Source organism: Haemorhous mexicanus, chromosome 7, assembly GCF_027477595.1.
Source record: "Haemorhous mexicanus isolate bHaeMex1 chromosome 7, bHaeMex1.pri, whole genome shotgun sequence".
NCBI lineage: Eukaryota > Metazoa > Chordata > Aves > Passeriformes > Fringillidae > Haemorhous > Haemorhous mexicanus.
Window position 1 is genome coordinate 39,744,743 of NC_082347.1, and position 121,896 is coordinate 39,866,638.

The 121,896-nt window shown below is 42.4% G+C and overlaps 5 protein-coding genes across 7 annotated transcripts; 2 read left to right on the forward strand and 3 right to left on the reverse strand.

Moving 5' to 3' along the window:
• Positions 1 to 50,437: 50,437 nt before the first annotated feature.
• On the reverse strand, positions 50,438 to 55,863 carry TEX36 (testis expressed 36). Its single transcript, XM_059852199.1, has 4 exons — positions 55,652 to 55,863; positions 54,691 to 54,822; positions 52,948 to 53,028; positions 50,438 to 51,600 (listed from the first exon to the last, which is right to left on the reverse strand). Exons 1-4 carry the CDS (start codon positions 55,697 to 55,699, stop codon positions 51,328 to 51,330), a joined length of 534 nt encoding a protein of 177 aa, XP_059708182.1. The 5' UTR covers positions 55,700 to 55,863; the 3' UTR covers positions 50,438 to 51,327.
• A 1,353-nt stretch (positions 55,864 to 57,216) lies between these two features.
• On the forward strand, positions 57,217 to 78,105 carry EDRF1 (erythroid differentiation regulatory factor 1). Its single transcript, XM_059852205.1, has 25 exons — positions 57,217 to 57,404; positions 58,769 to 58,977; positions 60,368 to 60,434; positions 61,610 to 61,735; positions 62,226 to 62,350; positions 62,690 to 62,849; positions 64,085 to 64,186; positions 64,455 to 64,576; positions 65,281 to 65,392; positions 66,055 to 66,202; positions 66,290 to 66,398; positions 66,704 to 66,815; positions 67,755 to 68,015; positions 68,316 to 68,387; positions 68,500 to 68,650; positions 70,462 to 70,650; positions 71,687 to 71,887; positions 72,235 to 72,453; positions 72,771 to 72,994; positions 73,353 to 73,511; positions 73,925 to 74,074; positions 74,299 to 74,452; positions 74,714 to 74,829; positions 75,411 to 75,574; positions 77,303 to 78,105. The coding sequence occupies exons 1-25, from the start codon at positions 57,339 to 57,341 to the stop codon at positions 77,469 to 77,471; spliced, it is 3,687 nt and encodes a 1,228-aa protein (XP_059708188.1). The 5' UTR covers positions 57,217 to 57,338; the 3' UTR covers positions 77,472 to 78,105.
• Positions 78,106 to 78,329: 224 nt separating this feature from the next.
• UROS (uroporphyrinogen III synthase) lies at positions 78,330 to 88,544 on the reverse strand. Of its 3 annotated transcripts, none has more exons than XM_059852202.1 (10): positions 88,305 to 88,544; positions 86,897 to 86,986; positions 86,095 to 86,178; positions 85,649 to 85,745; positions 84,420 to 84,494; positions 83,890 to 83,964; positions 81,360 to 81,443; positions 80,983 to 81,068; positions 80,301 to 80,399; positions 78,330 to 79,663 (listed from the first exon to the last, which is right to left on the reverse strand). In XM_059852202.1, the coding sequence occupies exons 2-10, from the start codon at positions 86,957 to 86,959 to the stop codon at positions 79,517 to 79,519; spliced, it is 810 nt and encodes a 269-aa protein (XP_059708185.1). In that variant the 5' UTR covers positions 86,960 to 86,986; positions 88,305 to 88,544; the 3' UTR covers positions 78,330 to 79,516. The 3 variants fall into 3 exon arrangements, with proteins under 3 accessions (XP_059708185.1, XP_059708186.1, XP_059708187.1); XM_059852203.1 differs by lacking the exon at positions 88,305 to 88,544 and adding an exon at positions 87,891 to 88,284; XM_059852204.1 differs by lacking the exon at positions 84,420 to 84,494.
• Positions 88,545 to 88,568: 24 nt separating this feature from the next.
• On the forward strand, positions 88,569 to 96,741 carry BCCIP (BRCA2 and CDKN1A interacting protein). Its single transcript, XM_059852201.1, has 7 exons — positions 88,569 to 88,846; positions 90,729 to 90,803; positions 91,334 to 91,414; positions 92,129 to 92,221; positions 92,734 to 92,921; positions 94,054 to 94,231; positions 96,376 to 96,741. Exons 1-7 carry the CDS (start codon positions 88,709 to 88,711, stop codon positions 96,544 to 96,546), a joined length of 924 nt encoding a protein of 307 aa, XP_059708184.1. The 5' UTR covers positions 88,569 to 88,708; the 3' UTR covers positions 96,547 to 96,741.
• Positions 96,742 to 96,929: 188 nt separating this feature from the next.
• DHX32 (DEAH-box helicase 32 (putative)) lies at positions 96,930 to 121,000 on the reverse strand. Its single transcript, XM_059852200.1, has 11 exons — positions 120,581 to 121,000; positions 117,231 to 117,421; positions 114,685 to 115,057; positions 111,976 to 112,221; positions 109,707 to 109,806; positions 109,432 to 109,590; positions 101,707 to 101,898; positions 100,061 to 100,210; positions 98,891 to 99,081; positions 97,896 to 98,077; positions 96,930 to 97,162 (listed from the first exon to the last, which is right to left on the reverse strand). The coding sequence occupies exons 1-11, from the start codon at positions 120,848 to 120,850 to the stop codon at positions 96,970 to 96,972; spliced, it is 2,247 nt and encodes a 748-aa protein (XP_059708183.1). The 5' UTR covers positions 120,851 to 121,000; the 3' UTR covers positions 96,930 to 96,969.
• Between the last annotated feature and the right edge of the window lie 896 nt (positions 121,001 to 121,896).

Consider the following 121,896-nt stretch of genomic DNA (forward strand, 5'->3'; position numbering starts at 1 on the left):
AAAATTGCACAAGAGAACACTCTTGTTACCTGAAAACAAATCTTGGGGTTTCTTCTGAGTGATTTAAAACTTTCTGTTATAGGACTTAATTTAGCTCATGATTTATAAATACTAGGCAGAAGTGTTCTGCACTGGTCTGGCTTGCCCATTAACTGGCCTTGGTGATATTTCTTGCATTTTCCCTGCACTGGCCATTGCCAGAGAGAGGCTGTTGCAATAAACTGGCCATACTCTGGTCCATCAAGGAAAGCCAAGAAAATGCTCTCCCTCAAAGGTGAAGGACAAAGAGGAACAAGGATTGGTAGGAGAAAAGATTTTAAATTTGTAACTAGCAGGAGAACCCAATCCCATTCCCAAATGCACAAGTGGCCATGGAAGTTCTTATTAAGGAAATCCTACATTAAAGCCCCTCATCCCTCTCAGGTGAGTTTTATACCAACCTGTGAACCTCGAAGGGCCAAAGCAGCACAGCCAGTTCCTGTTCCAAAGAACCTTTCTGCCAACAGGAATAAGGCAAGACCAAAGAGGAGTTTCACACCAGTAATTAAACCTGAAAGGAAGTCCACACTCTGATTCTCCCAGGTGCACGTGCTGCCCTGTTTCCTTGCAATTCCCCTGTTTTAGTGAGGCAGAGGTGGGAGGAAGGCTACAGATGCTGTCAGACAAAGAGCTGGTCCCCGTCACTGTTGCAGATGGTGGAAGCAGAATCCTTTTTCTTTTCACACTATCAATTAAGCAATGTTGCCAAACCCACATCAGCTTCTCAGTCAAACATTTCATTTCTCAGCAGTCTGTGTGAAGTTTGAGAGCTACAGTATGTTCTGCCAGCGGCCTCCAGAAAGCTGCTTTGCATTGTTTTGCTTAAATGGCTACAAAAGTGCTGTCAAAGAGACACTGTCAACTGCAGCTTTTGTGTTTATGTCTTTTTTTACTTAAAAAAAAAAAAAAGAGAGAGAAAGAAAAAAGAAACAAAACCTTGTGGAGTTGAAAGAACTGATTTCTGCTTGTTTTATCAGTCCTTTTTACATTCCTTTGGCAGACATTGGATTTTCCTCTCTGCTATTCACAGTGCAAGCATATTCAATATTGAATAGACCTTTTTGACAGTTTTTGAACTTGTTCCATAAGATTCCAAATGCACTGATTCATGGGGATTTGTAAAGTTCCTAAAATATTAACAAAAAGTCTATCCTGACTCAAGAATTGTTTTACATGAGGATAATTTAAAACTTCTGCTCCTTCATCTGCATGATTTCTCAGAGCCAGAAACACTTTCACACCGGATTTGTCTGCCTTGTGCACTGAGAGGGATACAACAGCAAACACTCACTGCCTAAAAGTCAAGAAATCTAATTATCAAATATTATAAAGGCTCTGCTTTTGTCTTTCAACACCTAAATTGGGGTAAAATGCTGGTCTTGGAAAGAATGGGCCACTGATTCTTATATTTTAATGAGTATCAGTGAGAAACAACCACTGGACACATTCAAAGACAAACTAAATTTCACTGCTATGGTTGTAGAATTTTTTATTCACTGCACTCTCCAATATTTTGAGTTTCCCAACAGCCTGGGTATATTTCTTTCCTCAAGTATCCCCTCCATTCCCCTAATGCTGCTTCTCTAACAACGAACACCATGGCAGCAATACTGATTGTAGTTTAAAACTGCTCCTGTTTTCTTACTTCAGGGGTATTTCCAGCCTGATCATCACTTTGAAAAAGCAGATGTGAATTGGTGTAAATTAATAAATGACAACAGTGATGATTACAGTAATGTGTTATGAGCTATTCTCAGCTGCTCCCAGACACATGGAGTGGTGGTTACATTTTCTATTCCATGGCCAGCATAAAGGAAATAAATAAAACAGTGGTTCTCAATTTGTTGTCCACAGATTCACTGGAGTAATTCCCACATAAAGCAGTGAAGCCTACGGTCACTGAGTGCAAATTCAATACACAAGAGCCCACATGTTCTAGTGGAAATTTTTTTGGTAGCCCACGAACAAAAAAGGGATGAAAACCACTGAGGACTGAAGCACATACAAATAGAGCATTAGATCTCTCACATATGTCCTCCTGGGGAAAAACTCCCACAGAAAGCACCAGGAATTAAATCTATAGAAATGTAATACAGCTCTATGGAATTTCCTCTGAAGGCCTATAGAATTTAGTACAGCAGGGAGTCCTTTTCAGAGCCCTTTTTTTTTTTCAGACAACTCACAGAAGGATATAATTCTAATGAATGGGATTTAAAAAAAAAGTAATAGATCGACAATAATCTTCTATTAAATTATTTCCCATAGAAGTATTGACAGCAATAGCTATTAACATTATTTTATAAAACTGGAGAGATATATTGATTAGTGGAGCCATTGTCCTGACACAGAGAACTCAAGCAATTTATGTTGCTATTCATTGTTAGGCAAAGGGGTTTGTTCTTTTTCCTTTTTTTTAAGCATCTGGAGTCCCATGAATAATTACTTTAATTAAAATAAGAGACTATTTTATCTGCTCTCCTTGACAAGAACTTTGCCTCATACTACCTGGCAAATCCACTACTGCCACCATGTAAATACTTTTCATGGATTTTTTGTGATTTAAGATGCAGTTTCCCCTGGGGATTCCCAGCTCCTGGACTTTGCCTGAGCATCCCCAGGTCACCCAGGGAGCAGCAGGGCTGGGCTGGCTCAGTGATGGACAAGGGACTGGTTCTATGGCAGTGACAAACCTGGGGACAGCAGAGCTCCTTGCACAGTGAGTGAGGCAGGGGCATCCAAACTGTAAAAGGAGAGGGAATCATGGAATTACAGAGTCATTTAGATTGAAAAAGCCCTGTAAGACCACTGAGTCCAACTCTGCCAGCAGTGCCAAGGCCACCACTGCCTCATGTCCCCTGGTGCCACATCCACACAGACTTTAAATCCCTCCAGGGAGGGGGGACTCCACCACTGCCCTGGACAGCTGTGCCAGGGCTGGACAAACTTTTGTGTGAAGCAATTTTCCCCAAAATCCAACCTAAACCTCCCCTGGCACAGCTGGAGGCCATTTTCTCTTGTCCTGTCCCTTGTTCCTAGGTAGAAGAGCCCAACCCTACCTGGGTGCCCCCTCCTGTCAGGTTTGCTTGTCCTAAGGATAAGGACAAAGGAAAGAGGGAGAAGAGATGAGACTTTAGAAATTCCTCCTGTCCGAGTTTCCTCCCCTTCCAGTTACAAAGGGGAGGAAAAAACCCCAATGAAACCAACCTTACATGCCTTGTAGTGCAGAAGTGTGTGAACTGATTAAAATAACCTGCAGAAAATATTAAGTCTATTTGGGGTTGATGATTTTCTCTAGATCCTCATTAGTTTTATCATAGATTCATCTCTAATCTTTCCCACAGTGAGGTGGCAAAGTCAGATTTGCAAGGATCTATCAGCCAAAAGCAAAAAGTCAGGGAAGGAAAAGCTGTTTCTTCCTTTGATGATGCAATTATCTCAAAAGAATTCTTTTCACATGTTATTTCTTGTTGTCTCCTCAAGTGTCCTTCATTTTGTCTTCTTTTCCCTCATTCACCTGAACACTGGCTAAATACAGGGAAGCAAAGCACTGAATTCTACAAATCTGGGGACTCAACCTCACAGGAACCTGAGCCTGATTTTTTTTTTTTTTCCCCAAATAAAAATGTGCTCTCCATGCTAAATCCTAGCCCCACTGAAGTCAGTGGCAAAATTCCTAATGCCTTCCTCCCCTGGGAGCAGGATTTGGCCCGGCAGGGATGGACAGTAGCTAAGCCCACCACCTCCCATCCCTGGAGATCTTCCCAAGGCAGCAGTAATCAAAATAATTCATTTGCAGTTCTAAGCCTTTGATGCATGACTGCTGAGAAAGAAGATTTGTGAAAGCTGTGACAAACTTACACCTCAGCTTTCAGAAAAGGAGAAAAAAATCTGTTACTGGAAAATTTGCCAATTTTTCCCCTCTAGCCCTTAATGCAGAGCAATCCATTTGACCATATAATTATTACTTAAAGGAAAGGAGTTGGTAAAAGAAGTGTAATTTATGAGGGTGAACAAGGAAACAGATGAGATCTATGGAAGAAATATTAGCAGAAAAAATACAAAAATAAGAGAAACAATGCTGTATAATGCTGTCAGACCTAAATCAAAGTCAGAAAGGAAAAATGAGACGCTTGTGTACACAGATTATGCCACCATCAGATTTTGCTGGAGAAGGAAGAACCTTGGCAATCAAGATTATCTGATAATTACCTTTCTTAATGCATTAAATTCACTCAGCTTCACCTTCAGGCACTAGCTGAAGAAAATAATGACACACATCCTCATGGTTAATGGTTAAACCCTATTTCCAAGAAATCTATTACATGTGGTGTCACCTAGAAAGCCACACAATAAAGCATCTTTAAAGGAAGCACTGATAGAAAAGGATGGGGTTTGGAAACATAAATAGCAGTTGTTTGCAGCAAAACATTTTAACGTGCAGGCTTTAGCAGTACTAATGAAAGTTTGATTGTCTTTGTTAATTAGCTCCCCACCCTCCTTTGTCAGCTGCAGAACAAACCTTCTCCTGCCAGCATCTCAGGATGCATTAGATACCATTAAACATCATTTTTAAATGAACATTTCATTTAAAAGAGATTAATTTTCAAAGTATGGCAGTGCTTGAAAACTAATCTGTACAATGATACAGCTGCTGAAGAATACCTCCACCTCCTAATTCCCTAGAATTTATGGACAGACCAGTCCACGTGCTGCTGCTAATGAGGTTTGGAGAGGCTATCTGATAATCTAATGGCTCACAAAGGGACTTTGCCAAGTGGCCAACCCCTTTCCCATAGGATGTGCAACTAGCCCTGGGCCAGCAGAGGGCCAAACACATCATCTACCCAGTCACACAAGCTCTGGAAAGAATAAACTGAACCTGAACCTGCTTTTCACCCCTTCCTGCACATGAGGACAGGTCCCTCACAGGCAGTATCTCCAAGATGAAGTCCTGGTGGGATGACCCCGGTCTCAGGGGACCAGATGCTCTATCCAGCACATTCCCCATGGTGCAGACCCCCCACACAGCACACTCCTTTTCAGACCCTATCCTCTGCTATTCCCAAAGGAGTGAGGGAATTTCACCTTACAATACTTGGCAGGGAGTTGTTGGGTTGTTCTAAGTGTCTGAATTAGTCACACCAGACACAAGCAGGAATCAGAATTGTTTATGATTCATTGCCATCATCATGGGGTCAGCATGGCAGAAGAAAAAATGCACCACAGCTGTTTCGTAAATACAGAATGAAACGTAATTTTTATGTGAAATTTCGTTGGTCTTACAAAACCGACCAGTTTTCTTTTTATGACTAATTTGTTGCTGAAGAAATGGTCATTTCTACTTCAGAACAAGTGAGGTGTCTGTCTGCAGTATGCACAAATTCATCTGCTTCCAGAAAAACCTGGGAGATGGTTCTTCCCAACTGGATTCCCTTTATCTCAAGTGGATTTCCTTTAAAGTGTAAACTAAAACTTTCTGAGACAAAAAGACCAAGAAGTTTTAGGTAATTCTTCTAAAATGGTCTGTGGACTCTCTCATGTCTCCAGCTGCTTCTCTGGAACATGGAGAAGGAAACCTATCAGTCCCATCAGGGAACTGCTTTAATGGTGCATAATGAAATGGAATTTGTTACAGGATTTGGGAAAAGAAATTAGAGCTTACCAGGACAGCTGATTTTCTCCCGTGCTAATATAACTCTGCTGACTCCCACGGGACTCCTGCCTGTCATGGACCTTAATTTAAGCCAACTCTTCAGCAATGTCCGTGAGTAAAGACAGAAATTTAATAACTTTGCTGGAGTCTCAGGAGTTGATGAGATTTCAGAATTATCTTTGGGCACAATAAATACTAAAATGGAAGCTGAATTGGTTTTCACTTGCTATCATTTGAAAGTGTTCTTGTTATTTTTTTCTATGTGGATTGCTTAATTAGAAACACAGGTGCATTCACTGAGCTGTATTTCACTGCTCAACTTAAAAAGCCATTTTTAAACTACTGGTACAAAGCAAAACTAATATTTGCTGTTTAATTGGTTTTACTAAAAGTCATTTAAAATGAGTCATTTTTAAAATTAATTAATTTTAATTATACAGTGCAAATATTTATCTGTTAAGTGAGGACCCATAAAATGAATATGAGAAAGGAATAAAGGTGTCACTACAAGGGATGAAATGGGCAGCTTCTGTGTCAGTTACTAATGATTGGCCATTATAAATAAGATTTTCCCTTCCGTTGTATGACATTACTTTTGATATTTTTTGTACAGACTAACCATTAAAGCACTTCATGTATGACTCAGAGTGCAATTGTATTCTATTGAAACTCAGGACTACAATGTACTTTTCCAGGATCAACACCCACACAGCCTCCAGTGCCCTGTGCAGTGGAGGTGAGCAGCACTGACAGAGCCGAGTCCCAGACATCTGCACTTGGCAGAGCACAACTGGGCCCAAGAGAGGCTGTTCATCAGCGCTGCTGTGCAACACTGGGCAGGGAGTGCCCCAGCAGCTTTCCTCGAGCTCTTATGGGTCATGCTGGAGACCAAAAACCATTTTTATCACCCACTGCCTGCACCTGACAATCACATATTGTCCGCAGATGTCATGGCATTACTCCTCTCCTGTGCAGGACTCATGGAAAATGCTGTTAAGTCAATCCTTCAGCTCTCCCAGGTAAAAGAGCCACATCTAAACCCTGATTCTGTGCACGTTGGTTACTTAAGCAGATTCCCTGGAGTTTACTGAAGGAGAAAAGCAACCCAGATTTGGTCATTAAATTTAGATTCTTTTCGCTCATCTTATTCACACAGTCAAAAAAGGTATTTGTATCATTTTGCTTTTCAATGGATGGAATAAAATTAGCTGCATAACAAGTGTCCTTGATCATGAATTATATAAAGCAATGCACTTATTTGGAATTCCAAATACACAAAAGAATTAAAGATGGTGAATGAGAAAATACACCTGCCAAAAGAAGAAAGGATTCAATTTTCCATGCATAGTACAGATCATATTCCTAAAATGGCTGGAGCAGTCTGAAAATATTATTCTAAGGGACATATCCTGACAGTCCCTCTGACAAGTGCACCTTAATTGTTGACTGACTGAGATTTTAGGTACCTGCACCAGGGCCAGGTGGGTTCATCCAATGGAACTGCTTAATCTTTAATGCAATTAATGGAGATCCTGCAGAACCACAGAGAGAACCCACTCTGTCCCATGTCTGCACTCCCATCTTCCCAACAGCTTTATCCAAAATGTAACTGTGCTTCCAGCCAGAAATCCAATCCATGGAAGTTCAACATAAGGATGGTCACACTTGAGGTGAGACCAGAGGCTCATCTCAGGTAGATACCTCTGTTCTAGAGTGACCAGACCACTGGAAATATTTATTTCTAGTAAATATTTGGAAACAAAGGATTTCTTTGAGCATCAGGCTGGTTTTATGGATTTATTAATTCCTCACTGGATTTCCTTTCCATGAAAAAATGCATCTCTATCTCTTTGAGGTTATAGGAAGCAATATGAACCTTCAGCACCTTAGATCCAGATCTCAGAATGAGACTCATTCAGGTTGGAAAAGACCTTTAGGATCATCAAGTCCAACAGTCAACCCAGCACCACCACCACAGTCACTACTAAACCATGTCCTTAAGAGCCATATCTACATGGTTTTTAAACACTTCCAGGGATGGTGACTCTACCACTTCCTCTTCCAGGTTTTCTAGGTCTCTTCATCTCCAGCAGTGCTCATCCATCAGATTAGCAACAGCAATTCTCTGCTTTTGCAAACCAGTCCAGGGACAAAAGAGAGGAAGGCATTGAGGGCAGTCAAACTGACTCCACGAGAAGAAGTCCTCTCCAGGAGATGCTCAGTTTGAGAGGTCTCTGTCTTCAGTCCTAGCACTGTGGGTGGGCAACCACAGTCCTCCACCTGAGAGAAAATCTCCTCCCTATGGAACACCACACACCAGCCAGACAGGTGGAAACCCTCACATTTTGGTGCCCGTGCTCTATGATCCATGACCATTTTAAATGTCACCATCAATGGCTACCAAAAATACCCAAATTCAAAACAAAGAACCCAGTCCTGCCTCTATGGTTAAGGATCCAGAGCAATTCCAAATCATGTAAGGAATTATCAAATTAATTCAAGTTCCAGGTCAGACAGTCCTGGGCAGCCAACTGGACTGGGTTCAGTCTGAGACCCTGGGCAGAATGGATTTCAGCCAATATTAATAATTGCTTTACTAATTGAGGTTCTTTGTTTAGAATCTACAAATTATAATTCAGGGTCTGAGGCATCTGCCATTCCCTATCACAAAAAATTAAAGCACCTGGATAACAGCATTACTGTTTTACAGCTTTTGTTGAGCATAACAGTTTTGAGATCTTGAAGTTGGCAACATGCTTATTTCATATAGTTTGGTGTTTTCCTTGCTTTCTTTGATCTTTTGAAAATGACTGGAACCACAAATATCCTCTGGGTGACCACCCTTGACCAAAAGGAATTATTGCTCAGTGATACAACCAATTTTATCTGCATTAAAAAGAAGAAAGAGAACTCCACGCTACCATTTTTCCACTTTATTTCTGCAATAATGTGAAAGCCCAGACCAACTCAGAATTATGCAAAATACCAGGACATGAAGTGTCTAATTACATTCTGACTTTACTGCTTCCTAACACCCTAAGTCAAAGTAGGTGAACTATGAAGAATATGGAATAATTGCAATCATTATCACATAAAATGCGCTGTATATGATTTTAGAGTGGTTTTGGGCTAAATCTATCTTTAGCTTAGCCTCATGGTATAAAGTCCCTTTTGTGCTAATAATTCCAAACACCAGTTCAGGGAAGTGCAACAGAGCTTGATGAAAGACAAATTTGGGGGGTTACTGGAGTATTTAATTCCTCTGGAGCATAAGAAATTCCTCTGACGAAGAAATCTTGGATATTATTCCATTGATGTTACCTCTGGCAGAGTCTCATGGAAGTGGTGAAAATGGAATCAACCTCTCAAGATCTGGGCCTTGCACAGCTGAATTTCCATGATTATATGGCAAGACAGAGAACCTTAATTGCTTGTATCTATGCAACATTGTATGAGATCTGCTACAAGCCTGTAGCTATGAGATCTGTGAGCCTGCAGTTCAATCCATTTGCTCTTAAAATCTTCTTAAATAAATTTTTAAGAAAACCCTCAGCTCAGCTCTTTTATCCTTTATTTATGCTTTGTTTAAAATCACCAGAGTCGATAAGACTGAGCGAGGTTGCTTTGCACCTCTCAGAAGATGTGTGCACATTAAACATATTGGCAATATTTATTTATTCTGCCATCTGTCCCACCAGCCCCGCGTTCTCAACAGTTTGGCCTAGAGAGGGCCAAAAATCACCTGAGCATCATAAACTGAGTCCCCGGCTGTCAGCCTAACACATTGAGCCCACAGCTGCTGTCCTGCTGCCTGATTTAATGAGGTTCCTAAAGTATGTGGACAAGTATTCGGGCTCTTGGTTGCCATGGCGATGGAGCGGGCGCTCGGAGCGGGTGTCAGCAGCATCCCGATCAATGGCAATCAGCTCACGGCCCATCAGCCGTGCAGATGCGCCCGGCCGGCTCTGCCCGCACGGACACGGCGGAGTTCAGCCCGATAGCCCGGCCGGCTCTGCCCCGACAGCCCGGCCGGTTCTGCCCTCACGGACACGGCGGAGCTCGGCCCTGCCCGGCCGGTTCTGCCCTCATGGACACGGCAGAGCTCGGCCCGACAGCCCGGCTCTGCCCTCATGGACACGGCGGAGCTCGGCCCTGCCCGGCCGGCCCTGCCCTCACGGACACGGCGGAGCTCGGCCCGACAGCCCGGCTCTGCCCTCATGGACACGGCGGAGCTCGGCCCGACAGCCCGGCTCTGCCCTCACGGACACGGCGGAGCTGAGCCCTGCCCGGCCGGCTCTGCCCTCACGGACACGGCAGAGCTCGGCCCGACAGCCCGGCTCTGCCCTCATGGACACGGCGGAGCTCGGCCCTGCCCGGCCGGCCCTGCCCTCATGGACACGGCGGAGCTCGGCCCTGCCCGGCCGGTTCTGCCTTCACGGACATGGCAGAGCTGAGCCCAGCCCGGCCGGCTCTGCCCTCACGGACACGGCGGAGCTGAGCCCTGCCCGGCCGGCTCTGCCCTCACGGACACGGCGGAGCTCGGCCCGGCCCGGCCCGGCTCAGGGCACGGACCTGTCCGAGGGGCAGCGCCCTGCACGGAGATAAACACGTTGTTGTCGCTCTGTTCTCTCACTGTTTTGCAAACACGGTGTTTGGCATCCTCTGAACTCGATCGCTTCCCTCAGGTTCCAGGAGAAACCCAGAATCATGGAATCACAGAGAGTTGAAAGGGACCCATCAAGACCAGCAAATCCAGCTCCTGGCCCTGTGCAGGACACCCCAGCAATCCCCCCTGTGCCTCAGAGCATTGTCCAAACTTGGTCAATACTACATTCCCCAGAGGAAAAGGATTTGTCCATAGTTGACTCAAACATCTCTGAATTTCACATCACTTTTCACAGCATTTGCTGCAATAGAGCAGCACCTGCATTTTTGAGGCCAAGTACTTTTTACTGAGTCAATTCACCTGTTTTCAGAAGACAAACATTGATGAGCAATCTGTGATTCATGTAGAAGTTTCCTCACCAAGAAGGAACTGAAAACCAGAGTAGTAATCCAGGAACAGGGAGAAAACACATCATGCCAGATAACTCAGGTTACTCAGGTTAGATTTCCATGCATTTCCACCACAGCAGAAAAGGACAGAATTTTTTCCCACATACTTCCAAAGCTAAAATGTTTTAAGTGTACTTTTTTTCTGTCCAAAAGCATGAAAGGGGTAATTTAGCTATTTAAGCATATCCAGAGCACTCAAACCTGAATGAGTGGCTGTCTCAGACATTGATCACACCCCAAAACCCCAAGAATCAAACATATTTTAATGATCCAAATCTCAATTTACCACCTTACAGCCTTATGAGATTATTCTTCAGATCCAAAGGAAGCTGTTTCTTGCCCCTTTCCCAGCCCTTCTGACAGGAGCATTCAGACATTTTTTTTCAGCCCACAATATTAAAGCCCAAACAGCACCACATCAGAGGGATTAGTCACACGTGTTTACATTGCCTTGGCCATTCAACCTCGCTTGTCCTCAGATGGATCTAAACACTAAAGCAAACAGCTACACTGTGTAACAACCAAAGTGGGTAATCAAGGCCTCTGAACAAAGACACGGAATTAGAGAGTTTGGAGTTTCTGTGAAAGCAGCAAAAGATGTCATCAAAGTTGGTACAAACTGACATTTAAGAAAGTATAATATCTAGTTTCAAAAAATGCTGTATTTTGTAAGGGTAGGTGGAAAAGCACAAGGCCATAATGACAAAAATTCAATCCCTCTGGGATCATCTTAGAAAACAGGCTACACATTTCAAGCAAAGAAATTCCCCAACAAACCCACTCCTCTCCGTATTAAAAAGCATCAACAATCAGAGCTATTCTTGACATGGCATTCTGTCATTCATCAAATCCTCTGTGTCCAGAGGGGGGAACAAATCCCAAAGGAATTCACCTGGGGAGCAGGAATTTCCTTCTGTAAGAACCAATACCATCATTTTTGCTACAGTTGTGAGCAGATGTTTCACAGCTTACACTGCTCACCGAAACTGAGCTGAGCCCTCAGGAACTGAGCTGCACCAGTGCTGCAGTGGGGACAGCATGGTCCATGTCACTCCATGGTTTGTCACTCATCGAGGTCAGCTCCAGTGCCAACACAGCAAACACAGCCCACACCATTTTATTTAGAGCCTGAGATTTACTTTATATCATTTACCACAGCCTCAGGTTTCATCAGGGATGTCTTACAGACTGGATTTCCTCATCAGAATGGTGCCAACTTCAAAGAGATGTTCCTTTCTAAATTTCCATGTCCAATTTTCCTGTGGCAGCTGCAGTGGCCAAGGGACATCTACAACTTGTAGTACTGCATCAGCTCAAGGAATCTGTGACTTGGTCACAATCTAAAACATGCTGATCTTAAGGACAAAATCCACTGCTCTGAAGGTACTGGCTGCCAGTGCTCATCAGTCCTACCAGTCATAGGAAGAGGGGATTAAAGGCAAAGGCACATCCAAAGCCTCTCCAGTGAGGAGTGAAGCATTTCAGCACTGTGCCACAATGGCACATTTCATCTTGGCAAACCTGTCCTTGGCAAGAAGCTGCTTCTTGCCATGGACATTCCATCTCGATCTTTTCAGTCAAATTGGGTCTCCTGGCCTCTTTGTGATATTTTTGGCTTCCTTTGAGTAATTGGAATGGATAAAGTTAGAGAGAGAATCTACAGGTCACCTGGAAATGGGCTGGCAACACTGCATCCTGTGACCATGCAGGCTTCAGTGGTCAATCATGAAATCTACAGCTCATGCAGAACATCCTCCCACTGCTTGCAAAGGACCTGGCCCCACCATGCAAAGCCAAGACTAGCAGATCAATACCAACCTCTCCACCTAACCAGATATTCAGACTATTCTGATTGGCAAACCTATTAAAATTGGATTTGCTTTACCTGACCCGTTGTGTGGTATTTTCATGATGGTCAATCCTCATTTAAACAAGCAATAAAACTAATGGCACTGACCATTTCCTGTCACTGCATCTGTTTTACTGAACTCAGAGGAACTTGGCTCGTGGCTCAGAACACACCTGAAGGAGAAGGTAGCACATTCCTGACAAAAACTGACTCAGCTGCCCAAGGATAGAAAAATGAACAACTGCTATGTTATCTGAGACATTCACTTTACTACAGGAGCAGATGGACAGGTGGAAAAACACTACGGACTGATCTGCTCATTGATTTCCATACTGCACTATGAGTCTTTCCTTTCACAAGGAACTATCACCAGGCTTCAACTTCCCAGACTGACCAGCCCAGAGCATCCACTGCCATGGCAGCAGGAACTTCCTCTAACAGAGCCCTGGGAGGAATGAGTTAATCAAAGCCACCCCTGAAAACCTAAGGCTGGTGTCTCCACTAAGGCAGATAACTGCCTTAAAACTTGATCATGTAATCCTACTCATTTCTGTAGTGGTGATTTCCACACAAAGCATTTCTCCAAAGCTGAGTGGTCCAGAAAACTGTGGTTTGAGATTTTTTTATTGGGTCTTTCTATTTTATGGGATATACAGAAACTTTAAAAAAAAGTTTTTAAATGTTTGAGATGCAGTTTGCTCTTACAATATACAGACTCCAGATTTGTAGTAGTAAATGAGAGCTCTGTTCCATCTTCTGCACAAAGACACAATTCTGACTTCTCTCCCAACTTGGATATTAAAAGTTAACTTCAAATCCCTTCATGAAATTGATGTTTATTCTGGGGGTTTTTATTTGCAGTTTTTGGCATAGTGTGATTTGGTTTATATTTACTTTTCCCCACCATAGCTATAATTTCCCCTTTCAGGATAGTGAAGTGTTCTCTAATTGGCTTTTATTTTGCTTCATATACTCTTTGCACCTCGTAACAGAGCTTTGAAGAGCTCCCACTCTGGTGAGAGAGTTCCTACAGAGGCTGTACTTGCTGTAAAATATGATGACATTAGTTAAGTGATACGATCCTCCAAACACATATCCCTGCCATCAGCCTCCAGGAGCCTGCATTACAGGGAAGCAGCAGTCCATAATAAGTCCATATACAACAGGGAGTGATGTGATCAGAGAATGTCCTACTGAAATGCTTGTTCTTATGAAGTCCATGAATATTGCTTTTAAGTGTAAAAAAAAAGTAATCTGTTCTGGAAAGACACTTATGAACAGAAAGGGGGAAAGAATACTCTCTGATCTCTTGAGCCGAGCTCTCAAGACATCAATGACTATGCACTCATTTATAATCTCCACTAATTTACTGGCTGCCCTAGAGACACACTTTGATCTTTGGGAAGATCTACTGTATCTCTCTGCTTTGCAACAGGCAATAAAAACTGTAACCCTTATAATAAAGTGATCTAAATAATGTAGTCATAGCATCTAACCCCCAATTCATCAAGGAAGATGCCACCTTGCACTCCACATTCTTGGCATAAATATTCATCACCAGCATGGGAAGGTTTGACTATGCACAAGTTTTGTAGTAGATGTCCTTTCTCTGCAAGTACATGTGCTGTGTGGAAGTCTGTATAATTAATGTCAAGGATCACTGCTACACTTAGAGCTGAGGATGGGAAGCAAATGCAGTTTGCTTCCCAAAGCTGGCTGGTTGGTTGGTCAGGCTGCTGTCATTAGAGGCTGTGCTTATTCAGGTTTGTTAATCTACAGCTTTGGGTACACATGGCAGCACCTCACATCCTGGCAGCACAGGGAGATGTTCTGCAGGAGGTTCTTCAGGGGAAGGAAAGCACATGGAAACCTCAGCCCAGGGGCTGCAGGTGCAGAGCTGTGCTGGCAAGAAGAACCAGGTACCACAGGAGAGGTGAGGAGCAGCACTGCTGCATGTCCAGCACTGAACACTCCTGCTCCTCCACGTGCAGCTCTAGAGTTCCAGCAGCAGCACCTTCTTGCCACAGCACTCTGAGACAGGCAAGAGGGCTCTTACTGCTCTCTGTGATTCACTTCAAATGTCCTCCTGCAGACCCAGGCTCAGCTCTCTCTTTCCCTCACTTGTCTTCTGCTCTCTCCCCTTTCTTTGGTGTTCAGCCCCACTCTTGCTCAGAGCACCTCACAGCCATGGAGTGACACAGTTTGGTGCCACAGTGCCACTCACCCTGCCTGTGTGTCACCCTCTTCCCTCCACATCCCAACAGCTTAATTTTTTCATTGAAGTCCAGCAATCACCAGAAATCACTCCTCCTACAGAAAAGCCCCATCATGCACTTGCTACTCAGTGCAGCACAGAGATATTCCTCTGAAAGAAGCAGAAATAATCCTCTGAAACTTCTGCTCTCACCAGTGGAAGGGGGGTGCTCTGCACTGCTGCAAAAACAAGTTCAGAAAACCCAACTGAAACTCAGAAAAAAGCAAGGCCCCAGAGTCAACAGACATTTTTGAATATTTTGGCCTAAATAATGAATAAGGCTCCCAAGCAAACACTTTTAGGATTAGCCAAGATTATGAATGTTTCAAGACTGTAAAATAATAAAAATCACAGCCAAATTTAACAGCATTATTTAGCATATGGTACAGATAGAAGAGGAATAATTAAATAATTCAAAGAGCTGAAAGTTACCCATTATAACTTCTGAATCTGTAGATCCTTTGTACATTTTCTTCATAATGGCAGAAAACAAATCCAGCTATTAGGGCTACAGGAAATCCCACAGGAGGCATTTTTCTTAATTGTGTATCTAAATTTCATTTTGCTGGAATAAAATGGATTAAATGTTTTCTGCAGTTATAGGAGCAAGGCATAAAGCAGCACCAAGAATCCCAGATCTCCTGTGCATTCACTTTCTGTCACCCAGGGCAACTCTGGAAGAGAGATCCAACACAGAGCAGGATTAATGACAGCTTGGGTTCGTCATGTCAGGATCACCTTCCCATCCTGGAGTACCTGTCTGGGAATTGTGCTCTTAAATAGCACAGTGCATCCAAACAACCTCTTTGGTGGGATGCTTCCAACTATATCTGAGGCTGAAATGGATAATAAATTGCCCACTTGCAAGCCAGTCAAAATTGAAGGGAAAAGCAGATTTGCTGCTGACTTTGCCAAGGTCCCTTTGTAACAACACAGGTGTCACACAGGAATGGGTTTGTTTCTTGTGAGGAAGCACCTCCTCAATGCCAGCAATGAAATAACAGCACCAGAAATAGAGAGAGCAGAAATAACAGCACCAGATGCCTCCAGACCTGTCCACACTTGTTGATCCATGGATGCGAGAGACAGCACACGCACGGCATGGGAAATGACAGAATACACATCTGGATGCCAAAAAGCATTTACTGCAGCAGTTGCTCTGGGAACTGTCTTCCCCACTGACTAGCCAGATACAAAAGGCTGAAAATATTACCATGGGATAGGCAGATCCAACAGCAGGTTAAAAGTTAACAAAAAGGGAAGAAACACAGTGGTATTTGGATAAAGAGAATTAAATACACCACCAGTCCCCAAACAGACCCAAGTCCCTGAGGGAGTAAACCAGAGAGAGCTGAATTTTCACATGCAGCCAAAGCCAAGAGGAGACAACACAGAGGGAGCTCACTGCTCACCTGGAGATTGGCTCCAGGAAATGGGGAGACTCTGGCACAAGTGAGGTGCACAGGACAGCCCCCATGGTCACACAGGAGAGGAGACAGGAATGCTTTTTCTGGTGGAAAGGGCAGATGAGACAAAGGCCTGATGCAACTTCTCCATGGGCTTTCTTCCTACTTTAAAGTGCCTGTAGCCAAAATTAATGACCAAACAGGCAAAGCTAATCACTCATGGTGGTTTCAATACGTGAGCTATTCAAACCCAGTACAATTTTACCCCACGTTTGTCCTGAACCTTTCATCCTAAGAATGTAAATTTTCTTTATAAAACTTTACCATAAAAATGGGGCCCAAACCATGAAGTTTATTAGAATTAATGATTAATACTACCCAGAAGCCAGTCCTAAACCAAACACCAACACAGAGAGTAATTTTCTCAGACAGAAACAGAGATGCCCTGTAGTCTCTTCACAGCAGCAGACTGAGGGGAAGGAGGAACCCAGTGGGATCAGTTAACAAGGAGGGAATATGCAGGTGGGCAATATTTAGTATTCACTACAAAAGGAATGTGTACAAGCTCCAGGAGAGGCACTGGAGGTATTTATTTTTCTTGCACATCAGTTTAGTGAGATACTGCTCTCTCAAAGTGACACCCATGGCCATTGAGCAGACATCCTGGCCATCACAGGTGTATGTCAGTTTTCCCAGCAGCACAGCAATATGGAATGTTTGTATCCTGGAAATAGGAGCACAGTGTTTGGCCAGAGCTCAGCTGGGCCATGGCTGAGAGGAGCACAACAGCAGGAAAACGGCAGAGGGTGTATTTGAAACAGAGAACTGGGGTAAGAAGGGGAGCAAGAACCCTGCAGAGTGTGTGTGGCTCTCTGCTGTCCATGGGATGGAAAAGGAAGAGATTTCCTGTTGCTGTTGGGCAGACTCCCTCTCCCTGTTCCTGGTGCCTGCCACGTTTTTCCTCCAGGATGATGGTCTGCCCAGCAGCAGGAGCTGCTCTGGCCATGCAGGGGTTTTGCTGTAGCACAGGGAAAAGGGCCACGGCTGTTTCACTTCATCTGCTCCAGGCAACTGTCTCATTTGCCTGAGCCTGGAGGGGAACAGAACTCAGTGCTATTGTCAAGATGCCATAAAAAAAAATATATATATTCAATAGCAAAAGTCTCCTCAGTCTGATCAGTCTGACAGACATTAGATGCTCCATGGCTTTTGTTGCCCCCGTCCAAAGCCAGAGAAATGATGGTCAAATAAGTGAAGTACTCTGGATTGCACTAATGAAACATAGGAGAACTTTGTCCTGTAATTTGCCATGGATAAATAAGCTATTTTTTTCCCATTCATACCACGCCTTTTTTAATAGGTCTTTTTGGAAAGGCTAAATCTCTGTGACTGAGGGTGAAAGCTGAAATTAACTCATGGTATATAAGATTTATAGAAGTATGTATAGAACAAGGTGGCTTTCCAGTAAGATGCTCAAACTCAAACATGTACTAATACTTTTATTTTTCTAAATAGCCTTATTTTTTAGGGGGAAAACATAGAGGTGTAGAGCAAAGCCAATCCTGTTCATGTTCTGGAGTGAGCACACACATGGGAGAGCAGAGCTCACTTCTCTTTCTGCAGCTCCAGGGCCACCCTGGCCTCACTTTTCTGCCCAAGGCCATTCCTGCCCCCAAAGTATTTCAATGCTGTTGGGATCTCTTTCTCAGCTTTGCAGAAACTACTCGAACACTGTTCAGAGGGGTATTTTAAGGGTTTCAGTTTTTTGGTTTTCACTGTATTAAATTTGTATTTTCCCTGTTAAAAGTTTTCTATTTCTGCCTTGCTGCACTATGTCCCTATTCTGGAATTTCAGACACCTCTGATGTGAAAATGAAAACTCCACTTTAACTGGGAGAGAAGAATCAAATGCCATTTGCTGGAACAGGTTTCACACCAAAAAGAGAGCATGGAACATGCTTCTTCTTCATAATTACCACGGAATTTGTGCAGAAGGAATTTGACACAATCAACAAAAATATGAACAAGAAGAAATGTGTGTTAATGAAATATCATGTATTTGGAATTCATACAGAGATCATGAGAGCTCACAGGAAGAACACACAGCAAACTCCAGCTGCAATCATGCCACAATTTTAGCAGAAATGGCCCCATCGCTGAGCAAAATGTCATGGTATAAAGTGATAATGTATTGAATTAAAAAAACTTTTTGGAAAATTGTACTAGAGGGTCTTTTCCTAAATGGATGGTCATGTTTAATTAGGTTTAAGAGCAAATATGGCAAGGGATCCTCACACAACAGAGCAGACTGCTGTTAACTTTGGCTTCTTCCTGAATTTTCAATGAGATCTCTACTATAAAAATCATTTTGCCATTGCAAACATTAAGGAAAAAACTGCCTTCCTGATCAAAGAATGCCCCCTTTTGGAACATCCCACTCCCACAGAACACAGGTACTGCATCAGGGTGGTTCTGAACACCACATTCATGGATCAAGTTGTCTTTTCCTGATGGAGGAGCATGTAGTGCAGGTTAAAACCAGAGTTCACTCTATGCCCCTCACTCCTGAAGTCTTATAAAGGCAGACCAATGTTAACACTCCTATGTAGCCTCTGCCAGCCCAAGGTTGCACCAAAGCACTCCTTTATGCCATTTGCTTTTCCCGACCAATTTTACAATTCCTATCTAGCTATATTGACTTTTCAGCATGGCACTGAGCTTCATTTCCAGAGCAGCAGCCAGGAAAAGTTAATGATCCAAAAATGACACTATTTTAAGCTCATGGTGGGCCAACCAATCCCTTCCACCCATGGAGTGAAGGGTTTTGCCTCTCAGCCCTGCAGGGACATGAAGCTTGAAGGCTGCAGGACTCATAGGAGCTCTGCCCCATTTAGGATCCTTGAATATAGGTGGCAGCCCAAATTTCTCCTTCTCTCTCTCCACTTTCTATTACAGAAGAGATGGCAGTTTCCTTCTAGTCCAGGACAAGATATTTCCCTGTGGATCAAGTGCTCAAGAAGAGGGAGCACAGCAAGGGAAGTGCTGGCAATCGCCTCTGGCCTTTACAAGAGGGAAAGTGACTGACAGATAAGCCAGGACTAAATCTCTGAAGACAAATCTTGGGGCTCTGACCTTTAAACAATACCAAATCTCTCAGAAAAAAAAAAAAAAATTCAAGGTTAAACTTCTGAGGAGCTCTTTAAACCATTTCAGATCCAGGGGTCCAGCTTTAGAGCAATTCTTTTCAGCACTATTTTGTTTCTGTTGAAAAAAAACCAAAAACCCAGGCACTTCTTTTAGACAGACAGGAATAGGAAAGCAATATGGTCACATTCTAGCAGCTGTAAAAATTATGCCTAGAATTAACCAATAGAAGTGGACAGCATAAAGCAGGGCTGTTCTTTCTGATTTGTTTTTTTGGGAGTTTTTTTGAAATGCCACAAATAGAGCTTTTATTACAGCCCCACATTCCACCTCAAGCAATGGACGTCCAACTGCATCCTTTAAAAAGCACTGCATTTTAAGAAACACAAGAACACATTAACAATGGAATTAAGTAACTGGCACTATTTGTTACCCCTGATTTTTGAATTCCCATTGGCTTTTCTTATTTTCTCTCCCTCCCCTCCACAGAACAAGATAATTAGACAGAAGCAAATAAGATGTACAGAGCTAGAAAACAGAAGAGCCTGACATGTGTAGTGCATGCTGTCAGCCATATGGCATTCTATATATATTGTTACAGATGAAAATTGTACCACACACTGCGCTGTACATTAACACTGGAACGGTATACAGTAATTCATGGGCAGAAACTGATACTATCTGCTGTGTTGGCTAATAGATTTTTGAAGTTTTCTCCATAGCATTTTATTTTAAATGACAGTGTTTTCTATTAATGGGTGGGCACTGTCAGTTTGTTGACCCCGGTCGGGAAGGACGTCTTTTTGTTCCGATGGCAGCCATCATTTCTGTGAAGTGATGCATGTAAAAAAGCCAGGAAATGCAATTCACCTCACACGCGGCTGTCACTCAATCTGACATCTACATGTTGGAGTATTTTCTCAAAGTTTTCTCCATGTGACCTGCAAGTTAAAGATCAGGGAGGTTACCTTCATCCAGCCCATCCATGTGTCAATCATTCCCACCTAAAAATGAAAGTTACAAATAAACTGCAGCTCTATTTATACTCTGCTGCCTGTCCCATCTTTTCCACGTCAATCTCGCCGTCTCTCATTACAGCTACATCATGCTGCCCCCCTTCCTGCTTTGTGTATCCCAGATTAAGTGCCTTTGTTTTTCTGCTGCTGTCCTTCTGAGCATGTAAAGCCCTTAATGCCTTGGCTCTCTTTTTTACCCTATAAAACTTTGAAAGGAAACTTAGAAACATATTAGAGGTCTTTTTAAATCAGTGCATGGCTAGAAATCAAACAAAAACTCCCTTTTCCATGCAGAAACACAAGGGAAGTAAATATAACCCTGGAGCTAAGTGTCTCAAAGAGAGTAGGGTTAGATGGGATGTTGGGAAGGAATTGTTCCCTGTGAGGGGCTGAGGCCCTGGCACAGGGTGCCCAGAAAATCTGTGGCTGCCCCACCCCTGGAAGTGTCCAAGGTTGGACGGGGCTTGGAGCACCCTGGGACAGTGGAAGGTGTACCTGAAATGGCAGGGGGTGGAATGAGAGGAGTTTTAAGGGTCCTTCCCACCCAAACTATTCTGTGTTTCTATGATTTCATTCTTTCTGTGCCGGCTGTTGGAGCACGCTGAGGGAACTGCCAAAGGCAGAGCCAGGGACCTGGCAGTATTTTCCAAAGTCCTTGGTGTATCACTGTCACTGCCCAGTAGAGATGAGGGGTTTTATACATGCTGAAAGTTGACTTGAACAGAATTACACCAAGGAAAAGAAAATATTACCAAAACAAAAAAATATTACTTAAAATCACCTCTCCCAGTATCCAAGCTCCTTCCTGTATTTACAAAAATGCTTCATGAAATCCTGGCCTCTTCCTAATTACCAGAGGCAACTCTGCTCCCCAGCCCCTGAACACTGAACTGAAGAATAAGCTGGAAACTGCCCAAGAAATCTTGGATTACTTCAGCTAGACTAAAATTTCATGGGAAGACAAGAGGACTGTCCTTCAAATCCAATGCCTTGGGATCAAGGTCCCTGTACTACCCAAGGAGATAAACTTATCTAAAATATCCACAAAAACACAGAGGGAAGATTTGAGAACAGCTTCCTCTCAATTACCAAGCAGGACCATACAATTCCTTTTTTTACTTATGTTTTGTTGCCAAAGATCTAGTCTGGGTTTCAAGCATTTTATTTGTTTCTCTCCTAAATCCCAGTTCCCATTGGGAGATAAGGTGAATCAGGGCAAGGTAGACAAATTCAGAGCCTCATCTCCATGCAGGCAGCAAATTTCCTCACAACAGGCTTCGAACATGGTACATGGGGGTTTCAAACCTTGGATATATCCAGGGAATCCAGAGGTGAAAGAATATTTTCTGCCTGTCTTCAAAGGAGCACATTTCCAAGCACCATCCTTTGGGAAGTGCCTTATCTGGCAGGCAAAAATAGCTATTGCAGTGCAAAGAGCAGAAAATGAAGCAAATTATCTCCATATTTTTGGCTGGAAATGTTACACCAGGTAGTCCCTCTCACAGTCCTTTTCTCTGCTCCAGCAATTTTGAGTACTGCCTACAAAGAGGAACTGGCTTCAGAAAAAACATGCATGGCAAAACCACAGAAATGTCTCCATATATCCAAATACATCTCTCCATATCTCTGCAGCTGGGTTATTTTTCTCAGTGGTGGGGAATGCAAATTCCAGACTTCCCAGGCAGAAGAAGAGGCTGAACCTAGGTCTGCTTCATGCTTTCATGCTAGACAAGCATCTGACTCTTGGACATAGGAAGGTTGGGATCACCACTTCCCTGGTTTCCTCTTTGCTTTCAAAGATTCCGTTTGAAAAGTGAAAGTAAAGCCAAAAAAAAAAAAAAAAAAAAAAAAAAAAAAAAAAAAAAAAAAAGGGAAAAAACCCCCACAACTGGTTTGATCAAATGTTGTCTTTTTCTCCACAGTTTTAGTCTGGCTGCCAAATTTGGGCTGGGGGAGGAGGTCACCAAGCCAGAAGCACAATATGTTCAGTCTGCTGTGGCTTCCAGTGGATCTGCTCCCTTGGGCCTGCCAGATGGAGCTGCACACCCTCCACTGAAGCCCCTCAGCCATATGCCAGGACTCACCCGTGGCTGTGCACGGCTCCAGTTCTGCTCTGAACAACCACCAATGGAAATATTTGGATCCTTTGTCTCAGAGCATCCATAGGGAGGTACTTCTAACCTGCCATAAACTCCAGGGCAAGAAGTAGTGCCCAGATTTCTCCCCCTCCATCCAGCTGGGTTTTGGATGAAGCTGAGATCTCTGTGTTCCTGTAGGAGTTCACCAGGAATTCAGCCCATCAGTGATGTGGCACAGTTACCTCACTGGTTCCCACTTCCTCAGCCATGCCAGAAGACAGAGTCCCTCCTGCATCCCAGGGACATGGCCACACTGTGCAGCAATAAACCACCCAGAGCAGACCCTGGCCATTCTCTGCTCATCCCCACCTCATCCAGGGGCTGATGGCTTGTGTAACATCCCAAGAACCAGCTGTCCTGAGGAGCTTCCAGGATCATGAGAAACTTTCTGGACTGAGGAGGCAAAATGTCCTCTGTGCTTCAGCTTGTCTCTCTGGAGAGCAAATCTCCTTCTCCGGGCTACAAAATGTGAGGAATTCCTTCTGTTTTCTGACACAGCTAAGCAGTGAGGATGGTGTTTTCGTAAGATGGTTTGTAGGAATTGGGGCTGTATTAAATGACATTTTACAGCTATTTTGACTGCATGGCTGTTTACATTTCAGGCTTTCAAACCTACAAGAAACAGACTTTATTTATTACAGACTATATTTACCATTTAATCAAAGAATGGCCTCTGGATACTTTGATTTAGGAGATCCAGCATGCCCCAGCATCATGTTTACTGCCCACACTCACTGACCACAGCTTGTGCTCCACTCTGTTCACAGGAGGGCTTGGGCACAAATCCCCCTAAGACAGTGAATACCTTCATCATTTTCTTGTGTCTCAGCTGGAACACAGAGGAATGGACTGAGAAACAGGAGGAGTGAAATATTGCAGTGAACTTTTAAACTAAAATAGCAATAGAGAGTTAGATAATTAAATGGGAAACCAGATCCAAATGTCAAATAAGGAGGGGGACATCAAAGAGAAACAGCAATCTCTGATAAAGATCAAGAGAGAAAACTAAAATTTTTATGGCATATGCTGACAAATGGCTGAAGTAAAATATAACAAAGTAACTTGGTTTAGCAATATTTCTACAGATTGTCTGAACTACACTGCTGCAGAGATCAAAGGATAGAGCTGGAAACAAAATACCAAAAGAAATGACACACTACCCTTCTACCTCTTCCCCCTCCCACCGACCCCCCTCCCTTTTAAATTCATATTTCAACTCTAGGACTCAGAGGCTGGAAATTTGTAAGAGTTTCTGGAAAGGTCACTCCATCAACTGGGCGAGTGGGAACTTTTTATTTGAAATTTCTTTGCAGTATGCTGTTATTTTCTGTTCCCATCAGAAAGGTGATCCAAAGGCAGGTCCAGGCAGCTCCAGCTCAGATCTCCTCTCAGCTGATCACCAGATTTTCCTGGGATGCTCAGCTCTGCTCTGCCTTTCTGTGTGGGACTCTGTCACATGGCTCCAGCAGATGGGTTTGCTGCAGTTTTTTTCCCAACAATGCTCCCATTGTTGCTATTGAAACTTCTCCTCCTGCTTGAGCCCAGTCCTCATTATGTGCAGATTAATCCCCTGGTTCTGATGACTGTGCTTCTCTATCAACACTCGCCATTTGTGGGCATCCTCGAAAAAGAGAATAATTTCTTATTTTTGGTTTGCTTTGTTGACTTGCTTATCACTTCATCATACACTCCAGCTAAATATATTTGTCAATTGAGGCATTTTGAGCATTTTGTAAATAAAAGAGCCATCTGTAATTTATTTAAAGTTTATTTGCAGTAATCTCAAATGCAGGGACCGTGCCAATTATTTTTTTGTTCCTGTTTTTCAATTACTTAAAATTAAAAATGAAATTTCACAAGGAAAAAAACCCTGGTTTTTCCATTCTACTTGAAAGCCAGCTCTCAAGATAGCTGCTTTTCTGTATTATCAGGAGACTGGGCGATAAAGATTATCTCTGACTACATTCTCCTCCTACAAGAGAACAAAGACTCTTTTAATAAATGAAACTCAAATTCTTCCTGCTCAATGAAAAAGGATTGCACTCAAAAATAAGATAGCCAGGTGAAATCTTGGAGTAGATGTTACCTGCAGGACTGAACTAGACCAAATGACCCTTTCTGGCTTGAATCTAGGAAAAGATGTGGCAGATGTAGCAGATGGAGCCTCTACCTGCTGCAAAGGTGTGATAGCTAGCAGGAAATTGCAAGTCCATTGGAGGGCAAGGTTGGACAGGAGGCACAAATGTTCAGATAAAGTGGTTTAGCTGGTTTAAAATATCTACTTAGTTTAAACAAAAAATTACTTTTCAGGCACTTCTTGAAAGCTGGAGAAGAAAAAAACCACCCTCCTGCAAAAGTGTGTAAAATGCTGCAGAGCCTCTGTGGAGCTCTCATTTTCTGTTGGGTCCTGGGGCTTCCCTGGGAGTTGGCAAATACCAATTCCCATCTTCAGCCTCACGAGAGCACGGCAGCTACAGGGCAAAGACAGATCACAGGGTCCTGATAGCAGGAAAAGGATGTTTATTGCTCTCCAAAGCACCTCCCCTTGCACAAAAGATGGATTCTATGTAACCTTGGTTACTATTTAAAAATTCAGGAGAAAGGGATTGCTCAGGATCACAAGAGTGAATTGCTACACTTTAGGAAATGGATATGTGGGAAAGAACATGCAGTGAGCTGGACTGATGGAGACTCAACCTAATGTTCACCAATTCAATCATTATTAGCAGAGACCACCAGAAATGAAATGCATCCTGACTCCTTTGATCCTTCAGCTTGCATGTTTGCCATGAGGAAAGTTCAGCAAAATAAACTGTTGATTTTAGGAAGCTATTTGTCCCCTCTGTGTCATATATGCTGACATTCCCTGCCTGTGAACCATCTTTTGCCACTCATTACATTCATCCACTGAGTCCTTCCTCTGATGTCTTTCTATTTATAGTTCTGTGTCTTCTATTTTTTTTTTTCATTGCCTCTTAGGATTGTGAATTCAAAAAACAAATGTGGGGCCAGAAGGGACAACTGCCATTGGATTCTTCCAAGGCTTCCTAATCTGCTTCTGAAACTTCCTGGAATAAATCTCATCGGAGTGGAATGAGCCTGGGTTTATAAAAGATAAATGTGAGAGCAAACTTTAGGAAGTTCCTGCTTAATCACAAAATAATAGAATTTTGAGGGACTTTTTGAGGTCTCGTGGTTCAACCCAAACCACAAACAGGATCATGACACCCAATGACTTCTGAGGCCAGTCCACTTCCTCAGATGGAGACACCACAACCTGTCTGTAAGAGCGATATCAAAACCTTGCCTACCTCTTGTCCTGTAAAACCCCTCTAGATTTAAGATGACGTAAAACAAAGCTTCAAGTCTTGCATTTAAAAACAGACAAAACTCCTATCAATTAAAAAAAAGGAAAAAAGAACTGGTCTGTGTAAAAACTCTTCATTCATGGCTGTGCACTGGCAGAGATTTCCAAACTCCGAGTGCAAGGAAGAAATTCATTGCTGCTGATGACAAGCAATAAGAATTCTTTGCTAGACAATAAAGCTTTTCATTTTAATTCCCTGTGACTTCAAGATGCAAAGGATCAAGTGGTTTTGGTTTCACACTTCACTAGCACAGTTTATTTGGAAACAGAAGAGGTGACAGATCACGCTACACAGCATTCCAGGACACTTCTAATGACCAGACAAATCCCAAATAACTGCCTGAGACTCCATGGAAAATGTCTACCTAGTTTCTACATTGAGCACAGAGTTTAGTACATGCATTGGTGGGAAAATGTTGTGCAGTGGTAGTAATTAATGGCAGTAATTAAGTTTCCAGATTATAAAGTGATAATGAAGTGTTGATTGTTGCAGGTGAAGGAATGAGTATGGCACTGTATCCAATGGGGAGTGTGGTGCCTGAAGCTCTAACAGGCACAAAACTTCATAAATAAATGATTTTCTACTCTTCACTTCCACCTAAAACAACTGGAAGAAAAACAACAAACTTGAAACAGATATTGATCTTGGTTCCACCAGCATTACATAAATTTAATACAAAATTACATCATTTCAATACAGTTTAAAGCAGGATGAGTACATTGCAGACTGGTCATAAATCTTGCTTTCTGATTGAATTAATGACCAGTACATGTCCAGCTACAAAATTCCTCATTCAATTCGTAATTGATAGCATTGCAATCTCCCCTCAGTTTAAAACATATTTTATCTTAGGCAGAAAAAAAAGATCATAACACAGCTTTGTTTCCTGTGCTGGCTCTTCTTTGGCTAGAAAGAGATTTGGGATTCCTTTAACTGTCCTTCAATCCCCAGGATCATATTTGCAAGAATTACATGAAATTTCAGAGTGGAAAAATACCTGAAGATGAGCAATTCTAAGTAGTTTATGAGTCAAATGGAGGAAGGCAGGAGAAGAAATAAATAAATTGATTTTTGGTGATTTTAGAAGGGCTGAAGCATTGCCTAGAGCATGATCCATGATCCATCAGTTCTTGCTCAAAGCTCACCTGGGAACTTCCAGGGCCATGGGGTAACCTGAGTGGCACTCGTGTCCTTGCCACAGAACAAGGTACAGCAAATGGAACAGTGACAACAGCCAAAGCCTCCAGAGGCAGGAACGTGAGCCCTGCACAAAGGGTCCTCTCCAGGGATCTCCCTCCCAGTGGAAGGGGCTGGAAAAGGCTCATCAGAGTGCTTTGGAGCAGAACCTCCAGGGGCTGCTCCCGGGCAGGGGAGAAGGGATCTGATGGCTGAGTGGGATCGGATGCACCGAGGCTCCAAAGGCACCTCCTGCCTTGGCTGCTGCCTGACCCTGCTGCTGCTGATGTGCTGCCACTTGGGGATTGGGTTTCTCCTGGTACCTGAATCAGTCAGGGATGCACAGACAGAGAAAGCAAGAAGAAAAAAATTGCGTGGAAAATGTTCAGTTTAGCCAATGCTTTTCCTGGGTAATTCTCCCCCTTAGCACCCCCATCTCAGCCACGGCAGGTGTCCCCTGCCAGCAGAGTGCAATGAGACCCACCCGGGCTGGCTGCTCTGCAGGGTTTCCTGGGATCCTGTTTCCCACAGAGGCAGCCTGCCTTTGAGGAGAGCCCTCCTGCCACAGGCCAGGCACACAGGCAGGGAGGGTGGGGGACTCCCCCACCTCTGACAGAGCTGGGGCCCATTCAAACCCAGATAAAAGGGACTATTCACTCCCATGCTCCAGGTTGTAAGATGATCACCCACAGGTCTCAGAGCAGAATTTTCCCACAGAGCCAGGCACAGAGCTGGGGAATACCCTGGGAGTTTCCGGCAGTTTGGGAGAATAGCTGTTAGCAAACTGGATGGATCCACAGGCCATGCCAGTACAGACACCAAAGCTGTAGATGAAAGTTGGGGGCAACAACTGATCTAAGTTATTCCAACAAAATAACTCTGGGCAAGAAGCCACAGAACAGCTGTCAGTTGTTAATTACAATAAACCCACTACATCAGGAAATTGGCATATACAGGTACTAGAGTTACACTAAATCTCCAGCAACTGTTATCACAAGCACTTTAGAGCACAGTGAACTTGTTCAACAGAGGCAAAGAAGCCTTTGCAAACACCTACGTGTGCATGTGCACCATGTCCCTCTTACCACAATCCAGTGGAAAACAAACAAGAAGACATTCAGCTGGAATTATTCAAAACTTCTGAGTCCAGTCTCCAAAACCAGAGGACTGAATTTGAAGGTCTTTTGTTTTTCTCTTTCTGTTACAGGCCTTTATGGTAGACCTTTCTCTACAGCCACAAAGACTTTATTTCCTCTTTTTTATTACATAAAATCTGAGAGTCTCATAAATAAAGGAGAAATCTAAAAATCTGGAATGTGAGCAATGCAGCAGTGCTGTGACTGCCTTTGGGGACATCAAGGCAGGCTGCAGTGCAGTGAAGAGGGCACTGAGGCAAAATCAATGAACACTTTCCCCATGAAAAGAAAAACCTCAAAAGAAGTAATACAAAATTTGTCAAGAATCTAACCCAAAAATACAGAAAACAGTTTTCAAGGAACAAAAAGCAAGAGATATTAAGAGGAAAACTGCAGAGGAATGTGGCCTAGAGTAGGATTATAGGCTTTTGGCTCTGATTCCTACCATGAGTAAGGATTAGCCTTGATTACACAACGGCTCTGCTACTATTAGTGACTTGCTCACTTGCCAGTTGCAATAAAAGCAATGCAAAATATATTTAGTTAATTTTGACACCAGAAAAGCAGCCACAGGGCAGTTATTTAACCACGATTATGGGAGAAAAGTCCAATTTTTGTTATCTTCCAGAAGTAGAAGCAGAGTCAGTTTTTACTCAAATCAATGTCATTCTGCACATAGTGTCATTCCCTCCAAAATCTCCTCTGTCTTTACCCCACATAAATAAACCCCACCACCCTCCAACCTCAGTCTCTGAGGCCATGCTTCCAAAGCACATTTGGTCTCAAAAAAGGCACAGTTCAATCTGAACCAAATAATCTTTCAGCAGAATCAACCAAAACTATTTGCACTCTCTTCTCACACGGCTTGCCTGAAATTTGAGATTTCCAGAGGTCCCCTGCCCTGGTAGGTGGGGAACTCATCTGCAACATAAACACTCCCACACAGCAGCAGAGATTTCACCTACAGCAGTCCTTTTGTCCAGGGGCTCACCACATTCTTAGTCAGACAATACCACCACTGAGGGTCATAAAAAGACTGAGCTCCATATTGCATACAGTCTGACAAGCAGATAAAAGCACAAGTTGCTCCCTCAGTAAATTACATTAAGGCCTGATTTTAGGATTAATAGGACTTGATAACTTCCCAGAGATACTGCAAGTCAATACATAATAGGTTTCAGACTTGCTTTAGAGCATCCCTTCCCTGTATGCCAAAGGAAACAGTCACTGGACCCAAGACAGATCCCACTCAGCCCTTTCCCTTTCAAACTGAGTATTCCATGTACTGGTTGTTTATTCCTGCTCTACTGCTGTTCACTGGACCAAAGGGAAAAATCAGTAAGGCTTCCTGCCCTATCCATCTAGAGCTCAATTCACCTGAGAGATGAGATTTGAATTGCATTATTCAAAGGAGGAGATGGAACATACACCTGTTTATGCAACAGATTACATTTCCTTGTGTAAGTGCAATAGCTGTCTGATCACAGCTATTCAAAAGGCATTTGAGTGTTCAACTCACTTCCCTCCTCCTGCTGTCCTCCCATCCCTCCCCAGCTACAGCTCTGATTGTTTTGGGGAACAGCTCTGAGTTCTGCCTGGAGCTCTTCACTTGGTCTTGTCAAAGCTGATACTCAGCCTGAGGAGGATTCTCGAGCAGTTGGCAAACACAGGTAAGGAACAGGAGCACCTAGGACTTGGACATCTTCAGGTCCACACAGCCAGGAAGTTGAAATTTTTGGTAACTCCATTTTTGGGTTAAGCAGCAAATTTTACCTAATATTCATGGTACAGTGTGGCAGCCAGCTGAAGTGTGCTTAAGATTATGTGAACTCTTGGAGGGGTGATACTGATGTCTCCATCCTGAGTGCTCCTCCAGTTCTTCAGATTCAGCTTTAGTGGTCCATGCAAGAATCTAAACTAAACTTTCTCTTCCCCAATTAGTGTGCTTTCAGCACCATCACCTTGCTGAGTGACTTCAAAATTCCTCAAGCACCACTGCCAGTGCTGGGACACCCCAGGACCATGAGTCTTGAGAACCAGGAGAAAGCCAGGACCCTCCCTTTGGCAGCATCTCAGACTTAAACTTAATTCAGTTTCAAAATACATTCTGAACTACTTTATGATATTGTCTTGATCCCATCAAAGGCAGGTAGGAAGACACACACACACACACACACACAAAAGTCTCTCTGGAGCATCCACTCTGCCCATCTCTGTGTGTTATTCCAGGCAGGCAGGTCGTGGTGTCATTCCATACAAAATCTCTCATTCCCAAGGGAACCAATGCAGAACTTTAAATCAGGAAGACCAAGGTGAAAATAATGTTGTGGCTTTTGCTTTTCACTGAATTGCCCTCATTGCAATGGGCATGGCAGGAGAGAGGGAAAGTCCAGCTCTGCTGCTGACAGGAGGTTTGTTCAAAGAGAGGGATGGTGGGACTTTGGCTGTATCCATTCAAAAGTTAGCAAATTGTGCTAACTTTATCTGCAGCAACTGCAAAAGTCTGATACAGGAGACACTTTATCTGCTACTAATCTTTGAACTGGTAAATACTTCCGTGTTTCAAATCCAAGTTCTCTGAGGCCTCTTGAAGGAACAGGATCCTACTGATTAAAGACAGTGTTAACACCTCCAGTCCCTGGCCTAGATTTTCAGAGAAAAGTTCAGATACTGAATGGAAAGTTCAGCTCTTTTAAAAGCTCTTTCCTCCCTCATTACTCATCTGGCCAAGATGGAAATTTGCTATTTGAATTTTTAGAGAAAAAGCATTTGGAAGAGGGTTTGAACTACTGTTGTTAACCTCACTTTTTTGTCTTAGCCTAGAATCCAGAATTTTAAGTAATTACCTTTACCAAAAAGGATTGAAAGTACAGATCCTTCAAGTCCTCTACTTTTTTTTTTTTTTTTGTACACCACAAAATACCGATTTTCCAACACTAGAATCAAGCCAAAGGGAGCAGGCAGACTCCTATCTTTTTTCTGATACACTGTTGCAGATTTATTAATAGTTTATATTGACTTTGTTTTTTGTTTTTTTAGTCGGTAAAAAAAATTCTTTCTTTGAAGGTACCAAGACTGATGTCTCCCTGGTCTTAAATAATGGAGCTAGTACATGGCTGAATAACTTCTTGCATTGTTTTATTTATGAATTGGCATATGTAGCTATAATTAGGGTGTTTAAAACACATTATGCTACGATAAGTAAAGTGAGATTTTTTTTTTTTTCTGGAGCCTTTTCAGCCGGAAAAACCTCTTTGGGACATTTGCGATGAACATCCGTGCCCAAAGACCGCGTGTACAGGCACAAGCTGCCCTCCCTGCGTGCCCCGAGGGGAGAGGGCTGAGGTGTGTGCGGCTCCTCTCAGGTTTACAGCAGCACCACCTGCCGGAGAGCCTTCGCTCCGTGCGCACCGAGGAGAGCCCTCGCTCCGTGCACACCGAGGAGAGCCCCTCGCTCCGTGCACACCGAGGGGAGCCCCTGGCTCCGTGCACACCGAGAGCCCTCGCTCCGTGCACACCGAGGGGAGCCCCTGGCTCCGTGCACACCGAGAGCCCTCGCTCCGTGCACACCGAGGGGAGCCCCTGGCTCCGTGCACACCGAGGAGAGCTCGCTCCGTGCACACCGAGGAGAGCCCCTCGCTCCGTGCACACCGAGGGGAGCCCTCGCTCCGTGCACATCGAGAGCCCCTGGCTCCGTGCGCACCGAGAGCCCTCGCTCCGTGCACACCGAGGGGAGCCCCTCGTTCCGTGCGCACCGAGGGGAGCCCTCGCTCCGTGCGCACCGAGAGCCCTCGCTCCGTGCACACCGAGGGGAGCCCCTCGCTCCGTGCACACCGCGGGGAGCCCCTCGTTCCGTGCGCACCGAGGGGAGTTCCTGGCTCCCTGCACACCGAGAGCCCTCGCTCTGTGCGCACCGAGGAGAGCTCGCTCCGTGCGCACCGAGGGGAGCCCCTGGCTCCGTGCACACCGAGAGCCCTCGCTCCGTGCACACCGAGGGGAGCCCTCGCTCCGTGCGCACCGAGGGGAGCCCTCGCTCCGTGCACACCGAGAGCCCTCGCTCCGTGCGCACCGAGGGGAGCCCCTGGCTCCGTGCACACCGAGAGCCCTCGCTCCGTGCACACCGAGGGGAGCCCTCGCTCCGTGCGCACCGAGGAGAGCCCCTGGCTCCGTGCGCACCGAGGGGAGCCCTCGCTCCGTGCGCACCGAGGAGAGCCCCTGGCTCCGTGCGCACCGAGGAGAGCCCTTGGCTCCGTGCACACCGAGAGCCCTGGCTCCGTGCGCACCGAGGGGAGCCCTTGGCTCCGTGCACACCGAGGGGAGCCCCTCGCTCTGTGCGCACCGAGAGCCCTCGCGCCGTGCACACCGAGGAGAGCCCTCGCTCCGTGCGCACCGAGGACCCTTCCCGGGACTCGGTCGGGAAGGAGGAGCTCTCACAAGGTCCCCAGAGGCGACACCGCCCGCGATGCCCGGAGGGACAAAGATCCTCGCACTGGGGAGGCTGCTCCTCCAGTCCCGGAGTCCCCACAATACAATAAAGACATCAAACTATCAGAGTGTGTCCAGAGGAGGGCAATGAGGATGGATGTTGGGGAAGATGAAACAGGAAAGCCTTATAAATATGATTGCCTGGCAAAAGATTTTGAGAATATGGAAACTATAAGCGAGATTGGAATGAAAGCAAGCTCTGAGATCCCATAGTTACTGAACAACTGGAAAACGGTGGTGTGGCTGGCTGAAGGTAATCCCCTTTTGATGGAACAACACCCTCTGCTTGCAGACAGGGTCAGAGCAGACCCTACTAGCTTGGCAGAAGGGGTCCAAAGAGGAGTTTTTGGGGTTTAAAATGTAACACAGTATGGGAATGTAATGATTCTTAGAAGCTGTAGGTAAATGCTATAGGATCTTGTACTAGTTAGTTAGTGAGAATTAGAATATTCAGCACAGAAGAAGATTTCTTGTATTGTAACAAGAACCTCGCTCTCTCTCTCATCCCCTTTACCATGCTCTTGCCTTCTCTCTCTTTCCCACTCTCTTTACGTCTCTGGGGCCTGCTCTGAGCTGTGGCTGGCAGCTCCCAGCAGGGCCCTGCACCCAGGCCCTCTGCAATAAACCACAAGTTCCACGACCTGGCTTCAGAGATCTCCCATCTCCACCCATCCTGACTGTCCTACCCCCATCGCTCCCACAGATGGAGAAGGGCCTTGGGAGGCCCTGAGAGGAGCAGATTAGGGCTTGGGGTGTGCTCAGCTGGATCCCTGTGTCCCAGGAGGAAAGGAAAAGCCTGGCTGGTTGTTTCTGTGCTGAGCAGCCCCTGAATCGCCTTCCTTGAGTGTGATCAAGCTGTGTTAGAAAGGGTTCCGTGGGAATGGCAGAGCTAACACAGATGATTACAGCACAGATGATTGTGCAAACCCAGGGCACCACAGGGAATATTTCTCTGTCTGCTCTGGGGTGCCCTGACCCCCAGGGCAGCTCTGACTTTGACCCTCATCCATGGGGAAATTTCCCAGACTTCAAGATAGACTGGAACCCACCAAAGTGTGCAATAGATTACAGAGAGCAGTGTGGGTGTGTCACTGGGTGAGAAATTGAGGGTTTGGGGTTTTTAGTGTGCTGTGGATGGAAGCAAGATGGAGGGCACAGGGTGTGGTCCTGGGTTTCTTCTTCATGCTGCTTCTTCCTCCTTCTCCATGGGTTTGGGTGGCATTTTGTAATTGGGCAGGAAAGTCTGCACTGGGGGCTCTGTGGGATCAGTTACTGGGTTAGAAGGGAAAATAATGCAGGTTTCAGCTCTTAATTGGACAGTTTAGTCTTAATAGACTTTGGAAAAAGAGATTGTTGGCCATTTTGTGCCTTCTAATGAAAAGCTGCCGAGCTCACAGCAGTGAGACTGTGTTACTGATAAGAAATAATAAACACTGAATGTGAACATGAACTGCCCTCTCCAGTGCCTTCAGTCCAGACCCAGAGAAACCCACAGTGATTACTGAAAGGAGTGGATGGTGTGGAACACCCAGCCCAGCTCAGCATTGGCACCTTGCACATTTGGTTCTTCAGATTCTCGTGCTCTTGTTTTCTTCTGGTAAACACAGGATCCACTTCTCTCCAAAGTAATACTTGTAAAGCACTACGAGATCACAGATTTAAAACAAAACTCCAGAGAGACCTTGGAAATGTGTGACAGGCTTGGGCTCTGCTCTGCCCCTAAAGACCCTTAAAAAAAAAAATAAATCTCAGAACAAACACTGAAATTCTGTGCCTGAAATAATGTCTTATTGTGAAGGAGCAGAGGCAATAGGATGTAGATTCCCAAACACTGATCCTTAGTACTTCTCTAAATAAAACAATTACTAACAGCCTCTTATTTCAGAAGATCAGTCAAGTAATTCAGATGAACTAAGGAATATAGGAGATGTATTAGAAATTCTTATGCTGTATATGTATAAACATGTGCCCATCTCCTAATTTAAGGGCTTTAGTTCTGTTGAAAATGAACTTGCAGTCTCTAGGACAAACTGTCCTTCACTTCATCTAAAGCCCTGCCATTAAATTCAAAGGCAGGGAGGCTGATCTTTAATGGCATTCATCTATTTATATCTCACTTCTTAAATAACTGTAGAAATCTCTTTTCAGTGTGAACAGACTACAGAATATTTGTAAATGCATGCTGGCAATACAATGCCCAGTTTTGTTCTGTGCTTTCTAGAAGTGCCATCCTCTCAGGTGGAATTACCAGGATTAATTTAAGGACCATTAAAGGACAAAGCCCTTCTTAAAAATGGAACCAGACCAATTTATCTCCTGGTTGCCAAGAAATGCATTTAGGAAAAAATCAGCTACTTTGCATTTTGAACATGAGATAATTTAGTAATGTCAACATGCAGCAAAATGGACTCGAGTGTTAAAGTGACTCTGCCAGGGTGTAATTAAGGCTCATGTCTTGAAGGTTATGAAGCAGACATACCTGTGCTCCACTGGGGTTGACTCCACTATGCTGGCTAATTATTTTTTTAGGAATAATGGCAAACCATGTCAGACATCTTGCTGCTGATTTAATAACATTAAGCTTCTAGGAGACAACGTCTACCTTTCAGTTAAATCTGAAATAGCAAACAGGGCATTTAAAGCAGGGACAGAAAAATTCTGGCTGTTCCCCTTTCCTCACACAAATACCTCAAAGCACATCACAATCCACAAAACATCACAGAATCAATTTGAAGAAGTTTAAATGCACATCCAGACAGGAAAACATAATGAAAATGGCACAGATCTTTTACTAAATTTACCAGGTTTTATTTGAACTGTCCTGGAGGCTTTTTGCTTGGGTTTATTATTCATTGTTTAAATTCTTTGGGGAAGTTTTTCCCAATTGCTGTAATCATCTGTGTTAGCTCTTCCATTCCCACTAAACCCTTTCTAATACAGCTTGATCAGACTCAAGGAAAGCAATTCAACTGCTGCTCTGCACAGAAGCAACACAAGAGAGTAAAATAGTTCCCTTTTCTGCATTTCTGAAAATAGCCTTCTATTTAACTGCTGAAAGTTATCCATCTGAAAGGTTATCCATTATCTTCTTACAGGAACTTCTGGATTTTTTTTCATGAGGGTCTGGAAAGAATTTAAAAACTATATCAGTGTTGTATCCATGTGGGGAGTTACAAAGATTCTCTCAAATATGCTTTGATGCAGCTTTAACACCTAATTTCATTTCTTTCATGATGTCAAAACACCAACATAAACTGGTTTCCTCATTTCATCCACCCCTCTTCAGCATTCGTTTCCTCTGTACATTTTAATATCTTTTTGTTCATGCTGTATCTTCACTGTTAAAAGATTGAATGAGATGCAATAATAAATCTTAGGACACATTTCTGGAATTGTTTGTCACATAAGCAGTTGACTGTTCTAATGTTTCAAGGGGTTTTTTTCAGGTTAAAAAGTAATTACAAAACTGAAGAAAAATTAGCTCTCTCCTGACAATTCGCTTGCTCTATCAGCTTACAATAGACATTGGAAAATCCAAATTTATTATCTGAACTAGTGAACCATAACAAAAAAAATCTACTAGGACAGAAAGGCATGGTTTTCATACTAGCTATAATTTTCCAATAAAAATCTTACAGCCCAGTAAAGATTAGATCTGGTTGGAAACGGGAATTTTCCCCATCATCATCATCTTTTTTTTTTTTTTTTTTTTAATTAAGATATGAACTTTTCACCCAAACCCCAACCATTCAATTTTCAACAGAGAGGACCTTGATGATGCTGCTGGGAAGGCTGACAAGAGCTGAAATTTTCCATTGGATACAGACAAGATTTTGTCAAAAAGGAAGTGTTATTTAATAGTTCAAAGAATTCCATCTAGTTTAGCTTATCTGTTGTTTTTCAATTTTTTTGGTTTATTTCAGCTCTGTCATTTTTTGACACACCAACACCCAGCCCTGCCTTTGTTCCTTATTCCCTGCCACTCTTGATTTGGGTATATTTGAAATAATTTCTTGTTTATCTTTCCATCTTCAGTTGTTTGCTCTTCAAATTCCCTTCTTAGTCTTGCTTGACTTTTTCCAGTAATGGTTTGTTCTTTCTGTAGGATCCATTCGGGCAGGATTTCCATTTTCTCTGTTTGGCTTGGATAACCCCTTAAACTGTACCAGCAGACCAAAAATCTGTGCTGCTGATTGAGCAATTAAGATTCTTTAGGCACGTTAATGAAAGGACACTGACAAGTGACTGAGCTATATATAATCATGGCCTTTTAGAACACCAGAAAATAAATTCACTAATACCAGGTCTTTTAGACCCCATTAAGAGCACAGTCTGTGAGGCAGCCTGAGCATTTCATCAGGTCGGCCAGGTCTGTGCTGGCTTTTGATGAGCTCCTCATTGCCATACATGAACTTTCCAGATGAGATTCGCTGCCTGATTATTTCCCTGGGGGATGGGAAGAGCACAGCCCTAATTAGCAATCTACTTTGATATGAAATAAATATTAATTGCCTTTTCTAATCTGAAGGTGTCCACAACCCTTGCCTTTTACTATTAACAAGAACCCCCTATTTTTTTTCTTTTCTATTTTTTTTTTTAAATTCTGAGATGTTTGTTTTCCTTTTTACATTTAAATAGGCCTTAAACTTGCTCAGGCAACATCTTGTAATACAGGTTTGGTTTGTGCTATTCTTGCCAAAACACTGGGAGTTTTGATTCAATTTTCTGATTTCTAGAAAAATCTGTGGGATTATATTGCTGAAATATCAGCCACATATAAACAATCATTTAAATTCCTTGCTCAAACAAGTATAGATAATAAATACAATATCCATTTTCATTGTATTTTTAAATACTTATTAAAATATTAAGGAATATGGACTTACCCTTGTAAAAGTATCTGCCTGGAATTAATCTAACAAGTGACTCCTGCTAAATGTTTAAGGGATAAAGCACCATATATAAGGAAGTCAAAGAGGTGGCTCTCCACAAAAGCAATTAGAAGTTATCAATGCAGAGGAATGATTAATAATAAGGTTGGAAAACAAGGCATGGGAATCCTGAGTGTGAGGAACGGGGGTGGAAGCAGAGAAACAGAGAGGAAATGAGAATTCTCCTTTCCAGTCAGTGCTGGATTTTCCTCAAGCAAACCTTCTTTATTCTGCACCACATTTTCCTTTGAAAAAACAGCAAAGCAGTTTTCTTACAAACATCCACAGGAATCATCTTCCTGTAAGAAACCTCAGGAATACAATGTAATTTTTACAGCTTTTCCTCTTCAGTAAGAGAGCAATGGCAACCTGGCAGAAATAAGAGGCAGGCATGAAAGCCTAGCCAGGATTTTTTTCTTATTATCACACCATCGCATCTGAAATAATTCCAGGATTCCAGCCAAGCTCTTTGACACAAGTATTTGTAATGTTGAGCTGAAATACCAACCCAAAATGCAGCCAAGCACTGTTTGCTAAGACAGAAATCCTCCTGCAGGGTTTCTAGATTTATGTGTCTTCAGGAGATGGGGGGAAAAAAAAAGAAATCACAAAGTTTTTCTGAACTGATACAGCTTCAGGATTAAGGGTGATCTGTAGACAAAACATTTTGCAAGGCTTTTTTATCCCTGCCATGGGAAACATTTCACTTGAATGTTCTATTTCTGGAGCAACGGGGGATTTTTAAGTTTGCTAAAACAACTGAACACATTCTTCAAAACAATACAGTGGGTCTTTCTTGTGAGAGCAAAGCTAATCAAACACACATCCTGTGCTATTGATGTCAGCCAGCTGCTCATGGCACTACTGGAGTCTCTGCTTTTAGGCCAACAGGAGTATTATGGACTGTTTCCTCCATCTGTTCTCAAAGCAAATGCCAAGATGGTCAAGGTGTCAGAACATCCCACTGAAAACTACATCAAAGGAGTGACCTGAGCTGCTGTGCCAGGACTGGAGTCTTTGCAGAAGCAAAATCTATAGAGATAAATATGACAGCAAATCTAGAGAATATTTATAAGATAATTCAACAGGAACAGCCCTGGATGGGCTTTGAGGGCTCCAAAAGCCCAAAATACCAAAAGGTGTAGTTAAGGAAATATACAGTGTGGTCCTACATGGCTGCAGCCACCTCTTTGTAACCTGAGAATAAAGAGTTCCTTAACACAGAAAGAGAGGAGAAAGCTGGAAGGAAAGGTATTTACAGGATGGGTAAGTGAGGTGACCCAGGCTCTGAGAGGCTGGAAAAAGGAAACAGGAGAGAAATGGGAAAGGAGGGGGTGATTGACATGGACACAGTGCAAGGAAGTAAGGAAGGTGTTGGCAAAGAACACGCTTTGGTGGAAGCAAAACCACTTCCCACAAAACGGAGTGTGGGGTTTGGGTAAATCTCCCTTGGGAGCTGCATCATTTTTCTACAGACTGGAAGGAATGGTACTTAAATAAGAGCAAGTACCTGGCAGACAGAAGCCAGATAAGGAGCTCAGATATCCTTGGTCTCTGAGCTCCTCTCAGCTGTGGGATCTCAGCTGCCTGGAGACATCAGAGCAGGAGTGCAGAGGGCTCTGCAGGCAGAGCTCAGCTCAGCTTGAGGTCACCTCTAGGAAATGGGAGCTGAGCACGTCCTGGCTGAGGTTTGCTCCTGGGGAGCCCAGCCAGCACAGGCAAAGCCCTCAGAGCCCATCACACCCTCCTTAAAATCCAGATGTTTACTTCAGCTGCCTGCTAGACATGTCTGAGGCTAAGCCAGCACTCCCAAGCAGGATTTCACTGCCATGGGAAGGGGCACCTGAAGGACAGGGGGCAGCTAAGGAGGAGAAGAGCAGCTGCCTTTGGCAAAAGCAGACACCACCACGTCACTCCCACTCCACCAGAGATGGCAAAACCAGCAAATCCAAATGTGTAGGACTGTCCATCTCTCCCACCTACCTTCCTTTCCCTCCCTGTGCTGTAGCAGGAGGATCCAGTCCCTGACACCTCATCAGGGGTAGCAAAATTCAATTTTATCAGTGCTGCCAGAAGACCTGGATGAATTCTGGCCTGCTGTGCCCAAAAAAGAGTTTAAACTTGTTACAAATTCTAGGCAAGCCTCGAAGTTATCAGTGAGATTTTTTTCTACAGCAACAGTCAGAAAAGCCTGTGGATTCCAAGCTTCCATTTCCATGTAAAGCACCACATCTCCCTGCCTGACCAACCAGGCTATTATGATTTGTGTATTAAAGCCTTGTGTTTTCCACCTATCGAGTGCATAAACAACAGTTTAACCTTTATCCCAAGGCATGTACACCCCTTTACTCCCAGAAAAATGAATTCATGTTTAGCAGTCAAATCAGTATCAACCTGACCTTTAAACACATCAGTGTTTCTTGGAAAAATATTATGGCTGGGATGCCTGCTGTGGTAAACAATATTAGCTGCTCCAACCCATGGCTGAGCCATGCTGTGAGGAGCCTTATCAAAATAAGGGGGTGAAAACCAGCAGGGACTGCAGATCTTCTGACAAACTCCACAGGATATGAAGAACAATGTAAATGTAACAGTACTGGCAGATATATTTCTATATTACTGTTCCAGAGATAACAGCTAAGGTGAATCATTTCCCACCACCTACAGCACTGAATTATTTCAAATTCTGAAGGGACCATATTTATTTCATTGGTAGGTAGCAATTTACTTAGCTGAAGATCATTATATTTATGTGTCTGTGAAATCCTCACAATAATTATATATTTGAGCTGTCTCAGAAGTGCTATATATATTCTCATTAGTCATGTACTTCCAAGGATATTATCATTTTTTTTTCCTTCAACAACCTTTGCAATCCGAGTGTGAAGTACTGCACTGCACATGAACCTCAATTCTTACAGTTTTCCTAAACTCCAGTTTAATCAAACAGCAGGGTGGCCCATATTCAAATGCAAATGCTAAGCGTGCTATGAAATATCTTCATTCCCTTAAATGACTGCACTGTGGAGCTTATTTAAAACAGACCACACTGTGCAACAAAACAGAGGAGGACATGGGAAAAAAGTCCCCTGTTTGATATTACTTTTGCCAGACTTCTCCAAAAAAGGTCATGAAAATGTTTAGAGCAGGGTAAGGAGATCAAGGCGAGGGGGTTTCTGTCGTTCCAGTCCTGTCGGTGCCAAGCAGTCAATTACACCCCGTGGGTGGAGAGAGGTCCATTTGTTTTCTTCAATGCACTTCACAAGTCTCATGTGAAAAATATTTTGAAAACACAAAACGTTGCAAGGCTCTAAATGCAAATGGCAGCCCATGGAGCCAGAGATTAATAACCCAAGGAGGATCAGTTCACACTGACATTAACTTACAGCCCTCAGACCTGCAGGAGAAGATCATGCTGTCCTTCACAGCAGCTTGTGACCCTCCTCAGTGTTCCTGCAGGATCACCAGCTCAGTTTTTCCCTCTCCTTTTGAATGCAAAACAGAGATGAGGTGCCAGGCTGGCACCCCTGGAGATGGATGCTGGTGGTTAATGTAAACACTCCACCCTTCTGCAGAAAGGTTGAGCCAAGGAAATCCAAGAGCTTTAAAAATATTAATCCCTCACATCACTCCTGGCATTCTGTCCAGGTTCTTATTTATTTGAACACCTTCCACAAGCAATAAGGAAATGGCCTCAGTTGTATTTTCTATTACCATTCTTGCCAAAATCAGAGATATTTCAGTTTCTTTCTCCTTTTTGAAAATAACTGAGTACAAAAAGATTTAATGTTGAACTTGTTTTGATACACCAGGTCACATCAATTACTCACTAGCCTTAGACCTGCCAAAATGACAAATTACAGCTAAAATCAACAAGCAGCATAGGTAGAAGACTTGCCATTGCATCTCATGGGTGTAGTGCAGTAACAAATCAGCCACAGCCACTGTAACACTGTGACAGTCCAGCAGCAATGCACTGCAACTACCAAAATCTGCAAAGAAAAGGGCAGAGGCTAAATTCTGTTTCAGGCTGTGCAGCCACGGGTTGAAACAAAGAGAAATAGTTCTCACTCTTTTCGGTTTGGAAAATTGAGCAGTGAGGGAGATGCTGAAGAATATCAGTTCCTCCTATCATCAACCTATTTCTGCAGTAACCTTCACTCTTCCCTTTGGCAAGTACCTTTGTGCAAGTGTTTGCCATGAAAATTAAACCCCCATCCTCTTTTTAAAAGAAATGTTTCAGTTCAGATCACTGAAGAATCGATTAAAAATCAGAAGTACAAAGTTTCCTGGAAAGCACCTGCACAGTAAATGAAAATCAAGCAGTAACTGACTTTGAGGAGCTCCCTGCACCTCTCACCCTACACATTTATCTATAGCTATGCTACAAACCCATGACACTCTTGACTTTGCTGAGGCTGCTTCCAAGTAGTGCAGTTACACATAGGATCTACCATTTCTCTTCAGGTGAGCACCTGAAGGTAGAAATCTACCTATAGAAATAGAAATTTATTTATTTATTTATTTAGACACTCCATGGTTATGGAAGCAAGCATTGAGCAAATGTAAATAAGCTTGGCTTGGGAAACAGACAGACTCACTGTGAAACCCCCCACAGCAAATTAATCAGCCTAAAAGACTCTCACAGTTTGAAACTGGGCTTCCTAATCTATATGGCTGCCACATTTAGCTTATGATGATATAAAATAAACATCACACCTTTAAACTTTTCCTAGGGCTGATAAATCAGCAAGGAGGGGATGACTCTCACGAGAGGATCGTGCCTGTGGTTAGCAGAGTCCCACAGATACACAAGAGATGCAATTATGCTGGAGTAGCCAATTCTAGAGCTCTGACATGGCTTATTATTTGACTAGCAAACAAGGAATTTCTTCAACTTAATTGCAGCCTAGCTATTCTAATGCTGATCTTTTTCATCCTTCTTTTCCTTTAACTACGGCCTTCATAGAATTTTGTTTTATTTTAATTCTTTGGTTGTTGATGTGCCCATTTTTGGATCTGTTTTGTACCTGCTACGAATATGCACAGCTTCTGAATAAGTGTAGTTGCTGGTAAGATTCACCCCCATCACAGCTCACTTGTTAGAAATTTGTGATTCAGAGTAAAGGAATTTGCAGCATTAATTTCAGCCATGCACTGTTAGAGGTTCTTAACTGTGGCAGTGAAATGCTTCTGAAATGTATGGAATCACTGACACTCCTGGTGCAATGTTTACCTTTGGATGCATCAGATGATATTGTGCCTTGTACCACAGTGTATGTAAGTGTGATAAGGAATTTATAACTACAGGAGGCAGCACTAAATCTGCATCAGGAATTATCCTCATGATCTGTGTGTGAGGGGAGCTGGGCTCTGACAGGGGTGACAATCCGAGGAGCTGCAGGTGCTGACCACCACCTCAGCCACACACCAAGGACACAAACTTGTCCTGCCTGAAACCATTTCCATCCCCCTGCCAGGTAACCCCTCCATCACCCTACACACAAGGAACAAATGATTTTCACTAATTAACAAACAGCCTTGGCACAGGGCCCGGGCCCCGACTGCTCCGGTACCGGCTGGAAGGAGCACGGCAGAGCAACTGCTTTGGCAGGTTTGGGACTTGAAAGGTCAAGTAATTACCAGCCCTTCGGAAGCATAAACTGCCTTTAAAGCCAGCAGAGCAAGCAAAAACTATTAGGAGATTCATCCAACATTTATCTTTTAACTTGTTATCTCTGATACACAAACTCATTCTTATACTGTTTGCATTGCAGTGCATAAAATATTAAAAGTAAAAGGCTTAGGGACTTCTGAGGGGAAAAAAGAGAGCAAAACTATTTTAGATTCAGAAACATTTCATCAATATGTAGTGTATTTGCATACTGGAATCAGAGAGTCCTGATTATGCATGTTTATTGATTTTGGCTTTGTTTTGATTAATGATAAAACTATGATCCTTCTTGTAAGGTAGCAGGGCTTGAGGGAGCTCAGTGCAATACAAATGTTTTGTATTTTAAGAAATCCTATTTATGCAAATAAGAGCACATTCACATGCATTTTGCTCAAGCATGGTTGTAACAAAGCTCTCCAAACATTCTCTTTTATACTCTGGATAATTTGGGGAGGCATGTTTAATACAAAAATGCTGCATAACAATTACTTTTTTCTTCATTATGAATGGCTCCCATTATATCACCTTGGACAAAAGAACAAGCTTCAATTCCCACTGAGCCTAATTTATTATCACAGCCAAAGATATTGTTTTGTGTCAGAGTGAATGCAATATTTCTAGAAATGGACTGCAAAAATCCTGCTGGGGGAAGTTCAAGGGGACTAGGGAGAAGTGAGAAACAAAAAACAATCTGGAGCTGGCTGGAAAAGTTTTTGCATTTCTGGAAAAGCAATGTTGGCATGTTTGCCTCCAGTCCAGAAAGGGGGAGAGAGGTTTCCACCAGACAAAGCAGCTGTAGATCCTCATTATCAGAGTGCAAGGAAAATGTGAGGACAGACTCCCAATGTGTCATGTCCTAAGGACATCAAGAGTGGTGACAGATTCTATTCCTGACTTAGTTACCAGCATTTAGACCATCCACTGGGCAGTGGACTGAAATGATTCTGAATTTATCCAACCAGACATCTGCACATCAAGATAAATAAAATTATCAGTTGGCCTGTGTTCTGACACACGAATTATCTCACAAATCTCAGCAGGATCTTTGCCTCTATGACAGCTGCCATATTGGCCTCCGATATCTGCTTTGGCAGCAAGGTCAGAATCTGGAGTCTGAACAGAAGAGCAACCTGAGAGTAAGTGACAGAGTGGAGGTGAGGAAAATCCTCCTCTTTAAGTTATAATTCCCAAACACTCTTTTTTGACAACTTAGTAGTCCAAAGCTGTGTTGTAGAAGAAGGATATAGAACAAAAGTGTCCACATCTGCAAGCAAGGCTGACCCACCTGCTGAGAGACCCTCCGACAGCTTCTTTTTGAAGGACAGTGGGGTTTGTTTGCCTTCTGTGGACTGTGGGGGCTGGGGACAACAGAACACCAAGAGAACACCAATGGAACACCAATGGAACACCAAGAGAACACCAAGAGAACACCAATGGAACACCAATGGAAGACCAAGAGAACACCAAGAGAACACCAATGGAACACCAAGAGAATACCAAGAGAACACCAAGAGAACACCACCCTTCCCATCATCCTCTGCTGACTCTGAGCATTTGCTTCCACAGCAGTTCAGAGCTGCTCCATGCTGCAGGAAATCTGGTTTAATCCCTTCTCCAGGTGCCCCTCTGTATTTGGAGAGAGACCACGTCAAGCTCAGAGGGAAGAGGAAGGATCAGCTGCACAGCAAGGAAAGGTCAGGCTGCCTCACCGCCATTCCTGCACCTGGACTGCATTTCTCTTGGAAATTTGGGCTCTTAATGTCTTCACTGGTTAATAACCCCTCTTCTACTTCAAGGACTTTGTTACACGAAAGAGATGAAATGTTCACCCTGCTCTTCCAGCTCCAGCTGCTGGGAACTTTTCTCCAGTTTCAGAAGAAATGGCATAGCCCACGGAAAGCCTTTGCTGACGAGTGCTGACGGAATGCAGCATTCCCAGGCTGCAGGGCTCCACAGGGATCCCCTCTGGAATTGCTCAGGTCAGGAATAAGAGTCAGGACAGACTGGGGAGATCCCTGCTATTTCCTGAACACAGCCCTCCCTCGGCAGGGAGCTCAGGGCACAGGAACTGCTGCTTCCCGCCCAGGTGCTCTGCAAGAAGGGATCAGCCAAGCCATGAGGGCACACACACATTTCTGCCTCCAAAAAAACAAGTTTCATTTGTTTTCCAACTCACTTGAAAAGGCAAATATGGTTTGAAATTTCAAATTTTGTAAGGAATTATTTAACCCAAAGGCTAAAGCTGTTTGATATTTAAGACTGAATTTAGCTTGAAGCATAAAGAAAACTCTAGCATAAATTAGCACATATTGAAAACTTGATGCTAGAGAAATAAAAAAGCTGGTTTAAATCCAAGTAGTAAACCAAAAAACCAATTTTGTGAATTTGCTGGATACTGTCAGTGATTAAATAAGTAATTGTAATCAGATTATAGGCTCTCTGAGACAAAATAAAATAAATAAGTATTGAAAAACCTTTGAACTTTGTAAGCATCAAACCCCATGAGATATCTCTATTTATGCTGGAATCAAGTTGTTGCATTTCTCTGACACAATCTGAGAGCTCACTGGTATCAGTATAAATCTGATAATTCAACTCCCAACTGTAGCTCTTACACTGATGTAACACATATTAAAACCAAGCCGTTCAACACATCTGCCCTCCTATGGAACCAAGCTGCATTGCAGGTCACAAAAGAGTTGGAAGATCAAATGTTAATTCTCATCTCAATGATAGCACATTTAATTCAGAATGAAAATTAACATGCCACATGCACTGCAAATCTTCATAGCAATGATGTAAAGCTGGAAGTGTGGAGATTAACACCAGGAACAAAGACAGGATTAGGCATATTTGATGGAAAATATTGTGCTTCTGCATCAACAGTCTTCCCCTCCAGTCTTCTTTCTTTTTTAAGTCTTTAAACCTGGTGCTTAACCATGAAATATTCCACAATATGTTGGTCAGGCTGGGTTTTAATTTCAACTCAACTGAAGAAGCATTGTTTAAAAGAATCACTATATCCCAGGGGAATCAGGAAATTACACTTCATTTATTGGGTTTGCCTTTCCCATAAGTAGACAGAGCCATACAGCATCTGATTTCCCTGTGAGGGGAGACACAGCCTGAAAAAGAGCCCTGCCAATGAGCCACTGGGCCATTGATTAATTAAGCAATGAGATGAGGAGGGTCACTTAGGGTCATTAATGCATGCCTACAAAGCCATTGGAGTGTCTGGTTAATACCATAGGGCCTGAGCCCACAACAGTTTACATCTGGGCACAGGACTTGACACTTGTGCTGCTCTGTTTGCATATTCACATTGCCACTTGTAGGTGCTGGAATGCACTGGGCAGTCTAAACACAACCTTCCTTTTGGGGGGTGAGAGAGGGACAGGAGACCTTCATTTTAAATCTGTTTTCATAGAATTGTTTCAGTAACAAAATCTGTCATTCCATAGACTATTGAAAAGGATCACAGGCATACATACTCGTTGCTATTAGAGTAGTGCTCTGTGAGAACTATTTCTTCAAATCCCACAGCAAGGAATTAAAAGAAAAGGAATTCAAATTCCTAAGATTCTCCTGATTTTCTGAACTGGTTCAGGCAACCTGGAAAACCACCACCCTCTACCTGGTCTGCCAGAGCTGCTGCATTTTGTTTGCAGCAGTTAACCACTGGCCTTGTGAGAAAGCCCAGGGTTTTCCCTGGTTCAGGGGGCTCGGCACTCACCTGTGAGGAGGCATTCCTGAATTCCTGAGTTCCAGTCCTCACAATCCCAAAGGTCTCCTCTGAGCACTTCTTTCGTTCTGTTTGAATTAAATTTACCTGTTTCAAACTACCTTTTTTTTCTGTACATCACATTTCAAAAATGACAATTTGAAATACTTCACTTTCAGGTGAATATACTGAAGAATAACAAGCTTGACCAGACAAGAGGTAGCATGATCTTCATAAAAGCAGTTGAACAAATCATAAATTGGGTTTTACTGGTTCACTCACATCTACTATGGCTAAACACCCAATTTAAGGTCAGTTATGATTGCTTCCCTGTTGAATGGACTTCCCTTTAATTAGATAATCTACAGACAATGTTTTATCAGCTAGTTATTTTTACTACTTTGTTGGGGAAGCAGGAATAAACCAAGAAATTTGGGATGAAGCAGCTCTGTACAGTTCTTTCCCAGTCCAGAGTGGAATGGATCTCTGTCCTTGCCATCTACTGCTCTTTAGATAAGGTTGTAAGGTTGCAGCAGCAGGAGAGTCTTAAGGAAAATTATTATTATTATTATTATTATTATTATTAATAATAATAATAATAATAATAGTAATAAAGTTTGTGTACTGTGGCTTGAAGATAGAGATGGCTAAGAAGTTTCTACTTAATGTCAGAAATTTCTTTTTTTGCCAACCAGCGTGGCCAGTGTATCAACATAAACACTTCCATTAGATAGAGGCCTGTCTGTACTCTTGGTTCAACATCAGCACCACACAGTTATACCAGTATTTCCCTCAGTTAGGGAACTATTACACCTGTAAAAGAGTATTTAAAGAAGCTTAATATCATCCACACATGAACTATATCACTGTAAATAAATGGGCTTCAGCTTTGGGTTTAGTCAGAGCTGGGACAGAATTGTCACTGTGTAACTGGGCAGCACAGGGAAGGAAATGGACTCACCTCCAGTGCCATATCCACACCAAGTTTCTTCACTCTGACCTTGAGAGTACAAGCTAAGGAACAACATTTCAGCTACATGGAGTGATTAGATTATGAATACAGTGATTAGATTAACAGCAGATGACTTGGAAGTCAAACTGCTGCATCCCCACTGAATTACCAGCTCCAGCAGCAGCAGAAGTCCCCTTTCCAGGGCTCCCCACAGCCCCAGCTTTAAGGACTTCTCTAAGTCTTTAGACACCAAGTAAACAAAAGACAACATTTCCATTTTGCCTCCTATTGTACCAAAGCCAGTGTGCTCTCCTAGAACACCAGGGTCTCGACTGTAACAGCATTTCATTGGTCACAACGCCTCACAAATGACACAGCTATAAAAGGTGACATCCAGCTTACCAGGGGCATCAGGGGCTGAGCAGCAGCAGCTTTGAGGGAGTCCATGTCCTCACATCTCCTTATTAGCAAGCAGGGCAGAAAGAAGCCAAAGAAAACCAAGTTTAAAGCAGTGAACGTAACACTGCAGACACAGGCACAAGACTGTCACCCAGCACAGCTCCAGCAGCCACCTGAGAACCAAGGGGCTTCAGCTGGGCATGGAAACTTCAGTGGCAAAGTTGAAACTCTTCAGGTCAGCTCTGTTAAACACGGACTCACAGAATATCCTGAGTGGGAAGGTCCCACAGGGATCATCAGTCCAGCCCCTGGCCCTGCACAGACACCCCAACAATCCCACCCCATGCTGAAAGCGTTATCCAAACCCTCCTGGAGCCCCCCTGGGGCTGTGCCCATTCCCTGGGGAGCCTGTTCAGCCCTCTGGTTTAACTTTTTATAATTGATTTCATTTCAGTTCTGTGAATTTAAGTAACACACTAAAAACATTTTTACATTAACACAAAACATATTTCCTAAAAATGCTGCATAGGCAGTCCCAACATTGATGCAGGCCCAGGAAAAGAAACAGAGGGTACAAATACTCCTTGGAAAGGATTAGAGGATGAAGGCTGTTGTTTCTGTAAAGAGGGTGTTTGGGTTTGATTTTTTAAAATATAACAATGTACAAAGTAAGTCCATCCTTATCAGCAGCACTTAGAACAGTATTTGGCTGATTTAACCCACAGTATGATCATTCTGCTGAGCCTACCTACAACCATCTGATCCCGAAGAACTCCCAGCCAAGAGCACTGTCCTGCACTGACCTGAAAATTTCAGGGGAGTTATCAGCCTTATTTCAATTTCTTCCATTCCCAAAGAAACAAACAAAAGGAAATATATGTTCAAAAATGTTTTAACTCAACAGGACCTTCCTCACAGAGACATTATCTTCACAAGAGTAAACAAACTGATGGTTTCTATCCAAAGTACACAAATTTATCTGAGGAATTCATTATTCATTTCCAAATTCACTGTATTGTGTCTCCTGTTATTTACCCAAGAAACACTGGCAGAGCATGAGATGTGTGGGAATCACCTGTTTTATTCAACCCACCACAGTTTATTTCAGTTTATAAGTGTTTCATGATCTCTTCAGTCTCTCCTCTGCAATCTTTATTACAATATAGCTGAAAATATGTATTAATCCACAGGTACTTTTCTTTCTTTTTTTAAAGTCACATTTTAACCAAAAATGGGAAGAAAAAAAAAGAAAAAGAGGGGGGGAAAAATAAATCTGGAGTGTTTCTATTGGTGTCTTAAGGCATAACAAACTCCAGCAATTTATTTCACCACATCCAGTTGTAATGCTAAACCACAGATAAACATTACTAATGGAACAAGAATGTGTTCCTTCCTTCTGATGGAGGTCCAGAATTGCCCTTTGGAGTTTGCCAAACAGCATGGGGCACTTCATTCACCATGTGATTGGCACACACTTCAGTTCTGAATCAGTCTGGGGATGAAACTGTTGGCTAAAGCTCTGGAAATTCTGACTCTGGAGCTGTCAGGCAGGCTGTCTTTACTTTGAGAAAATGCAATTCTTTTTAATAGCACTATGTTACTTGGCTTTTTATTTGGTTTTACATTGTTCATTGATGTTTTGGATTTTGATGTATTGTGTAGCACCCCAAGAAATCTAACAGGGGGGACTTCATTTAAAAAATGAGTTTATTATTTCAACATGTGCTAATAAACATGCTACATGTTTGGGGAATCTAATCCCATCTATTTTGATGGCACACAAAAAGGCCTTCAGCCACTGCATGCTGATAGCAAAAAATGCATCTGTTCACTGAAAGGCAGAAATGTCATTTCTTAACTGAGCTCATGTTCAAGGCAGCTCTTACAATGCAGGGAATTCTAAGGGTCAAGGGTTTATTTTTCCATTTATCTTGTAAAAAAGGGAAATTATCTCATAAACTTATGATTGATTTTTTTTTTTTAGTCAACATTATTTTGCATAGCAACAAGCTTATTTGTAGGATATTTTAAGACACATAGCTTAGCTTATTATTTTATTGATATTACTGGAAATGATCTAGAAGAGGAAAACACATCATCTGGAGGTCTGACTCTAGGTGTGACTCAACTGCCTGCCACATCCTAACATCAGTGAATATTCAGGGAACAGAGTGCTTGGAGGATTGGGTTTGAATTCTCTTCCTTGGGGACATGTAACTATAAAATCACGAGTTCTTTAAGATCCAGTCCACCCCAAACTCGAACCTCCACACAGCCTTTCACTTCAGCTCGTTTTTTTCCCCCCTTACAGCCATGAACCAAATTTTTGACTGCACAAATGTTGTTCACAACACTCTTTCTATTTTCACTTCTACAACTTCTGTGCTATAACCAAACAGGACACTTGTTTTGCACAGCAATCTAATGCACAGCTTCTTTTTTATCTACTTTCTCTAATGGCTGGTCACCTGCCTTCTCAGCCATGAAATCTTTCCGAAATGTTTCACTCTTGCCTGAACACACAGGGGTTTGGCTCCCTGCTGTGGTAATCCCTCAAGGATCCAGGTCCATTATGCTCCTGTGTCAGTACAGGTGCTGTCAGCTGCCTGAGGTACAGCCCTGCCACTGATTCAGAAGCTGAAGGAGCTTTTGTATCAAGATGAGGGTCAACCAGTATCAGGTAACACAAGCACAATCCCTATCTGTGTTCTCCTAGCAGACGTATGTCTAAAAATATGCACAATCTTGTTTTTCCTTATAATGCTCCTCTTTAAAGCTTTTCTAGAAATGTGTTTTCAGAGTAATGTAAGGTAATGAATTCTCAACCGTGCTGCCGCGTGCACTTTACTCAAATGTTTATTCCTCCACCGTTGTTTTAGGTAGTGAACAGCTCACATTTGCTCGGTGGGTGTTCCAGAGGTGTTCTGCTGATTAAGATGTCTTGGATGGCTTCAGGGCTTTCTCATCCTCAGTAGCTGGTTCGCTGGGGCTTTCTTTGTGGTCGCTGCAGCTCTGGGTGTGGTGTTTGGGGTAGCGCCTGTGAGACTGCTCCTCGTTTCCAGGGCCCTGACCCGACACAAACGTGCTCTGGTAGACGGTGACGAAGCCTTCGGTGCTGCTCCGGCCTGGCGCACGAGCCCACTCGAAGAAGTTATGGGAGTTCTGTCTCTGCTTCTCTGGATCCAGCTTCCTCACACCCATGCCCTACGGGAAAAAGAAGGAAGCTAAAATTCATGCAACCATATGACTTCCAGTCACAGCTTCACAGATGAATCTTGTAACAGTCACTACCCCACTGGGAAGTGAACGAAGCTGTTACCACAGTGATTGCAAGAACTCACGGTCGACCTTTAGCAAGTTAAAAATAATATTGTCAGACTTGCCTGTATGAACATTTTTGGTTGCATATATAATGGGAAATCTGCTGACCCTTCACCCCTCAGAGCTAATAAACCACTTTTACTTTGCATTTCTGTAGCACACCAGCTACTCAAGGCTATTTAGCTACACTCGGCTAAATTAATCTTCAGAGGCACCCAAAGAAATAGGTTAATAATTCTAGGTGTGGTCTGCAATAAAGAAACTGAGACAGACCATGAAATCTGAATCTTCAGTGCTATCCCTTGTGTGTCCAAACACAGAGAGACAGAGCCTGATTTTCACACTCCACAGCTCGCAGGAAATTTAGCTGGAATTATGGTTGATCAGTATCTCTAAAACAATGAGACACTGCCCAAAGTGCACAGAAATTGAGGTTACTCAGTGAATAATGAATTTCAAAAAGTCTAGGCCTGGCAGAGCCCAAAATCAGACAAACTCCCTATATCACAATTCACTGCTTTCTCCTTTACTCATTCTCCTGAGAAATGCACTATTTCTTTTGCTGCCTGGAATAATATCAACAATCTAAGGGGAATGGAAGAACATGAAACTGTTGCCCACAGAGAAAAGCCGAAAAAAATTTTAATTCTAGTCAAAGTTGTGGCTTCTGCAGCATACATTTAAACAGGTGTACTGTAAAGAATTCAAAGAATGCATTCTTGAGATATATTGTGGGTATCCTATGGATTTTGCTTAAATTTATGATAAAGATGAGTCTGAACAAAATATCTGGGACTGCAAATTAGAAGTTGCTGAGATATCTACAAAAATTCATTGCAAGGCAAATCACTTAGAGCAGACTAACAGGACATTTAACTGGGTACAAAACCAAAACAGGAATATTAGAAAATATCAGAAAATGTCAGAGACCCAAATCACGGCTTTTTGCTTCCCTTTGAATCACACCATTCTCAATGACTGTATGTGCTGCTGCACATCTGTTACAGTCCCAGAGATGTTCCAGCCCTCTACTAATAAAAAGTGTATTTTTCTTTGCTATTTATATTTTTCTCTTCTCACAGTTTTAGCACCTATTTTCTCTCTCTCTTTTTTTTTTTTTTTAATGTTTTTTGCAGGGGACAGAAAAGATGCTCTCTTTAATCTCTTCAGATCTATTGGCAGACCAATAGATCTGAAGTTGCTTGATTTGTCTCAGTGCTGGATACTTACCAGGTCAAAATACTCTACTGCATTGCATATGTCATGTCTGTTGTCATGAGAAGAGAATGGAAAATTGTTGTTTCCTGCTTTCTGCAAAAAAAGAAATTACAGCAAAAAAAAAAAAAAAAAAGAATTTTAAGTTCTGTTGAGTCTATTAGTCTTTGTTCTTATATTGTGAGATTACAGCTGCCTTTGTTCTAGCACAGAAGTCATATTCCTATGTTAAATATTCACCTGCACATGATTTTATAGGGGTAATGTGGACTTTAATTTTTTTTTTCAATAAAACAACCAGGAGGATTTGCTGAATATATACATGATTAATATAAAAGTGTGAATTTTCAAATAAGAAATTATACATTCTGTCTGCAAAGCAGCAAAATTCTAGATATATGTCAGGATTGCCTTGCTTGATTTAGTAGTAGGCCTAGAGCTAATTAAAATAAACTACAAAAGGGACCTCAAAACTGAATTAGTCTGTGATTTATGAACTGAATGTCATGGACACAGCTTGTTGCAGGGGAAGCTGAAGAGGTATTAATTGCTTAGCTAATTTATAATCTCATTCTTTAACATGATGTTCATCCAGTCTCTAAATGAAACCAGAGTTTCAGAAGAAAAAAAAGACAACTGCAAAAAGAGCTATTTTAGAAATACTGAACGTATCTGACTTTTTAAGTGTTATCAGTGCAATATCCCAACTGTGATATTGCACTCCAAACAGAAAAGGAAGTTTTACTGTAACACAGTCTAAAAGAAGTGTTTCAAGAATAGGGGAACCTGAATGAGCTCTAAAGATCAATGTGACTGGAGGCCCGATCACCAGACACAAAATGTGCCTGCACAGGGTCAGCTCCATGGTCCGATCTCAGAATAATTGGTTTACAAGTCAGATTCTCTTCCTTTTTTTTAGGTATATTTACCAGCTGATGAAACCTACCCTTTTCAGGCAGTGGCTAGGGCCAGATGTTCCACAGAAAGGTAGATGCAACATTAACACAGTGTATACTCATGTTACAGTATAATCTTCTTTTCATAGTCCCAAGCTTCTCTTTTAAATATTCCTTCCAAGCCCTTCATTTCTGCCCTTCACTATAGCAAAACCAGTGAAATGAAGCCACTGTAACTGCTGTGCTTATAGAAAATGAAAATAGAAAATGTTCTGTGCCCAAAGCGGGTGGGTAAAGCAAAGCTCGGTGGGATGATAAAATAAGGACATGAAAAGGTGCTTACAACACTGCAACACATTAAATACTTGTGATTTTAAAAAGTACTGTATTTCCTTCCATCACAAAATTTTTCACAAATCCCATATTTAATCAAGCCTTAAAAATATTTGAAATGAGGAGCTTCTAACTTTTTAATGATCAAAAAGAACACTCCTTTGTGTGAATATACTGAATTTCCAACATTCATTGCCAAACAGCAAATTTCCATTAAACCTTCTTACAGGGCTTTACACACAGGCTGTGGGCTGAGATTGATCATAATGTATTCGGTGTCTCAATAATAAAAGAGAAAATCAGCAGTAATACAGCAGGACTCGGAGCAACTAAAATTATGAGTGAGTAACAGGGAAATATGTTTCTTCCGCAGCGCAGGCAGCAATCACTCCATCCCCTGAGGCACAAAGTCTGCCAGCCCGCTGTGACTGCTCCGCTAACGACCCCGAGTGCTGCTCTTACTCACAACTTAGCGAGTGACAACTTGCAAAAGAGCTCCGAAAATCGGCTGTGCTGCACAGGAACTCACCTGCACCCGAGCTTTGTATTGCAGCGGCATTCTGTGTTCCTGGCCTACAGCGGCTACAGAGTTCAGGACATGCTTTAGTGAAGCGCTTGTTACTGATTCCAGCTCGCCCAGCTCCAGTCCATCGTGAGTGAACTAGAAAATAATGAAGATTATGAGCCTTTAAAATAAAAGCCAACTGAAAAATACAAAACAAAACAAAACCAACAAAACCCAAATAACAAATAAATCTGATCAGAAACGTGGGCCAAATGGTATTTTCCCGTTTATTTTTTATTACTTGGATTGCAGCAGCACCTAGTGGCGCCTCCCACACACACAACACAGACCATAAAGACGTTCAAACGTAGATAAAACCAGACAAGAATTTTAGGAATCTTCAAGACAAGAATGTCCAGGAACTTTCTGAAAACTATTTGAACAGCAATAACCACCAAGGAAAACAACGACCTTCTAACCCCCCTCTCCCCAGTGTACTCCTACTGTACTACAAGTTTGAAAGCACAAAACTTTAAACTTTTGGGAACAGCTCAACCCAACATCAGGCCAAAGGTTCAGAGAGTGAGGAGCAGCCTGTGCCAGCAATGTCACAGTGCCCTGGGATGCCAAGATGTCCCAGCCCAGCGTTTCTGATGGGATCACGGTGTCCTCCTGGAGGCGAGAACTGAGGCAAACCTTAGCTGGAGCTCTCCAGAGAGAAGGAAAATCAACCAGGGCTAACTATCAAATAAGAGACCTTCAGCATCGCTGGAAAACTGGAGCGGGGGGGGAATCCAGCCAAGGTTAGTTAACAAGCCAGAAATTTTGCACACTGAATACGTAGGACACTTTCCTCGTAAACCTCAGAAATGGGAAAACTCATTCTTGACTAAAGGACAAAGTCATGCCTAGCATGGTGCTTTTTTGAGATTTTAAGGATCAGGAAGCCCTGTGGGGGACACGGGGGCTCCTGCTCGGCCCTTACCCAGTCGCTACTGTGCCCCCCGCTGTGCTCTGACCCGTCCTTAGCCATGGCTCGATGTCACTGCCACTCCGGTCACTCTGCCGGCGCCACCGCGGTTCCCTGGAGACCCGCTCGGGGAGCGGCCGGGCTGTGGAACCTCCTCCCCTGTGACCTCAGAGCCCCCCTGGCGTTTCAGCGAGATCCACACAACCCGGAGCAGCGCTGCTCCTGCTCGTGTGCTGCAGGGGAGAGGGAAAAAACAGCTCCTCAGAGGATTGAATGTTGAAAACAAATCGGTTCTGCACAATCGCTTCAGTGACACTTTACAGCCTGAATAGGAATGGGTGGGGAAAGGAGAGATGGTTTTGAGGAAAACCCAAAGGAAGTTAGAGAAAGAATTTTTAAGATGTAACTTCCTTCTCTTTTGAAAATGGCTTTCCACATACACGTATCTTAATTGAACACACGCCCAATATTTACAGAAAACCTGGCTGCGTCCTAAGGATTTTTTTGCTTTTGAGTTTAAGTGCTGGCTTGGAAACATCCCAACTATTTAACTGCAGAACACTTGGCCACTGTAGCACAAACCAAGACTTTGCCTCCTTGGCCTTGACAGACTGTAAAGAAGATGACACTTGTGTCCTTTTTGTCTTCAAACTAACAGAGACTAGGATTAGATTGGATATTAGGAAGGAATTGTTCCCTGGGAGGATAAGGAGGTCCTGGCACAGGGTGCCCAGAGAAGCTGCAGCCCATGGCTGGGGTAGAACTGGATGATCTTTAAGTTCCCTTCCAGCCCAAAACATTCTGTGATTCCTTGATCTATGTCTATATGTGTTTGTGTATATATATATATATATATATATATATATATATATATATATATATATATATAAAGATGTATGTGGCTATTGATACAGATATAGATGTAATTTAGGAGGCAGCCAGCATTTGTACTCCCTGACCAGTCATGTACTGCATCTTGCAGTTTAGAGAATGAGGAATACCATCTACACGGAAAATAATAAATATTAAAAATCCCATGGGCACTATTTAGGAATTACTTGCTTACTGAAGCCATCAGACCTTAGCTTTTGTTGAACTCAGTGTACAGACGGCAGGACACTGCAATTTTCAATCCTCTCCCATGCTGAGGTACCCCATCACCAAGTTTACGGTTGTTTCATTAAGGTCCCACTTATCCAGGAAAGTCAAACAAGCCTGGACAGAAGGAAGCTCGGGGGAACCTTCTGGCTCAGCTGTGAATGGCCTCAAACTGTGCCAGGGGAGATCTAGATTGGAGATTCGGGAAAAATTATTCATGGAAAGGGTGGCCAAGAATTGGAAAGGGCTGCCAAGGGAGGTGCTTAAGGAACGACTGGACGTGACACTCCGTGCTTCGGTGTAACTGACAAGGTAGGGATCGCTCGCAGATTAGCCATGTATTTTTCCGACCTCAAAGCCACTCTGACCCCCCTGGGAGCGCAACACCCGCCCCTCACGGAGCCGCCGCCGCCGCCTCCCGCCCCTCACGGCGCCGCCCTCAGAGCCCGCCCTTCCCGCGCCTTCTCGAAAAGTCTCGCGAGAGGCGGCGGTTCCCGGTCGGACGCCCCCGGGAAGCGGCTCCGCTCCCGCCGCCCCTTCCCGGCTCCATTCCCGCTCCATTCCCGGCTCCATTCCCGGACCATTCCCGCTCCATTCCCGGACCATGGAGGAGCCCTGCGGCGCGGGCGCCGCTGCCCCGCTGAGGGGAGACGCCGAGGAGCCCAAGCAGGTGAGCGGCGCTGAGGGGGGGCCGTGCTGGGTGAGGTAGAGGGGCTGAGGGGGGTCGAGCGGTGCCTACAGACACATCCCCTAGTGGTGTTTTAATTGAGCGGTGTTTTTGATCTTCTTTCCAGTTTGTCAGGGCCGGAGTGCTGTAGGGAACACGCTAATTATGATTAAGCGTTAATTGCGAGCAGTGTTGCTGTTGTTATGCCTAAGTGCATTGTATTTACGTAAGTGGTGTCCTGTGGAGCTGTTTTTCCCGCGACGTGTGCTAGTTCAAAGCTTCTCTTCCACGGGTGACAGCTGCGTGTTTGAAAAGAAATAGGCGAGCACGAATCTTATTTAATTTATTATTATTTAGTAATAATAAGCCTGTTTAGCTTTAATGTTGGTGTTAGGGAACACTTGGTGTTAATAACCACCTACTTTTACAAACTTCAGTGGGAGGAGTTGTGTTCGTTTTGGCCTTTCCGACTGACTGTGTGTTGTGTGGGCAGCTGACCTTAGTGGCACTTCATTCTCATGCTTCAGTGTGCCCAGGGGGGCAAGAAGGCCACTGCTACTTACTTGTATCGGCCACAGTGTGGCCGCAGGACCAGGACAGGGGTTGTCCCCCTGTGCTGGGCGCTGCTGAGGTCCAGCCTCGCATTCTGGGCTTGGTTCTTTGGCTCTTGTTTCAGGAAAGACATTGAGGGGCTGGAGTGTGTGCAGGGAAGGAAATGGAGCTGGGGAAGGGTCTGGACCCCCAGGAGCAGCTGAGGGATCTGGGAAGGGTCTGGAGCCCCAGGAGCAGCTGAGGGAGCTGGGAAGGGGCTCAGCCTGGAGAAAAGGAGGCTCGAGTGAGGGGACCTTGTGGCTCTGCACAGCTCCTGCCAGGAGAGGACAGCTAGGGGGGTCGGGCTCTGCTCCAGGGAATAGAGACAAGAGAGGGAATGGCCTCAGGCTGGGCCAGGGGAGCCTCAGGGTGGACACCAGGAAGAATTCCTTCATGGAGGGGGTTGTCAAGCATTGGAACAGGCTGTTTGGGGCAGTGGTGGAGTCCTCATCCCTGGAGGTGTCCAAGGAAAGACTGGATGTGTTGCTCAGTGCTCTGGTCTGGGTGGCAGTGTGGTGGTCCATCACAGATTGGATTTGATAATCTTGGCAGTCTTTTCTAACCTAAATGATTCTGTGATGATTCCTAAAGTGAAGCTTATGCTTGACATGAATTGGAATTGGGATAACTGGAAAACTGTATGTGCTGGGGGAAGGTAATTGACTATAGGACTGGATTTTGCTCACTTAGCCTTAAAAATAACTTATCACAGAGCAAGCCTGATAGTTTTAATTGCCAGCACTTAAGCAGAAGGCTAATTTCTCTCTGGAAACCAGGGCTCGGTGCTGTTCCTCGGAGGCAATGAGGTGAAGAGCTGTGCTGTGGTGAAATACTCCTCAGCCCCTCCTCAGGCAGCCTTTGCCCGTCTGCAGGAGAAAACAGACCTGAAGCTGCCTCCTGCCAACTGGTTACGGGAAAGTGCCAAGCTGGGACCAGCAGGGACGACCATTCTGGGCAACAGCAAAAAAAGTAAACCCTTCTCAAGGTAAATACAGCAGCCCCTATTTTTTTCCAGGCCTTTAAGAACAATTCTGGTTGTGAACTTGGATCCTGTGTCATTTAAAGTAGAAAGAACAAGTTCTACCATAGCAACTCCATATTGCTTTGTCTTAACCATTCTCCCTCTACTTTTTCATCTTGAGTTGTTGCCTTTATGGTCTGATCTTGTCTCAGTAAATGATTGATGATGTTGATTATTTACATAACATACAGAGATGGTTTTGTTGATTTGCTCATGTGCATGTTGACACCTTGCCTCAGACAGTCAGACTGACTTTTTGTTCTTCCCTGGCTGGCCCAGATCAAACTGGACTGCTTCAGCCTTTGATAACAGGTGAAATAGAACATGTGGTTGGTTCCCCTTGGAAACCAATTTATAGCTCTTCTGGATCTTTAGAAACTGCACCTGACTAATGGCAAATGAAATTTCCTATTTATATCAGGATTTCATATTTCTGTCATACTATAGGTGAAATGAGGGGCACACCCAAGAAGCAGTGTTGCTTTTCAGTGTGGATGTTTGCTGAATTTTTGAATGAGTTCAGAGTGTTCATAAACAGGAGGCTCAAATCCTGTGCTGAACAAGCAAATTCACACCAAGTCAGCCAGTCAGTGAAATTTAACAGTTTGTTCAAGGTCTGTGTTTATATCCTCATAATCTCTTTTAGGAGCTGTACTTTTCAGAGCAGAGTAACATATTTTTCAGGGCTTTATGAATGTTTCATGTTTATTTTAGATACTCTGATTGTCAGAGGCTGGCAGTTCAGTCTCTTTCTCTAGTGTCAGTATTAAAAAGCTGATAACGAAAGTATAACTTGCACATCATGTATGTTTTGGATTTTAGTAGTATCTGGATTTGTTTTAAAGAATGATCTGTACATTGAAATATTCCAACTTAAGTAGCTTGTAATTTCCTTAACGAGGGTGGAGGAAGAGACAATGTGTCTGTTACAACATGTAGGGCAGTTCTGGAAAATGTGAATAAGAGGTAAAATTCAATTACAGCTACTAAAGTTAAAGTCTTTAATATGCTTAATGCTTTAAAGAGAAGCTCATTGAAGAACTCTTCTTATTTTCAGTGTTAGAAAGAATCTTTCATTTTGTCTGATTTTTCTTGATTTCCACAAAACTTTAAGTGTTGTAGAATGTCCTGGAATTAGATCTAAGCACTTTCAAAGATATTTATGCAAAACTTGCAGAATATGAAGATGAAATTACTTTGTGAATTTTAGGCCTCATTACACTAGGGGATGTTTAGCTGGGCAATTTTTTTTTTTTTTATTTTATGAAGCCATTCAAAGATTTAATAGATATAAAAGCCAGGTCTGTAATGTCACACTGGAACAGTTTTAACTTGTGTTTTTTTTTTTTAATAGCTTTGGGATGGCCTATGACTTCATTGACTCAGTTGGAAATGATGTGGATGTTGTATCTGATTCAGAGGTAAGGACACATCTTAAATTCTCTCATTCAAATTCTTACATTGCATAAACTTTTATTTTAAGATACTGTGATGGCTTCTGGCATCTTTGTGTCCTTTGGGGAAAAGGGAAGATCCCTTAATGAATCACAGATCGCCAAGTAAGGGAATTGTGATCACTGAATAAGAAATTTAGAGAGAAAAATCATATTTCCTCTGGAGTTCTACAGATAATCTGCAGCTAAGGTGAGCAGTTTAGTGAATGCAGCGCATCAGTCTTGCAAGGTAATTGTCTTGTGTATTTGAAATCAGGTATTTTGATGCAAACTGTTATTCTTAAGATGATTTTTTTTATTATTCTTATCTAGAAGAGAGAACTCCCCTCCAACCTCTCCTTTCCTTAATTTTTTGTCAGTTTGTCAGCTCTTTTGGTGCTGGTAATATCTGTAGAATTCAGATGAGGCTGCTCAGAAGAGGAAACATGCTCATGTTAATATTTGTCAGATTTGTATTCAGATTTAGGTCTCTGTCTGGATTGCTTTGGACACCTGGCAAAGAATTGGTATTCATGCTATGAAAATAAAAGTTTACAATCCAAATCATCCACTTGGATATTTTTGTCTTTTTTGTTGGTACCTGGTCCTGATGATCCAATCAGAGAATGTTTAAGCCATGTGTGTTGTTCCTACTGATGATTTGGTCCCTTTATCACTGTCATTTCTGTTCTCTGCCCTCAGCAAATGCATTTTCTTGTGGGATGGTTTTCAAATCCCTGGCACTGTCAGGTTTTATTTGACCACGTGGGCTGGGGTAGCATTAATTTTCCTCCCAGTGGCTGGTAAGAGACTGCTTTGGGATTGTCTGGAGCACTGGTTGATAATACAGAGATGTGTTTGCTGTTGCTGAGCAGGGCTTACACAGAGCCAAGACTTCTCCTGCTTCTCATCCAGCCCTGCTGGCAGGGGGTGGGAGTGCATAGAAAACTGGGAAGGGACACAGCTGGGACAGGGGACCCTGACTGACCAGAGGGTGCTGGGGGGAAGAGGAAGGAAGGGGGGATGTTTGGACTGGTGGACTTTAGGCTTGGAGTCTCCCCAAGTCACTGTTACACATGATGGAGCCTTAATTGCCTGACAGTTGCCTTCTCATGCAGCATAATTATATTAAATACTCTCTCTTTTCACTTTCTTTTTGCAAGAACATTAAAAAACTCCTGAAGATCCCTTACAGCAAGTCCCACGTGAGCATGGCCGTGCACAGAATTGGGAGGACACTCCTGCTGGATGAGTTGGACATCCAGGAACTCTTCATGAGATCATCTCAGGTGAACCACTTGGTTCTTGATAACTGTGGCATGTTGGCAAAATGCATTATTTCAGGAATAGAGCAGCAAGGAAATGTTTGGAAATCCCTAAAAATCATATGTGGGTGCCAAGGGTGTTCTGTTCTGCAGCAGTTTACCCACAAACTACACTGATGTCCTATGTTTATGGCATTGTAGGGTTAATATTCTATGTCTCACTTCTGTGTAATTACTTCAGTGTTGCTGTAGTATTTGATTGATTTTATAAGCAATATGTTTTTCTTACTATGTAGCCTCTTAGATATCTGATTTTCTAATTAACTCAGATTATCAGTAAGAGCATAACTTTCCTAGAAGCTGTCTTTTCAATAGATGACCAATTTGGGACTTCAGCTATGATGTTATTTTCTTGTTTTTTTTCTTGTGGAAGAGTATTTGTAAGTTTATAAGGCACTCGGTTTACTTTGCAGATGCTTCTTGACATTATTTTCATATTTCTTCTGCTGCCTAGACAGGGGACTGGACATGGCTGAAGGAGTTTTATCAAAGGCTGATTGATCAGAAATGGCAAAGAAAAAAGAAGAGTAAAGAACATTGGTACCAGAAGGCAATACTTTCTAAGTTTTTGTATTACAGGTAACCTTTTGTCTGCATGAAACTTGAATTCTGCACCACTTCTGCTTGGTTTTTGGTCTTGGAGTAAATGTTAAAATTGCATTATGGTCTGATTTTTTTACTGCTTTTTTCTTAAACAGAGGGAACTGAGGGGTGAGGTCAGGAAATAGCATGAAATGTTTTCACGGAAATGAAGTATTTTACTTTAAAGTTGAAATACTAAAGAATAAAATAAAGAGCATGACTTAATTAACTGCATACCAGCCAAGTCATTTGTTGGCAAGGGTGCATCAAACAACAACTCTAAAAAGGGGTCTGTTTGCATCTTGTCAGCTGAACTTGTAAATGTTTCCTTGTCAGCATTAATGGAGATGGAGCTGCTCAGCCTGTTCCTTCCACTTCCAAGCAGCACCAGGAGGGTCCTGTTGCAGGTGAGAGTGATGAAGCAGGAAGGGCTTCCTGGCCAGCTCCTTTTGAAATGCCTTCCTCACTCTCTGAAGATCCAGGTGCCTCTAACCAGGTTGGTGTGAAGAATGTTTTACCTGGCACCACAGTGTTTGTAGAGTCACAGATGGGGAAAGGTTCTCAGAAGTGCTGCTGCAGCCCCCTTTGCTGAAAGAGCTGAGCTAAGGCATGAGGAGAACTTGGCAGGAGGTGCAGTTCCAGGTTTGCCAGTGATTCAGAGCTCCAAAATTCAGATACTTGTTCTGTCACTGTAGTGTTAAATTGCTATTTATCCCAGCATCTTTGAGAAACAAAGCCTTTGGCTAAGAGGATTCATCAGTGCCTTTACTTAAAAGTAGGAAAATGCTGATAATCAGAAGATGTGTTTGGAAGCTTAAAGTTTTGGCCTTTCTTTTTAATTCTGCCATTAAAATCCATCTTCTGGTGGCCATGAATTCGTTAGGGGAAGAGGAAAATGAAAATTTCTGAAAAAGGAAAACAGTTAAGCAGTACTTAAAAATACTTGCCATGAGATTACACAAGTGAAAGGGGAGATGTTTACAGCAATTATGCAACAAGCTATGATTAGTATCAGGCCCTAATTCAGGGTTTCTATTCTGACTAAACTTATTTATGAAAACTGTTCATTCCTGTGGTTTTTGTGAGTAATTTAAAACAGAATTGATTAAATTTTGAGAGGTTGAAAGGTCTGCTGTCTTCAGTCTGCATTAATATAATAATGATGCTACAGTTGTGCTTGCATAATGTTACCAACTGATCTGCCAAATTTAGGGAGTTTCTAACCTACATTGGCCATAAAATTGTAACTGCATGTGTTGTGTGGAGAAATGCTTCAGTGCTTGAAAACTTTTAGAAAAAGGACTCCTTCTCTCTTCTACCCTCTTGAGGAACCATTGCCCCATTCAGCAGACTGATTATCATAAAGAAGCTGTTGTGCATTTGCACAGTGCCATTTCTTTAGTTCACAAATAAACCAGCAGGATAGAGGTTTTGCTTCTGGACACTGATGATGTGGTGTTGACCCTGGGTTAATAAGGAGCTCTTGTTAACTGCTTCCTGGTTTCTTCCCAGAGCCTCTGAGAATATTACAAAACACAACATTTTGGCACTAACTGTAGAAAAGAAGCATTCTAGTCACTGCCTAGAGGCCTTTTCCAGTTTTATGCAGGTTTATTTAAAGATGTTGGAGGTAAAGGTTTTTCCCTTACATGCTTTTGTTGTTCATATCTTTTGAAATGGCTGACTTGACCTCAGCAGCAGAATCACTCCTTATCCTTGTGCTCTCCACAGGGAAATGTGCCTCTTGAACCCTCATATCTAGTGGGGCACGTGGCCTCAGCCCCCAGAGAACAAAACCTGTCTCCTTTGTTCAATGACGGGGAGAACAGTCAGGTATGCTTTATGTGAGAGCTGAACCCCCAGGTTAAACCAGCACCTCCAAGCCAGGCCTAAACTGGAGCCAAGGCCAAACCTCAGTCCCTGTAGCTGTAGCTTTTGTGGCATCTGCAATTTTAAGTTCCCGCGAACGCGCCGGGTTTGTCACGTGCTGGCTTTTATTTGCTGCTTTGGCTTCCTGCATTCTCATAATTCCACAGAATGTCATGGAGAACAAGTGGTATGCCACTGATTTACTGGACAATTCTGTTTTCTCTTCATGAAGGGACTAAAAAATGACTTTGTTCGTAATATCCTGTGGACCTTTGAAGATATCCACATGTTGGTGGGATCAAATATGCCAATATTTGGAGGTGGGAGATACCCTGCTGTCAGCCTGCGTCTCAGGTGAGCTTAGAAGTTGATAGATACTATTTATACCAGCCTTGACTGATTTGTTACTCTGCTTCCTAGTTAGCTACCTGCATTTTTTTTTTTTTTTTTGCCCTTTTTAAAAAGAGAACAGTAAAATTTCTCTTCCTGGGAGTCTGAATTTTAGTAGCTGCTTGCTGGGCATAAGCACTTAAAATGTTACTGAGCAGTGAGACAGAACTATTCCAGTCCCAATTTAATGTCAGTCCCTTCATTACCACTCGTCCTGTTCCTGCCTTTACATAGGCAAAGAATGAGCAAAAACTTGAAGCTGATTTGGTGTATTTGTCATCTTTTAAAGACACATTTAGGAATTACCAGTACCTTGCTCTGCAAGGAATTTTGGAAGGTCTGAGAGTAGGTTTGTGCTATAATTGCAGCTAAAAATGCTATTCCTTTAGAACTTCTGAAGTATTTATTATCTTGGTAATAGCGTGACATCTGAAGCCTGTTAAACGTGGGCAAAAACTCCAAACTGCTGATGGAATGTGAGCATATTCCATTGGAGAGATCAGCACGTCTGTTTTGTTATAACTCATTAATACAACAATTCCCAAATCATTGTTTTAGTGTTCATCCACTCTCAGGTGACTTAAACCTAAATCCCATTAGTAAACATCCCTAATATTTCCTGAAGGGTAAACAAAGATTTAAGTAACACTAGAAATGTTTTATTTTAGGGATAACAACAAGCCAATAAATGTGCTAACGGGGATTGACTATTGGTTGGACAACTTAATATGCAACGTACCAGAGCTTGTGATGTGCTTTCATGTCAATGGAATTGTTCAGGTAGGTCTGGCTCTTTGCATTAGCACTTAAAATAATAATTCATTCTTCATCTTCTAAAATTGCCTCAGTTATCACAGATCCTTCACACTGTTCTGAGCAAAGATGACAAAAATCCTGTGGTGCAGAATGAGAAGCATCTTAGACAGCTTGCAACAGTCATCTAAAAATAGTGTATTCTTTCTTCCCCTCCCTTTCATGCATGCAAGATTTCTTCTTCCCCTCGTGTTTGAGTGAAGGCAAAAATAAAAAATGCAACTGCAGAAATCAGTTTCCTACATCTTGAAATCTGCAGTGTTCGCTTGCCAAGACAAATGCAAGCTTCTGAATGTTTCTGCTATTTTATTGTGGACTGTGTTTCTGTTTACCTGGTAGCCTGGAGTTGTTTCCTAGGCTGACTAGGTTTGCTTGAAGTAGCAGATGTTGTACTTTCTCCCCCTTATTTTTCCTCATCTTTTGTTCTCCATTTCCCATGTTTGTGACTGAAATGGATCCTCCTTAAAGCTTTGTTTGAGTAGTGTAGTCAAGATGTGCTTGCTTAAAGTAAATAATAGAAATTAACTCAATTTATCATAATAGCAGCCTTTGATTTAGGTGTTGATGAAGACACTGGTATCACAAAACCCTCCAACCTAAGCTTGAGTCTTAATTTATGTTCTTTGCAGAAATATGAAATGATCAAGACTGAAGATATTCCCAATTTGGAAAACTCCAATTTTTCTACCAAAGTGATAAAAGATATTGCTCAAAATATCTTATCTTTTCTGAAATCAAATTGCACCAAAGAAGGACACACCTATTGGCTGTTTAAAGGTAAGAGGGTTTAGATCAGTTTGAAAAGATTGATGTTAATGTGATGTTAACAAAAGATGTGATTTAACAAAAGATTTTCCTTTTCAGCAAGTGGGAGTGACATAGTAAAGCTCTATGACCTCACCACGCTTTGTGAAGAGACTGAAGACAAATATCAAAACCCTTTTACAATGCCTGTGGCAATTCTGCTGTACAAGTGAGTTTTTATCATTTTTATTGCAGTACTTTGTTCTTGGTGCAGTTTTATTCAGAACCCAGACCAAAAATCATGATCAAATGACAGTCATACACAAACTCACTAAATTTTAGTCCCACTAGATCAAAACTGACTTTTCCCTTTTCACCATTTCTCCATGTAAACTTCTTTGCTGATAAAGTCTTGTAGACTCATCATACAGTTTGGAAGATCTGCAGTTCTAGAATATTGTTTAAAGCTTCTTTTTTTTCTAGCACAAAGAACTCATCCAGGAATTTCACTGTTTTGTTCAACTTTCTCTTTAGAGTTGCTTGCAATATGATGTTGAAGAAAAACCAGAACAAGAAACACTATGGCACAATCAGAACATTGCTCCTGAATTGTCTGAAGTTGTTGGACAATGGCAGACATCCTCAAGTGAGAATTCAAAGTTTTCTTGCATATTTCAGTGTAAATATGCTGTAATCATAATAAACCTGGTAATAAATAGTGTTACATCTTCCTCTCAAAGTAGAGAATTTAAATTTATAAACTTTAAAAATTATTTTATTTTTAAAAAATCCCCATGCTATTTTTTAAAACTAGTATTTTTTGATGCCCCTCATTACAGCACAAGTCTTCTATCCTGCTCTTAAAAGGAACTTCTCATTATATTCAGTCTGTTGTTCTTGCTGCCAGAGAGCCCTTTGGGAGCAGATCCTGGATAAAAAGTGTAAAGTGGGAATATATGAACATTTTTACTCTGAAAGTGGCTGAAAACTGGGTCAGGCAAGAGAAGTTGCAGTCTCCATCTTTTCAGATACTCAAAGCCCAGCTGGACACAGTTCTGAGCAGCCTGCCTTGATAAGTGGGTTGGGCTGGAGAATCTCTAAATGATTTAAGCTGTTCTCAACTGAAAATGAATCCCAGAAATGGGATGTGAAAAATCTGAGTCATATTTAGAATGGAGAGGAGACATGGGACAAGAGGTGACATGGGACACATGAAACTAATAGGAATGTGGATTCCTTCTAGAGTTGTGAAAGGTTTTCAAAATCCCAGTGAAATCTTTTCAGTTTTTTTTTTTTTGTTTTTTTTTTTTTTGCTTGCATAAGATCCTTGTGTTGTCTCCTGTGATCTGCAAGCTGTCAGAACAGACAGTACTTGTTCTCTACCAATTGGTTTTTATTCTCTTCTCAACTTGATCAGCTTGGATCCTTTTCCCTTCCAGGGAATTTGCTCAGGCTCTATTTACAGGTTATCAAACACCTCTTTGCACGTCCTCTGTCCTCCTTATTGTAAGATAATTTATATTCTTGCCTCTCAAAAGAAAAATTTAACTTGAGAATGAATGATTTTTTTCTCTTCTTTGCAAAGATTATTGCTTCAGCAAACTACATGTTATCAGAGCTTTTTCAGCTGGATGAACCAAAAAAAGAAGACAGTGCAGACTTCCCTATAAATGGAAATTCTGATGAAAGTTACAGTGAGGAAGAGGAAGAGATGCCAGACAGTGATGAAAATGGTTCCTACAGCAACAGTTCTGATCCCCCAGATGACAATAAAGCAGTGGCAATAATCAAATCTGTTGGGGAGTTGTCAGTACCAGAAAAGTACAAGTCTGTGCATCGAATACGTGTAAGTGGCACTGGGGGGTATTTAAGGGTTTTCCTGGATGATTCAGTTCATGGGTAGTGAAATTCAGTTTCCTGGTAGTTTTAGGTAAACTGAAGTGGGCAAAGAAACACTTCATGAACTCTTCATACAATCTGAGGTGTTTGAATTTTATGGTAAAAGCTTCATGTAGTTTTGTTTTTTTTTTCCTTACCATATTGCACTTTGTTTTCATGTTACCTCTCATTTGAATCTTCTGGCCAGTCATTTTATATTTCCTGTGTTGACCATTTCTTCTGTTCCCTCTCTGGTGCCCCACTGAAGCCCAGCTGTGCTTTCCCTGTCTGCCACGGCACCGAGGAGCGCTGCAGGCTGGTGCTCAACCACGTCCTGGAGGTTAGTTCACTGCCAGCTTCCTGAGGATGCTTCACCTCCCACCCAATCTTTCACCTGCTCTATTTGCTAAATATTGCTCTCCAGGTCAATGAATGATTTCTCTCTTTTGCAGGGCTTGAAGTCTGTTGACAGCAGTGTTAAAAAAGAAGGTGACCTTCCTGCAGCTGACCCCAGCACTCCAATCCCGTTGAAATATGAGGATGAATCCACCAGTGGTGGTCCTGAGTCTCTGGAAAAACAGATGGCCTTATTCCTAGACAAAAGTAAGTTCTATTGTTGTGCAAATAAGACCTTCCCAGTGCCAACACAAACTGCTGCTACTTTATTTTGATTGTCAAAACAGTGTGCTTAAATCACTAATTACAGTGTTGCCTAAGGAAAAGTGCACTGAAAATTGGAGAACAGTCTGTTCCTTTTTAAATATGAAAAGAGGAGCTCATTTGAGTTCTTTTGCATAGCAAAGAATCTTTTATTAGTCAACACATGATTTTACTGGACCCTATTTAGATGTGGCTTTCAGATGACTTCCATAAAGGCTTGGTATTTTGAGGTTTGGTATGTGCAGCACCGTAAGTTTTGTGGGTTGATTTAAAAATAGCCTTAATTTCTTTATGTGTGTGTGGCCTGGATGTGTTCTGGAAGAATTTCTCCCTTCTGGCAGGTTCTGTTCCTACACTAGGTGCTTGAATTGCATATAAAATGTTAACTAGGATTTTGTTTTCTTTCCTGTACCTCTACAGTTGTGAAAAGAAGCAGCAAATAAAAGATGTTTTGTTTGCTTAAATGCTCAAACTCCTGAAGTGTCAGACTACAGTCTATTTTATTTTGTTCTGGAGTGACATAAAAAATTCCAGGAAAGACTTTTTGTTTGAAAGAAGTAGAGTTCTCTGCAGGGCAAGGAGCCCTGTAAGCACAGCCCAGAAAAAAATTTATCTTGCCTACTTTGGCAGTTCTTTATTCTTTCCTTTCTCCTCCCTTCTGCCTTTGAAAAATCTCTGAATAAGAAGCCAGTTCAATTTTGGGTTATTCACGCTCACGCAGATTCCTGGATCTGTGCTTAAGTCTATCCCTGAAGCAGCAGCAGAGCTACTTGCTCACTTCTGCTTCCCAGTCCATGGGTTTGTTTTCTGTGATGTGAATTTTGTATTTTCTCTGCCACATGTACATATTTACATACTTATGGAAAGGATAAGTGCTCTAAATCCTGGAATTCCTAATTTCAAGAGAGCTACCTGTGAACAGTGGATGGATACAGGGCATGTGCAGTGTGTGTCTTTAGCTGGGTGGGGTGTTACTGTTTTGCATTGATCTTTGTCCTAGTAGAACATGTACTGCTTAAGGATTTATTATATTTACTTACTATATATTTATATAATGTGGTTAGATAGTTGGGTTTACAAGTCAGGCCTTGTAAATCCACCTTAAGCAAGAGACTCACTTCTGTATGCAAATACGGTCAGGGCAAAATTCTGTCCTTGGTGGGGACAGTCCTTAAATCAGAAACAGTGACCTGTTCTTTCTGGCTCCATAACCACTGCAGCATCAAAGCAAAGCATCATAACTTTATGCAGAGGATATCCTGAAATAAGTGTGAGAAAGTACTTGGTTTTCCTCATGGGAAAGACCAGGTTATCCAGGTTCTTGTGTGCTGGAGGCTAAACCCACACATGGAAGCTTTCTCACTGAGATTGTTCATACAGAAACTGAGCATTTATCTTAAGGATATGGTAGAGAACATGACAAATTCTGCCTGTGACTTTCTTGTGGTTTTTCTATTGCTTCCTGAGGGAGTAGTGTTGGCCTCTGCTCCTGTCTTTCACAGGCTGTTTGAGGTCAGAGAGGTCACCTGCACTGTCACTGTCCCACTGCATTCCAGCATGCTGCTGCAGGTGCAGTGCATGGAGAAGTGCCCTGTGTTGGGTGTGTTTTGCAGATGATACTGGAGTGGCAGAGCTCTGCCTGTGCAGGGCTGTAATCAGGCAATTCCCATCCTGCCTGTGCTGGTGGAGTTGTGTCCAGCCTCTGGCATGTGTTAGAGGGGAGAGTCACTGACGGGGTTCTGTTCCTCTCACAGTGGGCTCCTTCCAGAAGGGGAAGCATTCCAGTCAGTCAGGAATGATTCCTGGATCGTGGCAATACAAAATGAAACTCCAGCTCATCCTGAAATCATCAAGAGCTTATTATGTCCTGTCTGATGCTGCTATGATCCTGCAGAAGTACGGGCGAGCGCTGCGCTACATCAAGCTGGCCTTGCAGTGCCATGGTAAGTTCCTTGAATGATTTGTCACCTGTGCCACTGCCTGGAGAGACCTGTCACCACATCAGACACTGCTGTGCGTGATTTTCCCTGTGGTGTGCAGTGACACGTCTGACAAGCTTGTGTTTTACTGAACTCAGTGTCCAGCTCAGTGTTCAGGGCAGAAGGCTGTGGTGAGGATAACTTCTGTCACTGATCGATAGGAAGATGATCCCATTTTGACAGGTTGGGAACTTGAGGGCACACTTGGAGCTCCAGAGCAGTTGAATTTGGGAGAGTCTGTCTGGTGCCAAGGCTAAGACAGTGTTCTTTGCTCCAGGTGATGCTGCTGCAAGCTGGTGGTTCCCATGTTATTTAAATATATCTTTGAGAAATACTAAACCTCTTCAGCAGCTGAATTGGATGCTAAAATAGAATATATCCTGAAGTATTACTGAGGAAAAGGAAAAAAGTAAAACCAGGTTGTTTAAGCTAATGCTGCCATAATGAGAGTAACTAACTGGGAAGTGCCAGTAGCTTAGTGCTAAAGTGCTGCTGTTTCCCTGCCATAAGGGAAGGCTCCTGTCTTAGGGCAGGAGGAGGTTTATAAAGCAAACCCATTTGATCTTAGCACAAAACATCAATAGACCTCTCAGGTCTATAATAACTCATAGGACTCTGCAGCTTTTCAGTTGTTTATAGACTCAAGAAGCAACTTTAAACTGTACCTTTTGGAAATTAACTTTTCAGGCTGTATTTCCCTTGAGTTAATCTGCAGAAAGTCAGCTTTCCCTTGGTCAAAGCTGAGGTTAGCATTTGTAATTACCAGAGTGACTGTTCATCTTGGACAGCACAGGGGCTGTTTTTAAACCATCAGCTGTGTAGAGCAACTGTGACTTTAAAATAGGTTATTTCTTCTGAGGATAACACATTGTCACACTTACTCTCTGTCTGCAGACAGGTAACATAAAACCCAATTATCTTGTCAGTCTGTGTCAAGCCTTTTGATGTGTAATTCTTCTCTTTCCCCCTCGCTCATCCGTGCTGGTTTTTTTCCCACCAGATACCTACTGCTGTCTGTGTGGCAGCATGCTGCCCGAGGTGCTGGTGTTCCTGTGTCAGTGCTTAACCCTTTGTGGAGATATCCAGTTAATGCTGGCTCAGAATGCAAACAACAGAGCAGCTTACCTTGAAGAATATAATTACCAGACTAAAGAAGATCAGGAGATATTACACAGCCTTCACAGAGAATCCAGGTGCCAAGGTATGATCCTGAGACAGGAAAAGTGCCAGACTTTGGATACATGATAGGCATAAATAATTCCATTGGGTTTCCTCAAAACCATGCACCAGGAGAGCTTGTGGCAGAGGGGTTACTGCACTTCACTTCTGCTTTCTTCAGAGAAGGCTCATCCTGCCTGTCATACAGAAGGGGTTGTCAAGGTATTGTATGACATGGCCTGAAGCTGTGAAACAACTAAAGGCAGTAACTGTTTCAGTAATAAATAAAATCTACCTGACATGAGTCTTGTACTTTCTCTGGGCATTTTCCCCTAGTCTTTAATTTGAGAAATACTGTTTGACACAAAGGCTTTGTATTTTGTTTTCCAGTGTTTGCCTGGGCTACAGATTTATCCACAGACTTGGAATACCAGCTTTCTGTCAGCTGTAAATGCTATGAAGCAGCTTATGAAATCCTGCTCTTCAGTAACTTAAAAAGTCAAAACCCAGAGCAGCACATCCAGGTGCTCAAGAGGATGGGCAATATCAGGAATGAGATTGGAGTGTTCTACATGAACCAGGCAGCTGCAGTGCAGACTGAGAGAGTGGGCAAGTATCCCTTTTCCATTCCTGACCATTTCATGGAGCTACAGCAGTGATCAAGTTCACTAATTGTATGAAAAATCTATTTTTGATTATAAAGAGGGCATTTAAGTGACTTAGTAGTTTCTTAATGTCCACTGTGATTATTTATTTACAGTAGATCACTGTGGCTTGTAAACTGCAGTTAATTGAGCCTAAACTGAATAATGGAATATGCAGTTTGGAGAAATTCCTTTAAATGGGTAGCATGATCTCAAAAAGCCATCAGGGAAAACTTCAAACTCTGAGGAATTTGAGTCTCTAAGCCTTGTGCTTCACCCTAGTGAGTAAAAACGTCTCAACGACAGAGCAGCAGCTCTGGAAGAAAAGTTTCTCCTGCTTTGAGGAAGGAATTCAGAATTTTGAGTCCATTGATGATGCCACCAATGCTGCCCTTCTGCTGTGCAACACGGGGAGGCTGATGAGGATCTGTGCCCAGGCCCACTGTGCAGCTGAAGGGGACTTCAAAAGGGAGTTTTCCCCAGAAGAGGCCCTTTATTACAATAAGGTAACTCCAGACCCCAAAATGCCTTTTACTGTGAGGTATTTGTGAATACTTTGGTAAATATGTTTAAAGTTGGGTGGAATAATCTGGGATGGCTGTCCTGCCTCCATACTACCCTAATCCTTGCTGTGGGGGCTTTGGTGGTGGTGTTGAGGTTTGATTGCTGTGACATTCAGATGCTGACATTGAACACAACGCAGTGCCACACACAAGGGAGAAGAATTGCATGGTCAGAATTACAGTGATTATCAAATGGGAAGTACTGAAGAGGGCTCAGGGAGATATTTTGAATAAAGGGAAGTTGATTTGTAGTTGTTAGAAATGCAGGCAGTAACTGTGTGCATGATTTTGTCATTTGTAGGCTATTGACTACTACCTGAAGGCACTGAGGTCTCTGGGGAAGAGGGATGTGCATCCAGCTGTTTGGGATTCTGTGAACTGGGAGCTGTCTACAACCTATTTCACCATGGCAACTCTGCAGCAGGATTATGCTCCCTTGTCCAGAAAGGCTCAGGAGCAGGTAACAGAGGACATTCATTGTGTCTGAAAAAATGCATTGTTGGCATCCTGGAAAACTGAACAGGGAGCAAAGTTGGTACTGGAATTGTAGAATCATACAATGGTTTGGGTTGGAAAAGACCCTAAAACCCATCTTGTTCCACCCCTGCCATGGGCAGGGACACCTTCCACTATCCCAGGGTGCTCCCAGCCCTCTCCAGCCTGGCCTTGGGCACTGCCAGGGATCCAGGGGCAGCCCCAGCTGCTCTGAGCACCCTGTGCCAGGGCCTCCCACCCTCACAGGGAACAATTCCTTCCCAATATCCCATCTAAGTCTTCCTTCCTTCAGCTTAAAGCTGATTCTCCTTCGTCCTACATGTGCCTCTTCAGGGATTTTTTTTTTCTTAAATTTGTGTTTATTTATTTATGTTGTAGATAGAGAAGGAAGTCAGTGAGGCCATGATGAAGTCCTTGAAGTACTGTGATGTTGATACAGTGTCTGAACGACAGCCCCTGTGCCAGTACCGAGCTGCCACCATCCACCACAGGCTGGCTTCCATGTACCACAGCTGCCTCAGGAACCAGGTATTGCTCCAGGCTCTTTGATTTTCTAAACTCCATCCTTAACATGCTCAGTATGTGTGGAGCTGATATTTATCCTTCTACCTGTAGCTGGAATATATTTATTTCAATTACTTAACTAAAGAAACGAGTGCTGTTCCCCAGCCCTCTCCAAGTAAACCCTTGCAGTGGCTCCTCATGAACATCCAGAGCAGGGGGATTTACTGTGTGCCCTCCTGTGAGTGCAGGTTGGTGATGAGCACCTGAGGAAGCAGCACCGTGTCCTGGCTGATCTCCACTACAGCAAAGCCGTGCGGCTCTTCCAGCTCCTGAAGGATGCTCCCTGCGAGTTGCTGCGTGTGCAGCTGGAGAGAGTGGCCTTTGCAGAGTTCCAGATGGCCAGTAAGTGCAGCTCTGGCTTTAAACAGCTTTCCAAACCACCACTGCCTACTTGGTTTCATTTTTAGATAACTAAATTTATATGAGAGCAGGAGCAATCTGCTGCTCAGAATAGAATTTTCCTCAAGAGAGGAGACAAGGCACTTTTATCTTGCTGCTTTTCAGCTGACTAGGGCAGTAAGGGCTTTCTTCCTAACTCTGAAGTCTTTGGATGGAAGAAAAATACAGTCTGTAACATCAGCCCTTTGTACTTTATTTTTTTAGGTCAGAACAGCAGTGCTGGGAAATTAAAGACTCTGTCTGGGGCCCTTGATATAATGACCAAAACCAAGGGTGCATTTCAGCTCATCAGGAAGGAGCTTATGGCAGAAACTGAGCAGGTAAAGGAGCTTCAAGTGGTGTGACACCTGCTCCCTTCTGGCTTGTGCCTTCACAAATGAAAGGGCATTTGGCAGTTAAAATATTCCTTGGTTACTTTTCCATAGAGCCAGTGGCTTAAAGAGTGTGGACAGAGTTAGATGTATTGCAGTTCTCCCTTAACCTGGAACTGGATTCAAAACTTCTTCTAGAAATGATCCAGAGATGGATTAAAACATATTTCTGTACAGATGTGGACTGCCTGATTCTGCAGATTATTTTTGTGCAACTCTGTTATTCTTTAAAAGTCTTCTCTAAGAACTTCAGAATCTGTATATAATTAAAAAAATTCTCTCTGTCTGGTATATTTAATATTTAAATATTAAAACAGGGCTGCAGGGCTGTCTGTAGCCAGTGTGAATTATGTTCCAGATGCCTCAGACAAGAATTACTTGCAGGATGTGCTGATGTGTGTGTCCCTTGCTGGCAGTTTGGGTAACACATGTAAAAGTCAGCTCACCTGCAAGAGGGGTTTTTTAAATCACTCCATGTATGTAGAAGGTGGAATTCAGTCAAATTGTTTTGGGTTGTTTGTCTCCTGTAGATCAGCAAGGATAAAAGTCCTGCTGAGAGCGTATCCGTGAACGATTCCTCTGCAGGCCTTAACAAAGAGGAGGTCTTGAAACTGCTCGGGATTTTTGAGTCCAGGATGTCTTTCCTTCTCCTCCAATCCATTAAATTGTTAACTTCAAGCAAAAAGAAGATTGGGTAAGTTGAAACTTGTTGTCCTTTATTCTGAGTGTAGTGAGATTGGTGTGTGACTGAGCAGAGTTCCTGGGGGAGAAGCTGCTGGGTGCTGCTGCTCTCCTGATGAATCTTGCTGATAAAATGTCAGTGGAGTTGGGCAAGCAGAAGACTTGAGAAGAAATTCAGGCACATCAGTAATGCAGCAAAGAGAGGGATGGATACAGGGGAGATGTGCACTGGTGTCAGAGAATTTACTAATTCCTAATGGAGTCTTCTGTCCTGCTGCTGGGATTCAGGACAAACCTGAGTTCTTTTTCTGCTGACTTTGAAGAGTTCTTGAGATTTGGGGTGGCAGCAAATTCCTTCCCCCACTCCTTCTGTTGCTTTGATCTGAATGTGTGTGGTGTTCCTTTTGGGACCCAGAAAATACCTTTTACTCCCCCTGCAGCAAGTGTGTGACTGCAGGAGCTGCTCCTAATGTTACATAAAGTGAAGTTCTGAAAATGTGGCATTAGTTTTAGAGGATTCTTTTAGGCTTGGAAGTTGGGTTAATAGTTTTGGGGATTGAAGCCCTGCTGATGGAAGGGCTGTTTTGCTAAAAGTAAACTGTGAAATGAGTTCATTGTGCCCAGGAAGTTGTCTGCTGATAGTGGGAGACTGGTAAATAAAAAACATGAGAACACAGCCTGGGTATGTTTTTAGCTGTTTTTCAGGCAATGTTAGGAGCTTTCAGCTCCTAAAAAAGCTTCCACAAGGTGGCAATCTGAATATGTGAAACACAGAGGATTTTTACAGAATAATTTTTATGTTACCAAGCAGATGTCACAGCTAACTGAGTAAATGGGTGTAGTTGTGTTGTCTCATAACATGAGCAACTCCTCATTTTTTGTTTTGGAGGGGTTTTGCCCCCACACTTACCTTGGCAGCATCGTGAGTTTTGCACTGAAGATTCCACACAGGGAACTTGTTACAGTTTTTATGAGTCCCCTTGCACAGCATTCAATCTCCTCAGCTCCTTGAAACTTTGAGGCCAAGCTTGATTTAACCTTTGATTTAACCTTTCTTGTGCCTTCTGTACATCCTGTGTGCATTTCCTCCCTTCTGCTCTGCAGAGGGGAAGTCCTGCCTTCTGCTTTAATAATGGGGTGAAAAGGGGGGAAATTGGAGCTCAAATGCTGCTTCAGGGTCTCAGGTGCCCTTTGGCAAAGACCAGGAGAACATGCAGTAAAATTAGTGTTTGCTAGCCAGACTTGCAGCCTGGCAGTCAAAATGGATGAAATCAGTTGTACCTTCCCAAAGTGGAATCATGAGCAGAACAGAACTTGGCTGTTCAAATTGGAGGGGAAAAGTAATTGAAAGTAAGACTTTGTTCTGGGAATACTTGTAACTTATCCCAGAAATACTTTGCATTTCAGTGGCTTTTTATTGACTACCTGTTCTGTTTAATAAATGAACCCGATTCCTGCCAAGTGTGTGATGAATTTAATTTGCTTCAACATTTCTCAGTCATTCCTGAAGCACTTGCAATTAACCTGACTGCTGCTTGTACATTTTACATTCTATTATATTTATATTTTATGTTCCTGCCTGCAGTATAAACAGAATGCCCTGACTGCAGTGCAGGGAGTGGTGGGGGGCTGAGGATATCCCCGGGGATACTCACCAACATTATTTAATAATGCTCTTGATAATGTGCAGAATGCAGAGCTGTGGTGAGGTTACAAGTTGGGCTCTGTGCTCTCTTTGCAGGGGCAGCAGTGAGGAAGAAGCAGCTCTGAGGACAAACAAGCAGGTTTATTCCCTGCTGCTCCGTGCCACTGCCAACAAGGGGCTGTCGCTGCTGGAGCGCACCGAGCTCCTGCTGAGCCTGCTGGAGCAGCTGGCCCCGAGGGGCCAGGGCAGCCCTGGCCTGCAGTGAGGGCAGCCCTGCAGAGCTGCAGCACCTGTGCCTTGCTGGGAGCACTGGGGTGTTCCCATGGGATGTTTGTGTTCACTGAGGGTGAGTTCTCACCACTGTTGTTCCCTTGGAACCTGGGAAAGCACAGGGATTCCTTTTAGCCCCACACAGCTCTCCTTGTTCGGCTCGCAGCGTTTCTTTGTTGGAAATGCCAGCGTGGAGTTCTGGAGATAAAAATGTAACTTTTGCACCCTGGGGAAATTCCTGGCTTTTCTCTTGCAGTGAAATCTGTGTTTTGCATAGAGATGTAACCTCACAGCTGCTCTGGTTTGGTATTTATTGCAATGTGTTTTGTAAGCAGGGCTGCACTGGAACACTTCCACTGCTAAAGGCAGCCCAAGCTGTACCAGGAGATTTCTGTGGAATATGTGGATGCACTTCTTAATCCCAGGGAGGATCCTGCACAAAAACCTGTGCCTTTCTAGCTTTGATGTGACTCTTGCAATTTATCAGCCATCTCTGGGATTTTGTTATGGAAAGTGAATGGTTTCAGCTTTGTTGGAATTAATCAAGAATAGTATTATTTTTTTCAGACTTGAAACTGTGAATAAATGAGAGGTTATTTTTAAATAAAAATTTATTTATTAAATATAAACACATCAGTCCGCCTTGTTTTTCTTGGTTATGACCTTCCTCAGAGCAGCAAACTTTAATTCAACAGAATTAAAACTAATTGAAAGACAAATTTTTAATATTTTTGAAAGAAATCTAAACTGCAGTCAAACACTGAGTGGGTCTTACCTCAGCAAGTGAGGACTATGGGTTTTTTTGCTAATATGTATTATTTGAAGATAAAATTATCCAGGATATAACATCTGATGTTCTTCAAATAAATGTGGTTCTTTATTGCATAATAACAGTATAAACCACTTTTCAGAAAGGTAGAAATGGGTTTTACATGCATTCATAGGGAATTAGATAAGCTTTTTAAGGTCCCTTCAACCCAAACTAGCCTGGGATTCTGTGATCTTCCAGAATCTTCTCCTGAGATTCCATTTCATCCTGAGACAGGGAAGTGTTTGATAAGCCAAACCCTTGTCCTGCTGTGCCCAGTGTGACTGATGACCCCACACTCTGGAATTACTCAGTTTACAGGGACAGAACTTGGCTTCCCTCTTGTTCCAGGTGTGGAGCCTCTCACAGGATGGAAATTCAGGTCCCATCCTCAGACTTCACTTGAACTGTGCAGCCAACGAGGCTCTCTCTGTTATTCCAAGAACCTCAGCACTGTGCTGACAACACAAATGACTTTCAGGAGGATTATAAATGAATAGATTATGATTCAAATCTCCTGTGAAGCCCCTGGCATTAGCTGGAGGGAGCATTAGTGCTAAATAGGATTATTTTTCCCCTTCCAGAGATAAACAATTAAAGCATAAACCACATCCAGAACAGACAACTCTAACACCATTATTAACTCTGATAAGCCAGTTTATTTCCCTGTTAATAAATCCTTCATTACAGGAACAGAAACCAAAAACTAATTTTGAAGACCCTGTTAGGGTAACAAGGAGCAACAGCTGACCTGAATTAGCCCCACACAGAGCAACTTCACTGCAAGAATTCTCCTGTTCCACTAAGAATCCACAATTAACATTTTTATACAAATATTTGAAAAGCAGAACAACAAGCAAACAAGTTTTCAAAAGAAAATACTTCACTGGTTTTTCCTACAGAAGATGTGCAAGCAAAACTGATTATACAGAGAAACCCAACCTGAGCTGTGCTGGGGAATACCTGAGGTGAGGTGTGGGGCTGATTGCAGTGTCCCAGTGTTCACAGCTGCTTTTCAAGGATAAAATATTCACAGTAGACACAGGAGGAAGGGGAAGTGCTGGATGCTTTAAGGATGCTGGACAGATCCCAGGTTTCATAAGATATTTAAGTGCAACCTTCTCACACCCATCCCTGACCAGGACAGTGCTTCACAATCCCAAAACCCACATTCCTGCAGGACAACAGGTGTGCAAATTGGAAAAGCCCTCCTGGAGCACCTGGCTGGGCTCTCAGGGGGGCCCGGAGCAGTTGTGGGGGTGCAGGGCTGTGTGGATGGCAGCAGCCAGCTCCTGGGGCGTGGGGCTCCCTGCAGTGCAGCTCACGGCGACACCGGCCCCTCGCAGGGCCTCGGCTGTGCTGGGGCCGATGGCAGCCAGCTGCAGGGACAACATTGCACTGTCATGCGGGGCACAGCACCAGCACTCAGCTCTCCCAGCTCACGATGAAGATTTGCAGCACTAAAAGCCACCCATCAATGGAGCTACTTAGCAGTGACTCAGGGAAGATGAGCATTTATCTCGCCATTACAAACACTGAAAGCTCCGAGTCCCACAACAGGGGAAAGTGAGAGGAATTTTAATCAGCTGCAGCCTGGTGCAAGCAACAGCTCCTCACAGCTTGGCATCACTCAGGGAACATGAAGTCTATCCCAGTGGAGATGGGGGAATTGGTTGGGGAGAACATTCCAAGTGAAAACAATTTCTTTTTTAAAATCCACCCAAGGCCAGGTTGGATAGGGTTGGAGAAACCTGGTGTAGTGGAAGGTGTCTCTGCCCATGGCAAGGGGGTGGAACAAGATGGGTTTTAAGGTCCCTTCCAACCCAACCCATTCTGGGATTCTGTAATTCTATTTAGTAACTCTTGTATTTGCTATAAACTGGGATTTTCTTCAGAGAAATAAACACAAACCAAAGATGAAATCAAGGTTTGCAGTGGCTGTAACAGCTTTTCTATCTCATTTGCCCACCCCAAATTTACTGCCTCTCATATTCCACCATTTGTAAGAGAAGATACCTTGACTTGGTCCATCAAATCCCCTGAAAGCTTCTGGATGTGCTGGAGGCAGAATTTGACACCGGATGGGCTGAAGAACACGACGCTGGCAGGGATCCCCTGGGTGAAAGAAGCAGAGGTTGGCACAGCTCACTCCCTCCTCCAGCAGTGTGCCAGTGCCTTGGCACATGGGGAATGGCTTCCCAGTGCCAGAGGGCAGGGACAGATGGGATTTTGGGAAGGAATTGTTCCCTGGGAGGGTGGGAAGCCCTGGCACAGGTGCCCAGAGCAGCTGTGGCTGCTCCTGGATCCCTGGCAGTGCCCAAGGCCAGGCTGGAGAGGGCTTGGAGCAGCCTGGGACAGGGGAAGGTGTCCCTGCCCATGGCAGGGGTGGCACTGGATGAGCTTTAAGTTCCCTTCCCACCAAACCATTCCATGATTCTGTAATTCTATGATGGAGGCTCCTAACACGAAAAAACCAGAAGGGCAATCTTGAAAAATGAAAAGCAATGATTACTTTTACACAAACTACGTAAGGCAGACTACTCCTGGATTCTGTGATACACAGCAAAGATACCCAATGACATTTCAGTTAAATTACTTCAAAAAAAGGAATATTCTGGGAGGCATTGTCACCTGCCTCAATCCAAAATCCCTGAAATCCTCAATCCTGAAAATCCCAAACTACATCAGAGTCCAGTACCTGCTGGGAGAAGTAACTGCTCAAAGATTCCTGCAGATCAGGGTGTTGGGCTGTTTGATAAACAGTGAGGCTTTCCAGGGGTATGCCTGCAATCAGGACATCATAATTGATTCATTAATTTCTATTATTTCAGTTCAGCACTCACAACATCCTAACTGCACTGAAGTGTAACTATTTTAGGCTAAAAACACCCAAGAAAGTTCTGTGAAGGATTTGCAGGTCCCAGAGCTGTGGGCAGCCATCCAAGCTCCCAGTGTTTACTCCTGTCCTCTCCTCAGCAAGTTCCACTTTTATTTCTTCCAATTTGGTTCACAAGCTTTAGATACAACTTTTCTCATCACTGACTAATTAAAATGGGTCTCCAGGGGAAGTTCAACCTTTTTCTCTAAGCACTGTAGGAAGTACTTCTCTTTTCAGGGCTCCACAAGGAAACAGGAGAGCTGAGGAGTTGGGCTTCTCTCCTGCAAACACACAAACAAGAACTTTAATTAACTTAGGCCTTTAACAAAGAGTAAATGTGATTTAATACATTTTAAAGGTATCAAATGCTGATTTATCAAATGCCTCACCACAGCCACAGCTCTAAGGTAACTGAAAACACCTGCAGCCCCAATTCACAGGACAGGATACTTAGCAGGAACATTAAAAATGTTCCATAACTAGAATATGAATATTGGCTATAAAGATAACTTCCTTTGTAGAAGGGCAAGGGGAATATGAATGCACTTTATCTCCTCCTCAGCACAACCTGCCTTTTAAATTTGATATTTAAAATCTGTCCCACTCAATAAATGACAGAGCTCTCTATAAAGGAATATTCAGCAGACAAAGAAAAGGACAATACTGTGCTGGGAAGTTTTGGTCTATCTGCAATTCCATTTTCTTAATTCCCCAAGGAAAAAGGATTCTGGTTGCACTGCTGGGGTGGGAGAGGATATCCTCACTTGCTTTTGTCGAATTAGGAATTTAACACCAGACTTGCTTTGCACAGCCTTTGCCTTTTCTATAAATAAGGCACACAGAGAAAATTTCAATATTAAATCCTACACAGATTGATAGAGTTTTGGATTCAGCTTTCTAAAGAAATGGAATTATTTTATTACTAATTCAGATTTGTTATTACATTTTTAAGAGCCAATTACTAGAGAAGAAATGTTTTTAAGTGCTGGAAGGAGATTGCTGGTTTATGCACACACATCCTTCAGGGATAAAAAAAAAGGGTGAAAATCAAATGGAAAGACCCCTGTAGGAGTCAACCCAGACACACCTGAGTGCTCTGACTGCACACTGAGCTTTTATTAGAAACCAGATATTCTTAAATTAAAATTAAAAATTAGAGGAAGAATGAACTCGGCTCAGAATGGAAAAAAGATTTTAAAATTAAATAAAATTGGAATGTTCCAGCATGAATTCTCCTGCAAGTCATGGCAGTTATTTGAAATGTCACTGTGATCCCTGTAAACAAACACCAATTCTTTGGCACAGAAAAATTCCTTGGTAGGCCTGAACAACACAACAAGGACTGGGATCTCCTGCTCCTCTAGCCAAATATTTGCCTTGAGAAGAGTAAAGCCAGACTGTCTTGGAGTAAATCCCTTTATTTCCCATCCCTGAAACTGAAGTGCCAAAGCACAAAAGGTGGTGAGAAAAAAAATCTCATTATTTTAGCTTTTATTTTTATTCTGGCAATAACCCCTTGTGATACAAGAAATTCAGAACTGTTCTTTTAATTTACTTCTTCATGCACAAACAAAAATGAATTTATACATAATAGGGAACATGAGATAATTTAATCTGTACTTCCAAGGTTGTTATAAAGCACTTGATCAGCTGAGAGCATTTAAATATGCACAACCCAATAAATCCTGGAGGGTATTTCTGTCTCAACAACAAACAGGCTCCAGGGACTGAAATTCACTGCTTGGGTAATTTTTTTCACCTTCATACAACACAATAAACAGGTATTTCTCTTGTCTTTCTGCTCAAAAAAAAATCCCTGGCAAATATTAATTCAGGGCAGAAGTAGATTTTCCAGCACTAAAAATCATCTGGAACCTTTCTCTGCTTTACTACATTTGCTATTAGAAGAGAGGAGATGGGTTATTCTTCACCCATGAAATATTTGTGTTGTAGTTTTAATTTTTAGAATTTATTATTTGATCTTGTGTTGGAAACTCTCATTTTTATCATTAAATATTCCCTAGAGCTGGAGTATTTTATTTGCCAGTGAATTAGAGAGCACTGTGCCCAGCAAAAACAATCCTTTCCAGCTCCCAGCCCATTTTTCTTTTCCCTATAAATCTCTGGGCAGATTTTGCTCAGCAGCTCTCTCACATCTGTACAAAAACTCTTTTTTCACTGATCCTACTGAGCCATCCACTCAAAAAATAAACAGCTCCCAAGTCTAAAAATCTTCCTTATTGCTACTGGAAATTTCAACAGCTTAGAGTAAAAACAGAAGTCAGTAAATAGACTTTTAAAATTCCCCAAAAATCTGATAATAGGTTGAGAGGAGTTACACATTTAACCATAAACAAAACTTAAAGCATCACTTTAATTTTTTCAAAACCACTGAGTTTTGGTGCTGAAAACCAGATCCCTCTGAAACCACAGGGTAATTCTGGAGAAAGTCACCAGCATTTAAATCTTCTGATTTAGCAGCAATTTCCAGTCATTACAGCTCTGATCTTCCAGCAAAAATAAACTTTTTCCTCCTGGCTCATATAGTATTTATTAATTAACTAGAGGGTCTAAGATTACATGGTAATTAATATCTTGTTTATGTATTTTGAAGTATTTTTGCATCACTGTGCACTTGATTTTACCTTAAGGAAATTCTAAAATGATGGAAGGGACCTTAATTTATTTAGGATTACTTTATTTACCTCCAACATTTTAGCCACTTACTTGAACAAATATATTCAGCTAATTTCTCAGCATTTCCAGCCTTTTCTCCTTGTGGAACAAGACCAATTTCTTCCACTAGAATCAAAAGCAGCACAGAAAAACACCATGGAAAGCAATGAGAACAATTCAGATTTCCTGCCACAGGACCCTGGGATGCAAAGGGAGGCACACAAATCATTTGTGCACAATCTCAACCAGGTTAGAATCCCTTCCATGCAAGTTCACTTCCAAAAGCAATGACAAAACCACATTCAAATTAAGAACAAAGGGGTTTTTTTTCCTGTTTTGACCCAATTTTTCAAGCAGTGACCATCCCATTACCACAAAAGTAGCAGAAATCCAGAGGCTGGATTAGATCCATGGATATCCTTGGCTGGAGCATGGGTATAACTCTAATGTTTACATCATTACCTCTCTTCCAAATTAACTTAAATTTCTTCCTCAGCACCCCTGAACAGCAGCTCCTCCTCCAAAAATTGTACTTACAAGCCAGATTTAGCCAAGTTTTCTTTTTTTAAACCCCAGCTTACCTAAAGAAGCTGTAGCTTTTCCTACCACATATGTTGGTTTGATATTCCACATTTGTTTAAGAGATTTTGACCAGGCTGAAAAACATTAAATTATACTAAATTAAATGGAATTTAAGCACATGGCAACAGAATGTGAATGATAAATGACTATTTAGAATTCTGTTTAATCCACAAATACAGCAAAATGATAATAATAGCTAAAATTCCACTACACATTCAGCAAATCTGGATGTGCAAATCCTAAAGGATCAAAACCAGATACCCCAAGTTTTTTATTGTCTTGTTGTAACCAGAGCAGCCCAGAACACTGAGTCCTTTCTGGGACTACTGGGGGTGAAAAAAGAAACACAAACTACAACAGTAAAAATAAAAACCAGAAGTAAAACCACAAGGATTTATTGCCTTTGAGAGGAACCCAAATAAGAACTACAGACTCATTTTTATCATGAAAATATTTATTTTCCAAAAGTCTTAATCAAGGTTAGGGATGGAATTTAGAGATTACTTTTGACCTAAAATCTTAATATCTTGTCCTCTGCTGCTGCAAATGCTACAATAAGCTGTGTATTTACTGCTTACTCGAGGGTGTAACCTTACTCACAGGACATTGATTTGTCCACAGCCCAAAAATGGAGCAGGTAAAGCAGAAACTCTGTGCTAGAATCACCCAAGATAAGAATCTGGAAGAGTTTACAAAGATTTGGCATTTCACTGTGAAGACTATTTCTATTTAGCAGGATTCTTCCTCACTCCTCATCTCTTGGCTTTGATGCCTCAGCACTTCACCATTTTTTAGTGAATAATTAATTCACTTGAGAAATTTCTTATTCAAGACAGAGAACTCCCTTTTCCTGCAGCATTTTACATGAATGATACAGGCCCAGAAGTGATGGCCAGTTTTTATGAGATGATCTTCTCTTTAAGGGAGGAAACCAGGCACTGCAGCAAAATATTCCTTCTGCATGAGAGAACCAGAGCTGGCAAAGCTCTCACTAATTAGTAATTTGCACCAAAAACTCCTCTCCTTCATTTTTCAGTGTGGAAAACACAACCCTTAAAAGCTCAGTGTAGCATGAGTCCTTCATGATGCTAAAAGAACTATGAAATTCAGGGTTTTTTAAAAAAAATCGTGCTCCAGACATCTACTGGTGGGTGAAATAAAATTCTTTAAATTCCAAACTTCACCAGATGCCGAAGAAAAAGACCAAGGAGTATCAACATGTACTTACCCTCTTTTTTACTCTTCTCTTTTAAACAGATCTTGATGGCTTCTAATGCTCTTGGGCTGGTAAAAACTAGGCCTCCATAGCATTCTGGATGGGAAAGCTATTTAGAAACAGTAGATTTAAGAAGTAAAAAAAAAAATATTAATTATAAATTAATTTTAAAAATCAGTTGATCAATTACTTATAATTGTGGCAAACAGAACAACTTCAATAATTGCCTGAAATGCCCCAACACTTGTGACAATTTACAATTTAAATGTGAATTCTGTCTGACCAATTTAATTCTTCAGCCAGCAAGGGCAAGGTCCTTGATGCTGAACATGAAATTTTACTGAGCAAAGCTGGTTTGTGGCAACACAAAAAGAGGAACCACACAGAGAATGATTAAATGGGATCTTGGCAACCAAATCCTGCTGGAAATAAGACAACTGAAAGAATTTCAAACTCACCTTCTCAAATAAGCTGTCAAGAGAGGTGAATTCAAATGACAAAACTGGGATCAACGTTGCTTCCAAGCTGTATGATCCTAATTCCTATCAAGAAAAGGTTTGTACTCTTGAAATAAATTCCAAACAGCATTTTTACTTTTTCAAAGAGCTAAGTCAGCACAAGCATTTATCTTTGCTAAAGCAAAATAAAAAGGCATTTTATTTCCTCTCCCCGGTAAATCTAATTTGAATTTGTTAATTATTTAATATTACCAGATTTAAACAAACAGCTGTGGGACTGTGACCATCTGAGGTACAGGAGACAGCAGCACAAAACTCTGAAGTCCCCAAGTGCCCACCCAGTCCTGCAAATATCCCTGTGCAGCTCTGTAATTCTGTCAGGAGGTTTCTTCTGAAGAAATAATCCTCCTTTATCAGGAATTCTTCCTCTTATCAGTGAGACTGACTCATATGACCAAGGGCAGGAGCAGAAGAGACCCCAGTCACCTCTATTTCACATCACATTCCCAGTAAAAATACAAAGGATTTCTGGAATCTCTATTCTGTCCAAATAAACATAATCAATGCTAATTAATTCAAATGAAGCTGGTTTAATATCAGTACTTTGCTGAGAGCTTTACAATGAATTCAGTACAAATGTCCCATAATTAATACAATTATAAATGCTATTTTCCAAGATCCTTTTTCTCTCAGCACAATTTCAGACATGCACTTCTAATTTGGATTGAGCCCCTTGAAACAGCTGCATTCACATTTAATAAAAATGTGACACTTTGTTTTAGCTGTCTCAACGTTTACTCACTTTAATATAAGGATCTGGTCCTGAATCTTTGTCTTTGGGATCCTTCAGCAGCAGAACCTTCATTGTTCACCGAGGAAGCCCAGCAGAACCCTGAAAGACAAGAATGGAATTTATCTTAATTAGATCTAAAGGAGTTTTTGACTCAAACAGTGACTCTAACAGCTCAAATAACTGGGTTGTAGCAGTTGTACTGCTCTTACACAGTGAGTAAGCAGTTATTGTGCATTCTCCAGGCAGGAGCACCCACCCTGATAAGGGCAGAAAAGAATATGCTGCCCTTAGATAACACTGTTCAAAGGAGAGGCTCTGGTGGAGCTCATCAAGGGGAACACATTTTAAAGAATATTTTGTAAAAGGAGTAACAAACCCTACAATGCCACCACGTTCTGCAACTGAATCAGCTCCTATCTACAAAAATATTATTTATTCTGTTAATTTCCATGCTAGTTTTCACCCTCTGCTCATCCAAATGAATATGCAAAGATTGACTTTATTTAATATGTATCTATATGCACACATTTATACATCTATAATAATATAGACAATATTCATATGCCTTCTCTGATAGTCCAGGAAACAAGGCAGGACTGAAAACATCTGTTCTGCCATAAAAATGGAAGATGAGACTTCTCAGTTCCTTACAAGCTTTGGTGCTCAACTCAAAGTTACAAACACAAGCAAATACACAAATAATACAAACAGAAATCCACTCTCTACGTGCACATTTACCCCAGTTACCAGTCTGGTATTTTCCTGACAGATCACACACACAGGAAAATTCATCCTCTAAATTCTTTCCCTGGATATCAGAATTCAAATTTTGGTAATGACCTAATTGCTCCCAGAGCAAACACAGCTTTAAAAACAAAACATTCAACAAAACAAAACAAAACAAAACAAAAACCAACAAAAAAAAGCCCCAAACTAAAACAAAATAAAAACCCCCACAGATGTGTTAGAGTCTTTAAAGGGAACATGAAAATTTCGAGCCTACTTGAAGCAGATTTATAAAGCTGGAATTACATCCCAAGGCTCTGCGCCTTGCATTTCTCCGGGCTGGCAACAGCGAGTGCCCAATGCTCTTCTTTCCACGGCCTCATTAACAGCTCATTTCTTCATTAATTAGACACGAGGGGTTAAACGGAACGCGTTCCACATAACCCAGGCTGGATCATTAATGAGTGTTTCTTCAGTGCTCAGGGCATTTGAACGCCTTTTCCCGACTGGCATTTTTATAAAGCCCAGCATCACGTTGTGCTTACGGTGCTCTCCCTGTCACCCTTCTCTGCCCTTTGTCGGGAATTATCCAGGGAATTTGCTTCGGGGCAAGCCGGGACACGATTTTTAGAGCGAGCAGCTTGATTCCTGCTTTAACTGGCAATTTTCACTGACGCTGCTTTTTACTTACAGTAATTTTTGCTAATGTCGGAGATGCTCGGACACTCGGTTCCTTTTAAAGCACGGGATCCCTGAGGCTGGGGAAGCCTCCAGGGTCACCGAGCCCGAGCCGTGCCCGTCCCCAGCCCCGAGTGCCACCTCCAGCCCTTCCTGCAGGGACGGGGACTCCGAACCGCCCCGGGCAGCCCGATTTAACCCCTGACAGCCATTCCCGTGAGGGAATTCCCTTTGCAAGGAAGTGACACCACAGCACCAGGAGGAAATCCGGGTTCGCGGGGACCGGGGCGGGCCGGGAGGCACCTCCTCCTTCAGCCTCCGCGGCTGCCCGGGCCTCTCCGCGCTCAGCGAGCGCTGCCTGCCGCTCGCTATCGCGACATTCGGCGACATCCCTCTGCCACACCGACCTTCCGTGCCATGGCCACGCCGGCCAAGCGCCGGGCGCGGGGCCCCGCCGGGGAGCAGGGCTCCCATAGCGGCTCCGGCAGCTCCGAGGGCTCCGACAGCGGCTCCGAGAGCTCGGGGTGCTCGGACTCGGACGAGCCCATCGCTGAGGTGAGCGGGACGGGCCCCGCACGGCTCCGGCACGCCTGGGATTGGCAGGGGGTGTTCGGGAAGGGATTGGGAGGGGATTGTTGTCAGGAGATACTCGGAAAGGGACTGTCCGGATGTTCGGGAAGGGTTTGTTATCAGGGATGTTCAGGAAGGCTTGGGAAGGGTGTCGGGGGATGTTCGGGTGTCGCCACATTTCTCTTCGCAGAGAAAAGCAAGGCACAATTCTTCCCAAGAATATTTCTGGGTTGCACATTCTCTGAACATCAGAGAAAGGAAAAACAACTCTTATCATTTGCTGTGCCTGTGTTTGTGCTAAAGGAGAATGCAATGTGGAGATTGTTTACCCACAGTGATGGTGTTTTGTTTCCTTGGCCTGTCAGGGTTGGTGTGTGTGTGTGTGTCGGGACTAGGCTGACAGTCACGGGATTCAGAGCAGTGTGTGCAGAGTTGAGTGCTTGGCAGATTCAGTTTAGATGTAATGCGATATAGTATAGGATAATATAGTATAATAAAGTAATTAATTAGCCTTCTGATAGGATGGAGTCAGATGCATCTTTCTCTGCCCTCATCGTGGGTTCCCTGAAAATGCTGTATTCGGGAAGGGCTTGGGGAGGGCCTGTGGTGCGCTGGGTGCGTCCTGTGGGGGCTCAGGGAACGCGTCCCTGTGGGCCCGTGATCCGAAGTGTGTTCGCTGTGTTGTTGTTAAAAGTTTTTAATTTTTTAACTGTTTTTCAAGTGTTGGGGTCCCCGAGGTCTCATCTGTACAGCCCCCAGGCCCTTGGTGTGTCTGCTCAGGTGTGGGGCTGGAGGTGGCTGCTTGGAAATGGTGCTGTCAGCACAAAGGATTAGCTCTTTTATTATTTTCTGCTATGTTTTATTATTGTAAAAATAAATTTGCTTCTTTTTATTGTAGAATCCCAGAACAGTTTGGTTTGGAAAGGAAAAGCCCATCCAGTTCACCCCCTGCCATGGCAGGGACACCTTGCACTATCCCAGGGTTTTCCAAGCCCTGTCCAGCCTGGCCTTGGACACTTCCAGGGCAGCTTGTGCCAGTGTCTCCTGAATTTTACTGCCTCCCAAGGGATCGTGTGCCTGTTTTCTACATTGCAAACAGGTCTTTAACACTGTTCTTCCAGTGGACAGCAAAGGCCATGACCTCTGTGTGAGATTGGAGAGAGTTCTGAGGCTGAATGGTGGCAAAAGTGAGGCTGAGTTGTTGAGGTTACTCAGGAGGTGTAGTTGAAACTGGCAATTAAAAGTTGAATGATCTTGAACAGTGGAATAGGTAGGCAGAGTAATCTTGGCAGGTGTGACTTTTAATTTTGAATACCAATAAAAATGTTGGTAGACACACAACATTTGTTCAGGAAGGAGAAGCAGCAGTTCCCACTGTGGCTGCTGCAGTGCCTGGGTCTCATCATTTCCAGAGTTCCACAGTGGGATTAATGATGGCAGGAGGATTTGGGGAAATAGCAGAAGTGTGGGTTTGGATGTAATTATTTAAATGTATGAAGCAACCTGCACCTTTGGCTAAGGTGTTAGACCCCAGTGCTGAAGTTGCCAGGGTTTAACTGCCTGGGTCAAGCCTCTCTCCAGGAAGAATCTGTGGCTACAAGAGCTGTAATTGTGTGAACCTGATGGCAGGAGCAAAGCATTAAAGGTTTGTTCATGACACAATTGCTAGGTCAGTTTTAAAAAGTTGCTTTCACAGATGTTCTCTAAAGGTCACAGGAGAAATGATAACAATTGCTGAGACAACTGCAAGGTGGAAATAAGTTCCGTTTCTGCTGTTTGCCATTATTGTCTTCAAGTTTCTTACAGTTCAGCTTAGTTCTGATCTAACTTCTGCCAAGTGTGTGTGATATTCTGTTTTACTCCACAGGAAGTGAATGTTGAATTTGAAGCACATTCCATATCAGACAATGACTATAATGGGATAAAGAAGTTACTCCAGCAGGTACTGTGGCTGTTTGTCAGCTTGGTTGATATTGCATTGATAAATAATATCAAGGAGTTGTGCAAAGGCATCAGTTCACATTCTCTCTATTGATTTATAGCTTTTATATATTACTTTGCTTCCTTTTGTTCGATAATCCCAGAATAGTTTGGGAGGGAAGGGACCTTAAAGCCCACCCAGTGCCACCCCCTGCCATGGCCAGGGACACCTTCCACTATCCCAGATTGCTCCAAGCTCCATCCAGCCTGCCCTTGGACACTTCCAGGGATGGAATAGCCACAGCTTTCAGATCATACCAAACTGGAGAGGTACCAGGGAGGAAATATCAGCATGTGGAAGGTGCAGGAGCAAGCACCTCCAGCAGCTGATTGTTAGTTTTTTAGTTAGTATTTAATGAAGGAAGAGAAATAAAAATCTCACTTGATTTTTATTAAGTTATAATAAAAATCAAGTGAGATTTTGACCAATAAAAAGTGGTCCAGGAGATACCTCCATTGCCTGAAACTTAATACTTGTTTCCTGTCTTCCAGTTGTTTCTAAAAGCTCCTGTTAACACTGCTGAATTAACTGATATATTAATACAACAGAACCATATTGGGAGTATCATCAAGGTAAGACAGATATTATATTTGTAATTGAAGTACAATGCTTTCTTTGTTAAAATGACATTATTTCTGTATTTCAGAAGGGGATCCTGTCTGTTGTATGCTTTCTTGCTTTTTCTGCTTTAAGAATAATTTTTCTCTGGGAACTGAAATTTTCCACGCCTGCTTTCAAGCAAAGAATGAATTTGATGTGTTGTTGTTGCTGGTTTCTTTTTACATATGGAAGGCTTTTCCCTCCCTGAATTTCAGTGTAGTAATGCTGAAAATGCAATGGAGAGGTTTGTTACCATCTCCATAAGAAATAGGAGCTTGTGACTTTCCTACAAAGACACAGCTCTCTGTCCCCCTCCCAATCAAAGCTTTATTGCTCCATGGTTGTCAAGACAGTCCAGGTTTACTGCGTTAGAAACTGAAGGAAATTGGTTTTGTTTAAGATATTGCCATTCCCTGGGCTGTGATGCTGCTTTTTAAATGTGAGCTATCAGCCTTTACTGCCTTTCAGAGGACTCTGCTGTAGAAGATGCATGGCCTGGCCCTCTCTAAAGCTGGCTCTGAGCACACTGAGGTGTTCAGTGATGCAGCAGCATTTGCAGTGTGTGTTTGTACAGATTTCCTCACTGGTTTTCATCTGCTGATACCACCTGGAAAGAAAAACATCTTTTGCCACAGAGTGGAAATAGAATGTCAGTATGAATTGTTGCTTTTCCTTTCATTCAACAGCAAGCAGAAGTGCAGGAAGACAGTTCTGATGACGAAGAAGATGATGATGAAGTATTTGGTTTTATAAGCTGCTTGAACTTAACAGAAAGGAAGGTTGGTATGCCTCAGTAACATCTGGTTATAAATATTAGCATCAGTAATAAATGAGACTGCATCCTGTGTAACAAGCCTGGACAGCTGGACTAGGATTTGGAATTCCACTCTGGAGGACTGGGGTGATAAAACTTGAAGTGGCTTAGCTCTTTGTGAATGCAGTAACTTGCTGAGGGTGAAACATGAAGCAGAGAATGCAACAGAGAGAATTACTGGGCCTAGTAATTCCAGCATAAATGAGCTGTCAGTCTCTTGTACTTCTTCCCTTTGATCTTCTGCAGTTTGGAGTTTGGCTGTGGTGTTGCAGTTCCTTGTTCCCATCACTTCACAAGCTTTGTTTGCCCTCAGCTTCAGGGCTGGAGGATGATTTCAAAGCAGTGGTGCAGTGCTTTAGAGGCTGCTGAGGGAGATTGCCACCAGGCCTGTGGGAAGTTCCCTTGCAGGTGACATTCAGGTTTTCCTGTGTAAACAGCTGTTGTATCAGGTAAAGGAAATGCACCTTTTGCTTGCAGGGCACCCAGTGTGCTGAGCAAATCAAAGAGCTGCTGCTGAGTCGCTGTGAGCAGAGCTGTGAGCAGCGGGTGGTGGAACAGCTGAGTAAACTCCTCAATGACAGCACCAAGCCTGTGGGGCTCATCCTGAGTGAAAGGTTCATCAATGTTCCCCCACAGATTGCTCTGCCCATGCACCAGCAGCTCCAGTAAGTTTGTTTATTTTTTTTTTCCTGGCATGATGCTGAATGGTATTTTTCATCATATTTTTCAGAATTGTTATGTATATAGAGCTGTGTTAAGACAGTTGATGCTATAGATATGAGTAAAGCATGAACAAAAAAAAATCTCGTATATGGTCTTTAGTTAATTTTAAGAATTTTTTTTATATCTTTATAAAGGTCCAGAACTTTCTCGAATTCTATAGAGGATATTATTTGAGAACATGTGCTGTTCTACAGAAATAGCTGTGTGTATATTGCAGTTTATCCTTGTATTGCAGATTATTTTCACACTGATGTAGGAAAATTTAAAAATGAGAACTCTGTTAGCAGCTTGGGTGTTTCTGTGTTAATGTCTGGCTCAGGAATGGGAGATTTGGACTGAGGGAAAGGATTAAAAGGTGTATTAGTTTTCACCCATGTAAATAGGCAGTGTTTTGATTAGTTTCAGATAATGAAAAAGCAGGTGAAGTGCTGGTTGAGCTCTGCTAATTCATGGATTATTTCAAAAGCTGGGTGAATGTAAATAAATTAATCCACTGAAACACAGCATTACATTATTTTAGTGCCACACTGAGAGCTGGGAACAAGGAAGTTTTGTTGGATAAGGAACCAGTAATAGAATGGAGATCATCTCTTTTTCTTCTTTCATTTTTGCCTTCTGTCCTCTCATGTGAGATGAGATTAGAATTTAGATTGAGGTCACCACAGTTACAGCACTTGTCACAGCTCAAATTCAGATCTCAGCCTCTTTGACCTAAGGTTTTGGAGTGACAACAAAGAGTATTTTCTGTCTTTTCAGTTACAGTTCCTCAAGGAAGTGATAATGTGATGTATTTTTAAGAAGAGCTGCACTTAAAATCAGTGCACAGACATTTCCATGAACAGGATTCTGGGCAAAAAAAGATTATCCTGTGAGCTGAGGAAAAACATCCATATTTTTATAGTTTAAAGTACAAATAGTATGTTTAAGTACAGGAATGCATCTGCAAAATTGATTTTCTGAGGTAGTCATGAAAGAATAGGCTGCAGGTTGAATATCCTTTCTATACCACTACATTCTAAGGTTTGGTTATATGCTTGTTTAGGATTTAAGTTGTGTAAACATGTATTTCTCTAGGAAGGAGCTGACTGAGGCACAGAGAACAAACAAACCCTGTGGAAAGTGCCACTATTACCTCCTTATCAGCAAGACCTTCACAGAAGCCACAAAGAGCAATTCTAAGAGGAAGGAAGGGAGGAATCAGCCAAAGGAGGAATTAATGTTTGCAAATGCAGAAGAAGAATTCTTTCATGAGGTAACATGATTATTTAATTTAAAATGCTTCTTTTTCTTTACATATCATCAACAAGAGATGTTTCACCTCAAATTCAAGGGGAGTTTTTATCAAGATGATCACAAATATTTTGAAATTAAATCCAGGGTGTTTTGGAGTAGTGTTGAGAGAGGAGCAATCAAGCTCTTTGTGTGTATTGATTTATCTGTTTCCTTCTGGGTACCTGTTACTTGCAAGAAATGCTCAGAATAAAAACTGAAGGAGGTCCTAAGAGGTGGCTCTTGCTTCCCTTTTCTGTCTCTATTCTACTGAGGGCAAGTATATTAATAAAAAGTGGTGAAACACTGAGATGAAAATATCACTTCCCATTTCCTAAGGCAACCTGGCCACACAATTCTGCTGGTCCCAAGCCAGATCAGGTGAGGGCAAAATGCAGGAAATTAAATTTAAGATGTGCTTTGAAATGCAAAGAATTTTTCATGTTGGTTTTTTTTTTTTTTCCTTTTTTTTTTTTTTTTTTTTTTTTTGTTCCCAAAGCTTTAAAACCACTGTTACACAATATCATTACTTTGTCAAGAGGCTGTTATTTTTCATTTCTGGCAGTGCCTGCAGGGCAAAGGACTAGCACATGCATGGGGTGGTTAATGGCAAAGGTTCCTATGTGTAATCATTCTGACAGGCTGTGATAGGGCTGTAATTTTATTTTTTGGGAATGAGAGAAATGTAAGTTGGGGAATTCACTGGTGGCTGTAGGGAGTTGTGTTGTAGTCTCTGTCCAGTAGCAATTTGTGGATTTTGTTTTTGTGTTCCTGCCACAGCAGCTGAGTCAGCTGGAGCTGAACTCTGTAAAATGTTACTGAAAAGCTGCTGGGGAGAAGCCTGTGAAGCTCATGTGTCCCTGGGTGTTGTGTTGTAGAAGGCCCATTTTGTATTTATTTATCTCAGCTTTGTTATTTATTAAAGGCTAATTGTGTGCTTTCATCTAAACTCCAGTCATTCTCAGCTCAAAAGGATAGACTCAAACTGAGCTTGTTTTTCAGTCTTTTCCAGTGTTTAAAAAAAATCATTTTAAACATTATGTAGGGTATTAAATAAAATGTCTCTCTGTACTTAATAATGTGTGTGTGCTAAATTAGTGCTGAGTGTCTGTCCTCCCTGATCACACATAATGTTAATTAGATTGCCATAAAACAGCATTAAATGTGGTGAGGCACTTGGAGCCATATCCAACTGAGAGCAGCCTTTTCCTGCACTTTGCACTGCCCTGGGCTTCATTCTGCTCCTTAAAATTATAACCAGAAAATCTATTATAACCAGACTTGGAATTGATTAAAGGTGCTCAAATTGTTCTTGAGCAAAGCCACTCAGTTAGTGTGGTAATTCATCCAAAATGAGATTTAAAGCCTTGATATATTGTTAGTGGAAAGCAAACCTAAAAGGAGAGTGGATCTTAATTTTCCTTCAAAGGGAAGGAATCAGGTAAGTTCTGCTTGATGGTTCAGCTCAGAGTTCTTCATCTGACTTGTGTGAGAACTGGAAACATTCATTAGGTTGTTTTTCTGATCCATCAGGAATTTAGTCCCTTTTCATCAGCTTTTCTAGACATTCTGTATGGGGTTTATATCCCTGAAAAGAAATCATGCACATTCTAGACACCTGCCTGTTTGGAGAAGCAAAAACAGATCTTCAGTTGCTCCAGCCACCTGGAACCTTTCCAAGAGCTTTCTGAAATTCTCCTCAGGATTCATTTGGTGCCCATCCCCTTAATATTTGATTTCTACTCTCATTCTTACAGATTTGTTAATTTTTAAGACTCTGGGCAGTTTCAAGAGTAGGCCCTGAAAGCAGGAGAGCCTCAGAACATGGATTTTTAAAATTTTTTTGCCCTCCCTCCTAGGTTGTTTCTCTGATCCCAAACTATAATGGTAGCAATCATTATAGAATTTAGTATGACAGATATAAATTCAGTGAAAATAAAATGTTTGTTTAAAATACTTTAAATAGTGGATTTTTTGGTTGTTGTTTTTGGTGGACACTTCAAGAGGGAAAAACTTCTTAATAAGCATGGGCATAATAGGTTCATTATTTTCACTTTGTTTGGATGATGAATTATCTTCATGCTAATTAAACATTTTAATCTGAATGCTTTTGTTTCTGTTGTTTAGAAAGCCCTTCTGAAATTCAACTACTCTGTGCAAGAGGAAAGTGACACCTGTCTGGGTGGCAGATGGTCCTTTGATGATGTACCCATGAAGCCTCTGAGGACAGTTATTGTAGTTCCAGCTGATGGAATCCATGGAATTATGGATAAACTCAAAGATTATCTCTCCCTCTGAGCTCCCCTACAAACACCAGGTTTTTACAGAGCAGCCATGCAGGACTGTGACCTCACACTATTTGCAGAACTGCTGTTGGGTCAACGGTTTTGTACAACTAAAACTATCACCAAATGAATATTTTTAAATACTCCATCTGATTTTACTTTGATATCATCATGAAGCAGTCAATAAAAACCCAGGGTCAAAAGAAAACCTGAATATCTGTTCAGTGTGTTTTTAACCAAAGCTCAGTCATCTGGGTTTGTTCCAAAATAATGCATGCAGCTCCTTTTGTTGAGAAAAGTGCTCTTTCTTTCCTTTCTTCTGTTAAATGTATTTATGTCAAAAGTTTGAAATAATTACATAGGTTAAGGTGGGGATATATTTTGAATATATTGCTTTTATTTATTGTTGTCCAGTATGTGATGGCTCCGTCTACATTCACTGAATAACACATCTCTGCTCAGTGGGAGCTTGGGGAAATTCCTCATTTTCTTTGCTGTCACTGGCAGTTTTCTGTTCCTCCTCTGTGGCTGAAACAGGTGCCAAGTGATTGATCACTTCCTGCAGAATATCCTTGCTTTCACTTGGAGGAAGATTGCTGAAGTAATACTGAGGTACCAGCTCTGCAAATCTGGGGAGGAAATCACACAAAACATTATTCATTTTTAATTGATTTTGAAATACTTGAATAATTATTTCCAGGCAAATATAAAAAAAGCTACAAAGTTGATATTTCAACCCAAAACTCTGCAAGAATCCAAGATTCTCTGCAAGATCTAGTAGGAATTTGTGCTTTTAATAGCACTGAAAATCCTCAGCCTGCACTTGAGCTGCAATGCAGCTCCCAGTGCTGCAGGTTGCATTAAACAGGAATTTCCCTGCTTTAGAGCAGAGTTGTTCAACATTATGAAAAAAGCTCTCCTATAAACATGGGGAATAGAAAAGATGGGAGAGTGAAATGTAAATTCTTTGTGTAAAGAGATTTTTGCAGAAGGAGCACTCTGGTCTCTCCCTGAATCCATAAGCAGGCCATGATTCAGCTGGCTGGGTACAGAACATATTTTAAGAAAAGGATTTACTGGAAAATAGGTTTTCAGGGAGCAAAGACCTTTCCAGCTGGATTCATATGTGAGTACACTGCTCTGTTAGCTCTCTTTGAATTTTTTTCTGTATATTTCACCTTGTAAGAAACTTTTGCAGCTCATAATGTGGTCTTTTTCAATTGATTACAGCTACAGGGGCAACTTCTGAGAAAAGTGAGGGCCTGAGATCACAGATCTTCCCTTCTTACTTTTTTTATCCTCCCAAAGGGATGGTTTTGTGGCTTGAGGAGTGAAGGAGCAGTTGCATCACAGTTCACTTACAGATGGGGGGAGATCTCAGAGACAACTCTGATGGAATTGCCCTCTGAGATGCTGAACTCATGGAATAAAACCCACTCTGGAATCCTCCTGGTGTTGTAGTAGGATGAGAAGGGGTGGAGCTGGGCCACTTGTTTGTGTGTTAACATTAAATAGTTCCCTGAGCCATCCACATCACGAGCAATCTAAAAAACAATGTGGAGAGTTATCCATGATTTCATTGATCAGTGCCTTTTAGATTTAAACCAGAAATTACACTTCCCTTCAGGTACTTTCAACTGGAACCTCTTCACAAATTTGTGTGGGAAAGCTTGGGAGTGGATACCATGAAATGAGACTTAGAGAAAATGTTCTGTGTATTCGGAAGGAAGCTGCAACAAATCAGTACAAAACTATCTGAGTTTGGCTTGGCAGGTCTGTGTGAAAACATACAAACATGGATTCTTTAGGACACACACTTTTGATAGACTTTTAAATACAATGTGTCAGGCTATGAAATGTGCTGTTGGGAGAGGTAATTTTTGTATGGAGTCTCTGCACAGGGATGTGAAGGAAGGCCTGGGGACTCAAGTGGGAATAAATCAATCTGGTTTACATTTACAATTACAGTTAGAGTGCCTTCCTGAGATGAGGCAAGCTGTCTGTTATGCACACCTAAATATATCCAAGTAATTTCTCTATTTCCAGGCAATTTTCACCTTCAAAAAGGAGCTAATTCCTGAGAGAATACTGCAATTTCAAGAGGTTTTTTTGAGGTGTAAGAGTTCTTTGAGTGAAAGGCATATTGGCAGTTTTTTTCTTGCTATGGAGAGTGTGAACTCCGTGCAGTAAGAGATGAACCCCAGAGAAAAGGCTGAAATGAGAAGTGTTTGATACACGGGGGAAAAAAAATGGCTTTTATGGTAATCAAGAGATTTCACTAATGAACTTAAGCTTTCTGAAAGCATTCTACATAATTTAACAGTGCAGGAAGATGAAACCACAGTGTTTTTCCTTACATGCATGAAGTAACCAGATAAAAGAGCTTTCTTGATGCTTAGTAGATTTGCTTCTGATCCAAAGTCTGGTTCTGAGATGGGAAGTTCAATGCGCTTCATGATCTCCACCAGCTCGGCTCTGATCATCTCTGCCATGCTCAGAGCAGAGCAGCTCAGGAAATACTCACAGCACCACTGCTCCCTGCTGAAGTCTGTGGGGGGAAAAAGCAATGTTTTGGCTTAAAGCAGAATCCCACTGATGCAGAGGTGCTGCTCTGTGGAATAAGTGCAAGAGCATTATGCAGATGATGTCCAAAGTTCTGGTAATGAGCCATATACACAGCTTAGGCTCAGCTTACAAAGTAAGTGGGCAATACTTGATATCCTCAGTTTTACAGAATTGCAGCTATTTCTTCCTGAATCTAATCCCTTCTTTGCTCTGTTATGAGTAAAGCTTCCCAGAGAATGAGTAGCAATTCTATTTTTCAGGCCTTGTGGATTTAGGCCAGGACATGGAGTTGAAATCACCTGTAGTGCTGGTGCTGATGCTGCTTCTCCTGGAGCTCCCTTCAGCATTCCACATGACTGAACAGGAGACAATCCTGCTTCCCTGTCTCAAGTTTTTACTCAGTGGGTGCAAATTTATCCCTCTGCTGTCTGAGCACTGGACTTGGGCTAAAGAACTGGAGCAGGATGCTTGAGCAGGGGGAAATGCAGTGGAAAGTTTCTGCTGCTCTGCAGTCTCCTGGCTTTTATTTGTATTCTTGCAAATGTGGACTTTACTACTTTCCATTTTTCCCTTAAATTTTCCTTTCAGTTCACAGCTATCCTATTCAGTTCACAAGTTTTTTAGCTGTGTGTTGGGCTGTTGGGGAAACTGAGGCCCTCCTCAACAGCTTTTATTCATCCTAAACTTGGATTTTGTGCTTCTACAGCAGGAACCATCATTCTGGTTTTGCACAGTGCCACTTCAAAGGACACTTGGAATAGTGGTTATGGACCCCTGTTGGGTAAGAGATGCTGTCCTAGGACGTTTTTAATTAATTAGTAAATTAATATCATCAGCAATAGCTACTCCCATAGGTTTCTCCCTGCATATCAGCAATTCTAGAAAGAATCACCAGATTTTTGGGTTTGTTTTTTTTTCCAAACTGGTCCCAGTGGGCTTGATGTTGGCTCGGGCACACTTGCCTGGGTGTGTGGGGTGGGCAGTGGCTGCCCTGAAGGCGTTGAAGATGCTGATGAGGGTGAAGTGATCTCCTGCAGGGTGGGAGAAGCGGCGCCAGCGGCTCCGAGCGATCTCCTCTGTGCCAGGAAGGGCGTGCAGGAAGCAGCTGGGAGCTGAGGGAAAACCAAGCCAGTGGTGAAAACAGAGGAGCACACACAAATCCCCACTGGTATTTCTGGGTTTTTCCTTCCTCAGTTGCATTTAACCCCCAGTACTGGGTCAGTGCTGAAGAACTGAATCTGCTACGTTCACTGAGGGTTTATTTTGTAGGTGTCCTTCCAGTCTTGTTTTGTGGGAATCAGAAAAACAGGAACTCCCACAGACACTGAAGGGTTTGATCTGCAGCCTTGGGAGAAGCTTGGATTGATGCAGAAATCCAATACACAGATATTAGGCAGAAAAATCATAAACTCATATTTCTATAGTTGTAAGAATATGCCTGAAGTGAGAAACTGCACTGATAGATGGTGAAGGGTTTCTAATGTAGGGTGGGGCTGTATGGAATAAACTGAGAGTTTAGAATTATAACAGAAGCAGATCTGTGCCTGTGAGACAGAAACCCATTGGACAAAAGTATCCTCAGTGAGTAAAGGTGATAGGTCAGAAAAGCAAAACAAACCCTGTGGCAGCTGTCCATTGGGTTAGAAAGTTCTAGACTGCCTTGTAACAAAGAACTTGTGACTGCTCTTGAGCTATGGCTGAATGCCTGCTCCTCTGAAATCTCAGGGCCTCTGAGACTGATGTTTTTCTGAGCAACAAATCATTCCTAGCCTGAAAACAGTCCCATCCCTTCATTTCTAGAGGCAACAATGATATTGTTTAGTTAATATGTATTGCAAACACAAACCAGCAGCTTTCTCCCTGACTGATGCCAAAAAAGCTTCCTAATGTCACAACCTAATTCAGCCAGAATCCAAAAAATGGTTTCATTATTATAAAAAGACATCTTTTGATTTAATGCTTTAATTTGCCTCTCTATGTTGAAATTTCTGCTTTCCAGTGCATTTTACTTCTGTGTCTTTTGAGCTTTTCTAAAATTGAATTGTGCCTATGCTCAAACATTTACATTTGTTATATGTACTTTAGAAAAAACATCACAAGTTAAAAATCAACCCAGTTTGGGCATAAAAAATTGTCCTACAAGGAGAACTACTCATGCAGCTTGATATCCTGTGGTTCATGTGTTTGCTGCCCAAGACTCCAAGGTTATGTCAGTTTTATAAATATTTGAAGTAGAGAGACAAGATCACAAAGTAATTCTTTCTACGTAAACAGTTCAGTGTTTTATAATTAGAACTTCCTTTATTTTGCTGCACTGATCTGTCACAAACGCAGATTAAAATAAGAAAGTTTCATTTTGAAGGGATGTTTCTGACAAAAGGGAGAAAGCCAATGGGCAGCTGAAGCCTGCAAGTGGAATTCTCTGTGGGAATCCTTTACTTAGCTTTCCTTGTATCCTTACAGTTAAGACCTGAACAGGCAAATATATTCACTTACGTGAAGTAAGCAGGATGAGAATAACAAGAATTTGCTTTTGTGGCTAGATTTGGAAGGAGTCTGGATTGGGCAGGTGGCCCAAGGCCTGCAGTGAGGGCTGATCCAGGAGTACCTGTGACCATGGCTGCAATGGTGAGCATCTCATCCACACACTCAAATTCACATGAAGCCAGCAGTGACTTGGACAGCTGAGGATCCAGGGGGAATTCTGACATTATAATCCCAAATTCAGAGAGGTTTCCATCATTATCCAGCGCTGCCAGATAATCCAGATCTTCCAAAGCTTGCATCAGGCTTTCAGGAGCTAAGGAAAAGGGAAGAGAATTCCAGTTCTTGAGAGTGGTACACAGGAATGAATGACTGAACTCTCATTATAAAATCTCAGCTGTAGGAAAATGATACTTCTTTTATTTGACAGTGATTAAGAACAAAAAATAATGGATGAATGGAAGGCTGAGAAAATTCTGGAGGAAGAAAATAAGTTGTAAATCACTTTTTTGATACTTTTAATGTCAGAACAATTTTTGTCAAAAGCCCAGACATAATCCTCAATACACCTAGACTCTGTCAAAACTGCCTCCATTATTGGCAGTTTTCAGGTAGGTTTTTTATGTTTATTCTTTTTTAAGAGCGGTGGTCACATTTGAGGGGTGCTGAGATACAGACCAGGTCTAGGAAGGATCTTTTTTAACCAGGAGATACTTCTGATATTTGCAGAAGTTACAACTGTTATTCATGCAGGTATCTGGAGTTCTCTTGGTTGCCTTTTTAATTATTATACTTCTTTTACACAGATTCTCATAATACCAGAAGAAAAATGGGAATGTAGTAAAAGAAAATGCCTCCCTAGCAATTGTCTGCTTTCTCACTCACAAAATTCAATGTTCAGTTTTCCCTCAGTGTGGGTTATAACTTCCTTACAACCTCCACAGGTAGAAGTGAGAACAGTGAGACAGCAAAAATAATGAGGGAATATAAGAAAATGTCCTGAGAGGACAGGATTAAGCAAATCAACACTTAAAATTAGGAATTGAGCAGGTCTGTAGGAAATCTGATGGTGATAAAAGGAGGTCAAACAAGCCCAGAGGAGCTTTGTGGTTGAGAGAAGGAACCTCAAGTTGAAGTTGTCAGGCCTACACTCCAAAGAATTGTTGCCAGAGCATGAAAGACAAGGTGGAAATTTGGGAACTCCTGAAGTGTGAAGGTTCTTTAAGGTTCTTTCCTCCCAGCTCCTCTCCAAGACAGATTTCTATTCCAGGTTATATTGAATGGTCAATATCTTTCATGGGTAGCAGTTCATTTACATTCACAACTGCTCTCCAACCACTGCAGCAACTTTCTCCTTACTCCAGCTTAAGGATCTGGTTGATATTTTCTCAGTTTTATGGATAACAAGTTAAATTTGAAGCTGGTGGCAGAAATTCCACTGCAGCAGGACTTGGCCTCACCCCCAGCCCTGGGAAGTGCACTGGCCATTTGTCAGCTGCTGTCAGTCTGCACATTAATGGGGAAAAATCCCTAAATAAAATATCCAGACCACAAGCACAGCTGCCCACACAGGCAGGGGGTGCATTTGCACTTGGATCTTCATTAGCAGATGACTAGAAACAATTTCTTGCATTCATTAAGAGTGGGAATGTGTATGGCATCACCAAGATTAAAGGCTGTAATTAGCTGCTAGGTCACATTTTGCCACAGTTTCCCCACACATTCTGCAAGAAAATCTTGAGATCAGGTTTTGACTTCATTGGCAGTGAACTGTTTATTGCCACTCTCTGGAATTAACCACTTACAGTCAAGGAAAAAGTGAAATGGGGAGCAAACAAGCACCTGTTGCTTTTAACCTCATTCTGTTATGTCTGAAGGGGAAAAATAGTTTATTAATAGTTTATTCCCCTTACATGAGCTTTTCTAGAACTTCTCCAGTATCTCAATCTGCTAATGTGACTTTGGTTAAGTTGAAAACACCCAGTTTTCAGACAAATTCTCTCAGGAACCTGCAAATTGCTTTTGAAACTGTGGAGCTGCTTCATTTCAGTTTCAGAGTTCTTCCCTCTGCCTGTACAGTTCTATCCAGAGAGGACATTTATTATAAAAAATGTGGGGTTTCGTGGGATAAATGATGAGCCCTTGCAAAAATTGAAGTATCTGAGAAGAAAATACTTAGGAGTTTTAAAGAAATAAGAAGTAGCAGCTAATGATGAATATGAGTCAGTGACAGGAAATAAAATTCACTGATTGAAAATCAGGGATAGTAAAAGGGTCACTCAAATGTGTAGTAATGACGAGGAGATCATGGAAAGCTATTTCCCAGAATTCAACAAAGTAGTCTGTGCTAGAGCTCACAAAATACATGGTTATATGGCTGCCAATTTCAACCCCCTGATGGCATCAGCAATTTGCATTTTTATGCCCTAGAGTTAGTTGTCTTGAGATTTATAAGCACAAGTTACTTCCCTGTCTTGCTATGAGTGTTCTGGAAAAAAAAAATAAAAAGAAAAAAAGATTCCTGGAGTTTTATTGCTCTGGAAAGGACAAGACAGTAAAGGTGGATTAGACCAGGTGAAGGAACAGTAAAAAAGCAAAAATAAAAAACCAGGGTCGGGCTTTTTAGGGCTTCTTTCCAGCACCAGCCACTGCTGCCTTGAGGTGTGAACCATGAGGATTTGTGACTCCACTGCTGCTTTCACAGCAGCAAAGCTCAAAAAACCTCTCAAGATGTGTCCCTGCTTTCAACAAGAAGCTGTCACATCCCTGGAATTTTAAAAGGTATTTCCTAATCTGGTATTTTCTTTCCCTGCTCTGTGTTCTTTGGCTGCTCAAGACTGGGTTGCTCTGGACTCATTTCAGGAAATCTGACCAGTTTTATGTAAATACAGATCCTGCTTTTGATCCTTCTTAGGCTTAGGAAAGCAAATATATAACTTAATGTTGTGGTTAGCACTGGAATAGTTTATCTGAGAGTTTCAAGCTACTTAAAATGATATTCTTGGTTTCACATTTCTGTAACTTTGATGTGAGCAGAGTAAGATCTGTCTCCAAAGCAGCTACACCTGCAGTCCTGAGCACCACATCCCAGATGGCTCAAGGTGTGAGCCAATAAATTCCTAAGTATTATTCTTGTTGCATTAGGAAGCAAGTGATTTAGGGATTTGGTCAAAGTTCTGTAATAAGTGGATATTAGAGATAGGAATGAAACTTAAATGTTGTGATTTTTAATAGTCCATTTAACAGCTCTCTTGTGCTTCTCTGGAGATCCACAGCTCCTGTGTTCTGGTCTCCTACCAGCAAATGCTGAGGATGTAAAATACCTTTTTTTTTGATAGATCTTTTCCTTCCAGAGGAATAACTTAAAAAGTCAGAGCTGCCATGGATGTCAGGTGAAGGGATGTTGTGTTTAAGGAGCTGATGCTCTGCCTGGCACACCACAGGTTTTGCAGGTTCTGTTGGGCTGAAGAGCAGAAAGAACTGCCAAAGTAATTGCTGCAGGGAGAGCAGTCCTGGGGAGTGGTGTTTGCTGCTCCTGCTCTCTAACACTGCTCCTTGGACAGCAAACTCAGAACATGGAGGACTCTATGCCAAGTTTTCCTCAAATTAGGCAAAGATTTTTCTTCTGCAAGCACAAGTTTCTCTGTCCTGATTCTCTTTCCCCCCCTGTACCTTCTGAGTCAGGATTTTTTATATGTCTGTTTTGCTCTGAAGCCACCAGTTATAACTATTATTTTGAAATGACAGTTGATCAGTAAAAATTACCTCCCCAAGCTCATACTTTGCAGTATTTCCATTCCCCCTCACGCTGCTTCATCACTCCTCCAGTCTGGCTGGTGATGGTCCCTGCTGTGCTTTTCTGCCAGCCAGGACTGGGCCTGACCTGCCCTGTCCTGACAGAATATACTGAATAATGTCTGCACACATCACTGAATTGATGAAATCCAGAATTTAATACAACAAAGAATTAACAAGTAAATTTAAGATAATAAATCTGCCCTGAAGTGATCTCTGCTGAGCACAATTAACATGGTGTATTGAGCTTCTGTCTTTGATGGTCTCCAATGAAAATATGCCAACAATTAATTTTTCTGAAACAATTTGAAATGATGTAAATTTATGCAACTCTTGTTATTCTGGATTTTCTAGAAATATATTCTCCAGGGGGTTGTGAAAGCATAGCCCTCAAATGTCATGTTAATCTGAATGTTGTTTAGGGAAATTCTGAATGGATGCAGAATCTGCAAATGCTTTCCCCTTGATCCCCCAGAGAAATTTTACATGGCTTCATCTTTCTAATGATTCACTTAGTTTAAAAAAGGATTTTCCAGTGATTTACAAAAGTACTCAACATTGCTGCAATCTATGGGACTGGACATCTATCGTCCCCTTGTAAACCCCAGCAAAGATCTATCAGACCTACTGATCACAATGTAAACACACCCCTGTTCTAGGGGCACAGGGATCCTGATTTACTGATCACAATGTAAACACACCCCTGTTCTAGGGGCACAGGGATCCTGATCTACTGATCAGAATGTAAACACACCCCTGTTCTAGGGGCACAGGGATCCTGACCTACTGATCAGAATGTAAACACACCTCTGTTCTAGGGGCACAGAGATCCTGACCTACTGATCACAATGTAAACACACCTCTGTTCTAGGGGCACAGGGATCCTGATCTACTGATCACAATGTAAACACACCCCTGTTCTAGGGGCACAGAGATCCTGATCTACTGATCAGAATGTAAACACACCCCTGTTCTAGGGGCACAGAGATCCTGACCTACTGATCAGAATGTAAACACACCCCTGTTCTAGGGGCACAGGGATCCTGATCTACTGATCACAATGTAAACACACCCCTGTTCTAGGGGCACAGGGATCCTGATCTACTGATCAGAATGTAAACACACCCCTGTTCTAGGGCCACAGGGATCCTGATCTACTGATCAGAATGTAAACACACCCCTGTTCTAGGGCCACAGGGATCCTGATCTACTGATCAGAATGTAAACACACCCCTGTTCTAGGGGCACAGAGATCCTGACCTACTGATCAGAATGTAAACACACCCCTGTTCTAGGGCCACAGGGATCCTGATCTACTGATCAGAATGTAAACAGACCCCTGTTCTAGGGCCACAGGGATCCTGATCTACTGATCAGAATGTAAACACATCCCTGTTCTAGGGGCACAGAGATCCTGACCTACTGATCACAATGTAAACACACCCCTGTTCTAGGGGCACAGGAATCCCTCTGATGCACTTTGGAGCTGCAGTGCCAGGTTCATTTTCCTCTGGTTCATGAATTCCAGAAAGGGGAACGAGCTCTGCTGCATTTGCTGCTCTCGATTATGGCATGAATTAAATGCAGCAGCTGTAAGCCTGACATGTTTGTTGCTTCCATAATGCAGTAATGAGTCAGACCTAATCCAGGCTTTTATTTCTCCTCAAAGAGCAGCAGGAAAAAAGAAAAATCCCTTGTGCACATTGTTGCTGAGCAGAAATAAAATGTTTTACTGATGTATTTTTTGTCTCTTATCTGCTGCACGTTCTCCATGTGCAGGAAACAGACTGAGAAGTACTTCTTGCTATGAATTCCGGTGTCCTTCTGATTTGTTTGTTCACCAGTTCATGCCCATGTCTTACTCTGTCATCTCAGTGAAAACTTGACTTTGTTTAGGAGAAATTCACCTAAAACCCCTAAAGCCTCCCTGTGTTTCAGCTGCAAAGACAAGGTGAGAATGTCTGTTGGACAGAAACAGTGCAGAGGGAAGCCTGTGGCACACAGGGGATGCTGCAATGTTTTTACTCCTTTTACCCCCAAGGGAACTCAGCTCCAAGGAGGTGATGAGCCATGGAACAGCCAAACCCATGGCAGGGATGGAACTGGGTGATCTTTAAGGTCCCTTGAAGCCCAAACCATTCTTGGGTTTGTGTGCTTGAAAGCCTGATGTGTTTTGAGTTCTGTGAGTTGGTCTAACACAAGAACTGACTCCCCTGACAAATTTATCCCTTGGGTGCTCCAGTTTCTTTCAGAGAATTTCACAGCAGGTGCTTCAAACTCTCTGTTCTGACTGGGGGAGTTTGCACTCATCCCTGGAGGGTTCTGTAGGGGTCTATCCAAGTGCTGGCTGGAAAAAAGTTTACTGTCTGCTCCAAAGTGGAAAGAAAGCCAATGTGTGATGTGTCCTGCTTAAAGGAAGAGCTGTGCTGGATCATCAAAGCTTTTCTCAAATGTTTAATTGTGTAAGGCAGGAAGCAGCCAAGGAAATTGTGCAGACTTTCTCCTCTCCTTTCAGAGCACCCCTGCAGTGTTTGTGGGATTTTCCCTTTGTTCAAAACTGTTCAATACCTGCACTTGACACTCTTGATCTGGTCATAAAAAGCTTTGTCATACGTGATGTTCATCCAAGTAAAGCCAATTCTTTCACTCATCAAATACCTTCACAATTTTTTACACATCAGGACAATGCTTTTTTCAGCTGCATTATCCAAAAATGCAGCCAAAACTTAGAATTTCTGCATCTGTGAAACCCTTATGTGCCTCTAGTATTTCATGCTCTCTGAATGTTGTCCCCATTGTGCCTTTAAATCCAAAAATGCCAAATGCTTTCCCTCATATAATTCTACTCATTCCTTCTACAGTTCAAGACTGACTTTCTTCATATCCAGAAAAACATTAAAATGTTTTAGTATATTTTTTAATAGTAAAATATGTTTTAATTTCGAGTGGGAGCAAACTATTCCATAAGCATTTTCCATGCAGATTTTGTTGGTTCAGGACATGAGATGACACAAGCCCAAAATACTCCAATTCTCATTGCTTTTGAATTAATTACCATCAGACTGGCCATGTTTTTTTCCCTAATTCTTTTAGGCATGTTTCTGCTAAACAACACACAAGGGAAAAGTAGAATAAATTTTTCTTAAAAATTTCGCTTAACCATCTATTGCAACATCCAACAGTGAGAATTAACACTTTATTACTGATTAATTACAGTGAACAACTCATAGAAGAGAAGAGATCCTTCTAATTTTGTGTGAGTGCACAAGGAAAGGCAGGATAATACAAGAAATTTTCCTGTTTGTACTGGAAAATTTTCAAGAATGAAGCCAGCAATCCCCAAAACAATGAAATCAGGGCTATTTCCCTCACTTTAATGGGTTTCAAACAACAGCAGAACCTGGAGTGGCACTTGGGGTTTGTGATAAACCAGAACAGAAGAAAATATCCTTCTATAGAAAAAAACCTAAATTATGAAGTCAGGGGGGAAAAAAGGCAACTTCCTTCACTCTCTTACCTCAGAATTCAGTGTTTTCCCTGGCTAGCATTGCAAGTGTATTTGGGTTTATTTGATAAGGAATATTGTCCTTAAGGAACAGCCCATTGTAAATTTGAGGTGGGAGATGCTGGAGGATAAGGAGGAAGCTCATTTCCTCCCCACACATCCCCCAGGTAACAACAGTGGTTTGTTTGGGTTGTAAACTTCTGATTAAAGGAATATATTTTGTTGGATATCTGTACAATACCTTGTACAACAGGGCACAAATTTTCTTTGTGGGTTACAGGAAAATAATATGTAACCTAGATGAGAAGATACTTGGAATATTGATTTTTTTTTTTTTTTTTAGCATTCCAATTCCATTCTGATACTTTATGGTATTTTTTCTAAGAGCTATTGAGCTGAGAACTGCTGTAGCAGGTAAGTGGGAAAAGCAGGGTGATATTATTGCAAGTCCTTAAATAAAAAGAAATGCTGTGAGTGACAGGGCAAAATTAACATGGAAAGAACTTCTAAAATAAGATAAAAATATGAGAAATTGGTGCATCCTCTTACCTGGGCTGCTGATGAAGTCACAGTGTGCAAAGCCTGCAATGTCCATCCTCTTCAGGAACAGGACCAAGCTGGTGAGATTGGATTCCTGAACTTTAGCTGGAATTTCTGCCTTCATTTCCCTGTGTGTAAATTCTTCAGGGTACAAGCAGAAGATTTTCCCTGGAAGAGAATTCAGGAAAATTACCTTTTTTAAAATGCTTCCTCCTCACGCTGCCATGTTGATTGTATTAATTAATTTGAGCTAATGGATTTAAATTTTGAGCTAATATTTCTACCTGATGGAGACATGCCCAGAATTTGTTTATGCACCTCTGCTTGACTTTGGCTGATAGGCTGGGTTAGAACAGAGTCTGCTCTGATTCTAGGATTGTACACCTTTAAATGAAAGAGACACCAAGCATCAGACAAGTACACAAGGGCTGCAAAAATATGAATGGTCTGTACTGAATTTCTCTCTAGGTCATTTTACAGAAAGGGTAGTAACAGTTTTCATTTCTCTTTGTTTCAGCAGCTTGGGAAGGAGAGCACTCAACACCCTGACAAACTGACAGATGTTTTGCAGTCACTCTAAGTGTGCTCTGAGATAAATGTCTTTTTTTTTTCCCCTGAAGAAATGTACCTTACTGAAGCAGAAAATGGTATCATCAAGAAAAACATCAGAAAATGTTATTTATTTCTTGCAGTGACAGAATCCCAACCTTTTCTGACAGCATTTTGCTCCCTAACTCCAGATTTTTGTCTTAACATTGAAATTACAGGAGATGAGGGCTGCATTAGAGATATATGATGCCATGTTTTATGGCTATCCTAATTATGCTTTATTTGGAGTAAGCTGAGGAGTTGATTCACTCCCTACTCTGGCCACAAGCCTGTGGTGTCCAGCAAGACATAAAACTGCCAGGATAAGGCAGCTCTCTACTCCTGCCTCCTGAGTCAACTCTATCTGCTTTAAGCAGATAAAAAAAAGATAAAAATTAAAAAAAAAAAAAAAAAACCTTCAGTGCAGGGCACAAATTTCCTTTCCTGCAGGTGAATTGCTGATTTACCCCAGCTGCAAGGCTCAGGTGGGATTTTGCTCTGCACTGAACTTTTCCTGCTCCCTCTGTGCTCAGCTGACTTTGGCTGAATGGGAATTTGAATTGGTGAGGGAGGAAAATCACAGGACTGAACAAAAGAATGGAATGAAAGGTAAAAATTGTACCCCTGATAGAGGTGATTTGATAGACATCAGGACTGTTGGATCTGGTTTGTTCCCACTGATTTGCATTTTAAATTCACAAAATTTGTAATTTGTTGAATTGTACTTTGGGTTTCAGGTTACCATGGCAGTGAAATTCATTTCTGCCATCCAAGAAAACTGCAGCTGTAGGAATAAGTTTAAGAAATAAGCATGGTCTAATTGAAAACTGCTTTTGGCCTCTTCTTCCTGGCACAAAAAACTGTAACTTTTTAAACTTGCCTTGAGACTGAGTTAGCTCATAATTCCCAGTTAAAAACCTTTTAAAATGGCAGATTTTTTGCAATGAAAATGAAAGGTACAGGTAGTTCACAAGTTTTTCCCTGAAATACTTGTAAGGCCAATCAGGATTAATAATCCCTGCTCCAAAAGTTAGGAACACTTAACTCCAATTTTGGTTATTCCACCTTGTACTACAGAGAGGAAATGGATTACATTGTTTCTTTTGCCTGTTACTGGAATTTTTATTTTAACCAGGACAATTACAAAACCTGTAGTAGTGCAGCTCTCCTGTTCATGCTCCTACACAGTTACTCATCCCACTTTTGTAGAAATAAAACAAATAAGATTTGACTTTTTTTTTTTTTTTGCAGCTGCACTAATCCTTCCCAGGGTGGAAAACAAAACAAATGAGGCCAAACTTAGAATGAACTGGAAAAGGTTAAGTATTAATTAGATAAATCAATTTATTTAGTTAATTTATTGAATTGTTTCTAATGCAATTAGATAAATTGCAGCATTTGGATGGGAGCACATGTCCAGGAGGAGCACAAGTAGCTTGAAAAAAACAGAGATTCCTTGTGTGGGCAATTATTAAATCATTAAATAAGGGATGAGAATAATCTCCTAAACCAGGAGATCTGCCAACAGGTGCCTAAGAAGTGATTGTATTTTGTTTTATTTATAAAATACTGAAGAGAGATTCATGACTGATAGGCCAGAACTCAGGTGAGATTGATTTTGCCAACAATCTGTCATGGGTTTGGTGCCCAAAGGAGTGGCAGTTTCAACTGGAAGCATTCATCTGGCTTTAGAAACTTCAAAAATCCAATTTCTGATTGAATCTGGGAAGTAACTGTGATTTCTTGCTTGTTTTTCACATGAGATACCCATGAAAATGACTGAAATTCTATTAATTTGCCTGTTAAAAATATCATAGAACCTGTGCTGTGAAAGAAGAGAAAACCACATGATCCTCTAGAGACTCTCTGCATTCATCTGAGCTGCACAGTTCCCTCTCCCCTGCCCTGAAAAGCCCTTTTGCAGAGTTGGTTTTGGACAAAGTGCTTCTGGTTCCCTTCACTGACCTTTCTTGTCTCCACACCAACATCGATGACAAAAGTCACATTTTTAGTCCAGATCAGAGGTTCTCCAGAGCTGGTGGTGAGTAGCACTTTCCTCCTGTATTTTTTGCAGCATTTCTGCTTGTTTTGAATGAGTTTGGGAGTCAGGTCTTGTTTTGTGGGGTACAAAGGGATGGGGATGAGCTCTCCAAGGTCAGGGTTTAAATTGGGTTGTTCCTGTCTAATCATCTGATAAGCTTTTTCAATTTCCTGTAATCAAGAGAAATACATTTTTTCCTTACAAAATTGTTCTAGTCTTAGTCCAAATGCATCACATAAAATGGTCAAAATATGCAGAAACCTCCCTACTTTCCCTTAATTATTATATTTGAGAAGATGTAATTATTGTAAAGGTTTGAATTTCCCCCCCCCAATGATTAATGAACCCTATAAAGATTTAATAAAGTCAATAAAATGTCCCTAACTTGTGTTGATGGAACATCACCTTTAAAAAGAGTTCACAGATCCAGAGGTTGGATATGAATTGTAAAATCTTTTTGTTGTTGTTTTAGTGTTTTGTTGTTTGGGGGGAGTTAATACGAAACCATTTATGTTCTGCACGATTTTTTGAAAGGCATACCAAAATAATTCATGGCCTTCCTCAGCCTGAAAGGGAATTTTTTTAAAAGCATTTTTATTAGCAAAGATTTTGCAAAATTGAAGAGCCAGACTGAGTTTCTCTTTGAGAGTGACACCACATTTCCAGCAGTTATAGGTTGAAAGTGCTCCATAAAAACTGTTATAAAGATACAGGAGTGACATCTAATAGCAAGGCTGGCAGCAGGGCAGCTCATAAATCCTGATGTTCTTGGTTAATTCATATTTTTGTTTAGTTTAAAAGACAGTTGAGTGCTTGGGAACAGTGAACCATTACCACTATGAAACTTTAAATCACAGTTAAACAAGAATTTATGGGATGTTCTGGTTCATAATGAGGGTTCTGTTCATTGTAAGAGAGAAAAATGAGTGATCTCTTCTTGGCAAGAAAGAAATTCCTATTCTAGTTTTGTGGGGAATTTACCTGTCAAAAAACCCTTTTAAGCAGAAACAAAACTTTTTTCCCAACCTTTTGATATGGAAAGAGTGTGTGTTTTTTCTCTAACATTATCTATTGTAAATATGGGATGTAAATGTGGGACTAACACAGAGAATTCATTACTTTATCATTTGTAAAATCGGTGTCTATGAGGCTTAAAACTGATTATTGACATTATTTAAAGTGTTTCATATCCATCCCCCTTTTAACAGTGGAAAGCAACAAACACTACCTGGGTAGTTTGTGGTAAATTATCTTTCCTGTGAAAAGTCATTATTTCCTGGGGAGTTTGTTGTTCTAAAGCACATTTAATGACACACAGTGGAAGATTTGGGATCATTATCAGGAAAATAATAATAATAATAATAATCACAAATACTGAAATATTTATTTGGTTGTCAGATTACTTTGACAGCTATAAAGGACCTGGTGTAGTGAATTTAGGGAACCACTGCTGTCTACAGAGACTCAAAGGTGTCACTATTTAGAATGACCAAGCCTGTGCAGATTCCTGGATTTTCTGCCACACCTCTGGAGTGACATTTTCCTCCTGCTGCTGTGCACACAAATGGTTGGGAAGAAGAATCCAAATGGAAAAATCTCCTTGGGAGGCTGAAGGTAAAAACTCCCCTGTGCTGTAGGGCATTGATGAAGGCTGGACCTGTGTCCATGTGTCCATTCCCACCCAACAGGGATAACACAAACTGTGGGATGCCCAATGCCAGGACAGGTTATTAAATCCCTGCCCTTGTGGCCTGTGCCCGTGTGCTGCTTTTGCAGCTTTTTGCACCACACAAAAGGATGGTGGCCTTTCTTTAAACCTACAGAAAATATATATATTCTCTCCACAGTATTTATGTGTTATATAGATATTTTATGTGTATAAAACACAGTGTTATGTTTGCCATGGCTTCTTTGAAGGAAAACCCTGAAATTATAAAACCTGGTGGCACAACTGCTGTCTTAGCTATTGACAGCAAGGTATTTACAGGTCAGATAAAAAAACCACATTTCTTGATTAAAATCAGAAAGAGAACAGGTTTGATTCCTAGACAGGCTACCTAGGACAGAGGCCAGACAGAGTTAAAGGAATACAGCAGGTATTTATTAAAAGGCCTCCACAGGATACACCCTGGGCAGTACAAGAACCTGGCCAAAGCTCCACCCAAGATGGATGGCATGTCAAGTTTTGGTTGATTTCCATATTGGGGTAATGTTGAAATGTTGTTGCTTTCAGAATATCTGACTGGAATGGACAGCCAGGAGTTTAGTCAAAGATTCTTTGTGCAATATTTTTGCTTAAATATGTGAGACAATATTGACTCTATTTCTAATGTAGATGAACCCAAGATGGACGGTGTGTCATGAGTTCTCACACTTTTGTAAGTTTTGGTCCATTTCCATATTGGGGTTCATTGTCCAATTACAGCTCCAGGTTATGAAGTCTCATTCTCCCAGATCACTCTCCCCAGTTTGCTGTTAGCACTTTTTGGGCCTGGAAAAGGATTGTTCTGTGTGACTGAGCTGTGAGGAGAACTTGCTGACACTTTATTTGAAGTACAGAGTTATATCCTAATGCAGTACAGAATCTGGAAAACAAGAAAGCTAAAACAAAAGGCATTAGGTTCCCAACTCACTTGCTCAGATGCCAGGAAGATGACAATGTCCCCCTTCTCCCTGGCGTGGTGGATCTCCAGGAGCAGCCTGAGGGCAGGCAGGAAGGGGTCCCTGTGGGCGCTGCAGGAGAACACGGCCTGGGCGCGGTGCCTGCCCCGCACATGGAGCACAGGGACAGTGCCACAGAACCCCTGCAGGGTGCTGCACATGTGGGGGGCAGTCAGGAGCACCAGCCTCAGCTCTGCTCTGGCTGCCAAGACCCCTTTCAGGAGGCCAAGCAGGGCATCTGTGGCCACAGTCCTTTGGTGCACGTCGTCCAAGACGATGACGCTGTAGCAGCTCAGGAGGGGCGTGGACATCATTTCCCTCTGCAGCATCTCATCTGTGCAGTACCTGCAACACACACACACAGCACTCCACCAGGTGTCCTGGCCTATTATTGTGGGAAATTAATTCAGTGTCCTGGGGGCAGCTTGGTTCTTTCTGTTCCAACAGGAAAGGTTTGATAAGAACAGGGAGTATTTTTAGTCCCAGTTACATGTTTAAATCCTTCTTTTAGCAGCTACAAACCTGATGTGATTCAATGACACTCAGAGACACAGTGGTGGAAAGGATGCTCCAGGCAAAAGCAGAAATCCTCCTGCCCTGAAATCATCTGTTCATCTTCCATCACATGCCATAAACAATTCCTGAGCTAGGAACAAATCCTTTTGGATGAGGAAAAGAAGGTGCACTTGAGGCAGAGCCAGAACCAAGACGAGCAATTAATTTATACCATAAGGTCCTCCTCACTTCTATCCCTGCTGCTGACAGGTTTTTTAAAGGATATTATTTTTGTTGTGTTGCTCAGCAGGACTCAGAATTCTTGAGGCAGGTTTTGATGTGTGAGAGGAAGGGATTCATCTCCCTCTGAACAGGAGCAGCTGCAGGAAGTTCTGCTGCAGGATGAGGTTTAAGGAGATCTCCACAGACAGAGAAAGGACAGGCAAGAGGAAGAGAGGTGGAAATTGATTTTCAGAAATGGTGAGTATCCTCTTCTCCACTGGAAACCAGTGGCTGAGAAAAAAACTTGTGGTCTAGATGTGATACTTTGTGCCTCCCATATTAAGGAACTAGAGAAAATAACTCATAACTTTCTGGGTGGCTCAAAAGCTGAATCCCTGTGTTCCTGCTGTCACCTGTACTTGCTACATTAAGTGCATTTATCTCCCAAAATCCCCCTGATTGCTATTTTCCTCTTCTTGCTGGATATACCCTCTTCTAGCCAAGTTTTTTGATTGCTTTTGAATTTTAACTTTACTTTGGGAAAAATTATCCCCTATTCTCTTCTGGTAATGAACATTCCTGTACTGGAAAATAGGAAAAAAAAAAAAAAAGTAGAGGAAAAGAAAAAGAGGTCACTGAGGTGCTTAATGAAGTTTTGCATGGACAGTAACCTTGCCCACTTAAATCTCTGCTACGGTTTACCCCAGAATGCCTCCTTGAAACCTTTTAGTGCTTACTGATTAATCACAGAATCTCTGCAGAAAAGATAATTCATTGCAGTCTGAAACTTCCATGTGAGGGGAGGAGTTGGGCAGGCTCTGATCTGAACTCGGTGGTGGCCAGGACTGAGGGAATGAATGGCTGGAGGGGTTCAGCCTGGATTTAGGGAAAGGTTCTTCCTCAGAGTGTGCTGGGGATGGGCACGGCCCCGAGGCTGCCAGAGCTCCAGGAGTTTGAACAGCATTCCCAGGGATGCCCAGGGTGGGACTGTTGGGGTGTCTGTGAAGGGCCAGGAGCTGCACTGGATGATCCTTGTGGGGTCCCTCCTACCTCAGTGAACCGTGATTTTAAAATACGCTACAACTTTGCAAAGCAGCTTTGATTTTTATTTACAAGATCTGCAGCACTGCCAGCTTCCCCAGCCACACCTTGTCCCGAAGGCCTCCAGAGGCACTGTGAAAAATGTGTATTGTATGACAGGCTCTTCATCAATATTAAAATTAATATTATACGTGTTGTGTTAGAAAGTTATGCTGTATTAATTCTCTTAAGCAGTGTGTTAAATATAGTTTTAGGTTAAAACAAAATGTTAAAACAGAAACTGTGCTATGTATGATACTTTTTTTCCTAAAGAAAGGGCTCTCACTGAGATAGCAGCCACAGGACACCTGAATCTTTCAGAGAAAGAGAATTTATTGCTCCGTTATCAGGAGAAACGAACTTCTTCCTGCCTTGCTCGGGCAGGATGACCCCGTCAGGATTATGAGGAAGAAGTTGACACTGACCAGACACAATCCTGTGGTTGAATGGAATTTATGCATCACGTATGAGGTGTATGAATATGCAACAGGCTGTTGTTTTTAAGGGCTAATCCTCTGTTAACGTGGGTCCTTTTTCGGGCTTGTGCTGCCCAGAAAAAGGTACCCAGACATCCGTAACTCTTTGTTTCTATTGTCTCATATTGCCCTAATTCAAATTGTCCAAATCATTATTACTCTACTTGTATTACTATTTCTATAACCATTTAATTACTATTAAACTTTTAAAATTTTAGAAACTGGCGTTTTCCACAGGCACCCACCTGAGGATGGTGTCGGGCGCGCAGCAGCTCTCGAAGGGCACGCAGTACCCCACCTCATGGCCCACGCCGAGCTCCATCTGGTCGGCCACACGCAGGGCCAGCGCCACGGCGGCCTGGGCCAGCACCTGCGTGCACACCACGGCCCCGCGGGCCCGCAGGGCCAGGCAGTGCTCGGCACACCACTGAGGGACCTGCGGGGACAGCACGGCACCAGGGTGAGGGCTGGGCGGGCTTTTTTGGAACCCCCGCGGGCCCTCAGGGCCGGGCAGTGCTCGGTGCAGCGCTGAGGGACCTGCGGGGACAGCGCAGCACCAGGGTGAGGGCTGGGCGGGCTCTTTTAGAACCCCCGCGGGCCCTCAGGGCTGGGCAGTGCTCGGCACACCACTGAGGGACCTGCGGGGACAGCACGGCACCGGGGTGAGGGCTGGGCGGGCTCTTCTGGAACCCCCGCGGGCCCGCAGGGCCAGGCAGTGCTGGGTGCAGCGCTGAGGGACCTGCGGGGACAGCGCAGCACCAGGGTGAGGGCTGGGCGGGATCAGCAGGCTCAGCTCTCTTGGAAACCATGAGCAGGTCAAACCATGAGCTGAGAGAATCAGTATTATCAAAAGTGCTTCATTGATTTAATTTTTTTCCCCGCCATTTTTTTGTAAAGAGGAACGGCTGAGGGAGCTGGGGGTGCTCAGCCTGGAGAAAAGGAGACTCAGGGGTGCCCCCATCCCTCTCACAGCTCCTGAAAGGTGCCTGTGCTCAGCTGGGGCTGGGCTCTGTCTCCAGCAGCACTGACACAACCAGAGCACACAGCCTCCAGCTGCACCAAGGGAAATACAGGTTGGATAGCAGGGAAAAGTTTTTCACAGAAAGGGGGATAAAGTTCTGGAATGGCTGCCCGGGGAGGTGGTGGAGTCCCCATCCCTGGGTGTGTTTAACAAAGCCTGGATGTGGCACTGGGTGCCAGGGTTGAGTTGAGGTGTTGGGGCTGGGTTGGACTCGTTGATCTTGAAGGTCTCTTCCAACTCAGTCACTGGGAATTCTGTGAATTCTGTGAAAGAGCCTAATAAAGGAAATTAAATGAATATACTGCAAAGCCAATGATAGCATTTTCCAATCCTTTATATTGGGATAATGGATTTATCCAATTATCCCAAGACTAATAAGTATTTTCTGGACTAAACACATGTTTATTTTAAAGAGGGTGAGGTGTACAAACGGTGGGATTTGCATTTGATTAGATTATAATGGAAATTACTGTAATTTTTTATTAGTGTAATTTCCCATAGGTTAATTCCTGTTAGGAGCTCATTCCAGGAGTAGAATTCATGAACAACTGGAATGCTCTCAGCAGTGTGGGACAGTGAAACCAAGTTGAGTGCTCACTGCTTGCCAGGGCCTGCACCATGCATGGGAATTACCCATGTCAGCTCTTGGAATCTCCTGAATTCTCGACATGGATTAGAAGGTTTGTCTGGGAATTGCTCAGCCGGACTCAGGTTGGTTGGAATTTGCTGCAGAAGAGACCTCTGGGGAGGAGGTGACAGCAGGGTCACTGCTAGCACATGCTGATGGATCCAGCTGATGCCTTGTGAAGGCTGACCTAGAACAGAGGCTGGATAGAGCTGAAGAATAAAGCAGGGATTTATTAAAAGGATCTTCTCCATGGATCCACCTTGGGCAGCACAACCCAAAATGGCCACAGAATGGACAGCAGGGTCTCTCCCTGGGATCAGCTCTGCTCCATTTGCACCTTGCAGTTCATTGTCCCAGCCCAGCTTTAGCCCAGGCACTCCCACCCTGCTTGTTTTTCTCTCTCCAGCCCACGGGGTTTGGAGAGAGAAAAACAAGCCCAATCTTGGGCTGAGATTTGAGTCATTTGTCCTTGGTGCCCAGCTGGAGCAGGAATTGTTTTATCTCCCCACTCTGTGCACAGAGCTCACCATCCCCTATATGAAGCTCAGACCCACACACTAAAGCAGCACCAGAATGTGAAAAATAGAAAAGCCAAACCAGAGGCATCACAGTGAGGTTGGTGCAGTTGTGTTCAGGGCTGGCTCAGCAGCAAACCTGCCCCTGCTGGATCATATCCATGGAATACATATCCCTGGATTTCAAACTGACAAATGCCACAGCCAATATCTGTAATTTCAGATGAATTACTCTGCAAACACATAACTGAAACTGAACTGCTCCAGGAACTTACACAGCAGCTCCTTAATTTATATATTTACTAACATCAACACTGGAAAATATCCATATGTTGTTGTTATGAGAAATTAAAATTGCATTAAAATATTATTTTAATGGATGTATTAGGTTTCAAATCCTTCATTTAAGCAACATCTAAACCTAGGTGCACCAGCCACATCTAATTTATTTCTGTATACTTATATGCATTTCTAGAAATGTTTAAAAACCAACCAGCAATGTGCTACATCTTATTGAAGGTTCAATAAAATTTGCCTTGTTAACAGACAATTTAAAAGCTAACATTTCTTAGCAATTTGTTTACTATTACACAAGTTTTTTGTGTGTAAATTACAGGCAATAACAAGGGGTAAAAACCTGGCCCTTCAAAAATTATTCAGGTGTGAATCATTTTTATGGGAACATAGGAATTTGCAGGGAGAGGTGTGATGTGTCTGGTTTAAAATGTGATCTCTAGAAATGTCCAGCATTGAAGTCTGTTGGATATATGAGGTGCCCTGTAACAGTAATTATCCTGCAGCTCTACCTGCCAGAAATTTTTCTCCCGATCCCAGTCATAAACAACAATATTTTGGCTGATAGCACTTACTTGAAAATTCTCTTCTGCTCGCTGTGACAGCAGACCTGGGTTTTTATATATTGGTAAAGCAGAATTTCATAGTCCTGACTGATACTTGTGGGCTTAGACTCAGCTGAGATTGTGGCTTCAGTGGTTTCTTTTAACATGAGTTTTGTAAAGTAATTTTGTGCTGCTGGAGAAAACATTTGCTCCTGGCTGAAGGGGGGGAAAGACCATTAATTCTCCCTGAGAATCAGCCCTGCTGATTTCAATCCTTCATTCCCTGGGAATGTTTTGTCACTTTATCTTATGACAAATCCCCTGTATTTCTTTCCTGATACAGCATTAACCAGAACCAAAACACAAAGTAACTTCAATTTTTTTTTGAGTGCTTTAAGAAAGTTCTTAAAATGTTTAATATATTTTAAATCTGTACTTGACTGCATTAATCTTTATTCACCTTCTGTATTTCACTTTCCCTTTCTGGCCTTAATACTTGAATTACAATAGTTACAGTGGCTCTGAAATTCATACCTCATTAAATGTTTTAAAAATACATTAAAAATACCCCAACCAAGTCTGTTGTACTGACCTGGGAGCTCTTGCCAGTCTTAGCATCTCCTGACACAATCACAATTTGATTATGAAGCAAAGTTTCCATGAAAGTATGTTTTTCTTGCCATATTGGAAGCTCTTGTCTCTCTTTCATCAGTCTGTAATAACGGGAGGAGTAAGGCAAGCCATCAAAAGGATTAAGCTCTAAATCTTCTCCACAGACAAGAATTTCCTCTTCATCCCCGTCGCTGCCGTCGAGTAATTCTGGAAAGCAGTGGTTCTCTGGAGAAGAGGTTAAAAACTCCATTTTTCTTACATATATTATTCCCAGCAAAAGCACATTAGTGATGGAAGGAGTCCTTTGTGTGCTGATTGATCATTTTGGCCCCCTAAACCTGAGCAAATCCATTTTTCCTCCCTCCAGGATTAGTATTTCACAGCTCTTGGGTTTGAAAGTCCAGGCTCGGTGTCCAGCTGCCTTTGTGGTCTGCTTGTCCCACTCTGGGTGGTTTAACAACCCCAGTGAGCCTGGAGAAAATAGATTTTAAAAAAATAATCACCCAAAAATCTTCCAAATGGCAGCAATGGAGCCAGAAAGAGAAGCTGAGCAGATTTTGCAGTTCAGCATTGAGTCCAGCCTGTGAATCCCAGTGTTTGCTCTTGTCCAGGCTGGGGAATAATTGGGCAGAGCAGCTGAGCCTGACTTTTGTGGCTGCTGGGGGAGGCTCTGGAGCTCTGTGATTGCAGGGCTGGCATGTGGGAGCTAATCCCAGCACAAAGGCTGCACCCCTGGGTGCTGCAGCAACGGGCAGGGCTCTGCCTTTGTGCTCTGTGCAGGGCTCCAGTGAGTCACAGCAGCAAAACCTCTTTTTATTACACTCTGTGGATGGTCTTGGGAGGCTTTAGCAGCTTTTGCTGCAGTTAAAATACACTTATTACATGAAAAAATCCCAGACTGATGCCAGTTCTAATCCTTCAAGGGCACCAGAAGTGGCCTTGGAAGGTGGTGGAAGAAAAACATTATTGATGTAAAGTAACTCCAACTCTGAGGACTCAAAAGTAGCAAAATTGCTTCCTGATCTTGGCTGAGCTGCACTGTAAGACAAATATGAAATAACACTTTTTATTTTAGCTCCAGAGGGCAGTTATCAGCAGGATGCTGATAATGTCCAGTTTTCATGCTCAGTTAGGTCGTTCTGCTGCATTTGGATTTCACTTTTCCTCTGACCTTCATGGGTCCCTCTAATCCACCCTGTTTGTCTCATTTTGTGTTCCATCCCTCCCTGCTTGTTGTTACAAACTCCCTGCCTTGGAGATCTCTGCCTTTCCCAAATGGGCCCCAAATTACTCAGC

What these genes read in the sequence shown, in the direction of transcription:
- UROS (XM_059852202.1), bottom strand. Translation starts at nt 86,959, where the DNA reads ATGAAGGTTCTGCTGCTGAAGGATCCCAAAGACAAAGATTCAGGACCA. An exon ending in AAAAGCTACAGCTTCTTTAG is followed by an intron (nt 83,965 to 84,419) that starts GTAAGCTGGGGT and finishes TTTTGATTCTAG; the next exon opens with TGGAAGAAATTGGTCTTGTT. An exon ending in AGCTGAATATATTTGTTCAA is followed by an intron (nt 81,444 to 83,889) that starts GTAAGTGGCTAA and finishes GTGTGTTTGCAG; the next exon opens with GAGAGAAGCCCAACTCCTCA.
- EDRF1 (XM_059852205.1), top strand. Translation starts at nt 57,339, where the DNA reads ATGGAGGAGCCCTGCGGCGCGGGCGCCGCTGCCCCGCTGAGGGGAGAC. An exon ending in AAAAGTAAACCCTTCTCAAG is followed by an intron (nt 58,978 to 60,367) that starts GTAAATACAGCA and finishes TTTTTTTAATAG; the next exon opens with CTTTGGGATGGCCTATGACT. An exon ending in ATGTCAATGGAATTGTTCAG is followed by an intron (nt 65,393 to 66,054) that starts GTAGGTCTGGCT and finishes TGTTCTTTGCAG; the next exon opens with AAATATGAAATGATCAAGAC.
- DHX32 (XM_059852200.1), bottom strand. Translation starts at nt 120,850, where the DNA reads ATGGAGTTTTTAACCTCTTCTCCAGAGAACCACTGCTTTCCAGAATTA. An exon ending in CATTGCAGCCATGGTCACAG is followed by an intron (nt 100,211 to 101,706) that starts GTACTCCTGGAT and finishes GTTTTCCCTCAG; the next exon opens with CTCCCAGCTGCTTCCTGCAC. An exon ending in TGCCCACCCCACACACCCAG is followed by an intron (nt 99,082 to 100,060) that starts GCAAGTGTGCCC and finishes TTCCCCCCACAG; the next exon opens with ACTTCAGCAGGGAGCAGTGG.
- BCCIP (XM_059852201.1), top strand. Translation starts at nt 88,709, where the DNA reads ATGGCCACGCCGGCCAAGCGCCGGGCGCGGGGCCCCGCCGGGGAGCAG. An exon ending in TAAAGAAGTTACTCCAGCAG is followed by an intron (nt 90,804 to 91,333) that starts GTACTGTGGCTG and finishes CCTGTCTTCCAG; the next exon opens with TTGTTTCTAAAAGCTCCTGT. An exon ending in TGAACTTAACAGAAAGGAAG is followed by an intron (nt 92,222 to 92,733) that starts GTTGGTATGCCT and finishes TTTTGCTTGCAG; the next exon opens with GGCACCCAGTGTGCTGAGCA.
- TEX36 (XM_059852199.1), bottom strand. Translation starts at nt 55,699, where the DNA reads ATGGCTAAGGACGGGTCAGAGCACAGCGGGGGGCACAGTAGCGACTGG. An exon ending in AATACAAAGCTCGGGTGCAG is followed by an intron (nt 53,029 to 54,690) that starts GTGAGTTCCTGT and finishes CTTTTTTTGCAG; the next exon opens with AAAGCAGGAAACAACAATTT. An exon ending in CAGTAGAGTATTTTGACCTG is followed by an intron (nt 51,601 to 52,947) that starts GTAAGTATCCAG and finishes TTTTTCCCGTAG; the next exon opens with GGCATGGGTGTGAGGAAGCT.